The 144,179-nt window shown below is 44.3% G+C and overlaps 3 protein-coding genes across 9 annotated transcripts in view; 1 reads left to right on the plus strand and 2 right to left on the minus strand.

Moving 5' to 3' along the window:
- Positions 1-3,777: 3,777 nt before the first annotated feature.
- On the minus strand, positions 3,778-119,357 carry CHCHD6 (coiled-coil-helix-coiled-coil-helix domain containing 6). 2 transcript variants are annotated; one of them, XM_063348319.1, is made up of 9 exons: positions 119,190-119,357; positions 116,932-117,064; positions 115,647-115,716; positions 113,280-113,424; positions 83,311-83,331; positions 77,779-77,862; positions 57,071-57,141; positions 41,310-41,445; positions 3,778-4,331 (listed from the first exon to the last, which is right to left on the minus strand). In XM_063348319.1, exons 1-9 carry the CDS (start codon positions 119,277-119,279, stop codon positions 4,308-4,310), a joined length of 774 nt encoding a protein of 257 aa, XP_063204389.1. In that variant the 5' UTR covers positions 119,280-119,357; the 3' UTR covers positions 3,778-4,307. The 2 variants fall into 2 exon arrangements, with proteins under 2 accessions (XP_063204389.1, XP_063204390.1); XM_063348320.1 differs by lacking the exon at positions 83,311-83,331.
- Positions 119,358-121,919: 2,562 nt separating this feature from the next.
- TPRA1 (transmembrane protein adipocyte associated 1) lies at positions 121,920-140,070 on the minus strand. Of its 6 annotated transcripts, none has more exons than XM_063347801.1 (12): positions 139,831-140,070; positions 137,847-139,085; positions 135,088-135,275; positions 134,805-134,937; positions 132,193-132,279; positions 130,461-130,533; positions 129,346-129,425; positions 128,026-128,136; positions 127,544-127,604; positions 126,392-126,494; positions 125,806-125,886; positions 121,920-124,730 (listed from the first exon to the last, which is right to left on the minus strand). In XM_063347801.1, exons 3-12 carry the CDS (start codon positions 135,261-135,263, stop codon positions 124,496-124,498), a joined length of 1,140 nt encoding a protein of 379 aa, XP_063203871.1. In that variant the 5' UTR covers positions 135,264-135,275; positions 137,847-139,085; positions 139,831-140,070; the 3' UTR covers positions 121,920-124,495. The 6 variants fall into 6 exon arrangements, with proteins under 6 accessions (XP_063203871.1, XP_063203870.1, XP_063203867.1 ...); XM_063347800.1 differs by lacking the exon at positions 137,847-139,085 and adding an exon at positions 139,175-139,309 and having other exon boundaries at positions 135,088-135,272; XM_063347797.1 differs by lacking the exon at positions 137,847-139,085 and adding an exon at positions 139,175-139,309.
- Positions 140,071-144,013: 3,943 nt separating this feature from the next.
- MCM2 (minichromosome maintenance complex component 2) overlaps positions 144,014-144,179 on the plus strand; it is a 12,494-nt gene continuing 12,328 nt past the window's right edge. Inside the window, exon 1 of the mRNA XM_063348376.1 lies at positions 144,014-144,059. Within this exon, the coding sequence (XP_063204446.1) occupies positions 144,054-144,059 (6 nt within the window). The 5' untranslated portion in view covers positions 144,014-144,053. The remainder of the gene's footprint in view (positions 144,060-144,179) is intronic.

Below are 144,179 nucleotides of genomic sequence, written 5' to 3' on the forward strand. Positions count from 1 at the left end.
TACCAAGAGCAGAGTGATAAGGCTGAGAGAGAAGGAGGGCAGGCGAGTCAGTTCAGGAATATCCCATCCATCTTCTTCCAAGGATTAAAATAAAATAAAATAAAATAAATGGCAGGAGGTGTGGGGCTACAACCCCGCAGGACTCTGAAAGGCCCTTCAGGGTCCTGTAGGTTTCTGAAAAAGGGCTGATAACTCTACAGCGCTGGGTGCAACAGCTCCCAAAAGAGCTGTAGCAGTTGTAGGCTGTATTTTATCCAGGTGCATCTAGTTACAGCAACCCCTGGAGGGCGTGGGAAGGAATGAGTGGAGAATCCCTGTACCTATACTGCTTCTAACCCCAAAAGACCAAGTCACCAGGCAAAGAGAAGGCGGCAGCGGTCCTGAGACGCGTACAAGACTGGCAATGAAGCGTTTTAGGGAATCAGACATAAACAATTTAGCGACAAGCTACGGACAAACACTTTTAACCAGTTTGGAAATAAAAAATAACAACAACTTGAAAGACAAATTGAAAAATTCTGCCTGGAAAAGGAGCACACAGCATGAGATCACAGGATTCAGCAGACTATAAAATAGGAAATGAGACTTACTCTTCTCCCCCTACAGCTACACAAAACCCTCCCACATAGATTACAGACAGGCTTGGCAATTGCCTTCCTCCTCCCGCCTCCCCCGTTATGGACAAGGCAGAGTTGGTAGAAGCCCAAATGCAGAGAGGATATTAGATACAGCGTCTTGCAAAGCCAAGTGTGAAATATTAACAACAGGAGGCAATGGGTTGTGTTTTTATGCAAGATCACAAATTTGGTGCTTAGAGAGCCTGAGATGTTCTTGCACACTGGAATCTCAAAGCGCTTGTTGAATGTTTCATTTAAAAAGCTATTGAAGCCTACTGGAAAATTTCTCTCAGTTCTGTTACTTGCTGTATCTTCTCTAACTTCGTTGGTTTTGTTCTTTTTCCTTCCTGCAACACTAAGAAATCACGCACGAATAAAAAGGTTGTTCCTTCCATTCATCTGGCCGGTTTTAAAACAACCCATACTGGTAACGCGGGCGCTCTGCAAGCCTGTATCTTCACGTGAAATTACCACAATTGTGCACGTTGCACCCGAATCCCCGGATGCATTTGTACACACAATTACCCCGTTTGCGCACGGGACTGCAATAACCGGGCAGGCAGAACGGCCGTGCAGCTGTTCAGCTGAACGGAGCGCCGCGCCTGCATCCGGCACCGGGCAGGTTTGGTTTTAGCAGGTGAAACAGGTCACGGGTATTCCCGCCCACAAAAAGAGCTCCTTTTTATCCAGCACAGCCAGCAGCGTGGCTGGCTGCCCCTACCCTACCTCAAACTTGCCTTTGGAGGAAACTGCCTCCAATTCAGCCTCTACAACAGATCCAGACCTTGTTTATCCCGCTGTCCTTGCTGCCCATTAACGCCAACTGTGACGGTTAGCTGTGTGATAAGGACGTTTATTCAACACTGGACACCAGGCTCCAGGAATAATGATCTCTGCCACTTTGGAGCGTAACTGACACCTGCTGTCACAATCTTGCATGAAAAAAAAAAAAAAAAAATTTCATGCTCCGAATATCCAACAAGCAGTCAAGGAGAAACATAAGGAGAGGGAGCCTAAGGGAAGATGCAAGGCTTCTTCCTCCTTTGCACCAGCCTCAGTAGTATAGGAGGAGCAAAGATGAAGGGAGGGGGAAAAAAAAAAAAGAAAAGAAAAACAGAAAACACTCACTTGACGCTGTGTTACCTGTATGGTTTTCATTTGGATGGCAGCTGAGGCTCTGCGAACTGAACATCATCTTCGGCAATTTCCTATCGACATCTCTGCCCATCTTTTTTTTTTCCCCAGGCTCAGATACCCGAGCTGATGATTAGGGCAACAGCAGCAACAAACTGCTCCTGGGCACTAGGAAACAACCAAAGGAAAGAGACTGCCCGAAAGGCAGATGGGACCACAATCCCCACCGGCACCATCACCAAGAAGTTTATAGACATTCATCGCGGAGTAAGCTAAAAATCAAACCCAACGTGGCAGGACAGAGGAGTTTCCCATTTCAAGGCTACGCAGTGAACTAACGTCTGTCCTCAGAGACTACAGAGAGCCAGAGTTAGGCAAGTCAGTACTGAAGTGCCATGACAGGCAAGAGGTATATTTTCAGCTAATAATCAAGCAGTCCCTCAACTGGAGGTGCTGGATGGCCTTAGAGTGCCACTTTGTCCTTGTTGGGCTGCAAAACAGCCGCAGTGCACCTGGCCAACATTAGCTGGAGATGTTACATTTATGATTTTATGGCTGATTTTTTCTTCCCCCTACCCTCTATCAATTGAGTTCACTGTCTGAACGATCACATCTGTTTATGTTCCACAGACACCTGCATATCTTGAGATGACAGCGACTCCCTGAATGCTGTAATCAGTTATTTCTCAACAGAGGAATTGCCAATTTGGTAAATAAAGCTCATTATAAAAGAACATGGAAATGTATTACAGTTGCCTAACAGAGAAAATTGTCCAGTGCCGCCAAATAATCAGCCCTGGCATCACAGTCCCCCCCAATTTAGGGCAGCTGAAATAATGACATGCAAATTACTCAGGCCCAGGCAATATTGGATGGGGGCAAGAGGAAAATGAGGAAGAGACAAAACAGGTACTTTTCTCTTCAGACCAACAATAATTTAAAATCTGGTCAGGGACAGACCTCGATGCCCCAGATTTCTGCGTGCAGAGTCAGAGGTTTTGCGGCTCTGTAGAACCTGGCTATCCCAAGCGGATCCAAACGCCGGCAATGGCAGCAGGAGCAGCAAACGCCCTCCCAGTACTGCTACAAACAGATCTGAGGGCACCAAGCGTCCTACTTTGCTTTGGAAAACTTGCCCTTGGGGACAGCAAGTTTGACCTGCACAGTGATAAAACGCCAGAATTTTTGCAAGATCTGAGACTGAACAGAGATGAGCCATGGGTAAGCAAATATCGCGTCTAAGGAGGAAGAGGGTTATGGCATCAGCTCTCCACAAGAAGGAAAAGCATTTTGTTGCTTTAATGAAGATGTAAAGCGCTAAGTTGCTGCCTAAAGGAAAAAGAGACGAAGCAGAATATAACACAGAAAACAATTCTCAGCCCCCCTCATCCATTTTCATAAACACTACATTAAACTCTGACATGACCTCCAAAAATCCATGTTCGCATTCTTCAGAAACTGTCAGATACAGTCAGAGAGGACACGAGCAGCAAACGCTGCCAGAGGAGAGGCTTTAGCCAGAGAAGGCGAATCAAGTTACCAAGCTAGACCTGCCGCCCTGGTTTGCTGACAGGTCTTTTGCGAACCTGACGCACCTACCTCTACGAAGGCGAAATGCCGGAGGCACGCAGCTCCCACTGTCCCGCCGCTCCGCAAGGAGAGGGATCAAAACCGAGCGCAAGGCTGAAAGGGATGGTGGTTTATGGCAGACAAAGCAAGATCTGCACACAAAAGCTGGTGCAAGGAAAGATAACTCGGGCTCTGCGTTCAGCAGGCGAAGGTTTTTTCAGTATGATTCACCAACACCGGTTCCCTTCAGCCAGGACTTCGCGCTCTTCCAAGTACTTTCAAACAAGCCAGAGTCAGTCAGCCCAGGACCAAAATGAACAAGTTTTGTGATTTATAAACTGTGACTTGAAATATTTCTATTCCTCACGCTTGTTTGGAGTTTTTGTTGGCATGGGCAGGAGGCAGAAAAACAGCAATTTACAAACTCATGGGACTGAAAGTATCTCACGGCACACAGTGACCATTAAACACTTTATTGTTTAGGAGGGAACCTTGGAAGGGAAGAAACGCGCCTGCTGGTGTAACCGATGGGGGCATGCTAGGAACAGTTAATCCTAACAAGCCAGTTAAGGTTACTTCCAAATACTTCAGAACCCTTTCTCCAGAGCAAATGGACAAAGATAACAGCTCTTGAAACTCAGATGTGGAGTGGTGAAACCAAAGCTAGCAACAGGGTGAACCAGGCTCGTGTTGGGCAAGCCTCCAAGCTACAAGCTGTGCTGGAAGCACCTGGGGTCAACAGGATTCTTTACATTGTAATACAATAAAAAAGGAAACGGTAGCGTCCCCCTCTCCCAGGACCTTCCTCCCAACTCCAGGAACATCCACTGAGACTGATACATGCAGGCAATTAGAAGAGGAATCATTTCGTTGTCTTGGACCGCGAAGGGCAGAAGGCACCAGTTTTGGTCAGTGTCTATCCAGAAGGATGCCAGGGCTTCCAAGGGCGTCTGTGGTCCCTGTCCTCTGCTCTTTGGAGGCTGATGTTTATCCAGAATTAACTAACAGCTCCTGGGGGAAAAAGGAGACAAAGGAAAAGGCAGCAAGTTAGTTATGCAGCTGTTGACATGGGACTGTTTCCTTCCGAAATGAAGCAGTAATGTTGGCAGGGTGAAAATCCCACAGAAAAATCATCAGGTTTCGCCTGCTGTAAAACACAAGACACTCAAGGGGACACAGGACTGTAGAAGCAAGACAGCAGGTCATGGTATCAAAGGCGAGACTGATTCTGGGAACAAGAATAGATGGTGAGTTGCAAATGATTACGGTTTATAAATCCTAGGGCCTGCAGCAGGAGAGAAAGGCCACGGTCTCAGGTAAACCTCAGAGCAGCTGGGTCGCAGGAGTAGGTGTAGCTCCACGCTAAGTCCCAGCCTCAGGAGGACACGGGAGCACTTTGATTAGGTGCCATCAAACACTCACACACCACTCGCTCATCCTGGAACACGATCAACATAAGAGTGAGCATTAGAGAGGGGAGGGGAGGAAAGAGAGGGACTCGGAGACTGCCCTAACTCCTGACACGTTTGACAGCCTTTATCCTATTAAGACCCAAACCCTCCTAAAATCGAAAGTAAAATCACAGCAGCTTTGTCCCCCACAGCAACCTCCTGTTTTCTAAGTGATACACCCTCAGATCATGCAGACATCTGCATATGAGCCATGGACTTCCAAGGGGTAGAAAAAAGAAAACCAGGACGCCTTTGACCTTTTTAGTATGGAGCCTGCTATGGTCTCTTCCTATTTTTATCTTATCACTCCTATAAAGTCAAAGAAATCAAACCAACAAGGCCACCACCTGGCACCAGTTATAACACCTCCCCCTCTGAGGACCTGGGGTATCGATGTTGGACCCTCCTTCAAAACCCAGGCAATCAGCTCTCGCGCATCAGCAACGGCACCTTCATACCAACGAACTGCTGGTGTAGCTACACTAACAGCAGACTCGCATAGGGTGATCCCATCAACACGCTATTTTTTTCTCATGCTCTGCAGTTCCATTTTGCAGAACAGACAGTATGTACCCACGTTTAGAGGACCCTGATAAAGCGAACTACAGAAAGCTAAGTGAACAGTTAGCTGCACGTGGTCTTGCCACCCGTTTTCACTAGGGCTGGATTTGAGCTTGGTTCTACTCATTAGACACAAGCCTTTCTTAGGAGAGAAGCTGTGCTTCCTCGAATGTGAATCAGAAAGGAGAACATCACAAAATAACGACGCTAGCACACTTGGCAATACCTGTCAGAAGATGAGGATGTCATTTGGGCTGCTTCTGCATAGCAGGCTGATATTCGCTGCCTAGCACCTGCACGGTCAGCATATTCCGTCTCCATTGACCATGCATCTCCAAAGACAGCCCCATCTCTAACAACAATGAGCTGGAAAAGCTTCAAAGGACTCAAGAATAAAGAGAAAATTGTTTGCCAAATTATTTAGACAAAGCTTATCCAGAAATCTGACAAATGAACCATCAATATTACTCGACTGACTCTAATTTCCCAGGTAATTTTTCTCATCATTAGTGACTTAAAGTTTTGTACAGAGCAATACATTTTAAAAACTCCAATAGCACTCACACAAATTGTAATGAGCGAAGCAGCAACAACTCGCAATCAATTTTGCAATAAAGTAATTTGCTGTATTCACACTGTAACACTTCAGTGAAGTGTCGAGGAATGCTACATTTTGTGAAAAAGCCACTGATGTGGCCACTCTGTGGTTAACCCTTACGGAAGACAGTAAAACCTTCTTCTTTAAAGTAATTTTAAAGAATACTATAGTTACAGAATTTCATGTTCAAAATCATAACTACATATTTTTATTCATTTCAGGGGAAAATGCAAACAGCCAGCATTTAACCTCAATCAATTCTTTCCAGCCTAAACTGCCCACATAGTGGGAACGCATCGAGCCGGAGGCTCACAAACATTCCTTGTGCAAAAACATCAGGTTCCGTCTCACTCTGGATGACTAAACTTTCTCAAAATCTTTTTGCACGGTGAGCTCTGGGCCCAGAACTGATGGGCTGCCAGGCAGCCCCGACCCCAACCTGCTGCTGCACAGCTGGCAGGACAAAGGGAACAAAGGGAGCAGGTAACGATACCGCCCATCGCTGCTCCCAACAGTGGCCTGATACAATTACGTCTAAGACCAGCCTGTGCTGGATGGAACAACTAACTAATGTCCCTTCCCTCCTCAGGGGCACGGAGTGCTCATAAAGGTTATAGCGTTGGCATTTCTTGGGAACTGAAGCTCCCCCAGTAGACAACAGCCTGCACACACAAGTGACTTTCCCAGCCGTTTCAGACTTTCCTGATCAGATGCCAACCCCGATCTTGCAGCATTTGCCATGCCGATGTAGACCACTAAATCCTGAACCCTCTAGTATTGCTAAGGTTCTCATGGTTCTTTCTTCACAAAGGAAGTGGAACCAGAGCACAGTCTCCGGCTGGCTATGGACCTGTGCTCCCCTGGATCTTCTGCAGAACGTGCTGTGCAGTGCAGGCACAATTAGCAGCTAACGATGCCGGAGGCCAGAGGTCTCCTCTGCCAGCTACTGCAGAGCGTCACACAGCCGCTCCACGCTGCACAGGGGAAGCTCTGCAGGCCTTGTGGTCTGTTAGCACATCATATAAGTCTACGCTTGTTGGAACATGCACATAATTGTTTTCACTGTTCCTAGGCCATCAGTTTACAAACCTGTGGCTAACTACTTAAAAGCACGGTTGCATCGATTTCATGCCTCGCATGCTGTGTAATAGCATGGAAGGACGCCATAGCTCTAAGACTAAACCCACTCTTTGCTAAGCCAACCATTTACACCAGCGCCTTAATTCCACCTACCACTGCAAACATGCCAATACAGGTTTGGCACCCCTTCATTTCCTTCCAACCTGGAATCCTCCCTGCAAGATGCTACCAGGTCCCTACAACACTTACCTTGAGCAGAAAGAGCCAGGAAAGGGAAGGAGAAGCCTTACCTCCCCTGCATGCCCTTAGCGTTGCATATGCAACTTGTCTGGTGCAACAAGTCCAGGCAGCTTGCAATCACAAGCTGTTCCCACGCGACAGGATACTCCCAATTCATCGAGTTGAGGCTCAGCCTGAAGAAGTTCGGTGCCTCGTCACAAAAATAACTGCCCCACAGTTGACATTAGCTGGTCTCTGCTGCAGTCTTAGCAGAACAACTCAGGAAACAAGTAGCCTTGGAAAGTGCACCGCACACTCGCTCTAATGAGAAGGGACGGTGCCCTTCTTGCACAACAAGGGTAGATTGTTTTTAATGCCACTGCAATGTCAGGTAGACGCCAGGTTCCAGTCTCGATGAGCTCCAGCACCTCTGCACATGAATGCTGTGTCCATACAAAGACAACTCCTCCCAGCTGTGGCTGCAGCACAAACAGGAATGCCAATCTGTTCAGTCCCAACGGCAAACCCAGCTGGAGGGCACGCAGCACTCTCTCTTCCCCGCCTCTCCTGGCAAGCAGGACCCTGAGCCACTAACCCATGCTCTTCTACCACCATGAGACCCCACTTGGGCACTAACAGCAGTCAAAATTGGCTGGCTGCTCAGCTGACACAGCCGCCACTTTGCAGCACCTGTGGGGAAGCCAGTAGCTTTCCAGTTCTGGTTCCAGTTGAGTGAGGAGAAAGGGTCAAGCTCTGCAAGTCAATTTGCTCCACACATCTCACCCCTGCTGAGAAGGGAGTCGCCCAACACGGTCCTTCTCCCGTAACAGACAGCTGAGGCCTTGGTACCAGCACCAGGGCAAGCAAGTGCACCGCGCTCTTGTCTTCCTCCTGTTCCTTCTTTGCCTGTCTGCATCCCAGCGTAGGAGCTCAGGGCTGCCTGGCGAGTCTGCAGCATCCTCTCCGCCTCCCGCAGTCACTGGCTAGTTCTGCGCCTCGGCTCTCAGCCTCGTCGGAGGCTCGGAGCCAGCAGAGGAATCTCCCTCCTTGAAAGCCCAGACCCTGAAGAACTTCCTCCCTCAGTGTTTGCCAGAGATGCTGTTTGCCAAGCCTCAGCTGTGCTAAGACATATTTATTTAACCAGCCTTTAGTCTCATGGGGTAAACCCTGCAAGTTTCCTCCAGTGAGTGCCTTACCTTCGTTCTAATATTCCTTTAAGCGGTCGCACCACGGCGCTCGCACATATGGGCCCTGGGTAGCTATGAAGAAATCAGAAAGCAGATCCCCACGATAAATGACTCGGTGCATTTGGAGTGTCAGTGACAAAGTAGAAATTAATCTCCATAGTTCCTAGTTCCTTGCCACGTGCAGGCAGCTCTCTCAAAACCAGAATACCTGTTGGCACACTGCGGACTTCAGTAACGTGACTGCACAACTTTTTAATCTCAGTCTGGAAAGAGGCACTAACGAAATAGGAAAATCCTGACCTGTCCTAAGATGGGTGTTCAAGGCCTTTCCACTGGGTAAGGCATTTGTTGCGGGGCTATTAGCACCCCAAAGTGCTGCAAGGGACATTTGAGTCACGTTGGTTTGATGTATGCTGTAGGTATTTTTTGGTTATGTGCAATTTGTTCTGATACATTCAGGGTATTGGCTATTTTGTGGAGCAGCTGTGCTGACTAATGGATCACAGCACTTGTATGCCATATAGTTATTGCACAGAAAAGCCTCTGTCTCTCTCATCCTTCAGGAGTCCAACAGTTGCTGTCCTTGGGTTTGGAATAAGAAGGGGCAGGAGTATGCCTGGCAGCAACAAAAAAATACTAATTCAAAAAGCTATGAAGAGAGTTTTGTTTTCCCTCTTCTCTGTGCTGGTGTTAATAGCTTTGCAAAGCAGAGAAGTTCACCCAATGACTTCTTGGCTGCTTCCCCAGATGGTGTCTTCAAAGCTGGCTTGACAGCAGAAAAGACGCCTTTCAAAAGACTCACCAGACACATTGTCAGAACACCCCAGAAAGTGCTTTCACGTGGAAGTCCCCTGGTCCACATACCCCACCACCAGAGTGCAGGAACAGAGACAGTTTTTCTGGTTTCCTCTCCCCCCTCCTCACTCTCCTTTGACTCACAAGAGCCCCACGCTGTTTGCTTTGCTCTGCCTTGACACCTCCCATTGCTCTGCATCACCCGAATATGAAGTTATTTACTAGCACAACTAATCTCGAGCTGTTCTAAGACTCACCTGTTTGTTCATGCATTATAACACTCATTTCCTCCAGACAATTGTTCTGATCATTGTTCTAACTCGCAGAGAGCTCCCGTCATTAGCCTTGCTTAACAGGAAATGTTTTGCCACTGACTGAGCAGCTCTGCAGTTACTAGACTGCACAAAAAATCATCCCGGCTGGGGGGCTGCATCTCCCCGCTGAGCTGGTAGCCCCAGCTGTCACAGTGGGGAACGCGCGCTCAGTGCTTTTGATTTTGGACGTGTGCTAGAAAATACCCGGGCCAGGAGGAACAAATACCGCTCTACAAAGGGCCGCTGCTGAAAGGATAGCTGTTAATTAATCGGCATACAAACTGAGGGCGGTTTTTGTTCAATCAATGTTAATTGCATTTAATCTCGTTCTCACCATTAAGAAAAGCCACCAGGCCAGGCTGATGTTGCGGGTGCCTGACATGCAGATTCCACCCACGTTTGGGAGGCAAGGCGGGAGGAGTAAAGTAATGGAAAGAAAGGAAATAACCCTTCCTCACCCCTTCTGCATCACTGCACAATTTCATCGGGTCTCTTCCATTATTTAAACAATTTTTGTTTTCCAATAACATTACAGAGGAGCTCAAAGGATGAAAATCAGACATGGAGCATTTCACTACTAGTTATTCTTGCTCTCCTGGGTACTAGCTTCGAGCTTTGCTAACCTGCACAGCCCTGGCTATTCTGCTTCCCTAAAGGACTGAAATAAGAAAATTGCTTATGTGAAGCGGTGCCTGCTTTTTAATCCCGGGCTGGTCCCAAGAGAGCTGCCAGTGCCCCTCAATATGACCTACAACTGCTGACTGCCACCTTCCACCAGCTCTGCCAAAGTCTTTCTCCTCACCTTGCTACTGACCACAACCCCACCGCGTACCAAAGGATGCTGAAGTCTGTCTTTCTCTAATGTCTTATAACAGAAAGTAGTATTTGCTGTTAAACAACCTCTGACCAAATTTGCCTCGTAAGTCAGTGCACGTTTGAAGCCTGAGCTTCCCAGGTAAACCACTAGTGCATCCGCCAGCGACTTGGCTCTGATCTGGGGACTGTGCCACTATCTGCCCAGCCACCTGCTTGGGAAACGGGAGCGATCCTGTCCCCTCTGCAGGAATCAGCCTGGGGGCAGGGGGGCAGCTCTTGCAGCACAGGAAGCCCAAGGTAGTGGATTTCGTGACTACCGGCTTATTGCTTCTGCAAGTGCCTTGCGTTTTTCCAAATCAGTATCAAGAACAATAATAATGGAGACTGGGCTCTGTCGGTGCCTTTCCCCTGTGGCAGCACACAACGCTTGCTCAAAGCCGATGCTGCCATTTGTCATAGATTTTCTTTATCCCTGGACAAGTGTTAGTCCCATTGCCTCTCACCGCATAAAGTGGACATATCACAAGTGCCGTGAAGGGCTGGCTGAGTTTTAAGTGGTCTGAAATGGCTCCACTAGACTTGGTCAAGATTGCTTTAAAATCATTTCCCATTAGGACTGTGACCCTCTCTCTTTACAGCCAGCATAATGACTCTACCTCAGGGGAAGATAATTACATCCCACTATCTATACACATCAGAAAGTATACACTACAAACACTACCGTGCCTTTCTGGAACAAGCAACAGAAGGCAATGCAGGAGGAAAAGGAGATAACACTGGATGCCCCTCCATCCCGCAACTGGAGTCACCCCGAGCGTTTTGCAAGCTGGTGGATTAGCCCCTGGGAGGGATAAAGGGATCCAGAAGGCACAGAGTGTTTCTAAAGCAGAATGACAACTTGTACAAATCCAGCTCTGGTTTTGTAAGGATTAAAGTGAACTTCACCCAACTGTGAATATCCGTTGCCAGAGCCAAAAGGAATGGAAAACCACTTAATGATGCAACAGCATTTCATTATTTCAAACCCTAAGCCCAATGCTTCCAAAAGTGAAGGAGAGGCAACAGTAATGTTATTGCCGGGGGACGTCGGCTGCAGGCGTTTAACTGCTAAACTGCCAAGCCGTGCCCTGAGCACAAGGTAATGAAACAGTACACACAAAGGCAACTCCTCCGTGCTCTCATTCGTGCTCTTGCTACCAGCCCCCAGAATAATCAGTGGGAAACGAAAAAAAATAATCCCAGAAGCTAAGAGACTTTGGATTAAGTTGTATAAATTACCTGTTACCTCCTAACACAAGGAAGGGAGAAATGCAATAAATACCTGCAAAGCCATTCCAGTATTTTGGATTAAATGGATTACAGAAATGGAAAGTACATGATGCAAGATGTTATAAAACAAGACGCCAGGAAAGTGCAGGAATTTGAATCAGGCTGGCAAATGATCCCTGCAGACTATTGAGGAAAATTAATAGAGAGAAGGGGTAGAGAAAGGATGCAGTAAGAACACTGACTGATGAACAGTGTTGTTAGGACATGTAAATTCAGGATGTCAGATTTCCACTTAAATCTACTTCAGTCCTGGAACAAAAATAGCAAATCCTACTGTTAAAAAGTCAGATACGCCGCGCCTCATTTCAGGATAGGTTTCCCCTGTGCATCCCTCAAGATTGAAGTTTGTGACTTTAATTATTCCTGGAACATTGTGTATATAGGGATTCAATGCAGGGATTACTAGCAGGATCCTTGTTATAAGTGCCACTTCTCAAACAAATTACACTTCACTGGATGTCAGCAACATACACAAGAAAACAAATTAGATAAAAGGCAGCAGGACGGAAAGATACAGATCTGGTGCAAGGAAATTTCACAAGGTCACCCAGCAAAATAAAGACACTTAGAATATAAACTCCTACAACGTTTCTAATTCCACAGCGCATTAAAGCCTCGCATGACCCAGGCACAATCTACCTCCTATACACCGGTGACTCCACACAAGCCCGAGACCAAGCCTATTGAGACATGATTTCTTGTGAAGAAATGCCACCAGGGCGGGGGTGGAGGAAAAGAGACAGAGATAGAAATAACCACCCCAGCTGTCCTCTGAACTCCTAGGGACCACCCCACCCCATCCCTTAATCCTGCCTGTTCACAGCCAAGCACAACTGGATGGGAGAAGCCAGCAGAGAGGACGTCATTTTGTTTGGAGGTAGCGATAGCAGCTCCTTGACCGTAGGGCTTCTTCACAAACTGATCCCAACTTTCCATATTCCATTTTGCGGTTCCGGATCTCATTCTAGAACAGATTATTAACCTGCACTAGTCCTAATGAGCACATCTTTAACTCCTGGAATTTTCATGAAGATGGAAGCACAGGGAAGTCCGGTCTTTGCATAGAGTGCAAAGAGCTGCTGAAAACACTTCTCAACCCCCCGGCTACGGCACTGTGCCTTTGAGATGGGACCTCAACCGTGGTTGTTAAATTCTCATCCTGGGGATTTCACCTGCCACTTGTGAGCGTCTCTAAACCCTGCGGCTTTCCCGTGGGCTACAGGAAGGCAAGCACTGCCCGCAGGCCGTGAGCCGCAGTCCTGGGCCCTCTTCTCGGACTCCTCCCAACTTCGCCCAGCAGCTGTAGATAAATCCCCATCTCAGTTTCCCTTTCTGTACACAAGAGTAATGCTACTTACCAACCACACAGAAGTACGATAATTATTCACCAGCAGAAGATGCTAAAGAAATGCAAAAAAACCCACACAGTTCTCAAGGGATCCATCCCCTTTGCACAATTTGCATTTAGGCTTCAGAGGATATCTAGTGCTTTATCTTGTCCCTTTCTGCCTTGCTTTAGCAGGCTCCTGCAGTGGATAAAGAGATTTCCTCTCCAGGCCAAGGTAGCACGTCCACATTTAAGGCATAGCTCACTCCTGTCTAGTCCAGCTTCACATACCAAACACAGAGGTAGGCAGAGAAACTTCTCCAGATATCCTTTTTCTATGCCTAATTCTATTTCTGTTCAGTGACACAGTGAAATTCCACGCAGAAGTATTATGAGCTTGACTGGCTTTATTTGTTTAACAGTTCACATTTTCATTAAGCTGTTGCTATTCGGCAGCCAGTAATTTTATTTGTGTGATAGGCGTATTCATCTCGCCCGTATGGGTGTAGATGTCGCTCTCCTTCTCTTCTGGCAGAAGAGGCAAAAATCAGCAATGATAGAGCCAAGAGAGGACTGGGAATTCTCATGTCTGTTTGCAGATGGATGCAGATGGAATATAGCTTCTACCTGGGTTTGCAAAGTCTCTCCCAAAGACTAGGGTCACAGTAAAGAGCCTAAAGGTAAATTTAAAAAAAAAACAACTCAGCAACTAAACCTGTCTTGGGAGACTACCTCCACTGCTCAGGTACAAAACCAGAAATTGGAATATTTTTGGAGCAGAATCGGCCCCTTTGACTCAACACTGCAACTCTTCTGCGCCAGAAACTTATTGCTGACTGAGCATTTACGAATTTGAGTATCAGATTTTAAAGAATTAATTGCACGTCTAACTCTTGCCAGGCTTTAAGTATCTTGAGATATCTGGTCCCAGGAGCTGCAAGATCTGATTAGATCACAAGGAAGAGAAGCCCGGTTGGTTGGCCCACACCAAGCCCCAATTAGACAATCCTCTACCAAGTTCAGGCAACCAGACAGAAAAATAACAGGCGTTTTGAAATGTTAATGACCTGAACTGAGACAGTCAAACGACTCAACCACACCTCTTAGATAGAGGTTCCAGAAGTCACCCAAGGAACTCTCTTTTACAACATGAAGGAGCAGAGGGAGTGCTCCCCCAGCGCTGGGGAGGGAACCCGCAAGTCCGGCTGTTCCTGCCGGGCACGGCACACTTTCCGCAGCAGAACGGAAAGGCTGCGGAGGGATCAGGAGGCCACGGAGACGTTCAGTCAGGCGATTACGTGCGGATGCCCAACCACAGGCACACCCAGGCAGTGACCTGCGTGAAGCTGCATGCTCAGCCCTGAACCAGGAGCCACCGTAGTCAGTCTCTCAGCAAGACAGGTTTGTTCCGAGCAACTGCCCACCGGCGCCCAGCAGAACCAATGCAATTAAGAGAACGGCAGATAAGATGCCCGACAACCTGAATCATCTGAGCAAACAAAGGGAGAATGGCGAACACCGGGAGATGCATCTTTATTTCCCAATCAATGTCTCCTCCTGCGTAAATTCCAAATCCTTCTTTCAAGATTAAAAACCTTTACCAAGTGAAAAACAAGTCAGCAGTTCTCTAGCTTCTTCCTGTCCCCTTCCCTCTTCGGTAGAACACCAGATGCTGGAACAAGCCACAAAAGCCTCCTAAATAATTATCTCCCAATCTCCTCCACTGCAAATTTATAGTCCTGCATCTGTGTCGGTACAGAGACCTGCCTCCATCTGTCTAAAACACATCCTTTACAGAGGGGACCTAAAGGTGGAATGTTTAATCAGAGCATTTGAAAACGTACGAAGAGACTGGAAAAGAAAGCAACAGTTTATAAGTGTGCTGTTCACTTGTCTTGTGGATTCTGCTCAAGTGGAGGGGGAGCTTTCTTTTTTTTTTTTTTAAATATGACAAATGATGCTGGTCCCATCTTGTAATTTCCCTCACTGTGCAGCATGTCTGTTCATGATAGATACCGGCACGGCTGCTTAGGTGTCCGTTTATCTGCTAGAAAAGTGTTGTCTGTTTGGAACCAACTCATCCTAAAACAGTAGCCCCAGAGGGGGAAGAGAGAAAAGGGAGGGGGGAAGGAGAGATGAGGGAGCTGTCGACTGGGAATACGTTCACGCTTCTGCTGCAAAGGTTCTGGCAAAAAGCAAGCATCATATTTAGTTTTAGCTACGTCCTCTCTTCCCTCCTCCTAGACCATTCTTTTCTAGCAACAGTCAACACCTCTTTACACCCTCTTCCCACAAAGACCTTACCACTAACATACGTTTCATTTCATACTTGCAACCTGTGGAAACAAAGCAAGCCCACAGCCTTCTTCCACAGGGCTGTGCCAGCGCGCAGGAGCTCTCAGGTCCCAACCTGAACAGTCTGCAGCTGAAGACAGGTAAAAATGAAAAGAAAAACAAACCACAAAGGATGGCAAAAGAGAGAGAAAGGACCAAAAAAAAAAAAAAAAAGCAATCAAAGGGTATTTATATTTTGGGTTTAAAGAGACTTTAAGCAGGAACTTGCCAATTTTCTGTAGCCAGGATTAGAACAGAACGAACTCAAGCGCTTTGTCCTTCTGCAGAGCCCTCTGAGCCGAATTTCACTCTCCACAAAATGGCCAATATAGAAAGAAGCTCATAAATCCCTGTGACGTCAGTAACTTCACATTACTCTTGGGGAAACAGAGGCAGGGACAGATTCATTAATCCAAGTAAATGAATCTGTGAAGCAGCCTGGGTTTCTGAATCCCCGTAATGTCCCCCACAAGAAGCAGCACCCAGGCCCCAGCAGTTTCTATGCCATGCTGCCTGGCACAAGCAAAGCAAAACACTTGAATGGATTGAGAATGTTTTTAGATAGGAAAAATATAGTCATTAACCACACCTGCCCTAGCCAGGTAAGCATGCATTCTTATGAAAACATGTTTTATTACTTTAAAATGCCTCCCACCATTTCACTCACTGCATCGTTAATACCAAAGACCAAGGTCACATCTGTAAGATGCTGCCTCAGAAACCTGCTGAATAGCAGAGAGCTGCAAAACCTGTCTGAACAGGTGGGTACCTATTCCAGCGGCTCGGCGCTGCCGGGGTCAGCCTGCTGGGCATACCCATGCCAGCAAGGTTAGGGCTGGCTTTCATACGGCAACATCACTCTGCAGCTTAGGCGCATCCTGAAAGGATGTTGCTACAGGCTGATACTCTGCCTCCGCTTTACCCAATACAACTGCCACGCGTGTGCAGAAGAAAGCTGGGTGCTTTAAAGCTGTTTAGATAGTTAGACGTTCACTAAGAGCTTTGTAAGACATTTATGTTAAGGAGCTATTAGAACCAGCAATGAATCAAAGACTTCACTTTCAAGATAAGGAACTGCCCCTTAAAAAAATTAGGGGTTTTTTTGGTGGAGTGGGGTTTCTTGTTTGTTTGCTTTGAAAATAATGAAATCCCACATGGAAGATGGTATCAGTCAGTTGAGGTTAAATTGTGTAAGGCAGTTGTCATTACTGTGACTTAAAACTGAGACTCGCATTCGGAAAGTTCAGTATTTATTGCCTCCCAGAATTTGAGTTCACAGAAAGACTGGCTGCTCCTGCAGGCGGAAGGCTCGTCCTACCATCTCTCATCCATGATCAGCCCACAGCCACATTCCCACACATGAATGGTCCCGAGTGGACTTGCTGACAGCCTCCAAAGCACCACCCCTGGATGATGCTCACCAACGCCAAGCGCGAGGCTCTAAATTACACAAACTGAGTCCAGCCCCACTGACGCCAGCCAGCCTTAGCTTTTCAACCAGCCTGGGAAGGAAACACAGGCGTGCAAGCACACATACACCCCCCCCGGCCCACCCAGCGCTGGGGGGACAGGCCAGCCACTCGATTTGCAGAGAGCTTTTCCATTTGTCCCACTCTACTTACTGCAGCGTTCGAGCAGACAGCCCGCTCCCCTTTCACATGCTCTGCGGTGGCCATTTCTCCAGAGCTGCCCATTATTTCCTTATCAAGCAGTAAAAACGTAGGATCACTAGAGACACCGCTCAGCCTTGCTGAGATTTCACTCTCTCAGCGGGTTGTAAATGCCCCTATAATGTTGGCTTTTTTAATCTTGTGTTATTATTACCCGCGGCTGCCATTCAGTCTGCAGAGAATAAAGCGCCAAGGCTTTCAGGACCCACACAATGGCTCTGTGCATTTGCCAGCGGTTGGACAAACAATACCTCTGTGTTTCAGCTTTATTGGAAACCTTTCTGTTGTGGGAGCCTGACTGCATGTGTCCCTCCGCTCGGGTGACGCAGAGGTGCGAGCGTGTGCCTACGAATTCGGCGGTGATTTCAGGAGCACGTGCCTCCGCGGCTGCCTACAGAAGCAAGATGAAAGCGTGCGGGCAGCTGCCTGCAAGCCCTGTGTGCTCCTGCGAGCCTATGGAGGGGCACAGATAACGGGATTGCAGAGCCAGTTGGTCTTCTCTATAGATCAACCAGGGAGCACGAAGCTGAACCGGGCCCCTCTGCGAATAATTACGTTCATCTCTGCGTAAACGGTGTTGCCAGCTCATGTGGAAGTCTGATGGTATATGACATAACTACGAAAATGTCAAAGCTCCACTTCCCCGAACCGTGTTCTTAGGTGAAATCTTGGCTTCCGCTTAAAACTAAAGAGCTTGAGATCCTTGCGTTTGCAAGGAAGGCTCGAAAAGTGGAACAACCGAAAAACTCCACAAATTAGAATGCAAACGAGGTTTGAAAAATCCAGGGCTCTTCTAATTTGGGGAGACTGATTGCTTTGGTCGGTTCGTTATTGCTTGCAGGGGACACTGCAGATGTGTGAACTCTTACAGAGCTGCAATAATTCTCTCACTCAAGAAAACGAGCCGCGCTGCACACTCTTCACATATTCAAAACCCAAGAGAGAAGTCAGAAACTCCCCAAAAACCACAAGGTTGACTTGTAAAGCTGTTTAGAAATGCACTGGGGTTATTTCACTTGGCTTCTGGTTTTAAGCACCTGAGTCACGTTCTCATACCACTGCTGTCTAGGCAGGAAGGCTAGATTATTTTATTGTATCTATTCCTTTCTTTTTTTTTTTTTTTTTATAAAAAAACAGAACTAAGATTCTCATGTACTTGTAAAACTTCAGAACAACTCCACAAAACTAGGGCAATAGAAAACATGCCAAATACTTCAAGGCTTGGCAACAGTGAGTGCCTGCCTGTCTCTCCGTGGCAGGAGGAATGTCTGTCTGTCTCAGCCAATGTTTCCGAGCAAGAATGTCTCATCCCGATAGCCCGTGCACATATAAAACACCTATGCTGTCAGCTCTCCAGGAAGAGACCTTGACATTTTGCAGAAAACCACATCCCCATCTCCCCCGAATATCAGCAGAAGGCAGAAAAACCTGGTAGATCTGAAAATGTAAGAATGAGGTGCTGCCTTCAGCAAGAATTAAAGTTAAAATGGAAAAGGCAGTGGTGAAACAAGCACAGAGCAGTCACTGCGCTCAGAGTACCAGGGAACCAACCTCCAGGTTTCCCAGACCCCTGTCTGCAGCTGGGCTGTCCCATTCACAGACTGGCAGGGGTTGGAAGGGACCTCTGGAGATCATCTCCTCCAACCCCCCACCAGAGCAGGGTCACCCAGAGCAGGCGGCACAGGAACGCGTCCAGGCGGGGTTGGAATGTCTCCAGAGACGGAGACTCCCCCACCTCTCTGGGCAGCCTGTGCCAGGGCTCTGCCACCCTCAGGGTAAAGAAGTTCCTCCTCATGTTTAGGTGGAACTTCCCATGGTCAAGTTTGTGCCCGTTACCCCTTGTCCTGTCCCTGGGCACCACTGAGAAGAGCCTGGCCCCATCCTCCTGGCACCCACCCTTTAAGTATTCATAAGCATTGATGAGATCCCCCCTCAGCCGTCTTTTTTCCAGACTGAAGAGACCCAAATCCCTCAGCCTTTCTTCACAAGAGAGGTGTTCCAGTCCCCTAATCACCTTTGTAGCCCTTCGCTGTCCCCTCTCCAGCAGTTCCCTGTCTCTCTTGAACCGGGGAGCCCAGAACCGGACACAGAACTGGACTCCCTCTCTTGGGAGCCAAGAGAAGAGATATCTCAAAGAGGAGGAAACTGAGACTTTGCTATCTTAAAAAGAATAAATAAAAGGTGAATGGTTTCAGCACATACCGTATTATCATTGCAATATTATGTACCTCATGTACCCGGAGAGATAAACTGCAACTCGCTCTCTGAGCTCTAACTTTATGGTAACCGGGCTGGCACGGGAAGACGAGCTCTGCTCTCTGCGGACAGAGTAACTGGATTGCAATGTTCTCTTCCCGAAAAGAGTAATGAGGTGCCCAGAGAGCCTGCAGAGGTGTCAGAGAAACAGATGCTGTTAGACCCTTCGCAGGCCAAAGACAGATTAAGAATAACACAATACCAGCATAACAGGACCTTATCGACAGCCTTGCAAGCGCTAAGAAGTGGAAGCTGAGCGAAGGCTGTGACACCTGTCTGCATCACAGCCCCGCTATTACCGCCTCCCGACTTCCCGCACAATCCGAGTGTCCAAACGGCTTTGAAGCAAGAAACAGCAAGACAGGCAGGTGAATCTGAACTGCGATCAGCTGTCTGAAGAGGCGGTAGGAATACCTTACATTTCAGTAACACTTTTCGTCCACAACATTTCCGAGACATCCATTCAACCTCAACACTCCAAACCACAGAAGTAATATCTGCCCGGGTAGAGATGGGCAAATAAACACAAGTTAAATGACTGTTCAAGGTCATCCAAGGACTACGAGAGAGAGAGACACACACACACACACGTCTAGCAAGTAGATTACTCTTCCCTTTTGAAAGGCAGACAGACACACACACGCACGCACAGGGGATTGAAACTGCTTAGCCAGGTGTGGAGCCTGCTGTGATCAACGCAGCTTCACCGAGCAGCAACTCTTCTCGCTGCTGTTTCGCTGGTGCTAAAACGTAAAAAGCAAACCTTTGTAAGAAAATTCATTCAAACAGATGCAAATAGGGCTGGGGGATTTTGCATCTGGGCTAAGTTACTGCAATCTACACATCCTATTTGTCTGCTAGTTATTAAATTACCCACAAGCCATCAACAATTCAAGTCTCTCTCCGAGAAGCAGAGATTAACTAGGAATTGCTATGCAGAAATGCTGCTCATCTCTCTCTCTAGCGAGATCAGCCTCATGATGAGTTGCGGACATTTGGGAACAAAGGTGAGCTCTCCTGCAAGAATCGAGAGGCGCAGAACAATGAGGAAAATGCTACTACGGGGAGGAGAGGATTTGCAAGGCAAGAATCCATCAGGAATGGTTTCACACACGCCGCAGACCATGGACCGATCAAACGCGCTCCTGTATCGGGAGCACAGGAAGCCGCACTTCTGTCCAAGCACTAATGCAAATGAGATTTTCAGGGAAAGACAACGAAGCCAGTATGTAAATATTAATTTAACAATCTAGTTGACAAAGCGTCAGCTGATCTATAAATAGCCGGTTTATTAGCAGGTGATGCCGAAGGCAGCTAGCCTGGCTCCTCTTCCCACAATCCCCTCTGCCACCTTGTTTTTATTGACCCCAGAGACACGACGACTCTTCACCGTAACGCAGCTTGCTTCTCCACCGCTACCTGCAGAGGAGCTACAAGCACTTGACAATACAATATATATTTATCAAGGCCCTTACACCACAAGGATCCTGCAGCACGACGCACACCACGGCTCACAGTCCTCAAAGCGAGCAAATGGTTTAGAAAAATAGAAAAATAATCACGCAGTCTTGCTTTTAAGCAGGAGGTGGCTGAGGGGCTGGTCATTCTGGTACCATCAGGCATTTAGGGAATGACTGACACAGGGCCAGAGCCAGGCACCATCCGTCTGCATTTACACTGCGCACTTGGCAAGCTAAGCCTCAAGGACAGCAACACCTTTAATAACTTTAGGCCACCAAAGAAGCACTTTGCCTTCTCAAAAGAAGATGTCAAAATCCTGACTTCTTTCCCCAGTTTTATCTCATCTGGCATTATTACAATGCATAATCAATCTTATGATTCTTCACCATCTCTTTGGGCGGCACACGCAGGAATCCCTTCTCTCACACAGGCACAAGACAGCTGTTTAACAACGGAGAGCAACACCACAGCAGAGTTTAGAGTGAGCGGTCAAGAATCTTGCACCCTGGTAAAACCGCTGTGGCATTTGGACCAACAGAACACAATTGCCCAAACCGCGGCATGGCCAGCATCCATGGAAACAACGTGAATTACGATATTTTAGGCTATTCGCATGGATTTGTATATATTCCTCGGAAGTCTTTTAAAGCCTCGGTCTTCCTCTTTCTGCAAAGAACAGGGACAACGTACTTGACGGGCTGGGCTTGTAAATAGGCAGATTGAATTAGAGGAACAGAACGGACTTTGTTATCCCTCCCTCCCACTTGCCTCGAGTTTCTAAAGGAGCCTTCTGAACACAAGAAGTCACTATGTTACTGCTTATCATATGGCTAGGAGAAACAAAGAAAAAAGATGAAAAACCCACACAATCAACACTTTTTTTTCCCCATAAGGTCTATCATATTCTTGTACAGCTTGTACAGTGGCAGGCCTAGAGCTTACCCCAACTGGGAACCTGCTGCGCCGGGCACGGCATCAACCCCGGCACGGGCAGAGCCTGTGCTCGCGGTGGAGAAGTCTACACTGTCATCCACGCTGCACGGAGGGGTGCCGGGGCCATGCAGGCAAAGAGTGCAGGTACATACCCTGCACACAGCCCACCCAGCTGCCGCAGCCTCGCTTCTCAGCGCTGCCCCATCCGTTAGGTGATAAAACATCTCCAGGATACCAACGTGGGCTCCCACGGCACGGCAGACAGGCTCTAAAAGATCACGGTGATCTCCGCCAAGGGAAGTAAGGATCCCTGTGCAGCAGGCTTTGGACGCAGGACTCTTCCTTCATTTGTCCGAATAACAAATGTTTCAAAATTTTGTATTTAAAAGTTTTAAATACAAGGGTTAAACTGATATTTATATGATTGCAATCCTGTGATGGTCTGACAATCTGGCTTTTTACGACCACCAGGGACTGTGGAAAGGAAACTTTTGCAATAAAGCTCACTTACTAAACTGTCTTTTCCAAATGGATGTAATTCTGTTTTCCATTATTTATGGAAATAAGACAGAGGAATTTGACTTAGCAGAATAGAGTTTTAAAATAAAGCCATGCTCAGAAACCCTGCGAAATTTAGCAAGAGAAGTGCTACACGTTGCCAAATTGACCATAAATAAAGAAATGAGTTGTTCTCATTAATCAACTAGAAAAAAACCTAGTATAGTAATAGATTTGCAATCATCTTTACTATATTATTTACTCTAATAAAACTGCCATAAATCTAATAGCAACAGATGTAAGTAGCACCAAGGAAAACCTGGAACATTTTACATAGTTCAGTAAACGCAGGATGCTGCAGCAAGGCTGCAGAATAGCCTTCCCAGGAGAAATCCACTCAGTCGCCGTCTTCTTTGTCTTTGATGTAAAGCTACGTATAAACCTGCAGTGCTAAATGACTGAAAAGCTTGTTCTCTTCCCCAAACCTCTACATGTGCCATTTCCTGAAGCTCTTGAAAAGTTGCTGCTTTCTTTATCTGCTGTCTCCTTTTCATATCAGCACATCCACTGCCCAAATCCTCGATTTCACAGCCCAGCCAGTCGTAATCCAGGAGTGCTTACAAGCCAGGACCCGAAAAAAAGTTTAACTAAGTTTGGTTCCCTCTCAAGTAAATTTCGAGCAGGTGGAGCACAGATGAAATCCAACTTATCCAGAGTAATTTATTCTTCACACTTGTTTAAACACGGTCACTCACCGAGGAGAGACGGGCAGCGTTCTTTGTGGGCTGTAGACTCCACCGCACCGCTAGGAGCTGTGCTGAGACAAGTCCACATCACACGCCAGTGGAGATGGACTGCAGCCTTCAGCTCTGGGATGGAAAGATCAAACTGCTAGATAGGTTCTCTTCCTTGCTGGGTACGCTGATTTTTATCAACGGGAAAAGCCAATTAAAGTTGATAAAGACACATTCTCTGCTGGTTTTTCCTTACTGCCCACTGCTCAGTGCTAGTATAATGGATAATGTTCTGCCTGTGGGTGTATTTTCTAAGATCTGTCAGTTCTGACAGCATTTTGGCACCTGGATAACTCAAGATTTATACCGAGGGTCCAGGAATGCACCATTTCTCAGCAGCTGATGGGTACATTTTTCAGCAGGGCTTCCCTAATTAAAGGGCTAGAAAGAGATGGGATCAGATTGATAGGTTTTACAGTCACACGTTTTACGCTTAGTTTGATGAATTATAAATCATCTTTTGCAACTTTTGGAACACGTGAGAAGAGCATGCAAGAGAAACTGCAGCAATATGTCCAAAATATCACAGTGTAAGTACTTATTTTCAAATTTCACCCCTACCCCTATGGCAAGACCATTAAAGACATACTCAAGAAAAGAAAAAAAAAAGTATATATATATCTCAAAAAGAAAACTGATGCTATGAAACGAGACACTGCTGCTCTGGAAGTACTCCCAAATGGAAGCGTTTTACCCCAGGTGGGACACAAAAGGTGCAGCCCTCCTCCTTGGAGCACCACCCTAGGCTGGGGACACGGCAGTGGGCTGGAGTGTCTCACACAGCTCAATTAGCAGCCTCCCCTGCCAGACCAGCGGGAAGTTTTGCCTTGTCCTCTGCTGTCACAGCCTTGTCTCGGGGCTAGAGAAACCACTATCATATTTAATGTTTTGACTTTAATACCTGTAAAACTGTGCGAGGACAATGTATTCTGTGCTGGTTTCGTTGTCTCTGTCAGAGCTCCTTCTGTATATATAGTGAAATATAACTCCAGAGAGGCCAATGGCAAGATCTTTCAGAATAATCACAGCTTATGCTGGTCTTAATGGGATCTGCAAGTACTGAGCTCCTCTTGGGGGGGGTGGGTGGTGAGGGAGAACAACAAACCACCCAAAAACCCAGGGTGTGAGAGCCCAGTACCACAAAGTGAAAGTTCACGAGTTCCTCGTTGCCAGAGCGTTGTTCAGACCAATGTAGCCTTAAAGCTATAGAAAAGAAAGTCACAGAATAACCATCTGGAATGGCGAAAAATATTTGTTGGTAATTTAAAACATGAAACTGAAGAAACACAATGCAGAGCAACCAGGATGTGAAAAGCATTTCCAGGCACTGAGAGGTTAAAACAATTATTTGAACAGCTGGGAAAATTAAAATGGTAAAATAATAGCTACCCTTCAAAACTCTACAGATGCAAAGAGACTCTTCAATGAATAACTGATAAAGGGGAAAAAACATTTTAGAAGAGAAACTGTTTCACGCATGAAGGTCATACAAGTAACAGCTCCTCTTAAGAACCTGGATTTTCAGACTTGGCAAGAGATGAAGCGGTGGGGTTAACACAGCAGCCTTTACCTCTAGGGATCCAGGGTCAAATCCTGAATACTCTAAGTTACACATGAAAGCGACTTTGGGCATATCCTTTCTAACGCTTTTTTGGAAACGGTTCCCCACCCCAGCAAAAGCAAGGTCACATAGGATCATGCCGGAATTGTTGCAGCGGTTTGTTTGCTTTCCCAAGGAACACTCCCAGCGCTGGCACAGCCTCAATGGCTGCAGCAACTGGTGCAACCTTAGAGCTGACTGCTCCGGCAATTTTACTACCCTGTTATCCAGAGCTCCCCCGTACACACAACCTGGCTCTGGCAAGAATGTGGTAGTACGTAACTTTTGAGAAAAAACTGACGGTGTAATGACCCACTTGCCTATTCAGAAAAGGTGTAAGAGGAAGAATAACGCCAGTCAGGACTGCAGTGTATGAGCCACGGTGTGCCCAACGCTGCTCATCAGGACAGACATATCCAGGGGACTCAAAGCTCCAGCAGAGCCATCTTCCAGGCAGGGAGGAGCTGAAAGAACACGGCTGGGGAAGATCTATCTGCCACTTGGCTCCAGCTACCCTTCTTGTAGGCAATGAAACCTCTCTTTCTACTAGCTATTTTAAAACAAGAAACCAAAATTTTTCAGAAAGTAGAGAAAAAATTGACAACTGAATATGTAGCACTGCAGAGAAGAAATCAGCTGCACGGTGCCAGCTCTTGTTTCCGTTCCTCACCCACTTCAAATGCACAACCTCTTCCACATAAATACCGAGCAAACTGTTACAAGGACAGCAACTGAACACACCTCATCAGAGTCCAAAAACATGGATCCTTTGGCAAAAAAAGGCAGAATTGGAACAGAAGGCCAAATCCATCCACCCCAGCAGTCAATTCTTCTATCACTCACACATATCATTTCACCAGTCTCCAACTGGGAAGTCTTAACTAACTACAATTTTTTTCTTCAAGTCAAAGAAAAAAGTTAGACAGCACAAACGCTGAGGTCGTCCTACAAGAGGACTTCTTCCTCCAATCAAAAGACTTTGCTATTCCAGCATTATTAGAGCATTTCTGAAGAACTACAATGTAGCCTCCTCAATCTGTATGTTTCTTCTCTCTCCAGAGCAGATCCTACTTTAACCTACTTTGAACTCAGCTGTTGTACTTCTCCAGTTGACAGTCATCTGGTATTGAGTCCTGATGCTGTCGGGTATCTCCTCTGATGTTAGGCTCCTCACTAGTCAATGACACTAAAAGAAAACACGAAGAGGATGAGCCTGAAGCTTCCCCCACGCTTCTTGCTGCAATCACCTTGAACACCCCCAGCTACGTAGACCAGGTTCGACCACTTTAAGGATCATAAACATTCAACATGTTGCAGAAAGGAGTAGTTCTTACCCTGTGGCTATGCCAAACCAAAGCAGCCCATGCCGCAGAAAGTAACATGGCTGACAGAAGGTTTCTAATAGAGGTCTTGACCTTCCCGTGGTCCTGAGGGACCCTGTGACACATTTTTACAAGAGTCAGAATCCTGGTATTCTGCCAAACTACATACCTTTGGTCCAAACTAAAATTATGACTGCAGCTTTAATTCAATATGCTCTCCTTCACTTCCGACCCTAATCTGCTGGCAAGAGCTGTTGGACCGGTAAGCACCTACCGTTGTTTTTTTTTTGCCCTTTGGGTGACTACATCACTGTGCTGCCTGAACAGATGCCAGCGGCTAGAGCTGCACAGCAAAACCATTTTGGAAATACACCAGCTGGGTACCTAACCTGCCTTAGCAGAGCTTCTACTCATACTGGGAAACCTGCACACCCATCTCTGGTACCTTGTCAGGGCACTGGCTGTGATAAGAATGTGGAACAGGGATATCCCACTTGTCCCCTCGCCGTACCAGCGCGATGATCAGCCATTAGTCTTTTACTTGCCCGAGGCAAACCGTATCCTGCAAGGTTGATATACAGTTAGGTAATGTACTTCAGAGTCCTTTAGGGTTAAAAAAAATGCATAAATCTGACAGGATGAGAAAGAAGCTGAAGCAGAAAAAGAAGGTGTGAGGCTTACACAAGCACCCACACCTTTCTAGCCTCCTTCCATGGAGCCTCTGAATCTTCCTCATGTTTCCTGCAGTCAAACTCCCCTGTGCCAAGCAGCTTTCATGTTCAGCGAGGAACGCAGGGAGGATGCAGAGGATTACTCCATGTCTTTATGAGCTTCCAGTACCCAAAGACTTCTTTGCTCCTCTGATCAGCCATGTTCAGATGCATATTTAAAAATAAGACAGACACTGAACTCTGTCTTGCCCCCTGAGGGAACTACAGCCTCCTCTTTCCAAACCGCCAGTTCAGTGCTGCAGGGAATAGGCAGCCTGGTGTCAGCTCCAATACAGATTTTAAAATGAAAGGAATGCAAACGAAGGGGACAGAAGAGAGTGGAGGGAGGGAGAGGGTGCAGAGACAGTAGGAGCAAGCAGGTGAAAAAATGAAGAAGGGGGAAAAGGAAAAATCCAGACTCTAGAAAGAGGTTAGTAAATAAAGAGACAGAAGGAGGAGGAGGTAGCAAAATAGGCAACAGCACGTGTCTAGCTTGCTTGTACACACCACAAGAAAAATCCTACAGGTGTCCAGAACCACTCATGCTAGCGGGGTGAGGAGGGTATCACTCACTCACAGTGATATCGCTGAGCCACACACAGTTTAGAATATACGTGAAATACCCACAGCTTGAGTTTCAATCACAGAATGTCACCGAAGAGCCCCAGAACAATTTGTCCTTGCGTATAGCTCAAACATTTGCTATGCACTGTCCTGAACTAATGGAGACCCACCCCTATGCTAGCGTGGCATTCCTAATGAACTTGAATTCAGCAAACCACACAAAAAATACATCAAACCAAGAATACCGTGTAGAAAATGACTTGGTAGTGCTATACAGCACTTAATTCTGGTATCAGTGGGTCAAAAGGGGGATTCCTCAATGCTGCATGTTTCTAGATCTTGCCCAACAGGTTTGGCAAATTTCTGGTGTTTTAAAGCTTAAGACAAGGATTCCAGGTAGCTAACCTCAGGGAAACAGTTTTGAGAGCCTTAAGACATTATTGGTCTATTAGGGAGGGGGGAAAAAAAAGAGAAAAAAGGAGAGAGAGAGAGAGGTAATCAAATGCATACCTAGAAGTAAACTTGCAAATAAGAAATGACAAGTCAGAAGTCAGGAGGACAGGTTCTTACAGATCCACAACACACAATTTCAGAAGCTCATCAGAACTTCAGTGGCACTTGAGAAGTATGTGCCAAGATCAAGAAACACTTCCAACTGTTGATTCCAACGCAATTATCAGGAAGAACACAAGCTTGCCTGAGCTGAAACACACAGTACGGTGTGAACTTACCATCCTGTTGTCAGGACGGATCAGGTACCATGGTACCGAGTACAAATCAAAACTGATAAAGCCAAGGAAAGCACCAACAGAGAGAGCAAAGCAAGAACAAAGATGGAGCAAGAACCAAGGATCATGAGGAAGAGCAGGCACAGTTACAGCCTAGAGGCTCGCGGAGCAGTTCAGAGCCATGGAAGAAATTCCCTGACATACCCAGCTGGGCGGTTGTCCTGGTCATCAGTCAGATCCCAACCTGCTGGGGAGATTAATTGCAAATGACAGATTAACACACAATCCTTATAACCTTTTATTCACATGACAGTGTACTAGATTGGTGTTTTGTAAGGCTCTTCTCAAGGGAAGATGCCTGCTTCAACCTTCAAGCACCACAACATTCCTAGTGCTTTATGTTGTCCCTTAAGAAAAGCTTTTCATAGCAGCAATGAAAGCTTTTTGCACTGAACAGCTGGAACCAAAGTCAAAGCACAACCTGGCAGTTTTCTTGGCTGAGCAGAGATGCCACTGAATCCGAGGCACAGGCAGAAAGCCCATATTGACAAAGGTTTGAGACAGTGGTTCAAGGTATTAAGAGAGTCAGAACTGCAATTTGCAGGATTTACAAGAAGAATATTTTGAACCTTATCCTTCTGCTATGGCTGGCATCCAGGGATTATCTCCCTTACTTCTTTCCTTTAAATATTTTTTTCCATAACACCTATCAAAGCCACCATCTTCCCAGCAGGAGCAGCCAGGGCTTGCTGTCAGGTCTCCCTAGATGCTCAGATTAGCGAACTCTCTTCTCCATGTGGGAACTCTCAGACCCCACAGCTCAGTGAAGCAAGGATTTGGATCTGAGATTGAAGTTTCCATGAGGGGATTCCTGTTATTATAGCAGATCTGGTTCCAAACACAGCCACTGTGAACTATGTGACAGGATATGAATCCTCTTCTATATATTCTTGCTGTGTGATCTCACTCTTCATTTCTTCACATCCCCCTTTCCTCTATAGTATTGCAACACTTCATTGATTCAACACAATCGCCAAGAGAGCATGAAGGCAAAGGCAGACTCTCAGATTGGAACAGCTGGTTTTCTTGATGGCATCGTGTCCCAAAGAGAGGTAAGGAATCACAAGAAAAGAGACTGCTTATTCTCAACAGCAAACAACTCCACACCAGAGAAGAAAGCACAACCCTGCTGACTGTGAGAAAAAGGTAGCAGGGGGATTTTGAATATATTTCACACTCCTTGACGGATCATGCCTGAAGATTTTGTGGGAAAGCGGAGCACAGAGGAAACCACGCTTCAAAGCCTATCACTGTACTCACAGGGACAGTGAAAACTTTATAAATACGATCCCCTGCTATACTGTCCAAAGCTCACATGCAGACGTGCTGACGTGACCAATTCCTCAATGGTCACACTCCACAACTACTACACCCCACTGCCACTAAGCTTTGGAATAAGCTCCTGCCAGTCACGGGCTTAAGGATAGATGGACAAGGATGACGAGCAGAGAATGAAAAAAGATGGTCAAAAGTCATTGACTCTGCGACCAAGCTCTGACATAACAGCCACCCACGTCTCAGCCAACGACCACACTGAGTCCCCACCCGTGAGTTGACAAATCTTAGGCTACTCCACTCAAACACAGTTGCCTGTCGCACCAGTCCTTGGACTTGCCATAGGAGCACCACGTTGCAAAGTCTCCTCTTCCCTCATTTCAACCGCTGTCCTGACAACATGCAGCAGCAAAAACAAGGTACCGAGGAACTGACAACGGCCTGCTGATCAGGAGGAGAAGGTGCTGAGGCCAGCAAGGCTCAGCCATTGCTCTGGTCCCCAGAGCTTAAATTTCCCAAGTGTGAAACATTTGGCTGAACAACACAAAAAGGGGTGCAGGAAGCAAGACCACAAGCTACCTTAAATCCAGGAGGTCTGTTCTTCTTCCAGGTTGGTCACACCTAATACCATACCTTTTATCTCATCCCAAAATAAGAGAACACGCATTGAAGGATCAAGCTATTAACATCTGAAAGCTGGGCCCTCTCCACAGCCCTCTCTTGCAACAAGGGGTTTGCATCCATTTCTCAAAAGCAAAGGAGGAAATTGATACTTGGACAGAGAAAGCATATTCCAAAGGACAATCCCTAAGAACAAGGCTGCTCTCTTTTCTCAGCTGCTGCAGTGCCGCCCTTGATGAGTCTCTCCAATGAAGCTGATTATAACGGTAAGCACAAATCAGACTCTCATTTAGGCAAGCTGGAGTCCTCGAGTGGAAATAAGCAGTTTCATGAGCAGCAGAACTGAAGTCACTTGGATTCCTTCAGATTTGTGTCTCGAAGTCAAGTTCCTCTGTGACCAAACTGATGTCTAATAAAGGGTGAGTCAATACCATTCCCTCCTGCACAAGCACCACTGGGGTCCCTTCCCTCCACCTAATTGCCTGCTTTCACAAGATATACAGGAACTTATTACTTCAGAGCCTTTGTGCCTTCTGAGGAACATCACCGCAACTCGCCAGCAGGTTCAGAGCAAGCAGAGAGTGGGACAGAAACCAGGCTCACGGACGCACAACATGGTTACGCGAGTCCCATTTCCTTAATCAGGGTAAAACTCCAGACACGGCTCGGCGGGAGCCATACATTCAGGGGAAGTGCTGGCACATTAAACCCAGAACAGCGTTACCCGTGACACCTGAGCAGGCTCTGCCCTGCTCTCCAGGGGCTGCTCTGTATACGGCAAAGCTCCTGACCTTCCAACATCTGTTCAGGTTTTATACAAAAGCAATTCAGGGCCCTGTAAGGCAGTACAACATCTTTGTTGACATTTCAGTCCCTGGGAGAGAAGCTCTCCTTTGGCTTTGTGTCAGACACCTTTGGCTATGTCAGAAAATAGTGCATAGCCTGCTCTCTCAAGCAAAGCCATTCGGCTGTGCAAAGGTTCCCGGCAAACAGACAGGAGGTGGCAGCTGGAAGGAGGAGACCTGGGATCACTGCACACAATCTCACCTTTTATTATTTATCCACATTTACTGAACACAGCCTGGCTCTAATCCATCAGTGCAAGAAACCTGTTAATACACCTACATGATTGGAGAGAGACTTCCCTGCATTTTATGGGGCTCTATTGCAGCAAATGTCAAGGCTCAACAAAACGAGGCGGCACTAGCAACTGTCTCGCACAGCCTGGGACCTCTCTCTCTTGCTTATCTCCCAACCAGCATACATTCGACACTGCGTTAAACAAGGAACTTGAGAGCATTCTGTTGTCTCAAGTTCACGCCATAGCTTTGTCTGTACATAACCCCGCCATCAGCACAAGATAGAACAAAGTATGACTTTCAAATTTAACAGCTTCCAAAATGCTTGTTCTTCTTGAACAAAGTGGCACCCCGTGTGCCTCAGACATTTGGTAAAGGCTGGAAAGAGGGGAATTCATTAGAACATTGCACCCTGTCTGTCCTCAGCAGTGAACCTGCTTCTGCTCCAGAGAGGTTGATCTGGAGTCTGTACGGATGCTTCAAGGTTGGCTTTTGCAGAACAATAAGGTGGTCACTGGTGCAGCACATGATCTCCACAAAAATTTCTCCAGTGCACTCGGGTTCTACCACTGTGCCTTCATCACGTCAGCTGAAGGCACACACAGCCGGGAAGAATCCTACCTGGATCACAGCATCCAATACAATATTCAATGGCTGCCTACTTCTACAAGACTTGAGAAGATTTCCTGAGCCTCAGGATACTCCTGAACACAATTAGGCTTGGTACTAAAAGACAAAATACAACTATGATGTGCCACAGGAAGTTAAATAGTTCTGCTAGCATCCTAGGCCCCAGAAATATTACGGGGCTTGTTAAATGATGATACACCTAAGTAGGCCAACCTTCAACACTACTGGAGACAAAAGCTCTCAACTGTTCCTGCTGATAAGGCCTGAGGGAACCTCTTGTATTCAAAGTCAGCAATTGGTGTACACCTTAATCCACGAGAAGACACAGTAGTCACGTGTCAGAGAGCCCAGAGGGTCCTTAGAAGTACCCATATAATTTACCGACATTCTGCGTTTAGCTGCAGACAGTGCCTCAAAAGTACATGTTTTCTCCCTTCTTCCACCCATTAAAAGGAATCAGGAGAAGTGCTCAAACATGGAATTAAGATGGCATTGAGGTGGGTCAAGAAACAGTAATTCAGTCTCCTTTCCAATTCCTTTGGAGAGATCAACAAGTCTCCATATCCTGCCTACAACCAGAAATTCTTCTATTCTGTCAAAGAACTTCTTTCATAAAGTTATCAAGTACAAAATTGAAACAGAGTATATTACTTGCTCTGCTGCCTCACCCAGAAGACAAAACCCTCAATTCTTTCATATTTAGAAACTTTCTAATTTTTTCTGAATCTTATACCAATATACTCCTCTACATTACACAGTTCTTCCTGAAGTTTACACCAGTAAGATGTGTTTACTTACACTTTTCTTCTGAACCCCTCTCTGATCCCGAGTTCAACCTGCTCAGGAGTTAAAAAATATAAATAAATCTCATGATCTTCTTTCACCAATGTTAAATTCATTCTGAGAAGGGAACTAGGTACAAAGACACAAAAATGCTGCAGATGTAGTGGTGACTGTTCAGAGCTCCCAGTCCCCCAATAAAAGGACAGTGTAATAATGCTTTACTAATCGACTGAACGAGTAACCCTTAGCTTTCTGTTACACAGCCCGGTGAAGGAACCCAACAGCTGATCTGCTCAGAAAAATAAACCGGGACCTTGTGGGCAGCAAACGCGGACTGATAAACTGAGTGGGGGCGAATGCAGAGGCAGATGGGTAGAGGTAATCGGAAATGACAAAGATAAGCAGGCAGCGGGCGAGCAGAGAGCTTGAAGGACAGAGGCAGAAGAGCTGAGGTTTTACTGCATACAGATATTTGAAAAGTTAAATCAACAGCTTTCCGATAGCATTATTTTAAAAATCATTCCCCCTAATATATGCAGGGAACCAGCTGCTTGCAAAATGACCTTTAAACCCTACCTACTATACCTTATTAGACTAATTCAGAGCTGGAGGTTGGCTGATCCTGAAATCCATTTATGCAGGACAAACAGGCATTCAGCAGGGACAAAGAGCGAACACATTGTCAAAATAATTTCGTCTGCGTTTCTGGATGCACACTCAGGCTTAACACAGTAGAGCAGCGCGATGCTCCAACTTCAGAAACAACAGCATACACAAGACATGGCAGCACCATCCTCACTCAAGGCTTCACTACCTGCTTCCATCAACTTACAGAGGTAACAAACTAATTACAACAAGTGTTGGCTTTCTGGACAGCTTTTGTGAATGCAGAAGTCTTTAAGAGTCTTTCATAAATTCCTACAGGCCCCCAAAGGCCTCTAACCAAAGAACGATGTTATAACCAAATGGAAGTTTCTTGCTCACAGATGAAAGATCAGCAGCAGAGTGAACTCTAGCACTATATACAGATCAATGTAACACGCTGTCTTCAACGTGTCTTGTTCCTATATTTGAAACACTGATGTCCATAAAGGTTACTTCAACTGTCTTGAGAAGGTCTAGGTAGGACTGATACCTTTAAATCGCTTCAGAAGCATCCCAAGTATACTAGGAAATATCTCCAGATAAGGAAATATCTCCAGATATTTCCTTGTCTCCAGACAAGGCCTGTCGGGCAGTCAGTGTCACAAGGGGGTGAAAACCACAAACAATTAATGCAGGCACGATGCAGAAAAGCCTCCCCGCAACGTTCAGATTTTGTAACAGATGAATGCTTTACAGTCTCGGACAGAGAGGCTCTGTAGAGAGAACAAACACCAGCAAGCAGCATCAGAGCAACTTCCCCAAGCCTTCTCCTCCAACATGCCACAGCCCTGATGAGAAAAGGATTGGCTTTCTACTAATAGAAGGGCTCGTCCGTCGTTCATTAACTTCCCAAGTTCTCTTTGGCAGTGCATAGAAGGGCTAGTCAGAGCAGTCTTGCTTGCTTGGTAGCAGCTCTTCCACTGGACTGGGACCAATGCCACCAGAATAACCCCCGCACATGCTACCTACACAGACACATTCAGCCGATCGGCGAAGGCTTTATATCCTATTATTCCTCAAGGTATTCAGTGCCAAGACCTGCTAACAAAAACCGCTGATGGATGGTGTGTGGAAACTGCAAACTGCATGTAGCAGGAAGCCATCCTGCGCAGACTACGACCAACAAGGAGCATAACAAATCTTTGGTTTCCCCAGTTTGTCATGAAGACTTTGGCACCACTGATATAATTTCACAAGTTATAGCCAAGTTGTCAGAGAATGGATCTAACATTAGCACGGAAGTTATGGAACTCAGGGCTATTTTGGAACTTCTTGGGAGTGTGAAGGCATTTGACCACTGACCTTGTGCTTCTAACCAGCAATTGCTATCGACAGCAATTTTTGTGGATCTGTTTCAATCTAACTTCAGCAGCAAAACACATAGTTTAAAAATTGGAAATCAACTTCTTTCTGTCCAAGACTGCTTGGTCATCAGTCTCCCAGAATTAATCTGAGTAAGAATTTCCACTTCCAACTTGCCAACATAGTGCTACAAATCTTTTTGTGAAAAAATCTGGCATTAAAACAGCATGATGTATCACAACACTCTCTCACCCCCAAGCAACTATTTCCCGTACTAGATAAGCCCAGATGAATACAGGCTACGGTTCTCAGGAAAACGCTGCCGAACACACCATACAGAGCACAGAATTAGAGAAACCTGTTAGATACTGTAGATCCATGTAGGTCCCATTAGTTTAAGCCAAAAGAGAAATAATTTTTGAAAAGAGAGAGAGAGAACAATACATCAGAGAGATACATTCCTCCCCTGATAACGCTTGGCCCTACTTTGCTTGGAATTTTGATACCCAACTTCAAATGAGCCTTTTCAGATTCACTCGCTCAAAGACCACACCACAGCACCATCAGCTATGACTTCTCATTCCCGACTGGCTAGCTCTTATAGTATTTTTATTGTAGAAAGAATTTTAGACTGCCTTTAAACACATTCAGGCAAACTAAGTTTTAAAATAAAAAGAGCGGTAGTACAGACCACATTTTAGACGTTACAAAATATCAAACAGTTCAACTTCAGGAATTGTAATGGTATTCTGACTTCTTCCCCTCTTATAACAAAATTGCCTTCAAAATTATCTGTGAAAGACGCATATTTAGATTAACTTTACCTGTAAGTGTATCTGAGATCAGAACCATCAAGCGAGAAATTAGACCCAAAAGCAATTCTGCCGCACTGTAACATCAAAAAAACCCAAACAAAAACCAGGAAACCACGGACTGTGCATTAGACTGCTAGACAATAGATTGTTTTTAAGAAGAGGGGTCAGGAGCCCTCCTTCCAGACCAGGCAACAGATACAACCACTCCAGAGGAAAAGATGATGCAGGGTATGGACTAAGTATCTCTGGAAGAGGAGCCTTGAAGCAGAGCCAAGCGAGCAGAAGAGTTTAAAGCTTATTTATCTTCTTGTTTTCTTCAAAATTTACAAACACCATGAGGTGCCGCATTTGGGGTTTACGTGGCCTGCAAACAGCAGAGAGAGGTGCTTGTTCACGGGGGTTGTGGGGAACATCAGGGCTTCGTGAAGTGCCGAGACAGAGCAAATAAAGAACTTATGCCTCCAGTTTCCTAAATACCCGGTATAGGCAGGAGCCATTTCCATTTTAAGTAGGCCAGCATTTTACTCTGGGCCATGCCTCATGTATTAAGGTGGCGGTTTACGTCCTTTCAGGCAGCTCTATACTTTCAGTTTATCCACTGATGAACTCTTGAGGATATGAAGTGTTGTGTATGGACCCAAGACTCGCCAGAACCCAGAACTGCTGCCTTAAAAATCAAAACAATAACTGTTTCCATCCTTTATAATTAGAAGGAAAATACGGATCCTTTTCACCTCAGCAAATAACAGGTCGGGGTATGCTTGGGTACAGCTAATCCACTGCCGCTCTCCTCTGTGTTTACGACTAAACAAACAGCAGCTGCCTGCAGCTTGCGGCCTCTCCACCGACTCCCTTGTGGGGGCCATTTATTGAGTCATAAACTCTCTGATAGTGTTATCACCACAGCATTTGCACAAATAAAGGTTGGAAGAGGGAAAGATTAAAAAAAAGAGAACTGACTTCACAGAGAAGGCAAGACAAACACTCTACAGATATGTTTGCTTTGAGCAAGGACCGACCGCCAAAAGCGCAGGGCGGGCATATACCTGGCTGAGGATGGCTGGGCACATCATCCTCCTGATATGAAACACACAGATTTATCTGAAACTACAAAGCTGCATTTCAGAAAGCTCAAACAACCCTAAAGCCTTCCAAGTTAGATATATTGCATTTCAAGTAGCGTACCGTGTGATATATTTATATCTTCTCGACGAGACTTCAACAGCTAAGATCTACCTCTGCAGAATCCCGGGGGAGGAGAAATCCTGGCGTTTCTCAAGCACAGATATGGACCTCACTGTATCTGGCCAAAACCTTCTTACCTCAGCCACACACACTGACAGCTGCTCTCTACCCCAATAAGGTACAGAAACAATCTATAAAGCATTTTGCAATCCATCAGAATGGAAACAATAATAAGAGCCTAATGATCCAGAATGATACCTGCAGTGCAGCCCGTGGCATCCAACGCATCCCGAAGCTGCTTCTCTTAAGCAGAGAGAGAGTCGGGTTGCAGAAACGCCAGCTCCCGGCAGGCCACGCTTCAGCGGGATCCAAAATGCTTGAGCGAAACTGCTCCATCAGGATGGGACACTGCACAACTACCTGCAGCGTCTTCTCAGCAATCTAGGTCACTGCCCACAGATGAGAGACAACCTTCCAGCAGAGCTGCAGTGCTTTGCTGTGTGTGCCAAACGGGAACCGAGCTTTCACAGGGATCACTTGGAAAAGCAGGAGCAGTAAATTGACCACATTCCTTTTTACTATAGTCAAGGGCAAAGAAGAATGCAGTCGACTCAAGGTTGTGTTAAAAGTCTACCTCTGCTGGAATCCAGACAACCAGTGTTTTGCAAGGGCTTGTTTGCATAGCAGAGTGACTCACAGCAAACAAGTGTGAATTTTCCCCGCATTTCCATTACAAGCCGAGAATGCTCATATACAGAGAAGTTGCTGTACCATAAACTCACTCACCGGTTTATGGCATCGTAATTTCCTTACGTAGACAAGCCCTTAAGCCCTGATAGAAGGCGGTTTACCTTTGTCTGTTATGAAGAGCAGACTTGTGAGAAGCTGGGCGCAGAATACGAAGAAAGAGCGCAGAATTATGAATGGCTCCTAGCTCAATGTATACAGCGCCTATCGACAAGGGAATACATGTGTCTGAGTATGCAGCTCTTTATAGCTTGGTTTGGCCAGGAGCTAGAGCGCAAAAATTTCACCTTGGTCCTTCCGTGAAAGACAGGCACCTAGAGACAGTAAGAAAACACTAGGAAAAGAAAGGGATACACGCTCTTCACTAACCGGCATTTTTTTTGCACGCTGTTGCAGGACGCAGGTTCTGTTTGAAATCTCAAATCACGTTAATACATGGTCACCAGAGGCCGCATTTTTCAAGTGGCGGCTGGTTGGAGATTCCCCGGTATAACCACCGATGACGTAAGAAATTTACCGACTAAAATTCGATGGAAATTCAGATTTGCCTACTGGTGTGAACAGGACGTTAAGGAAAGTAGAATGGGTCACAAATCTTCTGAAAAGCTTGCACGTGAGTGCATATTTGCAGGGGGGAGGGAAGCAATTCAGTAATAGGACTCAGGCTCAAAAAAAAAAAAAAATCATTTGTTTTTCGCTTCCATCTGGACTCAGAGTAAGAAATTACGCAGATTTCCACTGCCCACTCTCCTTTTCCTTCCACACCCTCTTCTCATTGGCACGAGATAAAACCTCGGGGAAACAGCAGCAGCAATTTTCAATTCTCATTATCTAACGGCAGCAGTAGCTCTTGGTGAAACTTGCGGTCAATAAACTACAGGCAATTTTAAAAGACACAATGGGAACTGCCCCTCCCACAGCTGTCCCATTATCCCAGCTTTTATTAGATTTAAAGCCAGTGATTTTTATGCTGTAGCTGAAGTTCTGCAGAGCCACAAAAACAGACCACCAGAAAAGATAAAACACTCTCAAATTAAACAGGAGACATTACAGTAACATACTCTAAAGTCAGAGAGCTTCCACATAAGCAAAGCACCGGACGCAGCAAGCAAGCGAGAGCCCAAGTGGGCCGACGCCGCTGCAGCGAACCAATGGTGATGTGACCAAAGCTGGATGTTCCGGATGGAATAAATGGCAAAAGTTAGTGAGCAGGTTACGCGGGGCAAGCTGAACGCATACTAGCTACAAAAGCGGACGATCAGAGCAGGATCCTGCTCCCATAATGAATATCCCACTACAGGCATTAACTTTGGAGCGCATAGTCTGGATGTGCCTCCCAGGCAGCAGAGAGAAATACTCACCCACCGATGGCAATTCAGCTGGCCTGATTCAGGTGACTGTCTCAGGATCAGCTGCCCCATGCTCTGGCAGTGCCTGTTTCCCTCCCTCGACTACCAAAGAAGCCCTGATAGCCAGAAAACATATAAAACAGGTGATGTCAGTTATACCCCCGTCACGCGCTACAATAAAGTAACCTGTTCCAGTAAGAGGGCCTGTACAGGAAACGAGTAGAAAATAAATTTCAAAACTCATTAAATGATTACCTGATATATTTGTCCACGGGGCAGAAGTAACTGAGGGTGCATCTCAGCTCCTGGCTCAGAGATGTGCACGGCAATAGGCAAAGGGAAATGGGTGCCCAAAGGAAGAGTCTCAAACAAACACGGTAAAGGGAAAGATGCGAAGAATTATTCTCATCCACTGTAAGCTGTAATTTTCAGTCTAGAAATCTAGAGCTTGCTTTCTCTGAGTCTAATGTATACCATGCCCTGGAGACATTTTTACCAGCCATCAAAAGGAACTTGCAGAGAACCAGATGCTTCATTAAAGAATATTCACCAAGCCTTATAAAATCTTTAGTAAAAAGCAGAAGAACAAATCACCGGCATGCAAGTGAGCTGAAGTCACACATCCAGCTTTGATTACAACCTCCTGTACTGGAAAACAAATTGTGTTTTAAAAAAAAAAAAAAAAAAAAAAAAAAGGAAAAAAACCACCCAAGAAATCAAGAGATTCTGGCCTCTCTTTCCCACATTCCTCCAACCTGAATTTCCTGAATGAGGAATGCGTGAGACAAAGCCATTTGGTAGAAGATGCTAATTTAAACTTAAAGAAAAATAACAGCTTAAAAGGGGAAAGGGAGGAGGGAGTTTTAATGCTTCACGAAAAAAATACAACAGCTTGTGATCACTACATATTTCTCAGGAGTCAGAGAACTCAGTAAGAGCAGTGAGGAAAATTGTCAGGGTTTGAGCAGTCCTGGGACAAAAGAAACGACAGAAGATGTACTGCCTTACACAAGTCTTATTTGAATTCGTACTCGCAGAACCCTCTAGCGCCTATATCTAGTGCCAAGGTTTAGTTACCTAATCCTTAGCCTCTCTCACCCCTTCTTAAAACATAGCAAGGAGATTTTTCTGCCACATTGTCATCATCCACAACAAATTAATGTCCTGTGCACTGCTCCCTCCAGGAACTTTCTCTAACAGTGGGGAAAAAGTTTCTGAAGTTCACTGAACACTCTGGGAACCAAGACGATCCCTAGTTTTTTGGTTTATAAAGGAAAACCTACCAAAAATCGCACCACCACACAAATCCAAAAAAGATCCAAGTTAATAGGATCTTTCACTGCCCTCTGCTGTTACCAGTCATTTAGCTTCCAATTTACTCTTTAATAATGTTGGGCTGGAGATCAGGGCTGGCAGCGTCCCAGCCCCTTTCTCAGGCGGGTTGGAGCCGCAGCTTGCAAATATGCTGAAGTTTAATGCAATCTGTCTTCTTTGGTAATCACATTCCGCCCGCACTGCATGCAATAAAGATGTATTGGTAAATGCATTTGCTAAAGATATACTCCACTGAAAAGGCTACAAGGGCTGATTTACAGGAGGCCAGGAGGAAGCATCAGGTAACGGGGGCTGGCAATAGATGCGCCAACGCTCTGCGCACAGCAACAGAGGGCACGGATTGTGCAGAGGCAGCACAGGCACCGCTTTACTTTAAAGCCGAGAAAGAAAAAGAAACCACACGTTTTGGGAGCTGGGGACTTTAAAGATATCAGAGAAAAGCCCTTTCCCTGGCAGCTTTAACCTTGCTGATTTGCAGACATACAAAGACCTTCTTTGTAAACAGGAAGGAAAAAAATTCCACTAGGACTAGCAACAACATTTGGTCTAATATATCCTGACAATTTTCCCATCTCCTTCTGTCGGGCTTCTTCTGGGAGCCGGCTGGCAGCTTGTTTCATGTTATACTTAAATCAGGCATACAGCTTCCCCTCACAATGCTAATGCGACAGAGAAAGACTGCTTCTATGAAATCTCCACCCTGTGCATTAGTAATCCCATGAGAGGCGTCTCAGTTTTCTATTCCCAGAAGGTTCCCCAAATTCACCTTACTATTGTCTCAGCCCCTTTTGGAGAATTTTCAACCCTCCCAAAGAAAAAAAAAAAAAAAAGCCTGCCCTTCAGGGACACCTGACCCACTGAATTTTCACGTGGGGAACAGCATCCTTTACACTGCAGACATCCCAAGTGGCAGCTTATGTCTTACCACTCACTTTTCCCAAGACCATATCCTACTTGTAATGTCCAAATCCTTAATTTTTCCTTTCTCCTTCACTTGTTTCAATAGACAGAAATTCTTCCAAGGTACTGAGCAGCCACTGTCCTAAGGCATCAACAGACTCTACTAGGGCTCTGCATCTCAGAAGGAAGAGCCATAAGGCTTGCTGGCCACCCCCGCACAAGATAAATAGTTTTTAGGAGTGTGCATTTTTCTTAATAGGCAGCAGCTTTGCCCAGTAAAGAAGCCTTCCTCATGCAGCAATGAAAGGAAAAGAGACTGTGAAGTCCCATAATGGGAGGATGTTTAGAGCCCGTTCTAAATGTTGCTGACATTGGCAAAACGGATTTGCCTACCATTTGCAAAATACAGCATCCAAGAAGGCAAAACCTGGGAAAATTATTGTGACTGACTTTGAAACCTAGGAGCGTCGGTGCTACTGTTCTGGTGGCAGCTCAGTATGACAGGACCCACTGACAGGAGTGAAGCTGGGACACACCACAGCGTGACTGGGAAATGTGGAATGAATGTGGGGAAAACGGATCCCAAAGAAAAATCGTCTCCTATGAACATTGCAATTTGACTAACAGATACCACAGCTCTCAGAAACACTTCCCAGAAGAAAACACCATGCAAAACAAGACAGCAAAGCCAGCAAGTACAACAGAGCTTTTGTTACCTTCTGAGCTGCACTAACGCAGCGCTGGTACTTCTTAGCCAGCTCTGAGCATTTGAGCACTTCACGTTTGTTTTCTTGGTAGCACTTCAGAATTTCAGACTGCAGGCTTGCACAGACAGGATCAGTGTTCCTCCTTCTGCAGGGAAAACAAGCACAGAAAGACACGTGAAGAGGAGTTTCACCCACTTACTACCATTTTACCAGTGACACACATACTAATCTTGTGTTGGAGTCACCTAGCCCTAAAAAATAGAGAAACTGGTGGGAGCAGCAATCACCAAATTGGGTGAAATGACCAACTGTGTCCTTCAGCTGAAAAATCCAGAGCACCTAGCAGAAAAAAGGAACACTTTCTTTCTAGGTTGGTGTGGATGGCTGTTTTATCCTTAGATAAAGCATCATCTCCCCTCTGCAGTCAGGAAAAAGGAAAAAAAAAAAAATCAATTCCAAGAGGTTCAATGGTTTCCCCAACTCACATTGGAAATCTGTGTCAGAACTCAGGAATCCTGGCTGGGCCTGCGCTAGATCTGTAACACTCTGACAAGGAACTGAACGGACTTGGTGAATAAGCCGCCTCAATCTATTGAATTCTCATCTATTTAAACACTTGAAAAAATCCAACATGGTTGAAAGCACTGCGATTCTCTAAGTGACTAGAAAAAAACCGGAATAATAGCAAGACCAGATATCTTTTTCTTTGTATTTCTGAAGCAATTAGTACTCATACCCCGTAAGTGGCATTGACAGCCACCCAAGAACAATTAGGGATGATGTTCTTATACTCTAATGTGCATGTGTACATATGGCACATCATCAGCAACAGTACCAATAAAGGGGAAGGTCGTTGTAAAACAATACCGGCAACAATGGCACAAACACAGTAACAACAGTGTCATCAGCTGCACAGACAGGCAAACACAAATTGCAGGAATCTGCAGCACAATTGGCATGGTCTGGTTTACCAGAGAACAAGAGAACATATGCTTAGGTGTAGCAATCGTCAGATGCCGCCTCCTAAACCATAAATCCATTTAATTCCTTGCATTTTCTGCCCCAATATGCTTACAGATCTGTGCCCAAATATCAAATGCACCTCTTCCTTCCAAAGCGCTGGATGCTACAGGCAGGCATTAATGCCGTGCTATGATGTATTCATTCCCACAGTAACGACAAGCGGCACTCATTCGGCAGCAGGGCTTCATAGCAAGGCAGAGAGAAAACACGACCTCTTCCTGGGCACGTCTCATTCTCTCGGCTGGAACAGATTTCTAAGAAACATGAAATCTTAAATCAAGATCTCCTAAAAGCTTTTGGAGAGCTCAGATAGGAGTTTCCAAATCACGCTCGCTTTTTGTAAGGTGTTCAGGAAGGCAAGTGCAAGGACCCAAAGAAGAAAAAAAAAAATCTGCCCTTTCCATATCAGCAGGCTGATTGCTCCCGCAAAATAGTCTGGTTGAGGCACAACTCAAATGACGCTTCTTCAGTCCTCAGTCCTACTGCCAACATACAGACAGACGAAGAATTTATCGGTAACAGTATGACAGCCACAGTCTAAAACACTGATGTTTAGATCAGAAATCACCAAAGATACTACACAGACTTCTTTTTCCACCTCTTCACTAATCTTACGGCTTTTAGAAGAAATCTATTCCACGCACGGTCCCCTAGAGGCTGGTGTGCATTTCTAATTTTTATGTTCTACAGCAAATCACTCTAAAGCCTCTAAAAATCCACGTTCTAAAAAATCTTCAGATTTTGGAATAGAAGAGAACCCAGGGAGAGCTTCAGAAACTCATAATGTTGGCATTTTGCTTTGTCACTAACTTTAATATCACTCTAATCAAATCATTGAGACTGTGGAAATGATACCAAACAATACCAGGTCAGGAAATACCACCAAATCCCTCAATTCATTCAAAAAGTTAAGACCGTTAAAATTACGTTTTTTAAACTCAGCCATGTTAAACTGAAGGGCATTCTGTATTTTTCATGCAGAGAGCTGGAAGAGCAGAACGGTACGGCATGCCACAAAACAGGCTGTATTGACCTGAATTGAACAATATGGTACAAACATTAAGAAGAATGCTTGAGGTATGGAAGAATGCATTGTCGGTATGGAGAGCTACAGGAATCCAGCCTTTTGGGGTTTTTTTGTCTGTTCCTTCACTGTCCCTTCCTGCTGCGTCGGTTGTGCAACAGTAGTGCAAAGTCCATGGTCCTCTTCTTTAGGAGACGCCTCGGTGCTCAGCCCACAGTACAGGGCTCTTTAAAAGCCACACAGTGGTGAGTGAGGAGCCACGGAGTGAGTGTTGCTGCCTAAAGCCTCCCAGAGGCAAGGGATCAATCAGCACAGAAAGGCATGCCCAGCGAGTACCTAAATCAGCGTTCATACATGCCACTTCCCACAACACAGAGCAGATTTATTGGGCACCTGGTACCCAGAATCATAACAAGATTATTCTCCTTTATTTCTTCAAAATAAAGTCTCAAACTCCGGTTATGCATCACTTCCACCAGCTTCTCAAAACAGATTTAAAGAAACTAATCAACGTAACGCAAAGTTGGTTAAGGTAATTATCAATACAAATTACACAAACCAATATATTAGTGCAGTCACAAGCGAACTGGAAATTCAACAGAGCCAGTTAAATCCTACCGAGAAAGACTTTTCACTTTGGAGTGGGAAGCTAGTGCTGCCTGGGAGGTAACTGCCACTGTGCCCCACCACGCAGCGTGGTCTATGAAACGAAGGGACAAGAAGTGAATGTGAGCTCACCATAAGGAAACATACCCTGCAGAGTCCAGGAGTACACAAGTCACCCACATCAGCAGACTAGTTCTGGTACCCATCCGGACTGGAAAAGGGTATCCGAACCGCTTTGGTGAACAATTGCTTGAAGGGCTTTCCTCCCGGTGCGGCAACCACTACTCCTGTCCTATCTGACTCAAAGGGATGTCACTCTCCTGCTCACGCCAAGTCTCTTAACTTCAGGTTGCAATATTTCCATTCAAGTGGTAACTACTGCCTTATACACCAGTCGCACCTTACAGTTGTCTGGCTTTACTCATATATGTCTGAAAGGAAAAGGAATTAAGCATGAAAAACCTGATGGAGACCAGCAGCGTCTAACTACAAACATTTCTGCTGAGAGAAACAGCACGCTGTCTTCCAAAGGAGGTGGCCTTTCATTAACCATCTCCCTTCAACCTCAGCCCAGCTCAAGGCTGTTGACACTAACCAACCTTTAGAAAAACTAATCTTCTGGGCACTCCACTACAATTGGTAAACATCTCATTGTTTGACGGTTTTTATTATCGTTTCTTAAACAACGAGGGGGAAGGAACATGGTGGAGCAGGGATGAGGTCCGAATGCATGAAGAGCAGATTAGTATCCTTTGACCTTTCTTCTAAAATGGGTCACAGTTTTAAGCAAAAATACGCTACCACCAAAAAAAGTAGACAATTAGCCTCTGTCTAAAATAAAATGCGTTGTAATTGCTACCGCTATTATCAAAACAGATGTAAGAGACTCATTTATAGCAGCTAGGGAAAAGGCAAGAGCAAAAGGCTGGGCTGGGAGGGGGCAGGACAGTGCCCGTGGCCAGGCAAGTATGGGAGATGAGCTCTGACAATACCTCGGAAATAAATGCAGGTCATACAGAATATGAAAGATTAAACCAATAACACACACTCTCATCTGTTTAAGGGAAGAGGAAAGGAGAAAAAATGACAGGAGGGAAAAAGGAAAGGATGAATCTAGAAATAAAACTCATTAGTAGTGCCTCCCCCACCACAGTGGGGAAAGAAACCTTTGCCTCGCCACTGTTGGGTGGGAAGGAAGGCTACGTACACATGAAACCCACAATTTCAGATCTTCCTCTCCCCCCTCCCATGGACGGATCTAAATGAGGTCTTTGTCGGGGAAAGAAGGGAGAGGTTTTCTTAAAATGAAACAAAGGGCATCCTTCTCTCTGCTATCCCTTGAGGTAAGGCAGAACGAGCATGATCTTGCTGCATTTTGACACACCGAGAGTTACCAAATCCTCTCTATCACTGCGTATTCCCTTTACTTTATTTAATAAATGAAATCTCATCAACTTATCCTTCTTCTATTATCACTCCTGACATCAATCTGATAATATTGGCTTGGCGTGGAATCGTGCTATTATATGTCCTCTTGATATTTAATTTAAGAGAAACGTCTGCAGTGGGGTGAATATGTGAAGCAAGCTTTTTATTACTGGCAGCAGTAAGGACGCTGGGAGTGAATTAGACATTCATCTTAGTCAGGGCCAATCTAGTGGCTCAGAAGAGGTTTTCTTCTTAACCCTCTCCTAACTGTTCAATAGCAGCAGGTAACGGCTGCTTCAGTCAATAACTGCATTCATTTGTCTTGGCAAATTCATTTCTACATGGATATAAACCCCATGAAGAACTGCGAAGCGTCTGGGAGGTTAAAGCAAGGTTCTTCGAGAATTTCCATCATAAGCTCTGCGATAGTAGGAAGAGTGCTGGTCTAAATGTCCAACAATTAATCAAGAAGCAACACAGTTTCCAAAGACAAACGCACAAACTTACTTCAAGAAGCGATGAAGGCGGCAGCATCATCAGGATACAGACCCCATAGAGAGAAGGGTTCAAACACAGCACAACGGCTACTAGCTAGTTGCTGCTGACAGGCTCCCTTTTTGGAAGAAGAATTATGTCCTCAGTATTGGAAAGCTGGAAAATGTGTACGTATTTGCTAGTCCTTCCACCCAGCTAAAAGACCAGACTAGCCAAGCAGGGATACAACTTCAGTGCTTTAAGACTTGGCAGCTGTTTAGACTAGTGCAAAATCAGTAACTCCACAGCGAGTACTACACCTTCGCTTGGCTTTACCGGGTAGAACGGCAACTCCAGATGGAGTTAAGAGCAAGATCCTCTTTTTATCTTTTACCCTGGGAAACCATTCAGGCTGAGAAAAAACTTGAGATAGAGACCGATGGTATCTAAACCCAGACGTTTAGATACCTCAGCTCAGAAAGTGAAAAACAAAGACATGCACGGTCCCTCTCGTATAAGCCAACTTTGGAGCAGCTAGCTCCAGCACACAGCTGCAAGCTGCGATCTAAATGGGACGGCAACCTGGAATGTCCTGTGGGCTGCAAAACCCAGCAACCGATTAGCTGCTTTCTGCTGCATTATTTGATTAAGACCAATGTCTGAGCTAACTCGAGCAAGCCGCATTAGTCCTCACTGTCACTACAGTGCAGACGGCATCGGAGGTCAGCAGTGAGGTGCATGGGCAGCACTGTGAGCAAAACCCAGGGCACACAGCAGCAGTTTCTGCACATCAGGAAGGAATCAGAGACGTGTCATGTAGTTGGTTAGCACGTCTATATATCCAGGGTACATTATGTGCATTTCGGACTAAACTCGGTGACGCTTTGGTCACATAAATGTGGTGTGCTGTCATGCTGTACTGTACATATATAAAAACCGGTAAGTGGTTAACTGACCTGTAAAACTGCATTCTCCCTTGGGTAGCAGTTGGCTCTGATGGCTTCTCTTTAACATGTCAGAAAAATAACTCCAGACAGATGCAATACACAGCACATAGAAAGGTTCCATCCTCTCTCATTACCACATCCTTGACATTTACAGCGGAAAATTAAACACAATTGAAGCATTTCATTCACATATAACAAACTCATCAGCAGAGAGCAAACAGCCAGGAAAGCTAACTTTCAGGTTGCAGGATGCTGTACTATCACAACGCAAACACTATGGCCTCGCTACAACCTATGGGATTCCCTGATCCTGCATGTCAGCTTGATAACATGGCTCGAATGAAAGAGGGAAGAGTCATGTTGCAGCCGTTTGGCAAGAGAAATAAGAGATGGAAGAAGCTGAATAGATTACCCAAATGTCTACTAAAAATTCAGTAATATTTAAGCTACATAACCCTAGCACAGTGTAAACAAACGGCATGCCTCATGAGGATAAAATCATGTGATCAGGAAGGAAATATTTCTGATCAGCCTCATGTATTCAAAACACTGCTCATCAGGCTTTGCCACCGACCTGGATGGAATACAAGGCTTGTAGAAGTAACGTACTGCGTGGAGCAAGAGGACATGGACTAAAAGAAGAGGTGAAACCTCATGACAACTTTCATGAGACTAGGGCACTACCTCCAAATTTCAGCTGAAGCAGTTGTATTCCTGTCTTTCTAAGCCCTTCCCATATGCCTTTCCACACTGTGTGCAGCACGCTGTTGCCCACCCCCTCTCCTTCTCCCCCTGTATTTCAATAATAGGTCAGCCAATTCTCTTTTTCCCTACCTTGTCTGCTGAAGTGCCTGATGAGTGCGTGTTTATAAAGTACTATGAGTTTCTGGGTGACTCTTCGGTCCTCCAAAATTTGCTACTCAAGTACTTCCCCATCTCCGCTCCTGCTTTGACAGCTTGTTTGAAGCTGCCACACAATTCCCCACTGCAATTCATGCACTCGGTGCATCCTTGTCCTTTCCAGGGCAGATACCGCCCTTCTTTCCGATCACAGATACGCAGAAGCTGTTCTGAAAGCTTCTCCAGCGTAAGTAATTAGATTCTATCACCGAGAACAAAAGTTAACACAAATGTCCAAAACTCAAGTGTCAGCAACTTGTTGTGTCACTGTACTGCATTCAGTGAGAACAGCCTGACCCAACCGCATTTTCTTCATCAAACAAAAAAACCCCAAAAACCCAAACTCTAAAACATACAGATTGAAGTGGAAAATAACTCAAAGTTAGCAGTTTTCTAAACGACAGTTTTCTGTAACAACCTCTAATTTTGGAAATCCAACAACGGTCTGTCCATTTCAGCGATGAAATTGATGCAGAGACTGTGTGACCCATCCAATGCTGGTTCCAGCTCTCTATCTTACTTACTCCAACGTATCACAAACCTTCCTGCCTTCCTACACAGTTTATCCTCACACACAAGCAGTCATTTCCCATTTCACTAATGGGTCAGCCTAAAAGGCTTCCATTTATACTTCACTGTGCGTTGCCAAGTGCACTTTCAACCAAATTTATCTGGCTTCCTTGGCACCCCATAAGCTGCAGGCACTGGGGTTTTGGCAGTGGGCTGTGGGTCTTTCGGGGAGGAGGAAGATGGTAGCAATATGCAAAAAACTGCACAAAACCATACAAAATTAAATGATCCCTATCCTACTGAACCTGCAAACGCAATAACTAATCATCCCTATTAGCATTCTGCATGGCAGATGGCAAGTGGTTTGGAATAATGAGAGACTTTTCCCCACAAGTGGATAATTCCAAGTACATTTGGATGTAAATTCTTTACTGATTATGATGGTAGAATACTGAGTTATGAGAAACTGCCAGTTTGGAAGATGAAAGGAAAACTACTGCCTCTTCCTTCACTTGCCAAGAGATACAGAAGTTAACAGAACTGGATCTCCTGCCCACAAAGCCATGCACCATTTTTTCCAAAGATGCCAACTACTAAAAGTTGACTAGCAAAGATGAAGAGCCTAAAGTTAGCTGCAAAATGGTCTCTGGAAGCCAAGCAGGAATGAGTCAGAATCTTGTTGCTGGAAGGAGTTCTCTGAATCAGAAAGGAAGCTGGCTCAGCTCCCACAAGGCAGAAAAGCAATATAGCAAGCAATAACTGAATCTGAAAACAACACACAGCCCAACAAGTGACCCGAATAGGGATTTTCTTCCTTCAGATAAAAAACATCATCTAAAAACTAGTTAAGATCTCAGGTCAGGAAGGAAATGCATGCAGCTTAGAGAATGTATGCAGCACGTGCCCTAAGAATATACGGGTTGTGGTAGTGCTATAATGTCTGGGAGTTAGCTGGGAAACCGTCTGCTGGGAGGATGCTGGGCCCATATTCTTTGCTGGTCTATTAAACCCCTCCCCAAAAAGTATTCTAAGGAAAGTAACTGAAGATGTGATTATGATGATTTCATATAGCCACAAGACATGAGGGACAGACAGGTTCAGTAAATTTTTCCTATGTGAGATGATCTCGGAATGATGTCAGACTGCTAACAAAATGTTCTTTTTAAAAGAAAACCCTGACCGCTCATTTGAACACCAGTTACTTTTCTGGAATGCTACTAAGCACTGTACGAGGTACACCAGGCTACACAAAGGGGTATCAGCCATGGACAAAAATATGAGCCATTAGCATATTCTGCACTGACGGAGTGGTATGTCCTGCTAAGGATCCAGAAACAAATTGTGAGAGGAGAATGAAGCTGCCGACATTGAAGTTCAGATGGGATCCGAAGCTAAACATTCACCTTATCAAAAAGGATCCCCTTGCTTCTGCCCACATGCTCTAATCTTCAAAAGCAGTGCCCCCTTTCACCATGCTGTGCAATTTGCTGGGTACTGACTCAGCGAGATCCCAGCTGAGGACTCAGCTACGCGTCCCCCAGAGAACGTCAATAACGGTGTTTCGAAGAACACCACAAAGCCTTGAAGTCTGGTTTTGGGGGGAGGTGGGATTATTATTTTTTTTATTTGTTTTAAAATAAATATTATAATTTCAAGACATCCTAAGAGAATTGAAAAAAATCCTTATAGAAAATAATTTAGGTAATGTGGTTTTAGGTTTGGAGAAGAGCACATTAAATGTCTCGGGTGAGTTGAGGAGACCCATGCCCACCTGAGGCTGCTCCAGTGCGTTGTTAGTGGCGCTTGCAGCCAGCACAAAGCTGAGAAATTCTCTCCAAAGAAACAATATTCATCCCTGACCAAGCAAGTGTTCCAAAATGCCACTTTTTTGGGCCAAATTCCTGATGATTGTGGTTGATGTGGCATGTGTATGTCCCAGACAGGCAGGCAAGAGACACTTCGGGACTAAAAAGGAAAATGATAGGAAGGAAGAACCAGCCCCAGCAAGGTCCTCTCACAGTAGGCTGAGGATCACCTGATCTTGAGATTCCAAAGCTGATGGGATCCCATAGCCCAGAAACCTGTTTTATCAGAGTAACTTCATGAACTACCAAAATCACACCAAATAAATAAGAAAACAAATTAAGTCATTGAAGCCTAGTCTGATGGCAGAGATGATTCTTCTCTCCCTTTATAAGGGAAGAAAGGATCTCAGTCTCTCATCAGCCAACAACATCAAACACCACCAACTTCCTCTGTGGAGATGGATCACCATGATGGAAGGCATCCACAGCCGTCCTGCCACAGTCCTTATTTTCTCAGAACACAGAAGTACAGAAGCTATACAGAACAAACTATTTCTCTCCTCGCATTTCCCCCACTGGTACTTGCCTTTGGTCTCTCCTGTCTTCTCTCCATCACTCCAGGAGGAAACTCTGACTCAACAGTAAGTAAAGTCATTTTGCACAGCGCATATAATCCAGAATCAGGAATACAATTACTGTTCAAAATAGCAACATTGCCCTTGAAATCAGTTGCTACTGAATTAATGACCAGATTGTTAGGAGTGCTACCTCAACTCTGCCTTAGGCTGCTAATTAGCAAACAAGTCATTAATTCACTGGTAACAAGTGGTTTCTCAGGCATTATTGCTTCTGACATCTTTAATTCACCATTCTTTTTGGAAAGCTTCCCCAGACAACTCAATCCTCTATAAATCAACCCCATGCCACTACCACCAGCACACTATACAACACACACGGAAGACAGAGGTAGAAAAACACAGCGTGAATAAACTGAGCTGGGTCATTAATTAATATTCACAATAGCCTTCCCAATTCAAGCCAAGGGGGGATCAAGGCACAAGAAGTTCTGGACTTTGGCAGGGACTTGTCATTATATATAAATACGCAATAAAATACCATAAAACCTGGAGAAACCTTGCTTCCACCACGGCACACAGTGGAATATGTAATTCCCAACCTGAGGGCAGAGATCTGCTTCTATTTTCACTGCATTCTCCAAGATAAAGAGCTTTGAACTGAAATATTTCACGTACTCTGATGCACAAAGTATTTCTGAGGTTTGTTTTAACAGCTGCACAAATATCCATGCTTTTGAAAACAATCTGGATTTGGCCTGCCAACAAATCCTGATCTAAGGGTTTTATAATGGCAACATTACTAGAGAATACAAGTGCTTTCCATGTAAAAATCGATAGCAATAGAAACATCCCTAATAGACTACATGGAGTCTTTGGCACCTCTTCCTTTGCTGTTCCAGCCTTTGCTATTCAGGCCTTATTTTATAAATTCCCAAGTTCTACCAATGTACCTTTGAAGAAATGCTCTTGCAATTTTGAAAAGATGTATTAATATTTTACACCAGTTTTTCAGCACTAACAGAACCGCGCTCTCACTTCATTGGACTGATTTATTAGTCATCCCTCAATGTGCATGAGAGGAAAGACGACACTGTGAACACCAGATTAGAACATCATTTTACTAACTGGGCTAAAGGAAAGTCTTATTTGGAACCAGCATCTTTGTCACCCCCAAGACCTGAACTTGAGAAAGAAGACTTCACAGCTTGGATAGAGTATACAGCCTAATAAATTTTCAAGATTTAAAATTCGGTTCAAAAAAGAATAATCTGGCCCAACTGGAACATTTACACAAATCTGTTACGTATATTCAACTTCTATTACCACATACCATATTGCTAAAGTTACAGGGGAACACACCTTGCTTGGAAATCAAGGCACTGGTACAAACAAGTTGTTTAACAACGGGCCTTCTGGAATTTGTAAAGAAAATTTGTAAAGAAAAAAGTTTACATGCTAATGTAAAGGAGGGAAAAGCTGTGTGAAGCAGAACTGAAAGTGATCAGAAAGTTTTTCTTCTAGTAAAATTCACACCATGTAAAATGACACAAAGTCAAAATTGACCCATTTACTCTTTTACCCTCTTTTGAAATAACTTTGGGGAAACTCATGCCTTATAGTCTCTTAATAGCAATATTCCAATTTCCTACTAAGAGCAACTTTACAAACATGAAAAACAGCAAAGTTTTGACTAATAACTCATCTCTTTATTTAAAGATTACGTGAAACAGAGTCAGTGCAGACAGAAGTAGGAACAACTAACACAAACCAAGCACTGAGGGAAGAACAGGACTAGGATGGAGCCAAACCATTTTTTGGAAGGTATCATCATTGCAGGGCACAAAAGCACTCCATTGAGATACGGCTGGGGATGAGCTCCCAGCAGTAATCAGTCTTTTATTCCTGAAAACTCTTAAATCCCTATTGTAGAGGCTCTTAATTTCAACACTGAATTAATCATTTATCTAATCTAATGACAGGAGAAATCCCAGAGCAATTTTGTTTGAAAACTATGATGTCTTTACCCTTCTTCTCCTTGGGCTTCACGACTGTCCACATAATAACCGTTTCAGATCTTGACTCCTGGGCACAGCCCTCTTGAAATACCTGAGGCCTTGGGGTAGATTTCAAGATTAATATCAAGAATCACCTCATAACGATTTTATAAACCTACCAGATCTACACAAACAGGAAAAAAAAGAAGAAAAAAAAGAAAAGGCAGCTCCTCTAGGTTCCGGTTAGTGCTGCCATTTTAACTGAGGGGCCATCAGACTCATAGAATCTTGTGCAATTCATTTCCATGAGTACTGAAAGCAAGCCATAAATTCCCTGTTCCCAGCAGACAGTCCATCTCTGAACTTTCTCCCCCTACCCCCGCCGAGTCAGTGGGGTTCTGTACTCCACCTTCAGCCCAGGAGGATACTTACTACTTGCCAGGTTCTCTAGCATAATCACCTTAAATACTCATGTCCATTAAGTTTAAAGATCTTAGGACCATTAAATGAGACTCTTAGATACTAAGTCCCATATGGAGTAAATCTCTTTGGCAGTTTCTCCACTGGAAAGCTGCCTTGGATTCAAGGCTGATCTTTATCAGGATAAGATACCGACGTTCTTTATGCGCTCCTTGATAACAGCGCAAAGCATATACAGTCCTCTCAGCACCACATGCAAAGCAACACAGCCATCAGTACGCAGCTTCAGAAACGCTTCTGCAAACTATAAGGAGATCTCAGAGGGAAACTCAGCTTCAGAACAATTTTATCTTTTAACAGCTTCCCAATCCCCTCACCCCACTCCTGCAGCTTTACCTTTCAGAGAGAGTCACACCCCCACCCATACCAATTCTTGCATCCAAATTTAACAACTACAAAAATAAAATAAAAACGCGATAAGACAACCTTCACAAAAGAAAATAAATCAAATTTTTTTTAAAAAGAGCATTTTGAGGATAAATCTAGAGTGCCTGCACTAAGCCGTAACCTCTTTACTGATGTTTTTTTCCTTCCCCTTAACAGATTCAGGGACTGTAATAACATTTAATCCTCAGAAGCTAATCTAAATGTAACACTCAAAAGAAGACAAAGACAACGCAACAGAAAAAAAATTTGGCCACTGCCTTTTGGGAGTGCTGCTTTATCCCCGGAGCGAGCGCATTAATAGAGCTTGGAATGAAATGCCATTTTATTCTCTGTAGCGGGGAGGGGATTAGCAAGTTGTCTTCTCTAAACCCAGTCTGAGTCATGGCTCTATGAACACTGAGAAAAGGATGTGGAACGAAGTGAAGGGCGGGGAGCACTGGCTTTTTATTTACATGCTGCTCCCTTTGTGGGTGGTTACTGATGTGCATAGTTTGCTAAACAGGGAAGGAAGGGGGGGAAAAAGTTCTAGGTCCCCAGACTTTAATTCTGTTGGTTAACAAAAGAGAAAAAAATAATAATGCATCAATTATAATAACATCATTGAGACAATATGTCCGTGGCAACTGTCCAATTCACCACGGCATGTAAGCAACAAGGGCAAGTTGCTTAAGGTGCTGAAAGCTGTGCTCAGTGGTTTCTTGTTGCTAGGATCTTCTTCCTGGGAGAAAGAAACGGGTTGGACAAAGCTCAGAACAAAGAAGAAGGAGACACTGTGGTAGGAGGAACGCAGAGACAGGAGCAAGCTGGGTTCGGGTGAAGAAATGAGGATCCAAGTCCGTTGCACAAGTCAGGCCATGCAGGCACCAAGACTATCACCCTACCTTGAAGTAGAAACCAAGAGCTAATGACTGTATCAGTGATTTACTATGAAGCTCAGAATTAAGTACTTCTGTTTCTATACAAAGGGAGATAGGAAGGTTTACTTGCCCACCTCGCAGACGTGCTGTGAAGGGTCACTGGTGGAAAGCTTGCGCAATATTCCTAAGTCCTGCAACACTTGATAATCACTAAAGAGGAGAAATAGTCCATGGAACGCTTGACCACTTGTGCAGAGCTGCAGGTGTTGATAACGGAATTACAAGAATCAATAAATGCCAAGAAAATACTGGGTTCTTTTTGTTTCAGATATTTCTTATCTTTGCTTCAACATGGACCCTGACAAACAGGGTACTCACTGTGGAAACAGCCCCAGCTCTAATCCCCTCTTCCTCCATCAGCTACGCGGATATACAATGGCAGAAGACAACAAACACATGGTAGATTGGTCTCACAAGGCACAAGTGCCAGGGGCTGGTCAAAGAGTTCAGAGTGAAACAGAGACAGTACAAGCTAGGGAAGAGCCACCATGGGAATGAGATGCGCTCTCCTCTGCAGATGGAGAACACGCCACTCCTGGTTTCCTTTCATCACAGGAGCTGTCATAGTCCAGCACTGGAAACAGGCAGAACTGCACTTCATTCATAATTTGGCTACAGGCCAGTTCATGTAATTTTGCTGCAGTGTCAGTTCATTCCTGCTAACCAAGTTACTAGATCTGCATAAATCAGTCTCACCTACCTTAGCACTAACTGTGCTTGTATGTCCAATATGAGAGTGCAAAACAGGACGAGCAAACTGTTCTTTCACTGAAGTCACAGGATCTTGTAATTTACTACCATAAACAGGCTGTAGAAAGACTTGAACGTACAACTCCTACAAAGAGGACCTCACAACATGCAGACTTCACGTCCTACCAATTAAGCACGAATGCCAATGCACGGAAGAAGTTTCCCTGACCTTGTGCCAGACTTATCATGACCAACGAGGCTTGTGCATTCTTTTAAAGAGTGTTTGTACAGCACATTGTATGCCGAGGCAACAATCCCAAGAAGGATCACTGCATACTGCTTTAAGAGACACGTATGGTTCAGGCTGCTGGGGCAAAGCGATGATTCTTCCCACATGTACAATTAGCAAAGGGCATTATCAATCCCAGCTCACGCACTCCAACACGCAGCTCAGTGCAATACTGGCTATTGCTGGGGATTTCTACTGTAAAGAAATAGAAAGTGTGATGTTCACCTTCTCCTCACACTTCCACTAGTGCCACACAGCTTGTCCCTTCACACAAAATTCAAATTAGGGCAGGTGTCTCTTTCGTCAACAAGGAAGACGACAGCCTAAGGCATCTGTCCCTTCATGACAGCTCAAGTTCATATGCCCTGCAAATAGAAGGGCATTGTACAATAAGGCCAGAAGCCAGGGACTGGCAGATGATGAAGCCTCAAAGAAAAGGGGAAGGAACCCCTACGAGACCATAAACACATTTTCTGAGTCTTGAAAGAAAGAAGTCATTAGCATTTGCATTGGTCTCAGCCACCAACCTTTATGAGAAATGGTTGCATTACCAGAGTTCCCGACATTACCAGTCTTCCTCTCCACAAGAAACAGAAGAGAACAAATGAAACTGAAACCTCAGGAAACAAACTTAAGACTGCTATAAAAAAAATAGGTTAGTTACAGTCTGTAATAGCAAGTAAACAACATCACACAAGGTCCCAATCTCTTCCTTTACGAAGTCACAAGGGCAAAACATTGCTATGTGTGTTCCCAACAACTGATCGCACATCTGCAGAAGCAAATCCAAGGAAAGATTCAACTGATCAAAGGCTGTCAGAACTTTTTGTCCTATGAATTTTTAAAATTTTATTTAAAAACAGAATTTAGGTTTCTGCTATGGAAAACTGCATGACGATGCACGCAATGTGTTAGCTGCCTTGCTTTGGCTTCTTTAGCAACTTATTGCTTGACTGTCCAAACAAAAAATGTGAATTTACAACAGGTTATGTGATGCTTTGGCAGCCAAACATAATTTTAAATAAAGACAGCACAATATACTGCACTCCCCACTAACATATTCATCACTACTATATTATCTATTTATACAATTAAGTATCATACAGTCTGGACTGGACCCAACTGGACTACATATGTTGCTACTCCAGTTTACTGCATGTTGGCCAACTGTTTACCCAACTGAGATCTGAGTGCTGCTCTTGACAGTGTAATTGCTTTGGATTCATTAATATTAAAGAATTATAGAAAATATTTTTTCTTGGACAGCTGTTAGTGCATGTGGAACAATAATCTATATAACACTACTGGCAAATAAAAATGGAATTCAGACACTAAACATGCTCATGGTAAAAAGGCAACATTAAAGGTCCACTAATTGTGCCAAGGCCAATAAAAAAGGTCAGAGAAATCACTGTACCCATTCTAAGAAAACATTCATGATAATTACAACTCTATTTTGATTGAAATTTACAGGGCTGTGATTTAGGCTGTTTATCTTTTTCTTACATGTCTTCTCCCCCGCAAGATCTAACAACTTAATACCAAACTCCGTCAAGCTTGGCACAGGAAGAGAGGATGCAAGCTGACAGCTCCTCAGCCCCCTAAATACCTGACAGGAGGTAACCCCACACTCCGTTCAGGGGAATATCCAGAGGCTACACACAAAGCGTTATGAAATGCAACCGGAACTGTCACAAAGAACAAAAATGGCTCCTCACTTTATCCACTCCTCTGCCTTGGTGGCTGCCTCCTGGTACTGCTCGGATGTCAGCTTGTAGATCTCTGCGTTCTGCAACAAAGAATAGAATGCTCAGCTCTAAAAATTAAAGGCGTCTCAGATCTTATCCCATCACAAAGTTATCTTCTATAATTAATAACGATTTCCAACAACAAACAGCATATTCAGTTCAAAGAACACAAAAAAATTGCTTAAAAGTTGATTTTATTTTCAGCAAAATGCATCAAGGCCACAACGTGTCCTCCATTCCACGCTTCACCTTTGTGAAGGGAAAGAAGGGGGAAAAGGTCACTAACAACCAACCGTCAGCTTTGATTATTCCATGTAACCACAAAAACAAGGTGTTTCCAGCGCCGAGTTATTTTGAGTTTGGTTGTGTTCTGTTCTCTTTTTTCATTAATTGCTGTGAAGGATCTTGTAAGTTACTGACGTGCAAGTATCAAAATTGGCTGCTAGCACTGGAAAATCCATTTTACATTTCAGTGCTTCTACTTATGTTACTTATTCTTTAAAAGAAAATTATGCAGCCTGTTTCCCTTTTAACAACATAGGGAGGCGTATCAGGTATCAGTTAAGGCACTGCCAAGCGGAGTCTGGAGTGTCTTGCTGCAGGGCTTAAGAGGTTTGCATTAAATTCTCCTGAGCTTGCACAGAAAGAGTTTTAGTTCACAACCGCTCAGGCGCTGAACATGGAGAACGGATTCCTCCTCTCGGCTGTGCTCACAAACCTCCCAAGCACAAACAGCAGAAGGGAACGGCTGTGCACCCCCAGCGACTGCGCTGCAAGGTCTCGTGCCCCTGAACTGCTGATAAAGCTGCTTTAGGCAAAGCCTCTGGACTTTATACTGAAATAGCTGCAACTGCCTCGCTCAAAGCTCATCTGCAAGGTCCTTAGTCTGAAAAGGCGCACGCAGAAAATATGCAATAATCAATCAAAAGAGTGACAAAACGGTATTGAAAGCGAGGACAGCTATTCATTTAGGGCTGGTTCTAGCTGCTATCTCATCTCTCCCCAAATTTGGTCATTTTATATAGAAAACTATTCTTGCCCTTCTTCATTTACTTTCCCATAAATGCAGCTGTGGTCCTGCGCATGATGAGACGACACGTATTGTTCAGCAGTTAGAAAAAGGAAAGGACAGATATAACTCAAGTTCTATTAGTGGTTCTGCCACTTGTGCAATCTTGGGCAAGTCACCATTTTCCATCTGCAAGCGGGGGATAACAGCTGCCTGTATCACTGAAGTTGTGTGAAGCTGAGCTAATTGGAAGGTTTATACAGGTTTTCAGAGCCCAGGCTTCAAGGTGCTATATTTAAGCGTTTTATCTCTGGTGCCTGAATTTATGTCACGTACCGAAAAAACCCACAGAACAGACTTTGCTTTTCCAAACTTTGACCTAGGAGACAGACTTAAACTGAGAAATCATGGGTAACCACTTCAAAATGCATTTTTGCCAGCAAATTGTCATTAATGTTTTCATTTACTTACTTGTTACATAACGGTCAAACTTCTATGCTATTAAACCCATTTTTCTCCTTCCTATAATGAAAAGTTCAGCTTTTAATGGAGCCTTTTTTTCTGTCCTGTAAACAGACCTCATGACTTTCAGCTCCCTGCTGTTACTTATTCACACATGAAACCACAAGACCTGTGCTTCATTAATTAAATTTGCCATTAAAAATTAAATAATGTGAATAAGTAGATGTAAGCGTTATCTCCATGGGCTTCATAAGTCTCACCGTTTCTCCAATTACCACCCAAGCAATTTTCATATTTCATACCGTCTGATTTCTCAAAGGGACTGGATTTGAGAGATCAAAATGAGAGAAAGTGGGAAAGAGAGAAAGCAAAGTAGTAAAATTAAACATTTTTCAGGCAATAGGAAGTAGCCCCGTCAGATACTATTAGCCTGCAGCACTCTGCAGTGAAACAGCAGCAGGAGAGGAAAACAGGAATAAATATGTTGTACGTGAGACGCAGCATGAGGTTGGCATTTAACCCACCCAAAGAAAGAAAAAATAGCCAACAGATTAATCTGCTGGTTGCTCTGTCGATTAAAGTGGCTGTGGCACAACCTCGCCCAGTTTATTAGAGAGAGGGTTCAACTGCCCAGTGCCATGGTCAGCCCATCTTCAAACATCAACTACAAACGTGTACAAAAATACCTGGGAAAGGAACCAGCATGCAATAGCTCTCGATCCTAAAGCCGATGAAAAGCAGGCAAGTGAGAACCTGAACGGAGAGGCAAGAATCTCAGCGAGGGAAAGGAGGAGAGACCTGGCCTCAAAGAAACCACAAGGCACACGGCATGATGCGAAGATCAAGGAGGGGCACAGAAGACCTTCAGCCTGAAGATGAAAGCTGATGAGTTCTAAAAATGAAAAGGAAGCATCTTTGCATGTGATCCAGCTGGGCCTCTTGCCTTTGGATCAGACCCCTTTGCCACCTTCTTCCCTCCTCCCCCTCAAAAACCCTAAAAACCAATGAAGTACTATTTCCAATGCTATGACTCAGTATCTTTAAATGAATTCCCAAGTAAGAAAAACAGAATTTACCATTTAAACCTCAGTTCGTTCAACAAGCTGACTTGTTAAACAGGTTTTCCCTGTCCTCTAGGCCCTTTCCTACCTTGGGAAAGTCGCGTTCACTTTTGTCCTAAACATGGACTAAATGAGCAACAGACGGGCCTTTCAGCATGGGCACAGTCATAGAATCATAGAATTGTTGAGGTTGGAAGGGACCTTTAAGATCATCGAGTCCAACCTTTAGCCTACCCTGACAAGAGCCACTTCTAAACCATGTCCCTCAGTGCCCCATCTACCCTTTTTTTAAACACCTCCAGAGATGGTGAATCCACCACCTCCCTGGGCAGCCTATTCCAATGTTTAATAACCCTTTCAGTGAAAAAATGTCTCCTAATATCTAATCTAAACCTCCCCTGACGTAACTTGAACCCGTTTCCCCTCGTCCTATCACTTGTCACCAGGGAGAAGAGGTCAGCCCCCATCTCTCTACAACCTCCTTTCAGGTAGTTGTAGAGGGTGATAAGGTCTCCCCTCAGCCTCCTCTTCTCCAGGCTAAACAACCCCAGCTCCCTCAGTCGTTCCTCATAAGGTTTGTCCTCCAGGCCCCTCACCAGCTTTGTAGCCCTTCTCTGGACACGCAGTCACGGCAGGTTCTGTGATTTGAGGCTTCTACTTACAGAGAATAATTTTCCAAGTATCCTCACCTGTACGACTTCAGATCCAAGATCTGCTTCATTGTCAGTATTTTACCCTATCACACTGTGGCAGGGGATAATTTTCCAATGGCCTACAAAAATCTAGGACTTTATAATAAGGTTGGGAATGAGGAACCAAGCCAGGAACCACCTATGCACTTCCCGCGACTTCAGCAGAGCCGCCCACACAAGGGCTATTCATCAGGATCAAGGTGTGGTATTTGCACTTGAAAGAAAGTCTGAGCTGCCCATAGTCTTAGTGAAGTCCTTTAGCTTCATAAAATGATACTCAGTTGCACAGTAAAAGGGAGAACATTCAACACAAAATTACAAGACATCAACGCTGCTTTTAATTTACTCTCACAACATTTGATGCTTGAGATAAAATGGCAGCTCACAAAGAAAAAGTTGAGCATGAGACCTCAACTGTTATTAAATAAAGCTCCTGGCAGTCTTAGTTGCAGAAATAAGTTTAAAAACATGACCAAAGGACACCATAAGGGCTCAAATAACAAGAGACACAGAAAGAATGAATGAACCACCTAAAATGTTTCACTTCTCTCAATAAAGTTGAGCCTTAGGGGAGCCAACTTCAGAACATCAGAGCTTTGTCATATGGGGAGAGAGCTCTCCAGAGAGGACAAACAAACTAAACAAAGAAATGTTAGTTTGAAAGATTTTCCCCTGCTATTAAATGATGGTTCGTAGCAAATAATAAAAACACCAAGAAGTTATAAAAATACATAACTAGAGCCTAAAGACCAACAGAACCACTTTTCCTTTACCCTGCTGCTTTTCTACAACAGATTTGCTGCTGTACCCTTGCTCCCCATTCCTTCCAAAACATCCGCGCACTAAAAATTCCCCTTGCAAAGGAAATCAATTTTAAAACTTAGAGATAAATTCGGAGTCATTTTAATTCAGCATTCCAGCATTGGCTGCAAACATGCAGAGAAACTCCAACACTCACTACTCCACCTCGCTACACTACCCAGGCCCTTTCCACAACATACAGCAAGGAAAGTAAGAAAACAATACAGCAGAAGACGCATTTCTCAGGGTTATTTCAGGAGGGAAAGTAATTGAAGCATAAAGAGAAAACCCTGCCAGTTCATTCTCACGTTGACTTTAAACCACATTTGTCACAACTTCAGTGAAACACGCACTATTTGCAGTAACAAGTAAAAGAGAAAGTCGAGCAGCGCGAGCACGGGGCACTAGAAATTAATCAGATTTTAAGCAAAATTCTTTGTGAACATCAAGCAGCAGCAGCAAAAGCTTGACACTGGGACACAGATTTCTCCACCAGGTTCAGTCTGGGTCAATAGATCAGAAGGTACGTGGATTTAAAAAAAAAAAAAAAAAAACAAAAAAAAAACCACCAAAACCAAACCCAACCACCATCACCACAGCTATCTTGAGATATTCTGACACCTCAGAGTATAGAAGCTTGTCAGTGGTCACAGTGCTTAAAGATACAAAGAGGATTAACAGCTGTTGAAATGCTGCCAGCCTAGATGAATGCTAGTGATACCTCTGATGAAACGGAGCAGGCCAGCGGAGGCCTTGACAAACGCTGCAGACGACAGCCGGGGGATTGGATGGTACGATCTGCCCCGCGCCTGATGGACGCGCTGCTTCCATCCCCTCTCCCGACATCCGTGCCCGCCAGCTTCCAGCAAACCTCCCACCGCAAGCCCCACTCGAGCCGAAAGGAGCCCGAGAGCCGGTGCCGTGTGGCGGGGGGAACACACAGTGTGCCTCACCAGGAGGAAACACCACAAACCGGGGAGAGAATGGGGAGAGGAAAGCGGTTACTTCCCATGTATCAAATGTCAACTGGGAGACGTTCCAATTTCTCCTTCCAGCTGCTTCTGGAGCCAGAAATAAGACCTCACACCATCCCGATAAAGCAGCATGACTGTCACCTGCCTGCACGCACCTGGGGACAGGGAACACGCACATGCCCTGGACACAGCTGTGCCACAAGGAACAGAGGGAAGCCGCGGAAAAACATGGGTCAGTGCAGGCTTCGGGAAGCGCCTTTGCTCACAGCAGTGGCTACGGGAAGCAAAGGAACACTCGGGCACCACACACCTCACCAGGTGGCTGTTCACACGCACGCCATGAATCAGGTTGTTCGTTCTCGTTGCTCGGAAGTCTCATGCAAACGGCTCTAACAGATTTGAAAAATTACCCCATCTACCTGCACCCCTCCCGCAGGTATGGGGGCAGATGAGCTGAACCGGTCTGTTCACTGGACGACCATTTGGATCTGTTAAAATCAACCTACACAATCAATCACTGCTATCAACTTCGGTCCAAAACAGGGAGTTTGGGAATTTCAGGAGACACTGCAAGAAGCAATCTCTTCACCTCCTGAGCTCGCTCCACTTGTGTTCCTGCTCAGCCTGTTTGTTGGTAACAGCTAGCATTTAGCTAAAAGAGATCATTCACATTTTCTCCTTCCTCTCAAGCACAAGTGCACATACACACAGCAGCCAGTTAACAAGGAAGAGAAATATGCATATAAAGCATATCACGAGAGCACATAAGCCAAGGGTTAATCGGCTTTTATGTGAATTCAAATGTTTTTCTCTCAAAAGGTAATAGAGGAAAGATGCAAGCAACTACAAACAGCTTGCTGATACAGAAAAAAAGGGTTTTTTCAGCCAAAGCCAACTTCTAAACACAGTTCTGTTGTTTGCTGTTCATGTGTGGGTTCATCCACTCCTCCCGCTGAGACCAATAATGAAATGAGAGCATTGAATTTGTGTCATTCTATTCTTTCCTTCGGCAATAAACTGTGAGATCATAAATTTTGGATTAAGATTCAGACAAGACAGAAAAAGAGAAATGTCCATAGTAACAACGTAGGGAAGTTAAACTAGTCGCAGGCAGAAGTATATTCCTGTTTGAACAGATCTTCTCATGACTGCAATGTTACCCTGAGTTGAAAGCAAAATATTAATTCTGTAGCACATCTAGACAGCTTCTCAAAGATAAAAATGCCACAAAATACCGATCTCCACAAAACTTGAGGAAGGCAGAGCTGGGGAGAAGGACCACAGCTGGATTTATCCTGCGGATAACAAGCTAGGCACAAGAAGGTTAAAGCACACGGTGCATCAAACAAAGCTACACACGCCAAGACTTCCCAGAACCAGGTCCCACACCAAGATATTTCATCTGGGTGAAAAAGGGTTTCCAGACCCAGGCTGAGATCGCACACCAGAGTCAGACTGTCGTTATGAAGGCGCCCTGGGAAGAGTCCAATTAAAACAGGTACCCCACAGAAAGATGGTATTAGGAACTTCTCCGAAGAGCTGCAAGTCCCTCACTGGAAACACGCAGAAAAGCCCCATGTTATCTTCAAGTCAGAAAGACGGGCAACGACAAAGAAATTATTACTACAGAGATGATTAAAAGGGGAAGAAAACCCAGAAAGAATTAAACACTGCATTTATATGAGGCTGCTTTAAAGCACACCGTTCTGAAAGACTGCAAACAAAGCATTGGTAATTCTTTAAACATAAACTCTGGAAAGTAAAAGCACCTTCAAAGAGAAAGGCCATAAAATGCCAGCAGGGTTTCTGACAAGGACAGCAACAGCAACGTGAAAGGCCCAGATTAACGCGAAAACCGTTGTAGGAGAGTATCACTCTGCTCTCCTCCTAGCTGGAAGTTTAATATAAGAGCAAGAAGTCTTAGGTGAGGAATTCACAGTAAATGCCCGAATCAATTACACCTGACAAGTGCAGGTAAACAGGCTTCCCAGGCATTGATTAAACATCATGGGTCTTCAGCATCTGCTTCAGAGAAGTCCAAGTCCTAACACCCGGCCGACCTGCACAGATAACAGTGTCCATGACGTTAAGGGCACGGCAATGCCTGCTAAATCCCTCGCCCGTGCTGGGCAGCTGCACAACTACTCCCATAGTGACACCTGGGTCCTACCAGCCGACCTGTCACACAACCAGGATGATCTCCCACATCACAGGACGCTGCCTCTCACAACTGGGCATCGTCCAAGAGAGAGTGACAGGCGTGCGCGGGATCCCGAGCTAAGGGAAAGGGAGAAGAGGGAAAGAAGGGAATTGCCAGAATATCAAGAATGTGAAGGTATGTAGCTCAAAGTTTCGCTAGGAGGCTGACCAGCACTTCAGAGGGAAAAAAGAAAAAAAAAAAATTCCAAACAGAAAATTGGCAATCATCAAGTACTTGTCATACATTTGAAAAGATACTAAGTACATTCCCCTGTCAGGCCCATCACAGGAGCTTATTTCGGGAAGGGAGGAACATTATAACTCAGGTTTGATGCCATCATGCCAAAGCTGGTATTTGACAGAGCCTCCAACAGAACTCCCACCACCTCGGACGGGCACACTGCAGCTCAAACTCCCGGCTTTCTCTGCTGAGAATATCCCTAAGGCCCATTTATAAACTGCAGCAGCAGGCCCAGTTAACAGTTCCTGTCCCAATTTTAAAAATCTAAATTGTATTCATGAACCCATCCTTTTCCACAACAGGTAGCTAAGGAATGCAATTCACTGGATTCCCAGAGGAAGTCAGAACAGGAGGGGCCCAAGGCAGAAGGATGTGCAAGAGGACTGGAGATCACTGGGGAAAAAAAAAAAATGCATCACATCCATGCACTTGCATGGGGAAAGGGAACTGCAAGGAAGAGAGTCACTATAAGGAAAAATAAAAAACACAAAACAAAACAAAAACCCAACACCACCAAAACCCAGAAGTATACCAAAGCCTGCAAGTTCCACCCCCTCCCCAGGGTTTTTCCTCTACCCCCAACTGCAAATTATTCTCCATGTGCAGTTTCCAGTAAATCAAGCTTTGCTAAATAACCCCGACATGTGCGGGGCTGAGAACCAGCCAACAAGCAATGATGAGATGTCCCTGGAATGATTAAGGAAAACGCAGACATCTCTCAGGTTACAAGGAAGCCTGTTGTACTCTCCCCTTAGTGCATATGCAATGCTGCAAGCACTGTTCCGAAAACCTCTGATATTCAAAGGCTCATTTGGTTGACAAGGAGCCTGTGGATTCGTGGACAGATTGTCACACAAACTGTCAGGTTTTTAGAGAGACTATCAGACCTCTCTTTGCCTACGTTATGGAGCACATCAAAGACACAGAAGATGAACCAGACGCAGACTGCACAGATCTGACAGAATGGTGGGTGTACATATTCAGAATACTGTACTGCTGGGGGGGGAGGCTTAATGTGAATAATCAGGGGCTGAAAGTTCCAGAAATGTGACAGTTTTTGGCAGCGATTCTCATCTTTGCATTTATTTATCGAAGGCAGAAAAACTGCCATACTAGAGGCAAACTTGTGAGAGGAAGAAAAATTATATCAGCAGCGATTTATTTTGCCACCGTACTTTTTCTTTATTATTAGTACTCCCAGAGCATTTTCTAAAGATATTTGTATTTTCAGTCAGGGTTCTCTCACTACGCTTGCAGCTTCTCTTCCCATTTTATCCTGTAGGAGAGGCTGGTTTAATGATTACAGCCAAAAAGACCGCTAGGACTTTACAGGTCAGCGTACACGGTTAATGACACAGACGAATCCACACTTCCAGAAGTGCCCACTGGCTCGTGGCTCTGTCTGGGGATGCTCAGGAGCTCATTATTCAAAACTTCAAGCTCATGTTATGGATAATCAGCACATCTGAAGTAATACAGCGTACCCGGACAACCAAAAAGTGAAGTAACAAAAGCTATTATGGAAAATACTAACCTTAAGCATTAGGATCTCACTTTTAAAGTGGGGACAATGTTCACTTGTCTTCCAGTGCACTAGAAACCCAGTTAACAACTGGAAAAAGTTCCCAGCTCCACAGCTCCAAATTAGTCTTACAAGGATAACTTGATGTCATTCCCTTTTATTAGTAATACTTGGACAAACATTCTAAAGCAACAGTATATTTATTTTACAGCTGGCAAAAAAGGCATTTGAGTATTTATACCAAGAGGTATTGATTACTACCTAAAAAGGAAAGTAAAATATAAAACAAAACACCGATAACAAGAATAAGAAAATGGATTAACACAGATCCTTTTGGCCTGCCTTTACAATACCACTGTCACATAACCTCCAGTTCTCCGCAAGGCATCAGTTATTCCAGAGAAAAGAACACTAGTATCTTTTTATATTTAGTTTGCTATTCAAAACGGATTGAAATTCTCCACACAGTAAACAGAAAATAAATACGATGTTTATCTTAAGATAAAAAAGCCAAGGAGGACAAAGGAGAAGCGATGGTAAAAGGGAAGAGAAAGAAATCAGAAAATATTTGTAAGCAATTTCCTTCCCATCATTTGACAGTCTCATTCTCTCTGCTTTTAGTGATCTTCTCTTTCACACGGTTTTTAGCGCAGTGGTTTTGCCTCCTCAGAAGAGGACGAGGCATTGCAGAGACATCTCTGTAGCTGGCAAAGAGCTTGTGAAGTCTCCAAAGACAAGCCCAGAAGGACCACAGACCGCCAATCAGGTGGAGAGAGGCATTTCTCCGCAAGGCTATTGAGACGTAAATATTAACATGAAAATCAAACACCCACACAAACGCTTCACTCCCATACTCGGGCAGCCACCGCTCCTTCACAGTCGAGGACTGTCACAGCCCTTGTGCATGTTGTCATCCGCGGCCTTCAATAGCCTTTTGGTCACCACCAGCTTAGTATCGCAATTTTCATTACGGGATACAGAGGGAGGAAAGGGAACAAGGCATTTCTTACATTTAGCCCACTACAGAATAATAGGAATAATTACTTCTCATTAAACCAGAAAAGTCTCATGATGCCTTGCAGCCGAGGCACCCCAGGAACATAAAAGGAAGAATGGCACATCTACCATACACCCATAGACAGAAGCTAAACCTACTCTCAGAATTTAATTCTAAAAACTGTCTCTAACAGCAAGGAGTACTACATACAAATAAGAACAGACATTGACTTTGGGACTTAACGAGAAAGAAATAAAAGTAGGCTTAAAGCTCCAAAAGAAATATTTTGGTGTAAGCATCACAATTATCTGGGGTTTGTTGCTGTAGCCGATAAACTTTCTAACAAGAAGAGTCTTGGGAAACTGTGTTATAAGTGAATTTCTTCAGACTAATAAAAAAAAGTATCACTTTTTCACCTATATCTACTGGACAAGACCAAACAAAAAATCCCAGCCCTTCAACTGGGGAACAGCTTGGACTCAGAAATCAGACAACAGGAACACAAAGAAGGAACAGAACTACACTTCTGCTGGGAAACAACAGGAGGGGGAAAAAATCCAAACACTCCAAACAGCAGACCCGGAGCCAAATACTCTGCATAGAAGCGAACACACAACAAACTTCCAACCCAGCCCTGTCCTATTTTCAGCTTGCAAGTACAATCTCCGTGTTCCTTACCAGGATGCCCTTTGCCCATCACAGAAATCGACAGCTAGGACACAGTTAGGCTTTGGGGTTGGTTTTTGTTCTTCTCGCAACAAACCCTTACCTCTAACCGGAGGAAGAGTTATTATCTCGGTGCCACACGAATGAGTGATTAGCCATCAGCAAGTAATGGCTTTTTGCTGCTGCCAACAGAACCCGTATCTGAACAAATTACCTAAAGGTGAAAGGTCTTGTATACTACACTTAATCCTCTAAACAGCCAAAAGAAATTTTGTGGTATACTTAACCATTATGAAAAGTGAAGTTAAAAAATTCATATACATGCCCAGGCGGGCACACAATACAGCATTTTTACACGCCCGTGTGAGTCGTCTTCCCTGTTTCAAGAACCACAGCCCAGCCAGTTCAAGACTTGCTGCATGTCAGGGCAAATTAGAAGATTTCTATATACCATCCAATATATCACAAGACATCTCTGGGGAGGGGAAAAAAATAAAATTCAGGCACTCCTTGATTCACCCAGGCATGCAAGATCACAGCAACCTTGCAGCTTGAAATTATATAAGCAAAAATTTGGCTTCTGTTCAGAAGAATGGGGAGGGAGAAGGAAGAAGGAATTAAGCCTTTTTTCTTATGAAAAGACCTGAAATGCAATAATTGGGAAGGAAAAGGAAAGCTAGCTCTTCCCTTAAAATAACCTAGTTATTACAAGTCCTCTCAAATCAGAGGCTTAGTTTTATCTCAACTCCCGCATTTCCTTTTCCCATCTCTCGCTCTTCTGGGGCCCTTGGAGACTGACACGGATTAAGTGGCCTCTCAGCGTTTTCTGGCTCTGCGGCTGTCCCTTGCCATCACTGCCCTCCCTGCAGGGCACCGCCTCTTATCTGATGGCCACTCCGCTGGTGAGTACCAGCCAGGGCAACACTCCCCTCTCCACATTTGTCAGGGTTGGACTCTACAGCAGGCAGATAGTTCTAGTGTGCGTGAGATGGATGTTTATTATTTTTTTTAAAAGCAGAACACAAATACAGCCATTATTTTGCATTGACTTACAAAGGGGCCGGACTGTGAATGGGTAAATCAGGTAATCCTCATTTGAGTCAAGGTGTTTAATGGTAAACTACGACTGGGATCATTCTTGGTGCAGCAGAATATATAGCCAAACCACCAGCTAACCCCAAAAACAAGCAAACAAAAAACCCATCGGGCATCATCCTGCGACCAGGACGTTCTGTGACATACGAAGCAAATACCATTTTCAGTGGCTCAAGACCTCACGGTGAGCCTCCTGGTGCAGATATATTTAAGAACATTAAAACACGTTATTTACAAGCTCCTTCTGAGTCACTCTGGTCTCTTGGGAACGTGCATTATATGTTCAAGAAATTGGAATAGCTCTTTTATTTATGTTTCTTTAAAATGACTGGCAGATGGGGAAAAACCTTCAGAGAAGTGGCCCTAGGCTGTCATGAAACATGTATTTAACACACCCACAGTAAACTACTAAACACGCTCCCTTCAGAAGGTACAGCCACTGTAAATACGGAATAGTCCCTTTTTAAAGTCTGATCTCTGGACTACTTAATTCAGCACAAATTTGAGATGTTCTGTGGAGTCTGCCCAATTTACAGGGTAATTACTAGCCATATTTTGCATTAACATGACGACAGCATATTCTCTAAGAGCAGAGCCAGAATTTTAAGGGCCTTTTCAAAACAAGCCCAGACCTTGGCTTTATTTTTAAGTCACAATAGTGATGCCTTTTTTCCTGCCACATGTGGAAGGACCGCTGCGGGCTGAAATAGAAATCTCAGATTCCCCAAAGTCAGGCTCTTATGCAAGTGGATTCCACACACAGAGGGAAGTTTTGTCTACCTGAAACAATTTCCAAGACTAAATCTAAATCTGGAATATCCCAAGAGAAGTGCAAGCTTCAATCATCCAAATCCCAGCAGACACACAGACTCCAGCCTAAGGTCTGGAACATATTTAATCAATTCACTGTGCTAACTCTCTACAGTTTCATAAAATAGCCAATACTGCAATAACAGGGCCAAAAATTAATTGTACACTGGTTGGCGAATTACACGGAAATAACAGGCAGCACTGGTATTTATTGCAGCAGGATAATGTAGTTGGTGCTAAGGTACAAGTACACCACAGTAAAAATAGGTGAGAGACAGACAGTGTGTGCGTGTGCACGCATATATATGTACATATGTGCATGCAAGCACTGCTTTCCATTAGAAAAGTAGCACTGGTTTTACTGGTAACAGTGCTACCTGTATATACACGCATTTATAAATACCGTTCTGCTTATAAACAGCACAAAGAGGGAGAAAACAGAAATTTAAACTATTAGGCAGTAAAAAAATGAATGAAATGAAGGGAAAATTGGGTTGAATAAAAACGCCAGGGGAGGGTATCAGAAATATCAGATAATGGGGAAAGCTCTCAGAAGTAAGACAAAAGCCCCCCTTGTTTTGCTCTTTTTGGACTAGACTTGACAAATACTCTGGTGTTGAGTTCTAACAAAGAGACAAGATCACATTCTGGGTCTTTTTGTTCTGCCTTTAACAAGTCTTCATAGTGATACACTGATGAGACCAGATACCAGATTGTTATCTAAATTCAGCTGCTAAATGCAGTGTTAAGACACTAAGTTCAAACCACACATTGCCACATTTATTTCACAAGTCGAGCCTGAGGATGGATTCCTCCAAGACGAAGCAGCCCATAAGCATCACTCTCTCCCTCTGCAAAGGTACTCTAAATGCCAGGGAAAGAAAATCACTGCAAGGCTCTGACAGTTCATCCTTCAGCACACAGACTGCAAAAGCATCTCTACACTAATCGGGCACACCGAAGAGGAAGCAAACACTTAGTTGCTGTTTGCATAGAGGCTGCCTGTAATTTGATGTAATGTACTGTACATCAGACAACACATATTGAAGAGAGAACATACACACGGCAGAGAAGGCAGAGAGGCAGTGCTGACATCTAACACATTTTATTTACCCTATTATAGATGTTCTTTGAGTTCATCAAATTACCAATCAATTTATCTGATCTCTAAAAGCTTGTGTACTGAGGTATATTAACTACGAAACTTTACAAGCTTTCAGCAAAACAGCCATTAAACGGCTGAATTGAGCACAGGGCACTAGAAGTCAGCTTGCCAGTTGGCCAACAGTAACAACGAAGCAACCGCTCCCCGCAGACAGGGAGGCGACGGAGGAGCATTAGGAAGGCAGGCTCCCCGAGATGCTGTTCAGCCCTAACGGACACCAGCAGAAAAACAGAATTATGGATGCTGTGCTGCCTCCTCCTCCCCCAGCCTGACACTTAATGTCTGTGAATAACTGAAAAGAGGAAGAGGATGGGAGGTCAGAGCAGTTCAGATGATAATTTCAGGTTCAGATGACAATTTCAGGTTCTTTCTTTTTTTTTTTTTTTTTTTCATTTTGTTCCCATTCAGAAATTAAGCACGCACACAGGACAAAATCTGCAGTTCTCGAAATATCAAAGGCTGAGAGGCTGCTAGCACCACCGCCACCTGAAAGACAACATCCACCCAGCCTCGGACAGACAGCCCAAGCCACTGGGACGTGATCTGGATGATTAGGATGGATCTTATCAGCCTCTTTCAGAAAACTATACGGGGGATTATTCTTCTTGTGTTCAGAAGATTAAATCAACAGTTCGATGAACTGGGTGCTGCGTTATATTGCTCCACTGGCCTGAAAGGCAAACTGCTTTTTTGTAGGTTCACAGAAAGCCCTGCTGGTTTTCTGGGAGGAAGGGTTTGCAGGGGATGAGAAGAGAATGAACAAATTAGGTAAGAAAAAAAATGGAAATTCTAAGGAATATTGTAAGGCTTGATGACGAAGGCAGGGACGAGTGATACTTTTGAAAGGGAAACACATTTTCTGAGACCAGAACTTGGTTTCACACCAGCTGTTCTTCCTCAGAGTACGCCACAGCAGTGGCTAGAGCAGTAAGCTAGTGCCTGGCCACGCAGTGACTGGAGGCAAAGCAGCCCTTATACACGCAGCCCTAAGACGTTACAGGCCGTTTTACTGAGAAAGTAAATGGTGTCGGTGACACCTGTCAAGACAGATGAACTCACTGAGAAAAGGGCGCTGAATCTTTAACTCCCACTGAGAGGGCAGAAGGCTTGGTTGAAGGTAACATCTCAACACAACTTGCTTTTCAAAGGTAGGGGAGTGCTCCCTAGGGCTCGTGGACACAGACACGGCCTGGGATCCCAACTCAGGGAACTGATTCCCCATCCCCTTCGACAGAAATCCCTTGTCACCTTTGCCAGGTGACATCAGTTTGTTCAGCCCCACAGAATCTGCTTAAAATTGATCATGAAGACCCAACGTGAACATATTCTTGTGGAAGGCTATTTTTCCAAGGCTGCTGTCACTTTCTCCACAGAGATTTTTAGCGAGACAAGTTACTGGTCAAAAAGCATAGAAATGACAGTGGACTCACATGTAGGGGTGACCTTGGTGCACCAGAATTGGGAGACTGCTCCAAGAAGAAGGATCAAGACCAACAAGATTAACAAACAAAAATAAGTTTGCCTCCCACTCTTTACACATCCTAAATGCTTTACAAATATGAATTAAATGGTAAGTGCAAGGGCAAAAGGAGATTAATTTAAAAGAGCCAGACAAGGTGAATGCCACACACAAAATTAGAAGATTTGTGAAGCTAAACAGAGAAAAGGGTGCAGTCTACCTTATTAATAAGAATTTTAAAAAAAAGTTATTTGTTCAATGCATTGCTTTCCCACTTGCTTATGAATACTCCACAGCTTATGAATACCTCTTGTGCTATTTACTGTTCTGAAAAACTACAAGCAGAAAAACGTTGCATATTAATGTACCCACTGCTGACAGTAGACCACAGCCACCTAATAAAAGATAACGTGGGAGACGGAGCTTAGGAAAATCCAAACAAAGACAAGACATCCATCTATAGAGTAAGGAGTTTCACTTCATTGCCGGATTACCTTCAGCCTTTCTCTGCCGTTCCGCGCTACTCCGAAGAGCTGCCCGTGTTCTCCTGCCCTGTAGCACTGCCCTTCACCTTTGTCAGGTTAAAGCCAGCAAGAGGCCAAATAGCAAAAGGAGTCAAACAAATACTTACTTGGGAGAAAATTTACAGCTAATACACTAAGTGAGATCTCCTGGCATCTAAAGGGTTCCAGGAGAGACTGCATTTCTTTATCATACTTTCTAAAGGATGATTCTACCATTTGGGGAAAGCAGGACAAAGCATACATGGAATCCTTAATAAAAATCCCAACTCTGAGCAGTATATGTTAAGTATTTATACCAAGCTCCTGCCATCTCCCTCCCTCCCTGCTTCTCAGTAACATATAAATGCATGAACGAACATCAGCTTAAGCTTCTCAAATGGAGTGTTTCTAAGGTTTTCCTTACAGATTATTAGGCCCAACTCTCAATCTTTCTACAAAGAGAAACACTACAGTACAAGACCTCCTTCAAAACAGTTGAGACAAGACCCACTTTTTGTAAAACAATTCCAAATTACATGGATGAGATGTAAAATTACTCCAACAAGTCAGAGTTAGAAGTTTAAACGCTTATAACAAATTAGCCAGGTCTCATTACTGGATTACTTATTGGAGATTAGACAGTCACACACTGGAAACACAGGTGTGGAGTGGAACGGCATGTCTGTACCACCAGCTCCAAAATCCTGCAATTACACACAGTCATATAAGAAACAGTCAGTTCAAAGGATCTATTCCCTGTAATTTTCCTGATTACCAAAATACTTCTAGCACTCCAAAACAAAAACACACAGGCAACCCAAGAGACTGAAACACACAGCTACTACAACTACTAGAGCTAAAGCGAGGAAGACCAGGAGCATCACCAGTGTCCTAATCCTCTGCAAGGAATTTGTTCAGTAAAATTTGATTAAAAAAAAAAAAAGTCTAAAAACCATGCACCACACCACAGACAGACCAAAACCCACCACCCCTCCGCACACGCGCACAAGCCCTGACAAACTGATAAGGAAGGGCGCAGGGGGAAGAACACCTCCCAGCAACAAATCACAGCATTGCTGTAATCCCAGTACCGCTGCTTCATGCACTCAAATCTGCACACAAAATAGCTGAATGCTGCTAGTAGCAGTAGCGTGTGGCACTTGCTGAACACAAGTCACAAGTGCAAATCAAGCACTAGGCACCACAAAGAAACAGAGAACCAAACAGTAGTTCTCGTACAGCTGCCATATATATTCACGGTCTACCTGTATCTTGAGCACTGTCTGCACGGTTCTGATTCACATCTCTCAGAGAGGATTAAATAGACGCGGGAAAGTTTCAAAGACGAGCAGCCAGGATGAACAAAGCATTTGGGGCAAGTATTCCATATATTTGCCCTGATCCTACGTTCATCCCTGGTCATCCACCTTCGGTCACAGTCAGGACCAGCACAGTGACACAGCGCTGCTGCACTCACCACCTTACTTCTTCCAGTGCTTTAGTGGACGATGTAGCGAAAACCCCAAGAGCCGAAATACTGAAATTGTTTTTTCATACATGCCCTTTCCTGTGAAAATTTTAATGAGATTGTCTAGAGAACCTGAGTTTCTCAAGATCTATTTGAAATAAGGTACACCCATAGTTCATCTCATGCAAAACTAAAGGCAAAGCCTTTTTAGCATTTCTATAGCTTTACTGTTTCACAACACTTTGCCCTCCCATTATAAGCTATTCCATCATATAGATGGAATAAGTGAGATAGATGGACTAAGTAATTGTTTCAAACTCCCCAAAGAGAAACAGCTATTAGAAAATGAGCAGTTTTTTGCTTCCAATTCTGTGCTCTGTCCAGTAGATTACAGTACTCTTTCAGAGATTACAAAATAAAAAGATAATGTTATTCACACAATCTGCTGCATTCAAGGGAACTACCAAGTTCAATTCTAGTCATTGCATCTCAAAGACAGAGCCGCAAGGGGGAAAGGGCCCAAAGACAAACAAGTAGAATGAGAAACCTGGAAAAAAATTATTCACACAGGCAGAGACTGAAAAGGTGAGGACTGCTCAGCTTAATGGGAAGGTAAAGGAGGGAACAGATGTCTACAGATAGTGAATAATGAAGAGAATTCCTTTTATCTCTTTCACATAAAAGATATGAAATGAAAAAAAGTATTTGAAACTGGTAAGAGAGAATTTATAGTGTATGTAAGTTAACCTGTGGCACACACCGCCACATGATATTGGAGGCAGAGCGCTAAACAAGGCTTCAAGGAAAAGCGCCCGAGACACGTAGAAGAACGATGGCAGGAATCCAAGTTCCATTACAGTGAATAAAAATACTGAATGAAAATAAACTCTTTTGCAGCAGGGTACACGTCAGCCTCTGACTGACAACACTTAGGAAGACTCTTCTCAAAGTTGTTCTCCAAAAGTTGGGGCTCTTTTTGTTTTGGTGAGGTTTTTTTGGCATATTCCTTTGAAGTCTTTGAAAACTGGCCACTGTCAGAAGAAACAGGACAGTCTCCAAGTTTCATTCAGTGCAGCAGCTACTACATTGTAAGGAGTATATAACAAAATTATTCTTAGCATGCTACCAGGAAGGTACTTAGTTCTCAACATCAACAATTCAAAACATCCTTCAAAAACAAATCTCTAAGTCTCCTACTGCTGAATTCTGTTATCATGCAGAAGTGGGGACAAAGCCAAACTGAGGTAATAGATAGGCACAGCAGGGGAGGAGAGGGGGGAATTCCTGACAGCCTGATTCTTAGGAGAAATGTCAGCTTTCTAACTCTACGCTGAGCCATCGCACTCATTCACTCCCAGCCCAACACCTCTGACCCAGCAGCGACCACAGTCCAAGTGACCATCCCCTCTGGCAACAGCAGGGAAAGCAAACTTCTATTTCAGAGCTCCTCCCCACCTCAGCCCCTTACCACTAGCTGTTTTTCTGATATAAACACACACGTACATACATAGATGTATAAAAATATATATCTAAGGCTGAGTTGGAAGGTTTTAGCAGAGTAGAAGGAAAAATAAATAAATAAACGTCAAGGTCTGCGTGTATTCAACAAATAAAAGCAGAATTATATAAAAGCAACAGCTAATAAAAAAGATTGTTCTGTGCTGTGTTTTCCATCTTTCCAACCATTATAGGAATAAAATTATCCACAGAGAAGATAGAAAACCTTTTTCAAAACTAATACAATTAAGCTTTATTACACTGTTTCAAGTACATTTCTCTCCTCTCCCTTCTAGCCCCCACCACCTCCCACTCCAATCTAGACTAACGGTTGGAGGCATTCTTCTGTTTTATTACCAGCAAAATGCTAGTGTTTAAGGGTCAGAAACTATCTAGTGTTTCAAGAGAGGAAAAGAAAACCTGTCCTTTTTAGCTACTTGCTTTTGTACGTGTAAGAACTAGAAGGCAGTTTCTATGCAGCTCTGCAGTTTGAATAGGACTATGGGCAAGCCACCTTACTCCCCTGAGAAGATCCTGCGCTAAAATATCCATCACCTTGTTTAAAAAGTTACCCTGCACCAAGGGACACAGACCTGAAAAGGGAAACACAAAATAGAACAAAAGACTTCAAAAAGAGGACAACGCAGCCTGGACACAAACTTCTCCCCACTCCTCTGTCCACAAAGGACAGACACACATACAAATTTTCCCTGCAGTTTCTGCTTCATGAAACCAGATCCGGAGAGAAGAATATAATAGAAGCACACAGCATGAGACCAAGAAATTGCAAAAATTCCCTTTGCGTATGAACATATGGACAACTGTGATAATTAGAACGATAGCTGCTAGATTGTTTGCAATTTCACTGAACAATCCCCATTATCTAGAAATAGAATTTAAAAATCTGAATGCAACACTGAGTGGTAGTTTTAATAGTTTATTTTTTAATGAACTGTATGGATTAAAGTGTTGCAAAATCGTATTATGTGAAATTGCTCATGGGCACGTTTTACCATCAATGGCTTAAAAAAAAAAAAAAAGCTGTATGGACAATCATGCAGTAGCAGGGAATGGATGTGCCAACAGTTTTGGACCATTTCTATAATCTGTAATTTTCCCATGTTCCATATTCACTATCATGCTACATGTTGGTAGTAAAGCTGATTGATTTCTCTGTCTCTTTACAACCCACCTTTTCCATTGTTTGCATTTCTTTTTAGTCACATAACACAACTACAAGTCAGATGTATGCAACTCCCTGTCAGGAGGTCTAATTGCTTCAAATTGGAGAAGATTATTCTCTACATTTATTAAAAAATAAAGACTACTTATAACATTATTTCATTTTGCCAGGAAGTGAAAAACGCATTAGTTCATAAGGAACAGCATGGCTGCTCCTATTTTTATGGCATCAATTTTTAAAAACTCATCATGGTAAACAATTAAACAGAGAAGCAAATCCCACGTTTAGGGGAGAGATTCAAATCCCTAAATGGATTTTCAAAGGTCATTTCAGGCTTAAAAGATGCTTGACGGTGTCTCTTTAAATCATGTTCATTTCAAAGGCTTATCCAGCAAGAAGCAGGCAGTGCACTGCAGCACCCCCCGTTGAACTGCTGGGCTCCCCAGAGAAAAATTAATAATACAACTTTAATTCATATTTATAGCAAGATTTGTGTTTGGCTTTTTCTTTTAATTTAGGAAAGGATTTTTAACAAAAGGAATAAAAAAAAAAAGGGGCATTTGTTTTTTTGAACTTAGCTTTCACCTCAACCCCATGGTGAAAAAGAAAATAAAGTTTGAACTACTTCATTAAAAAAATCACCCAGTTAAACCCCCCCTTAACCTTTCCAATGCAAGTTGTTCAAAAGATTTGGTTTGTACAGCTTTTTCATCGCTTAGCTATGTAAGGGGTGGGGGGCAGACAGATACCGAGAGCTGACAGTTCCAGGTTTCCGCACAATGCTCCTTGTTTCTCTGCTCTTTGGATCCACACCGACCTGCATCCAATCCCATCAGTATTCAGAGGCCACAAATAAAAGCCAATTTAGTCTTACCTTCCTCTCAATGCGGGCCAACTGCTCTTTATAGAAGGCCTCTTGCCGCTTCAGCTCGGCCTCCCTGCCTTGCAGCTCAATGGCCTGGGAAGAAGAACAAAAGACCATCAATAGAAGAAGAAATTAAAAATAAAAAGTGTGAGTGCAAGGAAAGCACATGGGATGCAGACCGGAAGGAACCAAAAACATCATTGCTCGGGACTGGTGTACGGGATCCCTCTCGGGGGAACTACAAACGGTCGTATTGCAGTTCATTTTGGATTATCCCCACAAGTTTGAAATGCTCTTATTAGTATCACACTCAAACTCACAGCCTTGATTTTATTTCTCCTTATTAAATGAAAACATATAGGCATAGAAAGGTGACACCTTCCTATTGCCTTTTTCAGAACTCGACCTTACCCGACTTTGTCTTCCACAAATTCTGATGTTTATTACTCCACTTCAGTGTCCCTCGCCTTACCTTAAAAATAAACTCCAAAACCTCCACTTAATAAACGCTTGCCCCTTGGAGTGTCAGAAAACTTCTGTAAGATTTAAGAGACGCCCACAATCACGAGGAAGATCCAAAATAGAACTCTACGTTGTAACGTTTTTATAGCAACACGCATTCTCACTGCCCATGCGTTTGCTTTTTACACACGTAACTAGAACTACCCTGATAATTACTCTCTCCACACTCTCTGTGCGTACACCACCAGCACCCCCAAAGTTCCTCTGGCTGGGTGCTGCAAATTTGGAGGGGCGATGGGTGTCAGAGAATTTCTTTTCCACCTTCCAAAGTATAAGCGTGACACTTCCAAAAGAGCAAACTTGGTATACAAGCGCACGCTTAAGCGTAACCTGGTCATCAACTAAACAATGACCAATTGTGTGATTACAGCAGCGCCTTTTGCCTTTTAGCTCTTTACAACCAGCAGCACTTCATTGCATTCCCAACCCTAAACTGAACTAGCATTAAGAAAACACGGCATTGATGCACCCGAACCAAACTTTTTAAGCTTAAAAATAACAAGCAACAATAGCAAGAAAAATGGCACTTGTTTTTCTTCCCCCATCCCACCCCAAAATCTCTGGGGCCACATAAGTTATCACCAGGCAGGAAGACCTTTCAAAACTAGAATTATTAGTCCGTTTAACATGAACACAAACCCTGCCAATCTATAGCATCCCAGCAGCATTGCTCTAAACTTTTAATGATGATGGTACAAGCACAGAAAACGCTGGTCCAATATGATTAAGCAGCTGGGACAAACATCCTCGTGGGCTCAGACCTGTCATTTTACGGCCAGCAGCCATTGTGAATGAGAAAAATTACATCTGAAAGCCAGTTGCTGTGTATTTCCTTCTTTCTACTCCCCCGCTGATGGAAATACAGTGGTATAATAGGGCTTAGAAGAGATTTTAAGCTAGGCAGTGAGGGACAGTTGATAAGCAAGCAAGAAAAGAAGTAGGAGCACATGAAACAGGGGGGTTGCGGGAGTGAGGTGGTGTCTGTTTGTTTGTTTGTTTTTAAAGGAAAAAGAAATATTTTGGTTCCCATGTTTGTCATACAGCCAACAGGGCCAGAGTAAGGCACAAGCACAATAGACTCACATCTAAATCCCCTTGCTCTCAAAGGCACTCCATTAAAGGCAAAATCTCTGGCTTTGGTTTCACCAGAGCTGCTATGTACCTTCCAGCCCACAAACCAGCTGAAAAAGGATGGGAAGGGGGATGAGAATCAGCTGCCCCATACATGTAGCCTGACCAAAGAGATACCACAGCAACAACAGGGGTACTGATGGGCACTCTGTAAGCGCCAAAATTATTACTATTCTGTGATAAGAGAACCAACACTATCCTTCTGAACCAATATCCACCTTCTATACAGAAAAGGACTAAGCAATTTCAACTGAAATGAAACAGATGTAAGAAGGCAGGGTGGTCTGGTGGATGACCAAAGGAACCTGATTCTCCTGCTGATTTTCTGCATAACGCCCACAAAATCAGATTACTAAACAAGTGATTTGTATTTCCTTAAGGAGAAAATAAACAAGGAAAAGAAAGAAGAGTAACATGGTACTGACCCCTCTACACAATTCAGATGGAAGGTGATTGTGATGCCAAGTGTATTTCAAGAAAAAGAAAGAAAAAAAAGAGTCAAAAGATCAACTCTTAAAAATGCAAGAAAGTTTCTGCTTAATCTAAATAAATTAATTATGTGGCATTGCCACTCTCCTAAAGTAGCAGACTATTCTGCAAGCACAAAACCAATACGTGTAACAATACTGGTGAGCAAGAGCCTGTGTTCTGTTTCTGGCAAGACATGGATTGACATCTCTAGAAGGGAACACAATCCAAATACCTAATGTCTCCCGTGGGGTGCTGAGATGCAGACACATTAGAGGTGTGCTGATCTGCCTGATGACAACCCAGGGACTCCCAAGCAGACCAGACTGGAGCTGGGGTGCCCACTGAATAATACCTCCACACCAACGCCCCCTGCAGCAGACAGACATTCTGTTAGTGCCTTCCCTAGGGTCTTGCAAAATTGATGTCAAAGAATCAAAACGGGATCTCCTAACTGCAGACTACGACCTCAGTATACTCCCCATTATTCCCCCTAAGTAATTTCTCCCATAATCTCCCGTTACATCCCACTTAGGGCTCATAAATTATGTGATGAACCAGCGGGTGCAGAGAAAACTTTTACTCGCAACTCAAACATATTTTCAATGCCTTGCTTGCTTTCAAGAGCTGCTGATGTTTCAGTGCATTGAAGTATAAGGGGAAACATTCTATTTGTGACAGATCTGCTTGAAAGTTGCCGTTTCCCTCTATCCCCAGCTGTTATTACTAGAAACTTTAGTACACTTTATGATGATGTTTGAAGTATGAATGGTACAGTCAGAGCATGTGTCATTTGAAATATTCACTGTTTCAAACTGGGTTAGGCAGCAAGGGACATTTTATATGAATACAGCATATTTATTAAGAGTTCCTCTAGTCCTGCTGCTTATTCTCTACCCAAAGGCAGAAGCCTGTGATGTCCCAGACAGAACTGGCTGCTATGGATATGACTACAATTTCACTGGGGACTGAGACTGCAGGTGCCAAACAAAGCATCAGATACACTTTTCACATAAAGGCCGGTAGAACTAAAGAAGGAAGGAGAAGGGAAGATATACATGATAACACACTGGTTTGAAAATAACATATTAGAAAGTTGCATTTCACATCCACGCTGCAGAACCTACATCTGAGCTTGAACATATCATGCAAGAGATGACCAAAGCCCAGAGATGACATCTAAGAAGCTGTAGCGTAGAACACAGCCGAGTGTGGTGTACAAGAAGTATGAAGGCAGAATAAAAACAGAGGGAGGGGAGGAACAGCGTAGTTAGTTGTAGAACACACAAATCCACCTAAAACTTAGAAAAGTACCATGGGACAGTACATATTTGCAAGAGAGAACGTATGCAATAGGCAATTGTCCTCTGTACAAAAACTAAGTATAAGATATGTTGAGGAAATACTCAAGAATTCCCTGTGACGATGTCAGAAGTTACAAGCACTGCATTCTTACAAAAGGACAGTGAAGGTTCACTACTAGCATGCTACTACAGCTTCCACGGGCACGGATCCATAGACTGGTTGGGGGCTCTTTCAAGTCCTTCCTAGGTTTTAACTTTACACTTTTTCCACAACCCAAAGGTTTTTTTGGGTTCTCTCAGTGCTGCTTTGAACAGCAGAAAAGAGCTAGGGTAGACTCACCTGCGATTCCCTGCCTCCTCCTCTCCCTTTACCAAGTAACCCATTTGGAAACAACCTGTGGAAGCAAATCTCTAGAGCTATGCATTACACACTGGCTCAACTGAAGAATTCAAGTACTAGCCTGACAGCTGACAGGCAGGCCAAAAGAAATATTTCACAAGCCGCTTAATTGAAGTAATGAAATATTATTGGTTCATTCTCTATGAACAAAGCCAGACGCTCTTAGCCCTGTCCTGAATTGACATCAACAACCAACACATCAGACTGTGCAACTGATCTTCTGGAGCTGGGCTTCACTCTAGCTACAGCCATTCACAGATTAGCTTTGGCTTTGCCCCCCAGGAAACATCACCAGATTTTTATTATTTTTAATCACAGTCCCTTCTCATCACCTTGTTAAACATGAAAACCAGGAAGGAAATCTGCTTGAGAAAAAAAAAAAAAGGGTTTCTTGGCAGGGTCAGATTACAGTAGGGAATGTGGCACCCAGGAATAAAGTGCAGCAATGGCACAGCCCACAGCTGACGGCTACCATCAGGCTGTCTCTCTCTGCAGTCCTGTTGGGATTCTGGGATTTGGGGAGACGGCATGGAGAAGACTCTACTGGAAGGGAAAAAAAACCCACCCCAACCCCCTCTCTGCAAAGGGCAAGTCAAGCTAGAAGGAAAGGTCCATACCTCAATCTATAAAGAACTTCCTCAAAGGCAAGTCACAGCACTTGGCAAGATTATTGCAAAAATATTTATCTTCTTGGCAAAACACGTTCACCAGTCACAGCCAAACTAGTGAGATGACGCCCAGAGAATCAGTCAGAGGCAATCCAGGGAAAGAAGCTACATGGATAACGGAAAGTCTCTATCAAATGCCTTGTTTCTACATCATCCTGTCTTTGCTGAAAGGAGTTATCAGCTTCCCCCAAAGGTATCCAGTAACTTCTCTGCAGCAGCATAGCAGAGATGTTTTGGCTGAGTACCTCAGCTTGCCACACTCCACAACTGCAAATTCTTATACCTCATGCTTTCCCATGTCTCTTCCAGTCCTGGTAGCAGTCCAGGTGGCAGGGGAGAAAAACAAATGCTATTAAAGGCTCCAAGACTAGAAGAAGGAATTAACAGCAATGCACTGAAGAACAGAACTAGCTCCAAAATTAGCTAACTGGCATGTTCCTCACCAACCCTAAAGGGAAAGGCAGAGCTGAAAGGGCAGCATCGAAACAGCAAGAGGCAGCTTACGCACATCATGTCTGAGACTGAACAGCAGAACTTTACAGAGAGGCTTGTACCGGACAAGTAACCGTGGGGGAGTCCTGACTCAGCCTCCACTTGCATCAGCAGAAATATCACCACTCCTCTGGAGTCACCTACAGTCACTATCGCAGACACGCGAGACTTACAAAATTGCCTGCTTTTTGTCCTTTCTCTCATTCTGTTGAAGGCAGGAGACTGGGTTTGTTTTTGTTTTAGAACCCAGATGCAGACTCATGGCCTTAAAAAGCAGCACTGGTGTAACCTTCATTTCCTCCTGTTTCTGCTACTCTCTTAGCCAAAACACACATCACCAGATCAAGTTTGGTTTCAGCAGCTGTAAGCTACACAAAAGGAACTAGTGAAAATCTTTATGGAGGAAATAATATGCAATTTTCTAGCTGAACACCTTTTAAAATGTAATGACAGAAAATAAAATCCTGCATCTGTGCTCAGCAATAACAATCTGTATGCGCGCAGTAACAACATGACACTTGGAATAAGCAAGATCCAGACAAAAAAGAGAGCTTACCCAGGCGTCCAAATCCACAGGCTTGGAATAAAGAGAGTGCAAGAGAGAAAGGAAGGGAAAGAGAAGAAAAAAAGAGAAATCAGTGATTTATGGAGGCCGCCTGCTGCTGCACAATATAGCTTTTAGGATGACAAGTTTAGAAGAGTCCCTTAAAAATGACAAGCATCTTAAACAGCGCAGTGCTGTCCCCTATTGGGAACCGTGCTATTAAAGCAAAACAAAAGCACATGCACCCCCAAAAATAAAAAGAAAGCAAAGGCCCTGAAGACTGCTGCAGGATTGCCCTTTAGGGTGGAAACTAAGGGAAGGCAGCTTCAAAGCAGCCGGTTTCAGGGAGTCATGCAAAGAGCTGCACAATGTTAGAGATGCTGACATCCGAATCATGCACCAATGAACATGGCAACGCGGGACGTACTCAAAAGGAGGTGGCCAACAACTGTGCTGTTTCCAAATCACCTGCAAAGAACAAGTATCCTTTTGCAAGGGCATTTTTGAATGCACAAGCTGACCTACATAGCAAGACATCATCTTTGCTGGACAATTTCAAAGAGTGCTTCCTAACAGAAAGCCCGTTGACTGATCAGATTTCTAACCAGATCCCCCTTCATGGGCAATCAAACACACCTCCAGTGCGCGATCCAAACCTCTGCCAAATCCAAGCTGCCTTCACCTGCTCCTTCTTTTGTCAGCAAGCCTATTTAAGTATGAAGACAAGCAGGCTGCAGCATCACTTCTTGTTTACCTAATACTACTTTTTACTTAACACAGTAACCCAGCAGCAGCAAAGCAAGTACAAGACGATAAACATTTCATGCCCATAACCACCTCCTTCTGAAGCCAAGGCATTTATGAGGCAGCCACAGTTCTCATTTGTTGTCAAGGGCTGCAGGCCTTCCCTGCCTCTCAGGGCTACACTCAATCAGCAGCACGTTTGCTAAGCAGGAACTTCAGAAAGGCTGGCCTTTTTTATTATGATTATTTATTTCAGGGGAGTTGACAGGGCAGGAGGAACTTTCCTCTTGGTCATAGTTCAGTGCCAGAGGGAGCAGACGGTGGAGTGCAATATGTTTATGGGATCTGCCATCATTTTAATGGCACAGGGCAGCTACTTCAGGTAGCTGAGGGATGATGTGTCATCAGCTGTGTGCATCGTCCATCCTCATCCTTTGCAACAGCTGAGAGGGCTGGAACTGAGCATCTACTGTTCAACTGGGGGAAGCCAATTCCCCCCCTTCTGCAGACAGGTTTTATATAGCAGCACTGAGTCCTTGGCCAAAGAAACCAATACACAACAGGTGTTCACCGGTAATCACTGACTGATCTTGACAAAAGCCTGATTTGAATAACATTTTTCTTCCTGCTGATTTTTTTTTATTTTTTTTTTTTTTTTTTTTTTTTTTACAATCACGACAGATGTGCTTAGTTTTGTTTTTTTCAGTTTAGCAATTGCAAGGCTGTCCATCCTCAGCAGACGGACAGGAGGAACACAGGGCTCTTTATGATGCATGTTATTATTTCAGCAGGTAGGTCATCCACACCAATAGCTCTTTACTGGATTTACACCTGTCATCCCTGGGGTGCCTAAGGCATTAACTGCCACATTCCTGATGGACAAACGCTTGCATGACAAAATGAACAGGAGGTACTAACTCAGTGGCACTGGACAGCTGCTGAGAAGAGAGCAAGGAGAAGGAACCAGCCCTATCACTGAGAGGTGGTCCTCCTTATACCCCATAAGATATAATGCACAATAGCAGAATTACAGTTTTAAGAAAGGTAACGCTGTCAGTAAGCACAGAGCATCTCTTCTGCAGGTACTGCCAAAGGCTTTTGTTTTGTCACCTTTCAGGAGGGGGGAAAATTATTACTCCAAGAATAGACAGATACACTCCACTGAATGGAAACAGGAAAATTAAAACAGGTGTAGATGCAGTAGGACATATTGCTGCATTGGGAAAAAATAACTACATTTGGAGTGAAGCACAGAGTAAATAAAATATAATAATAAAATAATACAAAAATGAAAACTCAGGAGGGCTACTGGTTTAAGTTTTGTTACCTTTGCCAAGATTTCTTAGCAGAGCTGCATTTACCAACACTGACTGATAATAAAAGACACAGCACATCCACTAATATTTTCAAAGCTTAAGTAAACTGTTTAAGAAATGAGCAATGTCTGGGTTCCTTGCTTCCTAACTGAGTGAGTTTCACTTCCAGCTCCCACCTGGGGGCTTGCAAGCTTAATGATGCCTGCTGTCTTTTAGCACCCTTGGTCAATACTGCAATACTCTTCTGCTAAAACAAGGGTTAAATTTCTTTTCCAGGTAGCCCACTAGATAGCAATCACAGGAAGCTGAATAAATACTGGACTTAATCGTTTGGGGTCAAAACCAAACCAACATATTCCTTCTTGACAGTGGGATCAAGTGCACCCTAAGCAAGTTTGCGGATGACTCCCAGCTGAGTGATGCAGCTGACAGGCCTGAGGGACGGGATGCCATCCAGAGGGACATGGACAGGCTCAAGAAGCAGGCCCATGCAAACCTCATGAGGTTCAACAAGGCCAAGTGCAGGGTCCTGCACCTGCGTCAGGGCAACCCCCAGTATCAATACAAGCTGGGGGATGAAGGGATTGAGAGCAGCCCTGCTGAGAAGAACTTGGGGGTACTGGTGGATGAAAAGTTCAACATGAGGCAACAATGTGCGCTCACAGCCCAGAACGCCAACCATATCCTGGGCTGCATCAAAAGGAGCGTGGCCAGCAGGCCGAGGGAGGTGATTCTACCCCTCTGCTCTGGTGAGACCCCCCCTGAAGTACTGCTTCCAGCTCTGGACAGGAATGACATGGACCTGTTGGAACCACTACAACCGCTAGTTGAAGCCACTAAAATGATCTGAGGGCTGGAGCACTTCTGCTGTGAGGACAGGCTGAGAGAGTTGGGGTTGTTCAGCCTGGAGAAGAGAAGGCTCCGGGGAGATCTTACTGCAGCCTTTCAGTACTTAGAGAGGGCCTACAAGAAAGATGTGGACAAACTTTTTAGCAGGGCTTGTTGCAATAGGACAAGAGGTAATGGCTTCAAACTGGAAGAGGGTAGATTTAGATTAGATAGAAGAAATAAGTTTTTTTTACAATGAGGGTGGTGAAACACTGGCCCAGGTTGAGCACAGAGGTGGGAGATGCCCCATCCCTGGAAACATTCAAGGTCAGGTTGGACGGGGCTCTGAGCAACCTGATCTAGTTGAAGATGTGCCCGCTCATTGCAGGGGGGGTTAGACCTTTAAAGGTCCCTTTCAACCCAAACTATTCTATGATTCTTGACTGTACCAGAGAGAAGAAGTTATTGAAACAGGATCTCAGGCCAAACCAGCAACCCCTGTCCTAGGTATTTATATGGGGAAAAAGATACAGTCCACTTGGAGAAGACTCTGGTTAGATGTGGGAATTACATCAGTAATGCGTCTGTGCTTCCAAGAACTTCACGTTTGAGCACTGATCCTTCAGGTAGTGCTTGCATTCCCACACATATATCAACAGTCCAACTTCCAATGACATCATGAATACAGCACCGAATTAGTATTTCACACATACAGACTATTTCCAGCACCTTTTCCCAATCCCATACACCACATCACCCATACATGACTGTCATAACGGGCACATCATTCATGTCTGTCATGGTCTAGGCAAACATAAAAATGGCAGTAAGCAATCAAAACAGTTCTGCAGTTGTGGGGGCAGTGGGGAAAGGGATCAGCACGATAAAGCAGCAGCCTTAGGAAGGGCAATGCCTTCGTAACCTGACTGGAACCAGCTTCACCCTAGATGTCCATTACCTTGCCATGGTCAGTAACTCCGTCATATAACCAATTTCACTACAGCATGACCAATGATTCAGGAATTCAGACTACCAGCTTGATAGAGATCTCCTACTTAAGAACTCAAAACAGAGTATTTTTAGGGGCACTGCCAACTTTGGGAGTGGAAGATAGAGTGGGAGATGCGAGAAATGAGAGGCAGCAGGTGCCCAAAACCCAAGACAGCTGCTGGCAACAACTTTTGCACTCATGTCAGTATCTGAAGAGCTCTGCAGCACATATTCTAACATCTTGATGACCAGACGTCATCACTGAATGAGCAAAGAGTCATTTCTTCTTAAGGCACTAATCCAGCTCTAAACTTTTCCACAATGATAGGAATTAAAGCATTTAAAGAATATATCTAGACACTCAGTATCCACTCCAGACCCTTAAACGCTTCCAGTTTAGTAGAAAATTGAAGCAGTATCAATATTAAATGTAATGAGAGTCAGAGATGTAACCAACTGACAAGGGAGAGGAAGCAAGAAGAGACACTGAACAGCAATCAATTTTGAGGAAAGGCTGTGAGTGATGAAATTGCTCGACTCTAATGTATACAGAGCATACAAAACTCTATAAACATGAAGATGGGAAGCAGCAGCAAAGCCCTCTGCCCTTTTATGATTCAGGGACAACTGCACTTCTAATACTTATGGCATTCCTGCAAATAGGTTTGCAATGCTGACAGTTGATGGTTTTCATTTAAAACAAAATAAAGAGAAACCTATGTTATAAAATCAAAAGTAAATTATCTGCTTTCATTGCCTGCTTTAATACTTCAGCCCATCCCCACATTCTCATTCTCCCATCGCTACTTCTATACATGCAGACATACATACAGAGTTTTCATTTTGTAGACTGCCAACAGAGAAGGCATTCAATGTCTATAGAAATCTTGCAGAGTGTAGGCTCTCTAGAGATGTATGCTCGAGATGCTTATTTCTGATAGCAGGCGAGTCAACAGCTCCCTCCAAATTTTTACCTCCTTGCTTAAATTCCTACTCTGCCTGTTAGACATAAGAATCTCCAAGTCCCTGATCAATTTAGCCAAAAAAAAAAAAAAAAAAAGAAAAAAAAAGGAATCTCAAGAGAGGGCATCATGAAATTCTGTATTAATTATGACTTTCTATCCCAGAACATATTTCAGGCCCTACTGAGTAAATGAGGTATTTTCTCATAAAGCTAGAATTGAAGGCCACTCAACTCCTCTTGGATTATTTCTAGCTCATAACCATTAATACAGACTCCCATTATGCTAGCCTAAGGGTGGCATATGGCTTTCTAGGGATAGGACAGACGGGGGAAAATAACAGTTACGCATGCCTATATCCCAATCTCATTTCTGTGCATGCATATGGGGACATAGCTTTCTCTTGCCAGATTCTTAAATACCAAATATATTAGCTTCCGAGTCAAACATAGTACTTCAAACACAACCACTGTTTTGCAAAAAATCAAGATGACATGCATAATCAACCCGTGCGCCTCCAAGCAGTAAAAATGATGAACCATGTGAGTTCTGAAGGAATTCCCTTCCCACATTTGCTCCCCGACACTATATGCAATTTTTACCTGCCTCTGAACAAAACAGACCTTTACAGGCACCAGCCAATGGATACAGGTTTAGTATAGTACAGTGAATACAGAGTTCCTGCCACAAGATTAGAAATCTAATTTCTTTTTATTTAAAAAAAGATTATCTCAAATACTATACAGTTTAAGAGAAATACAGTTGACTTTGCGGTTGCTTTTTAATACAGGCAAAGACCGTCTTAATTACACGGCTGAGTAAGAAAATTCTTGAAAGCCTTCAGTCATGGTCATGCATCCCCTGCCAGTCTCTGAATCCTTCTGCAGGTGGAAAGTCAGGAGCACTTTCAAACATCACAGTTTACGTCTTTACCCACTCTGACAGTCTCCTAAATTTTCCTCTTCTCCCTGCTCTTTCATCCCAGACACACACAGAGCTCGCTTTACACAGCGTTGCAGGGTCGTTATCTTTCTGGGGGCAGAATCCAACCTACCAGTTTGCCAAGATGCATGTGGGAAAGACATACAGTAATCAGCATTTAGTATCAACCAAGTGGATTCCAAAGCCTTACGGAAAGGAGCACAAAAAGCACAGGGGAATCCAGTGAAAATAAATGGGCTAGTACACATACACAATCATGCTTCCAGTAAGGTATTATTTACGGAGTAAAGTGCAGTCAAAATATGTAGAAAGATAGTAGAGGCTGCCGAGGAAAGAAAAAAAAAAATACAGAAGTGAGGAACTTAACCACAATCTCCCTCATTTCTATGATCGCTACAGAGAGACAGGCAGTCAGCACTAAATTTCCCTACAACCAGTTCTGAAAAGGTACCTCGGTCTTGGCCTGCAGCATTCCCTACGTCCTAGGCCACAGTCAGCGTTATGAAAAGGCTGCCAATTAAGTTGTGGTTTTGAGCTATAGACAAAATGTCCACTAGAGACTCTGATTCTTGCTTCCACAGCACTTGCAACCCACTGTGTGTTTTAGGAAGAGAATATACTGGCTCTCAAATACATGCACTCTCGGCGCCTCACAAGGCTGCGATCAGAGAAAATGCTGCAAGGTTGCGTCTTTTAATGACGTCCGAGTATATCAAAATGAAATCATCTGCAAAAAAGAAGAGTGTAGATTCAACAACAACAAGGATTTCGGGCTATTGTAAAACTGTATTCTTTATTTTTGCACTGCAATCTCCAGGGCATGATTGTATCAAGAGCAACTTGCAAATCTATGTCACTACAAAATTTTGATTTCCATTTGATAGGACAATTTGCAGACAGCAGTTTTCCACATTGTGTGAGTGCGTGCTTAACATTTGTAAGAACTACAAGAACTCCATGCCAATTCGATGACACCATTTAATGGGCAATGCAACACACTCTTGCCAAGGCAGATAGCTTGGAAAAAAATCAGGGGTGGTGTGAGCATTCTCTCTTTCTATGAGGGAGCGGTACCTGGCAGTCTCTCAGCAAGGATCACAAACCTGGTGCTGCTGCTGTCGAGAAGCAGAGGGCATAGACTGGTGCAGCAGTAATAAGCAGTTTGCGGAATCTTCCTTAGGAAAAGGAAAGAACATTTCACTCTTGGTGGAGCTCCTGAAGCTCAAAAATGACGTCACGTGCTAAGGAACCAGAGAAATATCTACTCCTGAACCTTTTAATCAAAAGCAAGAAGCTTGAAATTTAGCTTTAAAATAGCGTATGCTCTAAATATAGCAGTCAGATGACCTGATAGAGCTAAGATTCATACTTCATGAGTTTGCAAATTGAAAGAGTCAATCCAGCTCAGAGTATCACAGAACCCGAAAGACAGATTGCTGTATTTATTGTACTAGATACTATTTACAAACATATCTCCACACTGTTTGCTCTCCAATTATAGTTGGGGCACATACAGTCATTTACTTTCTGTGAGCTCTTTTTGTATGCTACACCTCTAAAGTCAATGAAAGTAATTTTAAGAACCTGTTGATTGATTTATTGATCAAATAAGTTGACCAGTGTAATAGACTAGAAATAACCATACAGGAAAGTGATTTGATAACTGGAAACTAGTCACTATAGGCACTGGAAGTCAGGGAAAAACCCTCAAAGGCAGGTTCAGGCTTTTTTTAGAATCTATATTAATAGCGGGCCCTAAAACTTCATTCCTTATGCAGGCCTGCTTGGTTAAGTGCATTCCCCAACCAAATCTCTGAGATAATTCTGCGCAATCCAGTATTAGCTATCAAATTCAGCAGAAGCACCTGGCAGAAGTTTAGCTCCTATTACCAGAAACAACATGAGAAGAAAGGGGAAGGGGGGGGGGGGGGGGTGTGTGAGTGTCTTATGCAAGAGTTTGAGGCAGGAAAGGGGTACTTCTATCTGACCAAGGCCATAGGACAGAAGGAACACAGGTGGAGAACATCATCCACAGGCAGCTTCTAGTGACTCGGGCAGTTTTCCCGTGATTCTATGGTGGGACTTCACCACAACTTTCACCGAGCTCCAACAGCAAGGAGCAGATTATGCCCCTGGCCAGCACCAAAACCCACAAGCCTCATCTCTTAAGTATTCATTGAGATGGCCAATATTTTTTTCCTGTGGATTTAATTCTGATTTAGTGAGGTTTTCAATGAAACATGTTGGCATCTTATCATAAAACTAAGCTGAAGATAATTTGTACTCCTTTACGCGGTCCACTCAGTTGCACGAACTGTCGTCCAACTCAAGCAAGAGGCAAATTAGGATTTGACTCTGTTGCACAGGAGTGGTTTCCTAAGAAGCAGAGGACACGTAGGCTAACACAAAGCAGGAGGCAAAGGAAAAAGCTTGAGTTACCACTATTATTTGTACGGTACTTTAGACAATCTTTTGGCACTGTGGTTTTGGGGAGTTTATATGTATCCCCAACACAATAAAGGAATTAAAAGTCCAGGAATCTCAATAGGTTTTTTTCCCAGAAGCATAAAATTAAAGTAAGAAAAAAAAACATTCAGGTGCAGAAAAAATAAATTAGCAAGATCAAATTCACAATCTCTCATAACCTCTCAGCATTTTTGAAGGTAAATGCCACACTTATCAAAACAACCTTTAAAATAAAAACCTTTAAAAGCCTATTTATCTCATAATATTCTCCTTCCTGCCTGTCATATAATATATGTATTACATACATATAAAATCAAAAGAAAAATCCACTCAAAGAAACCAACACTCCAGTGCTCCATTTTCCATTTAGTGTTGGTTATACACCCAACAGAGACCTTAAAACATTTTAAAGGATCAAGCTTTCCTTCTCATTAGTACCACCGTCACGTTGCTCTGAACTATGGTCATATAACCTTTTGCACCTTTTCACTCTATTGAATCAATCTCCCCTGGCAACTTCTGGTGTGGCACTCCGCTCCCCCTGCCTCCGGCTCTTCTTCCCTCACTAATTCTGTGTTCAGAACTGTGAAGCACAAAATTAGACGTTTCAAATTAAGCAAGGAGAGAGAATGAGAGAACCTTATTAAATCAACATTAGCATCAGAGTGTCTTTAAAAGAGAAACTCAATTGCAAAATATTACTCGTCTCTGTAAAGCTCTTTACATTGACAGAAATGAGACAGGCAGCAGCTGAAGTCGTCTTCCTCTGCCCCCACCTTCCTCTTCGTGCTGGTCACAGCGCTTGAGCAATAAGAGCAGGATCCTTTTCAGACCACAGCCCCAGAGGAAGCAGAGCTTACCTTGAAATCACAAGCACTCGAATTGCCAAGTAAAAAGGACAAGATCTATTAACATGATGTTGGGAGAAAAATACACATGCGCAAAAAAAAAAAAAGCATATTAACACACAAAAGCAGACTCCCTTCTCCTCCCAAGCTTTCCACAACACTGGTCGTTCGCTCAAGTCACAATAACAAGTTACAGTCAATTCTTCACTTCTTACAACAAGGCAAAGAGCCATTTCAAGTTTTAGTTTCCATTCTCCGTCCCCAACAATCAAAGTTACTGACATGATGGTGATGATCAGCACATTCTGTTCCAAAACATAACTTTCTGAATGTGAACCTCCAGTTCCTGGCCAGATATGCTTAAACTCCTTTTCAAGATAAATCACTGAAGTAGCACACCATTCCCCCTTGCTGGATAATTAGACACGTTGTTAAAGCCAGAGATCACCTCTGAGCCTGCACAGTCTTTAAATGCAACTTTCCTTGGCACTTCTTGAATAAGGGTTGATATTTGCACCCCCTGTCAATAGAATGAGTGTTCACGCCTTACATCACTGTGCAGCTGGCTCCGTACTTGTCCGTTGGGCTGCCACCTACAACAGGGGGTGTCTCGTCAGTATCTTGTAGGAAGAGCCTGTAATGTGTGCTGTTAAGGAGTCCTATGGAAACAAACCCTACTACAACAAGTGCACAGAAAAAAAAATTTTCAAAACTATTTCAATTAATAAAAAAAATAAAAATCAGTGTTTAGAGTACCCATTTAGCTAGGCAATATTACCCTAAGGGCAAGCAAGACACGAAACTGAAGTTGAATTCCTGATGACAAAACAAAGCTTTCAAAGCATTTTTGGGCAAAACAGACATTACTCCAACAGAAGTGGAGGCTGAAGCTTTTGACTGCTCCAGTCCTACCACGCAATGGAAACTTCTGTATCAGCCTGACACTACTGAATACTCTGTATTTTGCAGACAGGCTTCCAAGTGCAGATTCTCCATACCAATAAAACAGCACTTTGAGGAGCCAGGGGTGCTGGCAGTTCTGATGCTGACCTCTTCAGAGACATAATAGAAGTGCCCAGTTCCTCGCCTGACATTAACTGAGCGCAGGACAAAGCAGTTCCTACGTGAGAGTTAAGACAAAGTGCACCAGGGAACCAGGAAGAAGGGGCAAGATTAAACTAACACCCACAAGAACTAGTAAGAAAAAGCTAACCTGGTTGTTAAAGGGCTGTCTATTCAACATCCTTGTTTTGTAAAGTGAAATGCTTCATTTTCACCTCAAAGGGCAACAGTAGCAATACAAGACTGCTTGGAGCCTTCCAAAATGAAAGGGTCCAATGAAAACGAGCAATTTACCGTTCAATTATAAAAGCTGAAAAATGGCGAAAACAGAAAAGTCAGAATGAAGCACTGAACCTGCAGTCTTCGGGCTGCCCTTGATGCCTTTTCAGGCCAGTTCAGTAAGAACTCGTTACCAAAATATACTTAACTGTCTGCTACATTCCCCCTTTTCCGGGAAAGGACAACACTAAGCGAAAATTGAAAATATGTTTTTTCTATTCTCTGCTGCAGCTAATTTTCCTCTAGCCTTTCCCTATCAGTCTGACACAGAACGAGAAGTGGCCTCCCATCACCTTCAAGTCTCATCCCTTTGCCTTCAATTCAGTGGGACAATAACTATACTGATGGATGTCTAAACAGAATGATAAAGCAAGGGGCTTAAGTTAAGCGCTAAACATAGTGATCAAAGTTGATAAACTGATATCCCTCAATATGAACACATTAGTTCATGGGATGAGACATAGTTCTCCTGCAAGGCCCTCTTCTCTTGTACGCAAAACACCAAGAACGTCAAAATGGAGGAGTATCTCTTCAGCCTAAAAAAAAGCACTCTAATTTCAGAGTGTTCACTAGGTAATAGAGTCTGTTTTTCCACACGTACCAAGTAATTAGCTCGCACTCACATGCCCAACACTTTCAGCTCTTTAGTGCCCCCATTCTGAAAATTTTTCAGGAAACAGTCAACATTTACCAGCCACACAAAATGTACAACTAAAAAAAGAAACAGTGGAGACAATTTTTGTGCAACTAATTCTAATTCTGTTCCTTTCAAATCACAAGCCAATTTGATAACTCAGCATATACCAACGCCACAACCAAACAATGAAATACATAGGTACTTAACATCGCTTATTACTGAAAGCTCGGAAAAGCTCTAAAAGAAACACAAAGCTTAAAAATCCAAAAAGCATCAAGAACTAAACAACCAGAGGGTTCTGAGGGGTTTTATTCACCATACTATTCGCCTTCAAAGATCTCGGTGAATATCAACGCATCATGACAACACTTCTTGAGATAACTACTATTCCAAGAAAACCAAAGGACAAGCAGGATGCAATAATTTGTCCCAATTCATGCAGAAAATACTAGACAGGATCATGACTGATAACAGAGACCCAAACCACCGAAGAAACCAAGATTTTCATCATCCGTGTATTTGCGCAGATTACTGAAAGGAAAACAGTCACAGTGTACTGATGCTTGCCTGGTAATATCCTTCCAAGATGGCACAATCAGAAAATTATCTCAAAAGATCTAAGTATAATGGAATGAAAGGTTACATACATTTGAGATGAAGGGAAAGAGCTGGAGCAGCAAAAAAGCAATCCCTATTTCATTTTTAAGTCTCTAAGGGACCCGGGAAGCAGCAGTGAATGGTGGAAAGCCATCCACCAAATCCAGGAAACTAATATTGCTTGCAGTGATTAACTCACTCTAGGTGTCAGCCTGCCACCTACTACTGTCAGTGTGGAAAATTCGCTGTAAGCACCAAGAGGATTCTGAAGAAAGGAACAGAAACACTGAAAAAGAGGCAAGACAGACACAAAACAATGCGAAGAGTCACAGCAGCCTTTCCCTTCAGTACTAACTATTGGCTGCAGCACTTAGCCCACTTCTGAGACATCAGTAAAATAGACCCATCTCATCATCGTTCAGTTTTTCAAGCAGCAGATCGGGAATTAATATTCACGGGTTCTATGACTGACATAATTGCAATTTAAAAAGGGCAATTAATCATCAGCCACACTGGCGGCTGACTTACCAGGCTGGGATCCTTTCTCTCCACACCTGCCAACAAACTCACGGGGGGCAAAAGCATCACACATGCACACAGAGCCAGGAAGCGCCATTCTCCCTCTTAGCCCCAACTCCAGGCTTCACACAATATGCTGTGGGGACTTTTTTTATTGTTTTTTTCTCCTACATGTGCTCCAGCGGAATAATTCATCCACCCTTTCACCCAGCGGCTTCCCCACGATGGCCAACCAATCTCCCTTGCCACATGGATAAGGAATGCTCTCTTCACGTTGTATCTCACTCGTGTCAGCCAAGAGAACTGAGACAACGAGCTCCGTCACCTACATCATGGATTTCTCATCTCCCCATTTTCCTTTGTATCTTTGCATGAACTAATATTTTTAAGAGTAACACCTCATCCCATTCCTACTTGGAAAGTATATTACAAAAGGTGAGAGAGTACAGCTCCAGAGAAGCAAATAACATAGGCTCATGGAAACTTCAAACCTGGCAAATGGTTTTCATAAAATGAGTCCAAAAAGCCACTAAGGCAGTATTTACTTCCATGCTCTTATGGGAAGGTTTTTAAGCATGCTTTAAACAAAAGCGAAACCCAAGCAATTGTTCTGGGTATTAGTTTCGCCACTTGAAAATCTTTCTATATGAGCATCTATTGCCAGATGTGAAAGGTATTTCAACCAAGAATATATGTAGAAAAGAGACATTTGGAAATTTGTTGATGGCGTTCAGGTTCCCAGAAAGTCCTGAGACTAAATTATTGCAGGATGAGTACATAACCTCGCATACGAAGTACAATTCTTAATATAACACCCTTTCCTGAGTAGAAGCAAGCCATCAAACTGACCACCTTATTATGCCACTTTATTTATCTGCAAAGCACTTAAAACACTATGGTGACAAATACCATAGAAAATAAGCATGAGATCGAGGGAAAGATTTAGAGCTCAGCAAGCGGTGAGGTCTTCAAGTGACACACTTAAGATGATGTTCTTGGGCCAAATATACAACGTACTTCTAGGCCAAAGAAGTCTTGCTCAAAAAGGTGCCACTGCTGCCAGCCAAGTGCAGCAGACAGGTAAGGACTGAGGACGCAGGACGTAGCACAAGCTGTATGGTCCTCCCCTCCTCATTCCTGTCAGTCAGCAACCAGAAATTGCCTTCATCATTAACAATACAGGAAAAGAAATCATAACAATACAGGAAAAGAATTCTGTGCTTTCGTATGTGAAAGAGAGTAATTTGAATCCTAAGAATTAAGTCAGGATGGAAGCTGGAACACAATTACATATTGCACGTCTTGGTCAGAGTTCCAAACAAAGGTAGTTGGCAGAACGTCTCTGCCAGCAGATGACACCAATAAATGGCCTCATTTCCATCTATTATAAGATAATAAACAGGCCTTGCTTTCTCATACTGTCCTTATTTCTATCAGGTGCCTCTCAAGATTAGCTGTATTTTTGACACACGCTCCAGGTGTTCTTCATCCACAAAGCTCAATGCATCATTGCGAGTTCAATGAGGTGTCTACAACCCACTTCTCTCAGCTTTGTGAAACTAGGCAAGCAAAATTAGGAGACCCCTCCAGCTTTTTCCTCATTCAAATTTTGCAGGGCTTTAGTAATCTCTTAAAGAACATTCTGATGCCAAACAGATCTTTACCTTCAAAGGACTCAAGTATTATGTTGCCCACTTGCCTTCTGTTTGGAAAGGACCGATCTTGTCCTCCACTAACAAAATCACTCCTTAACAGATGAGTGTGGTGTTAAGAAATAGCAGGTATATAACGTATGTATCCTCTCTCAATTTATGAGTAAATACCCTGCAACTCAGTTGCTTTTCCTCGCAATGACCAGCTGCATCAAAGTCTTTTACCGGCTCTTGGAGAGAGCATTTGCTGCAGAGTTGGGAACAAACAGGGGGGAGGAAGAAATTAAAAAAGAGAAAGTGCGGGGGGGGGAGGGGGATGGTGGTGGTGTGGAAAGAGAAATACAAAGAATCTTTCTCAACCACAATTGGCACTCCTGGGCTGCTGCCCAGGATCATGGATGCTTCATTTCTTAAATTTCTTCAGATGAAAAACAAATAATTGTGCTTCCAAGTTTTCCTAACACCTGTAATCTTAATGCCTGCAATCAGCACTTGCTCACATCTTTATCTTCAAGCCCATATTATGAAGTTTTGATAAGCTTTTCCTTCCCAGTGTCTCTCACTCCACATGGATAAGAGCCACTAATAGAAGACGGAGACCAAAATCCTTGCCTCTTCTATTGCCTACATTTAGCAATCAGCAACTGCCTGAGTATTGTGTGAGACCCAAAGCACCGCCGTGTATTACACACTTATCTCTGCAAAACCACGCTGCACAAGTGACAACTTCCAGGCAGGGGGGAGGGGGAATTGTGCAGCTTTGCGATAATTAAAGCGTAGACGAGTGTCACTGCTGTAGATAATTATGCATTAGCAGTGAAATTACTTAATGGAATGAAATAAACTAAGCCAAATGTTTTGTTTTAAAGGGAATTTAGGGTCTGCAAAAGGTGCCCAACTGACAGCCCAGGAGAGTGAGAATGACAGCCCTCCGTCATTCACAAAAACGGTATGACACCGCAAGAGCCTGGCAGGCTTCCACCTCCCACCCAGGCACAGGGTGGGCAGGGGAGAAGCTAAAGAAAACTTCAGCCTCCCCGGCCATTCAGGCTCTGATCTGTCTGATGAGTGCCCACATAGGGACCAGTCACCAAGTAGAGAGGAACAACTGACTGCGATCACTTCCTAAATAAAGATACCAGCTCTGACGAAAAGGATTATTTCAACCCACAGATCTTCCACAGCCCACCCTCACAAGCATCCATCAGAGAAAAGAAACATGTTTAATCACTGTCAGTACAGACAAGACTCCAACCAACGACAGAAGCAACAGGGTAAGTAGGTACGCGGCCCACAATGAAACCACCTCCTCCTACCAAGCCCACAAGGTCTTCCCCCATCCTCTCCTCTTGCCTCAACAATTGCGCACCTACACACACTCCCACCGCTGCTCTCGTCTAGATGGCTCTCAACATCATCCTCCCGCTTGTTAAAACAAGGACTCTCAAGGTCAGTCAGAATTTATAAGGCAGCCATTTCATCTTCTGTGCTTCCCTGGCTACATTCCTTCCTAAAAGCTGCTGAACATTGGAGATTCTGCTGGGCCTGAAAGCCCTGCCAACACCAGGGCCAATTAGGAGTTTCAGGATGATGCATATTAAAGTTATTATGGGAGGCAGTTATGCAGCCAGAATAAATCTTAACTGAACCTTTAAGTGGTTTTTATAACTCTTGTTTCTCCTTCTTGAAAACAGATGAAAAGATACAAATCTCCTCCCTAAAAATCTGCAGGGATTTCAGCCAACCACCAACTTGTCCCTGATGAGAAGATTCTGCCCTCAAAGCAGTAATTCATTTTGTCCAAGGCCAGCAGATCATCTTTATGTTTTAAACGCCAAATCACTCAAATCAGTCAGAAACTTAGAATATCAGTGAAGACTGACCGGAGATACTGCATTTACAAAAGGCACTGCATACACATCTCAAACTTCTGCTGAAAGAAACTCCAGTGGCTTTTCAGTACAGGCCTTCGTAGACAGTCTGCGTAGCCTGACTGCAGATAGTCAAACTGACACAGGTATTATATAGTCAGTTTTTATAGACCAAGTTTTGTAGGTAGTATCTAATTAGAAGGCTAGGATGTAGGTCAAAACAGTGAATCTTAAAGAGGATCTGAGGAACGGAGGCAGCGACGTCAGTTTTGATAGCGAGCATGAGATGTCATTAGGTGAGCATCTGCCGCTCTCCTCCCACCACTTCCAAAACCAAACTCGCTCTCAGCAGCAGTTACCTACCCCTCCAAGAAGTACTACTAGAAAACAACTAGACAGCTGAAGACCAAAGAGAAATCTGAGGTGGCTGAGAACATACCACATCATTTGTGGGGAAACCTGCAGAGTCTTCATGACAACCGTGTCCTCCCCTGAATACACAGGGGCTTCACAAGCTGCTAGATCCATGTATTTAAGCATGCAAGCGAGCCCCAGGAAACATGGTGAGAAAATGAAAGAGAGAAGCAGGCTGATTCAACACACATCTCCAGTTTGTAAATTATGCCAGTGCACAGTGGCCTCATCACTTCAAATGATGCATTTCTACAGAAATCAATGAACTTCAAAAACTTAGGGTAAACGCATCCTGAAAAATATTATGGTAACTCGGGGAGATGCTAGAGTCAGAACGAAAACAAATAAGCAAAAAAAAAAACCTCTGAGACATTTCAATGGTATGCAAGTAATTTGAGGGCTCAGCAGTTCCCGGTCCGCCCCTGGAAAGGAATCTTCATGGGTGTCCCTTCACTGCCACCTTCAGGAAATACTCACTGCTGCTTTGAAAATGTTCTCGACACAGCAGGAGAAAAAAAAGTACGAACTCAGCGAAGGCATCATCACTGGCATGCAACTGAGATGCACATTAAAAATCTTTAGTTCCAAAATAAGAGTACTACAGCTAGAATCACGTCCCAAAAAACTGAGGAGAAGAGCACAGAGTCTGCAAGATCAATACACAGAGCAGTCACCGGGCTGAGCAGCGGTTTTGACCCCAAATAAGATACATAATTCATCTCCCAAATGCTGCACATGAGGCAGGTAATAGATTTTCCCAGATCCTAAATTCAAAGGGGTACTAATGAGGATATGCCGTTTATGGATTGTTTATTAGACTCCATTTGCACCATTCCATTTTAAAGTCTCGCTTGAAAACCCAACAAACTCCCTCCCTCAAAAATAATTTTAAAAATAAGCAAATCAAAACTGCTTTGCTAATGAAAATGGAAAGTTGCATAAGAATTCAGAGTCAGTAATGAAGTGGGAAAAAAATAATGCACAGGTTAAAAAAAGACATTCTAATGTTATTTATTTATTTATACACATGTGTGCACAAGATGCACCTTAAGTCTCCGGACAGTATATTGACTTCCCAGTAGATGACATGAATTATCAAGCAGGAAACTTGGTTCCAAATCAGCCTCCACCATAGCTCTTAAAATAGGCAAATGACTTGCTGAACAGTGAAGCCTAACCAAGCTCAACAGCAACATCTGCTGGCCAACGAGCAACACTATGAAATTCATCTAATAGGTAAGTTTATTATTCATTCTTACAAAGATGTGAATTTTTACTGCAGTTTAGGAATGCCCAGTAAGAGACATTTCTTGTGCGGAAAGCTGATGTAATTTCTAAACACGTATGCAAAAAGCATGGCAAAATTTTGCTTGCACTTGCATGCGCGTGTAGTCAGAAAAATCTGTCATCTACCATTATCTGCCCACAGACGCACTTGACAGCAAAACAGTGAAATTAAGAGGGGTTAAAATTCACGTTAGTGAGACTAACTTGCTGGAGGCGATCTCTTCTATCTAGCCACTTCCATCTGAAGAACACCCAGGCCACCCCTTGAACTACTTTCTTTCCTAAGGGAGTAGCTCGCATGTGCAAGGCCTGAGGCAGCGAAGTATTTATCAGCCACGCTAGTCCCATCTACACAGAGGAGAATGGCAGGTAAGACCATTAGAGCTCCTTTCCCTCCAGGTGCCTTAACACATTCCTTATTAACCTTAGAAAATAAGCCTGCTATGGCAGAATGACATTATTGGAGCAGGAGCACAGCTAATGGTCCCCACTTAATTTGGGCACAAACTGATACTCTATCTACAGTAATTACAACGAAAACTCTTACCCCAGATGCATAAAATTTGATGAACTACTTCTAAAGTGTTCTGAAGAAAAGAAAATGCAGGTGGCTGGCAACAGCTTCCAGATTACATTCAGACCTTCATCATGATCTGGAACAAGGGCAGAGTGACCTGAGAGCGCTGGCTTCTGAACACAGCCTTCTGAACAGCCATCAGACGGGAAAAGGTGTTGATGCATCCCACTTCTCTTACCAGTAAAGGAACAGTGTCAAATTCTTACTTGACCACAGAGAACCACCTCTTTTAGCAGGTCACTGGTACAGCAAGAAATCACATGCAATTAGGGTTTTAACAGAACTCTATGATAACCTTCAGTAGCACAAAGCTTAGAAAAATTACACTGCAAAATGCTGAGCCTTGAAGAGGAAAAGGCATGCTGGCTGGCTGGCTGCGGGGGGGACAACTTTTTAAATGATAGAAAAGTATAGGCTGGACTGACATTCATTATCTTTACAGTCATAGTTTGCTTTGCAGTTTAAAGCTCTCGTGCTTTTCCAAGTTTTGTACTTGAAACAAAATTCTTTTACCCTGAAAAATTAGGGAAGAGGATTTAAGAAACATGCTGGTTTATTTACAGCTGACGTAAGTTTTTGTTGGTGGTCTTTTTTTGTTTTGGTTTTTTAGGATGCTGTTTTGTTTTGTGGTGGTTTGTTCTTTGGTTGCTCTGTTTGTGGGTCTTGGGTTTTTTTGGTTTGTTTGTTTTTTGGTTGGTTTTTGTGGGTTTTGGGTGGGTTTTGTTTTGTTTTGTTTTGTTTTTTTTTTTAAACATACCCATATTCCCAATCCCCCTTTTTCCACATTTAGCTGTTAAACTAGGAGAGCATAACACATGAAAATACAAAAATGACTGATTGCTCAGGTCCTCAGCTGGGAAGAGAACAGCTTTTGTAAGGAACCATTTGTGTATTGGAAGTTTGGAAGCTGCAGAGGGGACTCTCAGTTTCAGCTCAACAGTGCCAATTACAGCTATAGCAAGATGAATACTGAGGAACGAATCCATTCTGCTCAGAGGCTGGAGAGAAGGGAAAAGGAGAGAGAAGAGATAGGAGCATGTGTTTAGGAAAAGAAAAGGGGCTTGAAGTCATTTGCTAGACAGTGAACCACTTTTTCCATGGCAAAAGCATTAGGCTGAAGATCCAGTGAATGTGCGTGGCAAGCTCTCAGTCCTAATTGGAAGAGCACTGGTTATTTAACAAATGTGTCCTTACTCTAATGTACTATTCAAGTAGGTATTAAACTATGGAGTTTTTTTCTTTTGGACAGTAATTATACATAGCCCTGCTCTATCTGTCTGTTTGATCAATTTTTACTCTCGACTCCTACGGCATCATCCTTCAAGTTTGCCCATTATCACAAAGTCTTCAAGGCTAAAAAGGCTCTAAACCCCCAATGTAACACGCAGACAGGAAAAAGAAAGCCAGCTAAGTCTCTAATTCCTTCGCCCCCTCATAAGCTTGCAGGTGTTCTATTTTCGTTGTCTAAAAATCAAAGAGAAAGTCATCAGCTCATTTCCTCTCCCTTAGTACAATCCTTTTTAAGAAGCTACTTTCCATCATGTTTTACTCAGTACTCATAAATAATATAGATAATTGCAGATGGTCATAACAAACAAGCAGAGAAAGTATACATATATAGTACAAAGGAAACAATAAAAATTCTGATGTGCTCCAAAAGCAGAAGGAATTCCTGGCAAATAGCAACAGTTGCATCCAGGTTATTTTTTTAGTTGATGTAAGGCAATCATAGAGCCAAAAATAATATAGGGACAGACTTTACACAAAGCTAAACAAGGGTGTTGGCAGCCCACTTCCTTCTGCAGCACATATTTCCTACCTCCTCCCCACGTACACTACACATAGCTATTTCTTCCCTAAAAATTTGCATTAGGAAGGAGGAATATTGCTCATGGAAAGATAGGTTTAAAACTGCTGAAACTCCAAAATACATAAGCAGCACGCAATTAGGAAGATATTATGCTGGCTGTAATAAGAAACTCTAAGAGAGTCCACCCAGCTGCCCAAGAGTTAACATTATGCGTTTCTCATCAAAACCTCTTCCAAGAGGTTAAGCACACAATAGTCTATCTAAAGCACAGCTAGAAAGGCTGCTTGAAATTCCACACATGTGCCTCAGCAATGTATTTCTATTAATGTCCAGTGTGTGTCAGCGTGAAGATAAGGTACCAACATCATGTCCAACCAGCCAGCTAGAGAATGGGACGCCGTGTAAAACATTGTCTGATGCTTAGAATCCGGAGAACAGTGGCGTTTGCAATCTCACCCGCTGCACACGTGCCTGATAACGCCACCAACGAGGAAAGGCAGCAGGAGCAAACCACCCCGCAGTTTTGGGAAACTAAAGAGACGGAGGGAGAGAGTAGCAAACAAGAATGAAAATAAACTTCATCAGCAAATAGAAGCAGACTAAAGGGTGCCCAACTGTAGTAGAGGTTATAAAAAAAAAAAAGGAAAAAGCTTTTGTGAAATTTACTCTTCATATCAGCTTGCTTTAACTTTTCTTTAAGGTGAGAAATAAATAACATCGGAGCTTATTTTGATTTCTCCCGTCGTACCGTGTAGACTCAGCTTCCTCTTCTAGTACGATCCAACAAAGCTATGTGCATTGGGAGACTTGTGGAAGACGCTGTATTTGAGGAAATGTGATCTTGAACAGGAGACATCTGCTCTGTTGGGCCTGGTACTTGAGGTTTGAGAAGCCCGTATGTTACCATCAGCAGCTGCTGCATGGGAAACTGCTGGAATAGCCCATGCGGGTCTGTGCTGTGCGCTGACGGGTGCTATCATGCAGGTAACATTCCAGCCCATCAGGAAACTTCCTATTAGCTGAACAGCTTGCTAATACAACCTGTAACTTACCTATCTTTGAGAAAGGTAAACCAAATGCAGACGAAGGAGCGGAATGCAGTGATGCTGACTGGGAGACCACTGCACATCGAGGAGGTGGTGATCCACAGAAGAGTGAACCTGAGCAGGCGCAGGGCTGTGCTGTGCTGCACGCAGAGGTACAGCACAGCCTTCAGGTCTGTCTTGTGCTGCACAGACTCCTCAGCATCCTAACGGAGGAGCCTGCAGGCAGCTGCCCCTTGGTAGCGGCCCCTGCAGCACCGTGCCTTTATCTACAAGAGCAGCAAGACATTCTCATGTGAACATCCTTTATGAATGGAGTTGTTTTCTTGTAAGAATATAATTGCTCAAATGACCAAAAAACGGAGGAACCTCTCCATCTGCACAGCCATGGGAAAATCCATCCAGAGTTTGTCCAATTCTGCATGAAAGCAGGGCTCCTGGCATCTAAAGGGACTTAAGATTTACTTGCTATCTATGGTCCTCTTTTTATTCTATCTTACTAAACCAGCTATTTTATTAAGCCACTTGTCAGCCTTTCTTGCCAAGACCCAGGAAGAATCCTGCATCGTTTCTCTCTCACACCACCCCCAGTGCGGAACACTCTGCCCATCTCAGGTATCTTCTTTCCCGCCCCTCTGTTGCCAACGAGGATCACGTCAAGATCTACATGTTAAGGTTCCAAGAAAAGGTGGCAGAAGCATCAAAGCTAGTTTTCATGGCATTTAGGGAATATGACAGAAGTGACATCCCGTGGCAGGTCACATACCTCGCATCCCCATCGTCTGAGAGTGCAAAAGCAACCCAAGTGTTACATTCAGTGCAAACTTATTTCCTAGCTATTATATCAGCACTTTAAAACTATAATCTTGCTTTCTTTTTAAGTAACACTTTCCAGTCAGAAACATCAAGAAAATTTTCAGTGATCAAGGATCACTGATTCGAGATTCAAACATTGTCATTTTTTAGATAGAATACAATGAATACTGGAAAGCTATCACCAAACACTACATTAGATATATATAATATCCGGAATACTCAAAACAGACAAGCAAAATCATAATGAAAAAATAAAGTTTAACCAAGTTAGTAGGAACTACATTCTTATAACACTCTCAGCCGTCACACTTACGACAATCTCATACTACAAACCATACCACATTTGACTAATACTGGCTTGGAGGAAAGGAAAGTCTTCTAAAACACCCTGATGCATTACCGAATCTCTGTTGCTTATGCCCACAAAATTAGCTGCAAAATTATAACAAAATTCTACAACTCCACAGTAGCCTGGCAGTAAAAAAAAAAAAAAAAAAAAAAAAAAATGCAGTATTAGCTTTGCCGGACCATTCATGGAAAAATATCAACATATTATTCTCTTATTTCTTTATGAATATTTTGTAGTTATAGATAGGGGAAAAGGAAGGCTAATCTTATCTTTTGCTTCTTAAAAGATGGAATGGCTTTACAGTAACCCTAAGTCAGAACAAATGAATCTGGAAGAAGTTTCTGTGGAGTATATGAACTTGGTAGACAAAAAAAAAAAGTGTGAAATATGGGCACAGGAGAATTGAAGGCAAGACAGGGGAAGGAGGCAGCACCACAGACAACTTCAATTTGTTGCAGCTGTAGGATTTAAAAGAGGCCAAACTTGTGATAAGGTGTCTTAGTCCAACAGACTACAAAAATGAGAAGCTCAAACAACCATCAGCTGCTGAAATCTGCAAAAACTCTCCAAACACAAATTAACCTTCAGTCAGGAGATAAAAGACTAGCTGCAGAAATTGGAAGTTGTTAAAAAAAATGCAACAAATCAGAGCAGCAGTAGAAGGGAAAATGAGGAGTACATAGGCAGCACCTTACCCATAGCCAGATAACAGCATTGCCTTCCCTCAAGAGAAGATGGAGAAAAAGGAGGTTTTCTTTTGGTTTGGCTTTGGTTTTACTTTCTGGGTTCACTGTAGCACACATTCTCCAAAATTGCTTTAGTTAAATCTAGACCTCGCTAATGCTCCAGGGAGAGGAAGTTAACAGCTTGCTGGAAGTAGAAGACTTGTAGAACCTCACCATGCCAAGCTTAAGTTTAATGCGAACCTTTCCAAAGTCCACCATTTAATACTGCAAGATTACTTTCTATAGGGATCCCTTAAATGTTTAATGATTTCAGAAAAAGAAGTAATTCCTTCACTGCAGAAATGCACCCACTTCTACAGTAGAAGGTAGCAGCCAAAGAGAACTCCAGCTGTGGGGCGAAAGGAGGGATGTTCTGGCCAAAGAGTATAGAATAACAGAGCACTAACTTTAAAGACTCCACACATGAATATATGTTCTTTAAAAGGAAAGTCTAGAAAAGTACCCCTTAGCTCAGAGACCAAGAATGAGAGGGACAGAAGGAACAAGGTCTGAAGCTACTCAGCCCAGCTATTTAAATCCCCCTATCAATAACTTGCAACGTTTTGTAATAAATCATTAAGGCTTAAGCCAAAAAACACATCTTACCATTTGTATCAACACATTTAAAAGGCAGTTTTATTCAATTAGTGAAAGGAATCAAAAACAACTGCGTTGCAAATTCTAGCTAAAGATACCACCACTCCTGCTAACCTACTCGGGGTCCCCGGCTGGTTTTGCATGCACTAGGGGTAGGTATGGGAGTGTTTGACACGCAGTAGGTGAATGCTCTGCAAATAGCCAAACTGCAGGGAACAAGGCTCATCAGGAGGTACCGCTCCCACAGCTGGCAGTACCCACACTGTATGGGGGAATTAGTGTTCTGCTAACGAAATGCACCAGTCATTTTGCAAAGAAAACCTAAAAATTAATCTGAAAAAAAAGGTGCCATTCCTTTAGTAAATACATGTAGATACTTGTTGCTAATCACTGTACCATCAATGAAAATCAACTTGGGAGGAAAAAAAAAAAAAAAGAAAAACATAAATGGGCTTTTTCCTCCTTTTGCACTATTATTTAAAACAAGCCTCCATTCTTTCCAACTTAAATCAATGTTTTCTGTTAAATCCACAAAAAAAAATTCAATCAAGAAACATTTACAGAAATTAAAGAACCACTAAACTCTGAACCCCAAGATTTGCATTAGCAATGTCTCCTCCCAGAACCAATCTATTTCATAGAATTTTTACATATAGGAATTTCCTATATGTAACTTTAGAAAGAGAAGGGGTTTAGCTCGATGTGCTACATTTTAGATGCAAAGCAAACAAGACCAACAAAACTAGCCCTGATGTGAGCAGTATCCAAACCATAATGCAAAGCTCATGGAGACAATACCTTTCATTACATCAACCCAAATAAATAGGGAGTCAAAAAATGACAAGTTTTGACGACAGAGGCCTCACCTCAAAAACGGCACTCTCACTTCAGTGATGGCCCCACGCTGTCATAGTTTCAACAGTTTATGTGTCCAGTTTACCAGATCTCACCTGGTCACTCCAGCTTGTCACAATGATATGAGATTATGCACCACAAAACCCCTGTCTAATCTAGAGGTGCTTACCTATGGTTAATCAGCCAGGATAAAGCTGATCCCCAGCTTAACACAAAGTAAATGAAAGCTTTAACAAAACTAAATCATGTTCAGCATCGTTTCTAAAACCATCTTCAGTACCAGCTCAGCTGCATCTACAGCTGATACTGCTCATCAACAGTGGACAATTCACAGCAAAAAATGTAAGCGAGATTGGCTTAAAGCTTCATCAGTGACCAGAAACATAAAGAACTTTCCATGAATAGGCCAATCGGGTCATTCCTCCACCTCTACAAGGCCAAAAAGAAACACTGCTCCACCCAATCGCTCCCCCTGCTACCACCAAAATTCTCCTCCGTTGCATCAATCTATGAATAGGATTTTGAGTTTGTGTGTGTCTGTCTGTGCTGCTTTCAGCAATTTTAAGCAATTTTACACCCACATTCTTTGAAATGGGGAAGAAGACATACCAGTGAAAATGTCAGCAGACCAATATACACTAAACCAAGGGTGCAAGTGTCCAAAACATGCCACTGGCAAACTCCAAGAGTTCATAATCCCACATTCACAAGATGACACACACATCAAAATCCACTGCCCTGATCAAAGGCATTCCCCACTCAGCATTCTTCCTTCAGCCCTTCTCTCCTGAATCAACAAGAGAAGAGAGCCTCTGAAGAGCAAAGACATTACTTCTGGGCAAGACATCATCTGAAAGAATCCAACAGCCTATGGCCAATTATAATCAGCTACTGAAGCAACTAGAGAAAAACCCTAAATCCTTATGAGTATTTCTTTCCATGCTCATATTCCAGGCCACACTAATCACAACAGTGCAATGCTGGAGCCACCAGAAAGCAAAGGCTGCCATCCAGCAAGCCAGCGAGCAGGGCATGACCAGGAACATTGGAAATAGCAAGCCATTCATCATTGACGGATGGCGAAACTCTTCCCCAGCAATTTAGGAATTCTGTGTCCACTGTTTTTGTCACGCAGCAACCAATGCCCATCAGTCTTGCCTGAAAAAGCTAATCGTGGTGCAAAGTTTGTCCTACCATCACCCCATTTCTGAATTCATTCTTTCAAAGTGAGAAGGAAGACGATGACTTTTGGTCAATAACTCCGACAAAGCCATTATCCTAGGGGTATTAAATGGGGAGATAAGAACTTCAGGGCTTTGCACAAATCATATTAGTTCAATTCTCAAATCCGGGTAATGCTTCTTTTCAAAGTATTAATTTCATTTATTCTATTTGCTCTCCCTCTGTCCTGATAACACAGGCGCACATGGCCCCTAAATGAGATCCTCCTATTTTATAAGTTATAATCCTCCCTTTCTAGGGTAGTAATGAGATGTCTTCGCTTAATCGCGTTTATTCCCCCCCCCCCCAGCTTCTGCTTTTCTCCATCCCCATTCCACATTGATTTGTCTCAAAGGTTTCGGCAAAAACCATCAGGCAGGGAGTCACTTGCTCCAAGAGGCTCATGATGCATATGCTGCACAGCTTTAGGAGATTACAAAAGCAGAAAGGAGAAAAAAGAGCAGCTTTGCTTGCGATGTTTCTTTTGTTGGTAAGAAGGAGAAAAAAAGAAAGCCAGAAGAACTGAGAAGTTGAGAGAAGAGGTTTTGATTCATTGGAAATGAAAAAGGAAAGACTCCTGGTACAGGGGAAAGGTGAGGCTATTCACAACACAGTGAAGCAATTAAATAACTTGACTATGACAATTTTGGAAGTTCCTCATGCTAGAAATAAAAAAAAGATTTAAAGATCGCTGTATTAATTCTTGGATATTTCACATGAGACTTAAGGCGTGCTACAAGCATTAGTTAAACACCCTAGGCCCTGCTGTGAAGTACTGTACATATAATCCCTGTTGTCTTTTAAGTGCTCACAGCATTAAATTATTCAGAGTCCAGTCAGCACCATGACCCTGCAGTGCTGTACAAACAAACAAAATATTTTATCTCTAATACAAATTGGTGAGGGTTCTTCTGCAGCATCTTAGCAGACTACTTCCATTCAAGCCAGTCCCACATGGTTAATCAAAAGCCATATTCAAAGACAGAAGTGAATGCTGCAGTGTTTCTACCTGCAGAGCTATTTTGCTTCTTAAACTAAAACTTTAGGGAGTTTTACTCAAAACCTAAGGTACCTAGAAGCTAAGTAGCTTGTTCAAAGTCATAAAAAAAAAAGATCAAGACAAAAATGTAGAACAAGACCCAGGTACTTAATTCTAAATCCCTCTTGTAACCAGTGTACCACTTCAAGAAAAAATGGAAAAAAAAATAACAAAACAAAATGACCAAAAAACCTCCACAAAAACCCAACAATAAATTAATCTGCACCCTACCCCATAAATGATGAAGTAACTGGCCCCAGAAGCTGACAGCAATTTCTTTATCAAAGGTTATCTGTAGTCCATGCTCTCTTCAGGAATGTGCACTATATAATAAGACTGAAGAAATGCTTCAGAACAATACTGCCAATAATAAAAGTCAGTTAATGAAAATCATAAAGAACAGATTAAATGACAAGAGACGTTCAGCACAGTCAAAATTAAATGAAATCATTTCAAAATACAGCTATCATATTTGGATTTATGGTCTACAAGTGGTAAGGTTAAAGGAGAATATTGTAGCACTACTGAAGACAACTCTATAAGAGAAGGCTACTAATCAACAACATATTGATATGTTAAAGGCACGGGGCACCTCAAGATCTTACTGCAAATATTAAAAAAAATAATAAATAAAGCAAACCTTTCTAATTATATGTGGCATGATTTTCAATTTTTACTAGATTCAAGTACTGCTAGAAGCAAATTATTTGTCTGCTATTTCTTTCATGGGAGTTGTGCCACTTTTCTCTGGCTTCCCTAAGAGGTCACAACAATAACAAAAACCCTGGAATTTGTTTGCTTATAAATTTAAGCAGATAATTTCCTGTGCCATCTGCACCTGGACTACCACTAGGTACCTAGAGTTCCACTACCATCTTCTACCTGAAAGAGAAGACTGACACAGAATGAGATGAAAGAGCAACTCACACCCGTTATTTGCCTCATATGCTAGGACTAAAAAGCAGAAAAGTGAGCAAGAAACATCCAAGCCCGCTTCCAAATAAAGGAAGAAAACAATACTGGAAGACAAAGGACAGATATTATTTGAGTAGGATTAAGACAATACAATAAGGTAACCATGACTAAAAGGAAACTGTAGCTGAGATAAAGTCTGATAGGGATCCCAATAATTTAGAAGGCTGGCAGAAACAGTTTCTGCTTAGGAAGACATCTAGAAGCCGAAAGACAATAGCTTTGACCTCATCTTTGCAAGGACAGGCTAGACTATTCCATTTGTAAGGATCTTAAATTTATGACTGATCAAGAGATTGTTAAAGACCAATGAAATTTAACAGTTTCTCATTCTTGCATCACGTTCTGGGCTAACGCTCTGTGGTCACTATTTATCTTTTATGGGTTACACAAGGAAAGCTTGATCAGATTTTTGCAGAGCATCGAGTATGCAATATCTGGGTGTGCAATACTGCACAATAAAAGCTAATTTGGATAACAGCTTTTGTATGTTAGAGGTCAGGTCTCAACTCATTGTAGAGGTGCCCTCCTTACACTTCACACTACCTGGCTCTACTAGTCACATTTCTCCAGGATTACTCCGCACCTCACTGTGGGAGGGCCAGGCTCTACTTATGAGCCAGGCCACATCGTTAGATTGGACAATAAATCCACTAGCTTCTTCCCTCCCCTAGCTCCTTTACAGAAGTCCATTAATTGCATTCATAAAGAGAATATTCTTTTTCTAGTGGAAAGAGAGTTAATACTGTGTCTGCTGACCCAGCTGTTCTATGCAGAGTAACAGCAGTCACCTGCCTCAGACATCATTATCCTACAGCTCAGCAATCAGGCAGCTTCCCGTGGTTAGGGTGCAATTTGCCAAGAGGAAATTTCCTAGGACACAGCAGCCGTTCACAAGCTATATCCAGGAGAGCAATCTCAGAGACCTACCAACCCAACCGCATGCAAATGTTATCATGGAGTCAAAAAGCACAAATGGGTCAAAAAACACAAACAGACAAATTAACGTAAGACAATTTAATTAAGGACTGTTAACCACCAAGGTGAAAATTCCTCTTGTTGAAGAAGCTATAAGCCCTAGAATGGCAGAAGTTGAGGGTACGCAGGTGGGAAATAATGCTATACACCTGCCCTGTTCTCATGCTCTCCGTACACAGCTGCTACGGATCACTGTCAGAGATGGGCTATAGCTAGAAGGACTTTCTGTCTGAACCACTATGGCCATTCTTATTTACATTTTATTTATTCAGCCCCCTAAAATACCTTCATATTATAACCTCAGAATGGTTCACAGCCAAGTCACGTGCCTGGGTAAGCCATGCCTATTAGCATTCAACATACAGAAAAAACATGCTCATAGAAAGGTTCTTCAGCTAAATCAAGTGCATGCAACAGATCACTAGGATGAAAGAAACACAATAAAGACCATTACTCAAGTCTGTCCTCTTCCTAAACCGTCCTTTCCATGTGTACTGGGGCAAGGAGGATTACTCTTAGTCTAGTTCTCTCAATAAACAGTTTCAACATCACAGTCTCAATGAACAAACAATTTGAGCTCACCGTGGCAAGCATAGTCCCACCTCGCTGTCACACCCTGACACTTGACACCACCCGAGGTCAGGAAAAAGTGGCAGTTCAAGTAAGACTCTGCATTGTTTACAGGTAGTACACCATTGCCATAGCAATGCTAGTATTTAAAATAAAACTATATAAAATAGTATCATGTGAATATTAAGCACCAATGACAACCCCAATCTGCTGTAGGGATAAAAGCCTTTTGCTCTACTCAGTCTCATCTCACTGTATTTCCACCCTCATCACTGCTCTTCCCAGCACCGGTATGACAATAACCCAATGGGTTATCTCAGCAGCAACAAGGTGCCTGACTAATAGTAAAGGCTGCAGCAAGAAGTCCCCAAAAATAAGTCTGCTTACTGGGCAAGAACAGATTGGTTTGGGAGTCAGTGATGCGTACAAAATGGGTTTATGCTTCCTGGTCCCTAGAAATCAATCTTAAGCCTTCTTCAAAACGTTACAATACTTGACAGTTTTATAACAGTTCTTCTGTTACCAGCATCATAAAAGACTCAAACAACAGAACTCATCGTTGCTTTTTATTAATTTGGGTGTTTGCACAATTACACTCTAGAAAAACGGAGCTAAGTTTCAGGATAGATCAGCTCAGCAGAATCTCATCCTGGATATATCAAAACATTCATTTCATACACCTGATAGTTTAAAAGAGGGCTCTCTAGCTCAGACAACGACCCCATATACACACACCACACTGACCTGCCACAGGTAAAGGTGTCCCCAGCACAGTCATTGCTTACTCCTTTCCCTGCAAGCTTGGCCTTAGTGTCACCGCATGACATGCTGCAGGCGTAGCTTGCCAGCTGCAGTGTTAAGCCCAATGTAAGTGATGAGCTGGGAGCTTATGAGTGCTTCAGCCTAAATCAAAGTTTCTAAGCTCACCACGCAGGTGACATTTAATGAATCCCCTCAAGCAGAGAGATGTTACCCTCTCCTGTATGGAAACATACTGGAGTCTTTTGTTACTCACCAGCTGGGCCGCTCTCTGCCTCTCTTCATTAGTGTTGTTCCTTTCCCGCTGAAGGGCAGTATTCAAGGCCTCACTGGCTGCTTCCCTTTCCCTTTTGGCCAGCCGAAGCAGCTCCTCTTGGACAAGTGCCTGTTCTCGCTCATACCTGTAAGAGCACCAAAGGCAAACAGAAAGAAGGTGATCAGCAGACTTCTCGCAACAGAGCCATGGCGTAGCATGGACTAGTCCTGCCTAGAGCCAAAACACTAATCCGTAATCTATTTGACAGAAAGTCTGCTCACAGCCCCTCCATTATCAGCAGGAATTCAAAAGTCCAACAAACTTTAAACATGACCTGCAGTTTCAGTGAGGTACAGCTCTGGCAACAACAGTAAACTTAGCACCATATAAACTTTATAGTTCAGCTATATTTAGCTCTGTTAAGTACTTAATAATTATCACCTCAAAACAGTGAGAACAGAAAGTAGTTAGATAGATAAATAGGTACTACTTTGGAAAAGATCAAGGGATGTACAATAATAAAAGGAGTTAGCCTATCTGACAATGCTGCTCTTCTGCTCTACGAGGGAAAAAAAAATATCACATAAAATGCATGCAGCAACAGAGCTGAAAGAAGCAGCCTCAACAAATCCATAGCTTAGACACTTGAATCTCAGATTGCCACAAAGGAAATTTTGTCCAATTCAAGCTTTGGAATTGCGACGTGCAAGCAGAGAGAGATTAACATGAAGTGAATTACAGAATAAATTGGGTTAGATGGGACCTTTGAAGGTTATTTATTCCAGCCTTCTGCTCAAAGCAGAACTAACTTCAGGGTTAGATCAGGTCGCTCAGAGCCTGCTCCAGTCAACCTTAGATGATCTCCAAGGGTGGAGATTCTATATCCTTTTGGTGCAACCTGTTCCAGTGCTCCACTGCTCTCAGTGACTGACTGGGGTTTCCCTCCCTACTCCTTATACCCAGTCAGAATTTCCTCGCTGCAATTTGTGTCCCTTGCCTCTTGTCCTTTCAGTGTGCACCTCTGAGAACAGTCTAGCACTGTGTCTTCCAAAAAACTACCTGGAAGTTGAAAACAACAGTTAGATCCCACCTCTGCCAAAGCAGTTCCCGAGCCTCTCTTCTCCCACGTCTCTAGATTGCCAAGATCCCTCTGAGTGGTAAAGTTGCCATCCACAGAGCAGTGACCACTCCCTAAGTTTGGCGTATTTCACAAACTTTCTCAGGGTGCATTTCAGCACAATCAGGTCTGGTTCTTGTTCCACAGTTCAGTCGCAGGCATACAAGCTGCTCCTCCCTTTCTTGTCTTCCCTGCTTACTTTTCCGCTGCATTTCTGACCCTACCCCTCCTTTCCCAGATCAGGTATTTGGGGTGCAGTTCATAGCTCAGCACTGAAAACTGCCAGCAATTTCGATTCCAGAGTTCCCCAGAAAGTGAACCAGTTTTCCACAGACTTCCTCGGTTTCATCTCTGACTTTCCTAATGACAGTGAGATTGATGCAACAGGTGTTTGTTGCAACAGGGTTGGACAGTCAGTTGTAATACTAAAAACAACCACCGCAAACAGAGACTGCTTTTCGTTGTTAACAGGAAAAGACTAATCTTTACAGCATTTTTAAGAACACACAGACATCATCAGGCCAGCAGTTTTATAACAGAAAACTACCAAGTTACACAGAACTGAAGTTCTCATTGCCCTGCAATGCCTAGAACTAGGAGACTGCTGTGGTTCTGTCAGAGAGGTGAACAGCTTTCTTGTGCAATTTTTTTTCCCCCTCACCTTACCCCCATCTTCACTGGTACTTCTATCTTAATATATTAAAATACCTCGGGATGGAAAATTCATAGCACTCTAGCACTGGCTGATAGGCACTACATCCCATCTAGGAAAAGTTGGAGGAATGGAATCAGATACATAAGATGGATCTGATTATTTTAGGCATAAATTCAATTAAACCCATTACCATGTTTGAGATTACAAAATCCCTAGGGGAAGCATCAAATACTTAGACTCCCTCATTTTTCCCAGAAAAGGCAAACGTAGCCAAGTTTATGCTCTATTGGTCTTGCAATGCACATCACACAAGTTTTCTGTAGTTACCAACTCATTACATTGGTCCTCCCTGTTTCTGCACTGTTTCACCACTCCAACTGCCCACAGCTCCCCTGACTGCTCCTTCTGGCTAAGGGACAGGCTTCCCTAAAAAAAAAAAATTGTGTTCCATGGCCCTTAACTGAAAAAGGCTTCAGAGGGGATTCTCAGGCATTAAAACATACAGTTATTGTGCTTGGACTGAAGTAAAACATACATGTGTATATACATTCCAAAAGGAGCTAAACTCTTGTCTTTTTTAAGACCTTCACCTCACCTCCTGTACAGTTCCTGTTCTGCAGCAGTAGACTTCTCACCAGAGTCGCCCGTCCTTGGTGGCTGGATTCCTAGAAAGAAGAATAGAAACCTATGACAACTATAGTACAAAACGTAGTCCTTCACTACATCACAAATTATTTGAGGAGCATGTCATATATGAGTGTTATCCCACCAAGAGAAAAACAACAATACACTTTGAAAAGTCTCAAGAAAATTTGAGTTTGATGGATGGAGTTTGAACTCATGAAACAGAGACACTGACACCATTGTCTTCAACAAGGCACACTGAACAAGGCATGCTACAGAAACTTCCAGGTAAGGATGTTAACTTCTCAAACCCTGGTTTATACTGAAGCATAAGCACGGTTTTAGACCTGTTTTCCATTTCCTTCCTCTAGTTCCATTAAGTCTTCCCCTTGACCTCCTGCTTTCCTTGTAATTACAAGGGCTCCCCCAAATGTAGATGAAATTATTTGATGGAGTTCAGGCCATCCATAAGGCTGAATCCACTTTCAGGAAAGATGTAGACTAACAGCAAACAAATCTCTAAAAGCAAAGGCCTGGCTCCCTAATTTCATGTTAGTCTGGATACCTTACACAAATCCACACTGATAACATATATCAACAAAGTGTATTTGAGAACCAAGAGAAATCAAATAGTTTTCTAACCTGTAAAGAAAGACAAGTTCAGAAACCAAGTTCTCATCATCTGCTTGGCAATCTGTGCTTAGTCAGTCTATCCTTCGTTATGAGCTTATTTCAAAAGAACAAAAAGCAGTATTTCCCCCATGCATCCACTCCCTGTGCATGGAAAGGCGACAACAACGCAGCTTGCCAGGAATGAAAGATAAAATAAAATTTTAAAAAATCTGCCTTGCTTATTGCATGTTCATCTAAAAATCCTAGAAATGTTCACAAAGTGATCCAAGTTCATTAAAGTATTTGGTATTCCAAAGATGGAGAAGGAGAGGGCCTAGAAAAACAAAGCTGTCTTACTTAAGAGCACATAGCAACAGAACTAGAACCATAGCATTCCAACTGCCAGATAGTAGCTACCACAGCTACCTTGCAGGAACATAAAGAGAACATCACAGGACCATTACATCCAAGGCTTTCAATGATGCCAATATCTACATACATGAAAAGTGTTACAGGCTGATCAAAGAGCTCCTCTCACAACAAGACAATCTTGAAAAATACAGGCATACCATATAATATCCAGTGGCAGCACTACAGAGAAGTGTGTCAAAACAGTCAGTAGACCTGAGAGGGACTGACAGTACCTGTAGGAGATTTGGGTTTCCCTTCTGCAGCTGGTGAAGATGGAGCTGTGCCACTAGATGAACGGGTTGATCTCTGGTTGTCCCTTTTACTTTGAGAAGATTCTTTCATTCGGTTCACTACATCTTCAGTGAGCTGAAACATACGTACATGGGAAAGAAATTAACCAAGTTAATTCTTAATGTGTGTATATTTCACTACATATTTGTTAGTTTCCATGCTACTGCAAAAGTATTGCCAATTATCTCATTTCAATGCCACAGTCCTTTGAATCCAAGTGGCCAACATCTGTATATTGACTTTACATTTTAAAGAAAACACACCCTATCTGTAAGTGATAAAACCTCCAATCTACTGACCCTAAAGGCTTCACTGGACGATGACAATTAATCTTCCACAAATACTAACAAAGGTAGAGAGCATGCTAAAGAAGCCAACTCCTTGAGTAGGGACATATTTAACACAAGTACAAGGAAAGTAACTAAGCAGGTTGTAAGTCCGTCCTTCGTCTTCCCCCATGCTTGCTAACCCAGCTCTGCATGGCAGAAGAACTGCATATCATACAGCAGAGAACAGCTGCACAGCCCTCCCCTTCACATAAGGCTGCAAAAGTTTTTGCAATCTCAACTTCATTCTCACTCCCTTCCTTGGGTCCAAACCCATGGAAAAGAAAGAAAAGTTAACTTGAAGTTTTCTGGCCATTCAGTCCAAGGGGGCTTCTCACAACACTGTTAAGATTGACGCCTTCCTCCTCCCAAGGTCAGAGGTTCTGTACCGACTGTTCTGGCTCCAGAACAAAACGAACTGAGGTTGTTTCCCCACCTAGGCTGGTAACAGACAGATTTTCAGCTGCACCACTGCAGCCCAACTTAACAGCATTTTTAACATATTCGTTGTATGTTGTTGTCATGTCAAATTCCTGGTTATGGGAACTGATTTTTAAAAACAAAAGTCTGTAAAAAGCCAGACTTCACTAAGGGCAGGCTCAGTGGAACTACTTTTATATACATAGCTAAAGAAAAAAAACAAAACCAAAAACAAAATAAAAAAACCCCAACAAATAATGTCCTTGGTACTAAGAATGAGAAATGATTATTTTGTTTCACAAAACAAGCAAACCAAAAAAAAAAAAAAAAGGAAGAGAAAAACTTTTACTTCAGGAAGTCAAATAGAAAGGTCTACAAAGATGACGGCTCATGCCCTATGAGATCCATAGGGCATCTTCATCTTGAGCTCCTGGAGGTCATACACAGACCAGTTACAATAAACCCACGCTTTCTCTACTCCCATCGGCATCTAGCTGATGGAACAGCTAACTAAATTGAAGCACCAGAACAAATTACTTCTATGGTAGATGTGGATGAGTCCGCAAGGGGTCCCTGTCTATATCCTGTAAAAAGAAATCAGGCAAAAATGACTTCACCTCCATCGCTTTAAAAAGAAGATTACCGCAATCTTAGTTAACTTTTGTCAAATGATTAGTCAAAATGGGACATAAACAAATAACCACAGCAAAACACACTCTGCAAGTTCATTTCAGACAAATATTAGGGGAAAACCAGATAAAAATATGAAGAAGCAACAGCAATGAAATGAAGGTAGTCATAAAAGAAACCCAACTTAAATTACCAATGGAAAAACAGGGAAATACTGATGGGGAGAAAGAATGTTCCTTAATGATACCACCACTCTCCAGGGCTTGTTTTCACAAAGTTCAAGAAGCAGCTTCCCACTGCCCCTGCTAGAAACATCCCTAATCCTCACTAATCCCCACAACCCCTTATCTCCCTGCACGTTCAGACAGCGGTGCTCCGCCAAGGCTCCTACTACCATTAATAAGGGCAGAGGTGTCTCCTCTTGGATGCCCTCAGAGCCAGGCAGCGCCCTGAGCATCAAACTGCTTGCAAAGCACAAGAGAGCGGCAAGATGGGGTCATTAAGCAGCGAGGAGGGAAAGAGGGTTGAGAGCAGAGTTCGGAAGGGGAGATGAAGGGCTGGTGTGTCACCGCTCCAGAAAAGCCATGCTCAGGCACTCAGCCCCCTTCCCCACCACATTCCAGCCATCCCATCGCCTCTCCAACCCTCTACCCCTTCAGCCTTACAGCTTTATCTCCCTTCTTCCTTGCTGGTTTGCCCCACTCACCCCCCTCCAGCCCTGCCCCGCATCCCCTGCTCCCCTCGCCCTGCCCTACCACTCCAGCAGGGCCTTCCTCAGCCCGGCTCCCTGCCCCCGGCGCCTCCATCTCCCGGCCCCGCCTCACCCTGATGCCCTGCAGCACCCGCACTTGCTCCCGCTCATCCAGCCCGAAGGAGACCTTCCTGCCGCCGTGGCTGCTCTCGCTGCCCCCCATGCCGGCGGCGCTGGGGACGCCTCTTCCCGCCGCGCCCCCCACACAACCTCACACCGGGCTGCCGCCTCTCCGCTTCCCCCGCCCGCCAACATACCCGCACCCCATTGGCGGCCGGCTGCGGGACGGCCAATAGCGCGGCGCGGTGCTAGCGGCCGGCCGCGGTGCAGGCTGGGGGCTGTAGTCCGCCGGCGGCGGCTGGGCGGCCGGCCTGACCCGGCCCTGGGGGCGGCTGCGCTCCGAGGCAGGGTACAGTCACCGCTTTATCCTGCGACAGACCCACGGCGGCACCGAAGTGTCTCCCCCCTGTAGCCCTTGGCCTCGCCGAGCTTCCTCCTCTCCTCCTGCCCGTCCTCCACACCTTCGGTTTTGAGCGCAGGATCAAACCACCCCAAAAACTTCCACACCCCACCCGCGGGGTTTCTTCACTGGGTCACAGTTATGGAAGGACGAAAGCCAACCCACGTGGAACCACGCAGAAAACAAGCCAGGAAGGCACAAAGCTTGGCTCCAAGACCGAGCAACCACCCAGACGACGTCTGTCACAGAGGTTCATGGGCAGAGGAGCCCTCAAGGGCATCCAGGCAGTTTTCCCTCATCCAGTGAGGCAAAGCAGCTCCCAACGCAGCCGAGCCAGGGCATCCCTCACCCCACCAGAAAGCCCTTGTCCACCTTCACACATGCCATTTCTCCATAGTCCTCGAGGGAGGTCACCACCCCACACACCATCTCACATTTCTCTGGCGATTAAGAACAAAGCTACAGCCTACAATTTCCAGTCAGTTTTACAGCAGCTGCTCTGTGGGCAGAATTCACCTCCCAGCTCCCGTCAGCCACCCTGTTCCAGCGAGACCTACTGACCGTGCCATTACCTGCCGTGACAGGCACACACGGGTCCCACCTAGGTCAGGCCATCACAGATATGGTCCCTGTCACCAGGCACGGCCGATCCACAGCCTAAACCAAAGGACTGAGGAAAAACAACATACCACGCAAGGAGCCGGACCAAGAAATGGCAGCTTTGAAGGGTCTTTCCCAAGTAAACTTTCTGCATTCCCAGGAACACAGGCCACGTGATGACCTAGACAATTTTGTGCATTTGTAACTACAAAGTTAACGAAGCCTTGGTATCAACATGCTCCTTATCTACTTCTTAGCAGCGCATTGGAGCGGTTTTAACTGTGGAATGCTTATTCTTCACTGCAGCTAATGTGGAGACTACAGCCTTGACACAGCAGCGGGGACCCTGACCAGCTTTAAGGGACATCTAGGAGACTTTGCCCACCCCACCCCACCCCCCCCCCACCCCCCCCGCAAGATATCCAGGCCTCTTCTCTAGCACACCCCTGGAAACAAGCAATAATTTTGTTATTTGTGTAATACCTTGTACGCTGGGGACTTGTCCCATTGCTTGAGTTCTCAAGGCAATGGCACTGCATGGTGGTGCTGTCAGCTGTTTGCACTGCAGTACAGCAACACTGTGAAAGAGCAAAGGTCTGGCTAAAGTCAAACCACCAACGCTCCCAGAACACTCTCACCAGCCTCTTGTTTGTTTCTAACCTGCCACCTGGTCACTTCATTTGATGGCACACAGTTTTCATACTAAAAAAAGATTGTGAACAGTCATTCCTTATTGGCCGCCTCTGTCCTCTCAGGGTTTCACAGACCTGCATTGTTGCTCTTCCAGACTGGTGAGTTCTCAACCATTTAATTGCTCCTCCAGAAGTCATCCCATAACTCTGATTATTCTTCTCATCCTTCCTTAGGCCTTTTTCAGGTGTAACTCCAGCCAGGTGCCAGGCATCATCTGCAAAGATCCAGGAGGGAGAGTGGGCAAAGACAAACAAAACTGCACCTCCCACCTACGGCTGTGCCTTCCTGTGATCTCCAAGAGCCTGAGGGACCCAACAGGGCCCACAACCCACGGGACACTGATGTGGAAGCAGCCATGATAATGGTGGAGGAGCTGTACAACAATTTAAATGCTTCTCCACCTACGCAGGAGCAGAGGATGTCGTCATAGTTAGCTCCAGCAGTAACATCTCCTAGGGCAGTTTTCTGTGTGGAACCTGGAAGGAGCTCTGTAAGGTTTTACCACCCAGTGACCCAATCCCAAGGTCACCCCACTCCCCAGACTGTACCCCCGCCAAAGAGATCCTGATGGGTGCCGATTACTGCCAGCACACTTAGCTGTTACTCGGCAGCTATCATGTCCTCCCTGCAGCCAGAAAATTAGTCCTGATACACAGTGCTCATTTCAAAGCCCAGAACAAGAAATGAGCAAGAGTCAATTCCAACTTCCACATCCACCTTTTTCCAAGCAACAGAGAAAGATATCTGTAACAAAGACCCCTGATACGAGACATGCCTAGGAACGGCAAGATCTAGTTACCAAGAGAAGAGTCAAAGGCTTCACTGACAATTATTTAGACCTGGAGACCACTCTCTACAGTCATCTGTTGCCCTAGTAATAGCCTTCCGAGAAGGAAAGATCCATCTCTGACAAAAAGACATCATGTTATTCCATTACCATCTGCCATGTTTGTTCAGGGCTTTAAAAAAAAAAAAGTCAAACCGAAAAGGTTATTTTTTTCTCCATAATACGGATCATTTGAGAAAGAAAGTATGAACAATTATGCCAAACTTAATTTTATTTCTTTATTTTACAAACAAAAATATACATTTATTCTATATTTTCTCTCTTTGCATCCCCCTCACACACATAACACACTTCTGCTCAAGGACCACTGGGAATGTGGCCCAAAGTATTATATACACATAAAAATACAACAGGAGGAAGGTCAGTCCATGACCTAGCACAGAAGCTCCTCAGCAGCAGAAGACGGGACGCTCCAGAAATACTGGAGTCCTGCCAGCGAAGGACAGGATGCACATGGCGACCACCTGCACAGGTGATCCTTCAGCAAATACTCCTTGGGACGGAAAAGCAGTTGCCCCTTTCTTTCTCAACTGCTTTAAGACCTTCATATCTCTTGGCTCTGTCCAAGACCCACCAACTCCAGGGACGCTTCGCAGGTTTCCCCACACTAACAGCAGCTCAGGATCGGTGTTGCAAGCAGCAATAGGAGCAGCAGCAGGGCAATTCAGGCACCACATCATCCATCCCTATTAGAGTAAGCAAGCAAGCGTGGCTCAGGCCGATTCACAGCAAGTGACGGGAGGAGCATGGAACACTTCTCTAACACGGCAAGGGCTGACATGCCCGGTTGCCCTTACACGGTCATTGCATGGAGGGGAAATGTGAAAGGCTGTTGACCCACGAGACAATTCAGCTCTCGCACATGGACAAACGGAGGCCTTTTTTCCTCAAAAGTAAATTAAAAAAAAAAAGCGAGGGTGGTGTTTATTTTCAAGGTGCCAGTGCTACTTAGAGGCCTGCAGGGCAAAGTCCACAGGCAGAAGAGAGAGGCTGCATTGTTCATTAACAAAAAAAGATAAGAAAAGGGCCTGCATAGTTTTGGCAACCAATATGAACTTCATGTTCTTACCCAAACTTTCCCTGTGGTGGGAACAACTGGTAGCAAATGCTTTCCCCTACCTGCTCATGACCCAATCTAACACCTCCACGCTGCACCCTGCATGACGATTTCCCAGAAACTCTTACCTCAATATTCTTCAGGAAGAGCAGTGAGTTGGGGCAAGGGTTTCACACAGTCCCCAGACATTTCAAATTCCCTCTTTCTACCATCTCTAATGGAAAGTTGCTATTGCTTATAGCAGATCTCCACCTACCTGGAGGACTCAGGTAGAAAAACACCCCCAAAGCTAGAGGAATACACCTCTTCATCCTTGGAGAGCACAGTAAGTCCCAGAAACCAGCCTGATGCAGCTTTCAGCTGAACAGTGCCTGGACTGGAACACGATGTCTTGAAACTGCATGCCAGACAGCTCAGACAACAGTAGTCCCTTTTCCAGCATGGAAGAGGTTAATAAGAAGTTCCAGATAGTTTTTAAATGAACCACGCTCCACGTGTGCATAAGTATTTTCAACATATTGAGCCATAAAACCTATTCAGACCAGCAGAAGTCTGGGGATCTGACTGCAACATAAGAGGACACTGGCAGAGAAACACACCCGTCTCCCAACTTGCCTCCCCACTTAGAACACCAGCCAGCTTGATTCTAGCATGCCTATGGTGTTTGAGAGTTTCCAGTCACTAAACACTGACAGCCTGGACTCATCACGGGCTTCTGCTCTGCCTCAAGCACCTGAACATCTCTGGAGCCTTCATCTGCAGAGTCAGCTTCCTCCTTCACAGCACCCTCCAAGACCTTGCCAGAGCCACGAAGCAGAGTGCAGATGGAAAATGCACCTACCTCACAGGTTCTGTTCTTGAAACTCAGCCCTGATTCAGTGTTGTTACCTAGATTTTCTTGTGAGCTCAGATGCACAGTAGTACAGCCTCCACAGACTGTTTCACAGCTCCTTCAGCTCAGCTGGACAGCAGCACTGTCTGTCCTTCCATCTCCCTATTGTTCAGTCCATTCACATCCATGCTGCTGGCTACTAGCCCCCCAAAACGCTCCCAGGGCACAAAGAACAGTTCATTCCTCTTCATACCTCTCTTCTCCTTCCCACACGCTCTGAACACTCCTTTTAACCCCTAGCAACTGCAATTCATTATTTTCATCAGTATTAGCTGAAACTAGAGATGAGCTCAGCCGACCGGCTTCCCTCTTCAGACACTGCTATCACCACCTATGCTGTTGCATTATGACAAGACCCACGCAGCCATGCTGCTTGAAAAAGCCCAGGAAGACCATCTTTGGTTTCAACCACCAAACCATTCTATATATATGTACAATACAGCAGTCAAGTCAACACCCTCATCCCTAAACGCCATTCCCCTAATTGGCAGGCAAGTGCTTTCAGTCATTGAAAAGGAAGAGGTGCCAGTCAGGCCTGTCTTCTGGGTTATATTCACATCTGGAACACGGAGGATCAGGAAGGTTCAGTATTTATAGGTTTACGAACAAGACTTTTCTACATTGTTCTCAGTTAGCAACACAAAACGTTCTTTCCAACAGGATTAGGGCTGCCAACTTAATTCCACAATAGGTTTTGGAAATCCGAAGGAAGAGAGGAAAGCCATGGCAGATAGCCAAGGACAGATTTCCAATGGACATCCTAACAGCTGTAGTATCAGGGAGTCTGGAAGGAAAGGAATGAGGCATTGTGTGAAGCGGGTAGCCCTGCCTTAGGCATTGATGGCTTTCCAGCGGTCACTGTCTGTGCTGTTGATGCTGCCCACATGATACGGCATAGAGGCCACGTCATCCAGGTAGGCTGTGGTGTCAATTTGAGTGCTTGAGTAGAACCCGGAATCCATTCCTTCCTTCTTGGCAACAGCATAAGGGTGGGGTAGGTGCACATCCACATCCTCAGGTTCATCCACCTGACATTTGTAGGAGAAAAGGATCTTCGGTTCAGACCTGGCGTGATTAAAAATACGTGTTTAAGCAATGTAGTATAATAGACACTTATCCTTAACTGAAACTCAGCAACACTAAGAAATTGTTTATTTAGACCCTAAAAACTCTTCACGCTAACTTTTAGTCCTGAAATATACCTAGTAGAGTAATTGCCATATAGTAATACTAAACGCAGCTTTGGGCTAAGGCACCGAAGAAATAAGAATGACAGAATCCCAACTCCAGTGCGGGAAAGGTGTTATGATCTTTGGGAGTTCTGAATTACTGAGGGCAACAGCATCCAAACACCATTGGACTCCACAGCAGCCTGGTTACTGGCACCAACAGAACAGGAGCCCACCCCAAGTTCCATCTGTGTGCATCAGGAAAACCAAAATACAAACACCTGGGGATCAGCAGTTTCCATCTCTAACTCCAGACACTGTTCCCTTTTGATTTCAGAAGGCAGCGGAGGCACATTTTGATACTTTAGGAATAATTTATGTTCTTAGTTATTTTAAAGCCCGCTGTTTCTTGCCTATGGACAATAAAAGCTAAGGCCTACAGTAAACCACCCGGTTTTTCCGACGAAGATGCATTTCCTCTGAATGGCCACATGGCGGCAAACCCGACCCAGGAATCACACTCCCGAGTGCTTTAAACTTGGTGACTCTTGGGCCCAGTACGCAGAGTACTCAGCCAAAGGGCTACCTAAACCCTAGATTCTCTCTACAAACATATCCCAAAACTCACCCAGGATACCATTTACTCTTCCGGGACTCAATCTCTCACTAACCATTTAGTTACCAACTTCAGCAGTAACACTGTACTAAGCAGGATGCAGACACCGAAGACGTGATGCTCCTAAATGTTTGAGAGGAACGTTACTATCAGCTCTACTTTGAGTATAAAGAAGTCTCGGACAGAAGCAAGCGGCCCAGCATCACACAAGAAAAACTGCAAGGCCAGAAACTGAAAACCGGTTCCCTAACTGGCATTCCAGTCCCTGCCCTTATTCTGCACATGGGGAGAATTTGGGTGCAGAACAATTAAATGACTGTATATACCCTCTAAACTTCTGTTCCTGGCTACTCACCCAAAGAAGCCTTTCAGGAACGCCACATAGATGAGAGGTGCAAAGAAGCTGAAGTAAAGGAACGTGGTAGCATCAACGCAGCTGTCAACGGCAAAAGGGAACACGAAGGAATTTAGCACTCAAGCACAATACAGCTGGATAACACCCACCACATCCCCCCAGAATGATCCCATTTCCCTCCAGAGTGCCCAAGCACAGCACAAGACAAGTCTTGTGCTAAACAAATTCAAACTGATGCAAAGTATTGCCATCAACATGCGTCACTGCTCCTAGACACTCATGAGGGAACCATCCCAAAACCCAAGGTCTGATCGAGAGCACAGTCTTAGTGCTCCCAGTTTTTGACTCACAGAAGCGACACTCATCCCTGCAGAACAAGACCACTGCAGAGCACGCAGCTCCACACACCTCTCCAGTGTGAGTTTCCTGACCACTCAGAGGTCTTTTGGCACAAAACAGATTCAACAACTTTATTCCTTCTTAGGAACACAGCACAAGTTTGTTTTCTTGGGAGAGGCAGCGTTGAGAGACACTCAAATGCAACATGAGGAACTGGGCTGCAGACCTGCTCCCCCAGCATACATACCACAGTCCTTCTATGATATCCACACAGAGGAGGGCACTGCCCAGGCCCTGCACCAGGTTCAGCAGTGCCAGGATTCCAGCATAAACATAAAAACTCTTCCTGGCTGTAGGAAAGACATGGACACAGGTGAAGCTCAACCTCATAAGCACTAGCCCAGTGCAAATCCATTTGATGGAGATGGCAAACCCAACAGAAGCCTCTCACCATCTTGTCTGTTTAAGAACTCCTGAAGAACTAAGGCTGCATTTTTCTGGCAGGACTGATGCAGGTATAGCGGACTAAACCACACCCTCCTGCATGTGTATACACACACAAGATGGGTTTTGAAAGCACATAGTCATGGCAACACATGCACAGACTTTCTTGGCAAGCATCTGGAACAAGTGTCAGTCACATACTTGAACATAAGAAAAACAAACAAAAAACCCACAGCTGAACCAGCATCTGTGCCCTTCTGATGTACAGCACTAACAAAACTGCTCAGGAGACCCAGACAGGAGCAGCAGGGTACGCTGGACACTAGGCAGATGAGGCCCAGGATGACCTGCTTGTGGCATCTGCCACACACATCAGCTCCCTCAGGGTACCCACACATAGGTGCCGACACTACTTAAGAGAGAGAACAGCCCAATGCAAACAGCTCAGTAAAAGCTTCCCTCCCTAAGGAAGAACTGCAGATGCTCTGCAACAAGAAGAAAAACCAGAGAAGCATCTTAATAAAGTGAATGCCCAGATAAAAATTACTAAGCGATTCCCAATTAGCCTTTCTTTCCCAGGGGATGACCACCACGTACACTTTAACATCATACATGAATTTCAAAGGAAGCTATTATTAGAAGCCATTTCTTATGGCTCTCTGAAGATTATGTATTTACATTACATCTGTATCATTAACTGAGCAGTAAATCTTGTTTTCTTAATGTAATCATTTAGCTACTGAAGTAACAATGTAATTGCTCTTACTCTGTCCTCCAAACGATACAACATACTATTTTTCATGGGATAACTTATCAGTCCTTTGCCATGTATCTGTACACAGAGACAGTGGGATGTACCTGCAGCACAACCAGATACAGGAACCTCTTACTCCCACCTATGTTTCATTCTGGCGCTGTCTCCACCTATACTATGGAACACACTATAGTCACTTACAGGGCAAAGAAATCCGGTCTTTCAGAGGAGTTTTTGGAAGAATCACCACCAAGGAATAGACCTGTTGAGACAAAGAACTAACTGTTCCACAGCTGCTTGATAACTGAACTCAAAATTCTTTGCAGGAATGGCATGTGGTGTAACACGCTCCCTGGATGTCTCAGGGCAGAGGTGCCCTGATATTAAACTCTGTGCAGATGTGAAGGCCCCACACCTCACTCCCATCAGCACACAAAGACCGGTCACTGAGAAACAATGGAGTGAAGAACATCTCCATTCAGATGGAATTCAGCTGCCACAGCTTACACCACTCCCACCAAACCTTTATTGCTTCAGCTCTCCTGCTGCACGAGAAGCATCCGTGCTGCACTGTATCAGGCAGGAGGGGGACTAGCGCTTTATCATACACAAATCATCCTCATTGCCCCATTTAGAAAATACAAAGAAGCTATCAGAGTGCATGACACATGCCCAGTACTTACCAGAAAGAAGAAACAGGAGCTGGCAAGCCAAAAGTGTCTCCCTCCATGGCCATAGATGTTGAAGTCTTCTGCTGAGAGGTGAGCATCAGGATACAGGATTTCCAGGGTGCCCTAGGAGAGAAGTGGCACCAACATGATTCTGTTATAGGCAGCATCCTCACTAGAGTGGGTGTCTGGACAAAGGAGACTGTGTTTAAAGAAGTCCAGACAACAGCTGTCCCTGCCACCTAAGACCCAACCATTGCTCTGCTTAGACCAAATTAACCTCACACAGGAGAAAAGGAAGAAACTGAAGACAAGAAGTGAGAGGAAAAAAGTGTCAGGAATGTGCATCTGAAGGAAACCAGCATCGATGACATTCCAGGAGAGAGACTGACGGAAAGGATAGGGGATGGAAGCAGTTGCAGATGCAGCAGTTAGACATCTGTTTGAAATAGACAGAGTTCCATTTACATTTCCATCTTTAAAGTAGACCTTTGATGAAATATACAGAATACAAAAGCCAACGCTTGTGCAAGAGTTGGGAAAGGACACTGTCTCATTCACTTGAATTCCTGAAAAATCGTATGAACAGAAGCTACCACGCAGACAGTGGAGAGAGAAAAGTGTTTGTAAGCACCACTGAACCCAGACATAGTTCAAACACTTGATATTTAATGAGGCTCCTTCAGCATGATCATGTGGCAATGATCAGCCCGCTGCCTCTGCAAGCAAGAGCCTGGTCAAAAAACAAAGATCTATGTGTTATTCTGGTGCTGCGTCAAGTATAGAGGCACAAGGCTGACCACTTATGTACCAAGGAGAATAAACCCGGACACACACTGCATTGTTCAGAGAGACGGAGACACAGCTAATAAACTGAGCTAGCAAGCCAGATGCTAGTTTGAAGGGAAGCAGGAGCTCTCAGCTCTCCAAGACTCAGGAAATGAGGCCCAGTGCACTGCTCTTATCTGACAAGAACACCTCACATCTGTCTATCTAGTTTTAATGGCACTTGAGGCTAGATTCAAAACTTGTGGCTCAGGTGTGGAAAACTTTCTCTCCTGTTCCAAGATTCACTAAACAAGACAATCCATCTAAACCTCATCTCATGTCTTGACCTTGGCGGAGCCGTTCCTGCCATGAAGAGGACGGGGAGATACAGTCTGGTGTATGCTCTGGGCATCCTGATACATTGCCACAAACATACAATCTCCCCCCAAAATCTCATTCAAAGAGCAAAGCTGCCACTTTCCAGATAGGAGTCCCACACCTAACTGCTGCACTCCAAGCGGAGTCCCCTCTTTTGCAAAGACTAATTCTCTGCTCCAATATACTCACCTGGGTGACAGAATATGCCAGAGACAGCACTGTAGTGATTGCCAGAACACGTTTCACACTTGACTTGCTCTCCAGGTGACCTGGAATTAAGGAATACAGAAGTGACTCAGGATGTGATCCCAGCCCTGGTAAAAATCAGTTCTCTTCAAAACCAACAAAGGACCACATTTATATTTCCAGAGGCTTTCAAGGGAAGGTTAGAGCTCACTCAACCGCTAGAAACTGCTTCCCTGTTCAGAGAGTTGAGCCTTTCACAGACAAAATAATACAAAACAACAAGTTTTAACTTGCTTTCCTTCTGCCCACACTAATATACAGAAATCAACTAAGTCCTTCCCCTGGGGTTACAAAAAAAAAAAATAGTCAGGAATTACTCCAGTATCGTGTACACTGATATGCTGTAACATTTCTTCTCAGGAAAACGCTGATGGGGGACTGGGTTAGAGCAGGGAAAAAGGGCTTACACAATTTAGAGAAAGCTGCACTGGAATATGCTGGAGCAGACAATCTCCAGAAGCTCCCTCCAACCTAAGTTATTCTATGAGCCCTCAAAAGATAAAAGAACTAGTGCTCAGATGTCCCACTGGCAGATGCAACAGTGACACCTACCAACTTCCCTCTCTCCTACCGCCGACCCACACGAAGAGCTGCTCCAAACAGCATTTTCACTCGTACAACAACTCTGAAAAAAGTAAAGTTATAGATTGCAGCTACAGTTATAGCAGCTGAATGAAGCCAGGATGGAATAAAACCAACCAAGGGGGGGACAGAAGGACCCTCAAAGGAATCATCTTAAAGAAAATGGGGTTGAAGCAAAGATCAGAGAGTTGATCTTTGCATAAGCCTTCTTCAACTAAGCTGTACACTCCTTCACCACATGCATGCAGGACAAACAAGGCACAAATAAATCCTGAAATTGCACAAGCCATTGATCTGTAAATATAATCAGGCTTTCAGCCATTTCTAACTAAAACTGCACAATTTGTCCTTTGTTTTTACTCTAGAGCTCCTTCACGTTATAGAATCAGCATCTCCACAAACTTACAGATGCAGCCTCTGTGGAATCAAAGGGAATAGAAGACATTCAAAGCACTCAAAAACCTCCTGACACGTACCAAAGGCAAGGCCTAGAATCACCACACTCAGCTCAATCGCCAGAAGGAAGAACCTTGTGATCTCCCACAGGATCTGAGGGATAACAGAAACCAGACAAACATGATTAGACAGAGCCAGGAACCAGTCGGAAGTTAATAGAGCGAAACTCCACTCTCTGCTCCAGAGGATGACAGCCTCTGAACAGAGCAGGTAATTTCCACAAACCTTCCTCATGTTTTGTAGGGATGTTAATTATATGCTTGTTCCAAGCCCTGTCCATGCCTGTGAAACAGAACAGTTGTGTGGGAGCAAGCAAACAGCATGCCTATGGAGAGAGGAAGTGGCCATGGTATGCCACACTTGAGGATCCGTCACTTGTCTTGGATGTGCTCTTTCTGCTGTACTCCCAAGGAGCACTAACCCAAGACGACCTTAAAAATCTAATATTAAACAGGGCCAGTTCTTAAAGCAGTAGATTCTGCAGTACAGTTATGACTGAATAAATTCAGTATTCTGCACTCCTCCAAAGCTACTGGTCCTGAAATCTAAAGTGCATTAAACTCTAAAGCCCTCCCCCTTCCAGTTTATCATTTTCATTACCAGGCTTTATTTGGTGAAACAAGACCAAAAAACCAGCAGGCGAGGCAACTTCTCAGGTAGTCATGAAATAACTCAGTGTCAAACCTAGAAAAAGAACCCAGGTTCTGGCTTATTAACCCCTTTCCTCTGAACACTGAATGGCACTCCCCTCTTGAAGATACACAATATTTTAAGAGGCATTTGGTGAGGCACTTCTAACCTCAGAAAATACAGTGTATATATGTGCGTGTGTATATATATATATATATATATGAGAGAGAGAAAACAAAAGAAATATAATAGACATGATAGAACGCGTGTTTTTTACAGGAAAAATTGACCGAGTACGTGTCTTAGTGCATGACTTCCCACGAAGGTGCACTTACAACACCAACAGAGCTGAAGAAAAGCACCTTCTCACCTCTTCTCCATTATTCAAGTCCTGGACCTACATCTATTCAACAGAGGCGAATTAAAATGCTACAAACATCCAGCCACTCACAACAAGCTGCACATTGCAATGCTTTGACACGTAACATTAAAGGGAAAGCAAAAGAACCGCACTGATCCCAGAGAATAAAGCCAGAAGACTTGTACTTTATGGGTGGCTCTCCTTCCTCTAACAGCTCAAGAACTACAGAGTTTTTTGGTTTAGCTAATATTCTGCTACAAGTCAAATAACTGCAAAGGAACAGCACGTACAAAGCTATTTCCTGTTTGCTAAGGGTTCACCCTGTGCTCAGAGTGGCTGCAACGACGTTCAGGTATCAGTCTCAAAAGGGCATTCGGTTTTATTTGCTTTCAATACGAAAGAATTAAGTATTTTTCAAAGAGCCACTCAAATATTGCAAGAGTAACAAAGGCCAGGTCTTGCCTATCCACAAAAGGTCTCTGAATGTTTAGCTCTTGCAAAGCAGAGTCATTCCATCTCTGCAACAGGAAAGTTTTGCTACCGCCATCTGTGCGACTATTTTTGGAAGTCCATTGTTTTACAGCCCTGGATGTTGTGATCATTTAGATACAGCTATCAGAACAGGATTCCATAGTAGCTATAGCTATGACTACTGGAAGAAAACACATTCTTCTTCTATGTGCATAAAAGGGAAGCCTTAGCAGATTGCTGTGACCAGAACTGCACAAAGCAGAGATTCTCAAAATCAGTACTGTACCTACCTTATCAGCGACCATGGCAGCATCAGAGGCACTCACAGTCATGGAGACAACAGCACGGGCAATACCAACTAAAGCCACCACAAATACCTACACAAGAAGATAACCAAAAGTGAACTCATGTCAAAAGGCACATATGCAGCAGTGACCAGGAACCCTTTTGGAATACCATTTCCAGGTCAGCTTTCAAGCCTGACAACATGTACTAAGGATTTCCTGTAGCAGATTGGAGTTAATTTCCCAAAGAAGATTCCTCAGGCCTGTTAGATGAAAGAGTACTGGCTTAGAATTTAGCAAGGAAAAAATTTCCTCAATGGTCAGATTAAACAGCTCCAAAGAGGTCTCATCCACTCCTTACAACAGTACCTTTATAGGCAGTCTTCCCACCCTTCAGTCCACTGGGGCAGGGGAGGAGAAAAACCAGACAAAAACCATATCCCTCCAAATTTCAAGATCAAGTGCTTGGTATGACTGAATAAATGTATCGCATCAGATAACAGAAGCCACTCAATACCAACTACACTTCAGATCTGTGACAAAACTAAAATCTGCAGTTCTCTCACTCAACACTGACAATGATCAGGAACACGGAGGAAAAAACTTAGCTGCAGCCAACAGCTTTAAAGTATCTTACCTTGCTGCACAGCACAACACAAGGATACACAAGTCATCTCATGCACCATTTAAGCATGACAGCATGGAGCTCAGCAAGGCTAATTTACCAATCCTGTGCTGTCACAGCCATACTACGCAATTAAGAGCTCAGCTGGATCTATCTACCCTCCACTGTGCACTTACCCTCTAAGAAAGCAGATTTTTCCAGATAAAATTCTCCAAGTCACAGGCTAATTCTAATGATGCAGGTATGAGACACCCAAATCTACTGGAGAACAGAGTCCAAGCTGATTCCAAGGTGTCTGGAGAATAGAAATGACCAATAAGCCACCTACAGCTGAATATTTCCTCCTTAGAGGAAGAAGGGATGCAAATGCCATGAGAGAATAATACAACAGTCCTCCTGGGGTGGAAAACTCTGGGACAAAACACTGACAAGAAGAAGGGTCCCTGAATATACAGTGTTCTGAAGCAGCAACAACTTATTGGAGAGGAACACACACCCTTTTTGCTTCCTCTCTAAGTAGGTAGAGACTCTTTCAAATCTATTAACTTCGTTTTAATCACTGACTCCACAAGAAAGCATTCCTTCAAAACATGACAAACAGCTGTTTGAAAGGAAATCCTCACAGAACACACTTACATCCTCATTTCCCAATATCATAGTCCAGAAGATCAAACTGAACTAAAGTGTTTTCCTCTAAGGCTGTTTCACCACTCTTCCTGTTTCTCACTCTGTTTTGAAGAAGTCGACAGCATACGGTCAGTTCACTTTTTTCTTCCCTTTGGTTTCTTGGGAGTTTTGCTTTTCAAAGCCTTTGGCATGAACTTTCTATTGAGCCACGTCCATTAATGTAAGCATAAAGGAAGATTTAAATCCAGACTGGAAATGCCTGGTAATATTTTTAGAAGTTTGGAGCATTTTTGTGCATGCCTGGTTACCCACAGCTGTGCACAAGCCCAGTGCCCACACTCCAGGCCTGAAAGAGCTAACAAGACTTTCCACCAAAGATTCAGTTGTTGCAACTAGCTCAAATTTGGTTTTGATGCGTCTTGGGTTTTGCTGTGACATCACCTGTAGACAACCCAAAGAAGGATGCCTCCCATCTAACTCAATTCAAACACACGTTTACTTCTACAACCTGTACTAATCTCACTGAGGAAGAGCAAACATATGCTACATACTAAGGCAAGCCAAGATCTCAAAAAGCACCTATGATAAAGCTTCTGAATGACATTTTTAAACAAATCCAGGTAGGTCCTTAGCATGCACTTACCATGCCCTGTGAGCGGTATCACAGTTAATAAGTATAAAGTTTGGAGATTACTACAGAGACTACTTTAACATGATCAAAAGTTGCCCAGGCCTTTTTACACTGAGGAGAGGAGAACAGACAAGGTCTTACACATTAAGAGTTGTAACTGTACTGCCTATCTATTCTGTTTCCACCTGAAGAATTTACAAGAACATCCTCAAGTCAGCAGTCGCTTTGATATGATGGGGAAGAAACTAGCAGGGTTGGGTGTCCACATTCCCAGACTAAGCAGAACCTTGTCACATCACCAGTTTCTACAGCAAATGACCAAGCTTTCTAACAGCTTCATGGATTCTCCAGTGTTTCACTCTCACTAGCCCAGCAAGAAGCTGGTTTTATGTCACATGTGACTGCAAGGAACAAGAGAGTGTAAGATGCTAAATTCTGTGACAGAAAAGCAACAAAAGTTGGGGGAAGAAAAAAAAAAAAATCACCACAGGAGAACAAAATCCACCAAATCCAGCAGATACGGTCCCAGAATCTGTGAAAAGCAGAATTCAGACAGTGAAAAATTTTTCAAAAAAATAAGTCTGTGTCTACTTCTTGTAGTATACCTTCAACTAAAAACAGACTTTATCCCTGTGAGATGTGGTCTACACTCTCTCTCTACTCGTTCAGTGATATTGTTCATGAGTGGTAATAAAAAACTCACTCATCAGTTCAAAAGAACAGAGCGGTACTCACTAGTATGTAGAATGTGGTGAAGATTGGGCTGGAAGTGACCCGGATTTTGGCCCTGGCAGAGGGCAGCTTCCAGAGAAGAAACATAAAGAAAAGCACATTGGGAACCAGGAGCAGAAGATCCCAGTAGCGGACTCTGCAAGAAGTAAATAAAACAGGTTTTTTTCCTGTTCTTCAGCATCCAGAAGGCAAGGCACCAGCCCTGGTCCCTTCTCAACCAAATTGAGAAAGAAAGCTCTTTCCCCTGGCCGAGGGCCAGACCACGGTCCCATTTCCTCCATCTCACCTGGACTTGCCAATGTCCTCATAAAGCAACAACAGGCACTTGTGCGGCACAGTGATGTTGGTGTCATTGATTGCCTGCGTTGTTGTCGGGGACAAAGTCGTCACATTATCCAGTGCTGTCACCAGGGCAGTCGAATGCGTGATGTTGTCAGACACGGATAATCTCATCACAGACATCCTGCCTTCCTTCTGGTCCAGGTCAAACGCAGTGCAAGACAACCACAGCAGAGACAAAAAGCAACATTAAATCAGTTGTGAGTCAGGGCTAAAAAAACACATCCCTGCCATTAGGCTCCTGCATAACTGCTTCCTGCTCGTTACAGCAAATTATCATTATCAGAAAGACTCTATTACACAATGAAATGCCACCTGCCCTTACTCTGCACACAGCCATTAGGGTGGACAGTACAAACCCACTACCTTATATCAGAGTAACAAGCACCTTCAAAATACTGTAATCCTATGCTGGATTAAATTTTGTGAATTTTTGAGCTTTAGCAGATTCATAGAAGAAATCAAGACTCAGCAGCAATACGTGGCATCATTGGATGGAGACAGAAATTCTGCTGTACCAGAACATTAATTATCATTCTAACTCCCAAGATCAAGAAGCTATAGTCAATGATTTGATTTAAACTATTGCAAACTAAAAATGAAATCCCCTACCTAAAACACGCTGCTGTTACCAACCCTACAGTCTGAGAGCAGGGAGAGCCTCACATATACTTTTACCTAAAGGGACTGTACAGACTCTTTATCTTCTAAAACCGACACTGGCAAAAGCCAAAATTCAGCATTTTTCTTCCAGCCTCTGCAAGACATCAGAACTGTTCTGATTTTAAGAAGAACAGTAAGGCTGTGAAAAGACAGTGCCTTTCTAAAACCCTGTTAGCATAAAGTTCTCCCAACTTCTTTACATCCACCGGTCTCAACTGCATTGCACTCACGTCTCAGACACAGATCGGCATCACCACTGGTACCTTACAAACCCAGAACCAGACGCAGCCCTACCTAACAGGTTTCCTAAGGTCAAACTCTGGGGCAGCAGAGAGTTATGGTCAGAATCAGAAAGGTCATGGCACTCGGTTCTTTTGCCTGACCTACCTTATACCTCTCCTGTCCCTTGGAAAGATGACAACACAGAACTTTCCGCTCCCCTGACGAAACTTTTTTGAGCTGCCTTTCCTGAGAGATCATTCACATCTTTTCTGCCTGTCCATCACATCACACCTGTCCATCCCCCAGGCCCTACGCTGCTGCGGCATTAACTGTCCCTCCAGAAATTAAAGGGAAACTCTGCTCTGCTGTCCATAAAACTCCACACACTTCGAACCTGTGCCACTGGCTTCGGCAGAAACAACAGCAGCAGTTTATCCCTCTGTTTGTTCTATGATCACCTTGGAAGCTTAAGTGGACTATGGCACACAGTACTTCAGAGCTGCATTTAGTATATACTAGGAGTTTTGACCTGATTTACCTTACTAAGCCTACTCCTAATTTAATATATCATTTCGTGCAAATCCTCTCCTCTTCCCACCCTACAACAGCAACCCTCACCTTAAGGCACTTGACTAGCTACGAGCTGAATGCAAACACAAGGTCCTACCATCTCTCCTGGCACTGCCCGAAGAAGCGGTCACAGACAACACACAGATTAAAAAAAATAATAAATCTCTATCAACCAGCATCTTAAAGATGCATATTGCCAGAAACAGCACAAGTCTGTGTGCTAAGGTCAGTCCGGGATGCATCTCAAAAAAAAAAATCTCCCTGTTTGACTTCAGCCCTGACTGGCATGGCAAAAACTGACAGCCTGCACGACAGGACTCAGAAGGTATTTTTCCTGTGAGGTTCTGGGTGACTCACAAGTTGGAAAGAATCAGCACAGCCTTGTGTCATCTGTTGAGCTCTTAAGAGTTCAGTAGCACCTTCTCAACAAACTGCTTGAGACTGTCAGCCAGAGACTCTTCTTTCTCTTCAGAGGCTGAAATTCCTCCCAGGTCTTCTGAGGGGCAAGGTGATCATGCCACCCTCAGCTAACAAACCCTCCCTTTGATTCATCCATGCTGACAGATACTTGCTGAGCTGGGATTTTTCTTTTGCGACTGCCGTATGCTGCGCGACACAAGAAACGTCACATTAAATAAACACATGCAGACCTGGAAAGATCAACTTTGTGCTGAGACGGCAGGCAAAATCTGTGCCAAAAAATCGTAGTTCTAGTAGAGACTCCAGCGAACAGCTTCCATATTCCAGACTTCTCTCTCTTCCCTACAGCTTCTCACTTCTCTGAGCTGACACCATTGAGAATGATTTTCTGTTAATCATTTTGCTCCATTCTCTTCCTCTGAAACACCACTGTATTTCAGCAGCAGCGAGGACAAGTGTGTTCACATTTGCCAACATAGAAAAAAATTCTACCTCATTTTTAAAAAAGCTGGGAAAGCTAGAGAAAAACCTCACAGAAGATGGGCAGAAGAGTGTCACCAACTCCAAACCATCACAACCTCCTAATACCTCTTCTGGGACAAGGAATTTGATCTGCCTCTCACACTGAAAAGAGCTCAAACATAAAGCTGCAAGAGAACTACATGGGAAAAACAGCTTCCTTATAAAAAGAACAAACACGCTCCATTCTTTTTCCCTAGATGCCACCACTATCACACACCAGCAGCAAGCCGCTGATAAGAAGAGGAGTTGGCCCCATGTAACAGAGCTCCAGTCACGAGGTTTCAAAGGGCAAAGCAGAATCAAGCTTACCTCTCAGGCAGACTGCTCGCTACAGCCTTGTATTAGTATCCTATTCTTCCTCCCAAGATGAAGTATACACAAAGGCAGAGCAACAGAACATCCAACATGATAAGAAACGGCGGCCAAAGCCATCAGCCAGACAGCACGATCCCCATGCTTTTCTAATAGCTAAGGCCTACAGCAAGCATGTGGAGAACTGTCCCATTCCTGTCAAAATCACCAGCAAAAATTCCACGATGACAGGATCAGGAACTCATGGTAAGGATCCGGCTAGACTTCATCATCCCCAGCAACACTGCTCCTTACAGCACACTGTCCCAACCCCTGCCCTGTCTAGTCCAAAATAAATCCAGTCAGCTGAGCATATCCAAGAGATCATGCACCACACCCTGCCTCCACGGGGATGTTCACTTCAGCCAACCCAACCTACGCAATAGGGGTAAAATCACCCCGTAGCCACATAAAAGAAAACCAGTGCCACAGTCCTTGTCTCCCTTTTTCTTCTAGCAGGCAGCTCTATTCACCATACACCTGAAAACAAAATAAAACGGTTTTCTACACTACAGCTGAAGTCAGCCCGACTTGGCTGAGAACTATCCCCCTGTCCAGGCGCTGGACTCCCAAGTTGCATTCAGATCAAGAACATCTGCCCAACTGGTAGGATGCTGGGACTGTGTTGGGGAAGGTTCAGCTGCACCTTCAGCGACACCGATTGCCTCTCACCGAGGGGAGGCTGTTTCTCAATTCATGGTACCGTAACCATATCAAAGCTCAGTGAAATTCAGGGCTCAAATCACTGGCAGTGCTCGTGAAGTCCACGCACATAAAGATGAATTACACGCCACTAGAATAAAATAAATAGTAATAAAAAATGAAAGTTTTTTTCCTTTCTTTCTGAAAACTGTATCAGAAAGTCTTGCAAGTACAGATCATACTAGGGTTAAGATTTCTCCTTAAAACACTGTTTTTTTGCAAGAGAAAACTGCACTGACCAGATTCCTGCTTAAATGTATTGTTACTTCAATAACTTAAATGCTTAAAAAAAAAAAGAGCTTTTTGTTTCCTCTTCCTTTTTAAGATGGTTCTTCCAATATCACTCTTGGTCACAACAATTATATTTTGCAATTTAGAACAAACTCACACAACAAGGACTTTCCACCAGTGACCAAGAAACGTTTTCTCTCTTTTCTCCAAGTTTCATTCTCACATCTCATTCTGAACTAAGCTGAACAGAAAGGAACTGCAACACTAAAAAACAAAACAACCAAAGAAAAAAAAAAAAACAAAAGGAGAAATATCAACAATAGCCCAAAAGCACCAGACATGTTCAGGGATACCTTTCAGAAATAAGTATCTTAAGTTTTTCGTTGTTTGGTTTGGGTTGTTTTTTTTCTTCTAGAAGGCGGGTGCACCGGCAACAAGCAAGAAGGCGGCACGTTAAGTGAAGTAACAGCACACGGTCACTTCGTTCTCTGCTGGGAAGGAAACGCGGACTATTTTAAAGGCTGCTGAAGGAACCAGGGACACGGAGAAAACCTTAAATGACTTTCCATCCCTTAGGCTGGGCAGAGGCGCCTCCAGAGGCTCCCAGGCTTCAAAAGGAGGCACAAAGCTGCCTTCCAGGGACGCGCTGAAGCGTTTGCGAAGGGCCGGGCAGAAACCCGGAAAGCAGCGAGGTCCGCCCCGGCCACCGGTGGCCCCCGGGCCGGTCCCGGCTGTGCCGAACGCCCCCAGCGCCCCGGGCGAGACACGAAGCTGTTTTTCCTGCCTGTACGCCAGACCCGGGCAACTGGGGAACCTCCGGAGGCTGCCAGGTCCGTCCCGGCTCCCCGCTCACGCGGGGTCGACCGCCCCTCCGCTCACCTCAGCGGGCCGCGGCCGGGTCGTGCCGCCGGGGCAGGCCCCACCGCCCCGGGGTGAAGTGCCCCGCCGCCCCTCCCTATAAACCCCTCTCCCCATAAGCCCCCGCTGCCGGTGCCGGCTCCGCTCCTACCCGCCGCGGGCCCGGCCCGCCCGGCCCTGCCTCCCCGGCGCTCAGTCGCGGGGGCCCAGCCCCGCCATCCCAGGCCCCGGCCCCGCCGCTCCCCTCAGCCAGGGAGCGTGGCCAAACAGCGGCTCAAGCAGAGCGCCGCGCCGCCAGAGCTAGCGCAGACGGGCCGGCTCCTTTTCGGCAGGGCCCAGAAGCGCTATTGAGAGAGAGCCCCCGAGAGAGGTGCCACTCCGGCCAATCAGAGACCAAGCTGAGAGAGGTGCTGTCAAAGAGGCTGACAGAAATAGCGGCGCGAGCCAATGGGAAGGGGCGGGAGGCGGGACTCCAGGGCCGGACCCGCCGCGCGTTAAAGGTGCTGCGTCCCCGGCCGCACCTTTGCGGGACGGGGAGCGGAGGACGGACGCGGCCTAGGCTGTAGCCGTCACTCTCGGGACGCCGCGTCCCCTGCCCGGCCCTGCGACGGGTGGGAGGAACAAAACCGCCCCATGAGCCCCAGTGCAGAGCCCCACTGCCCGGAGGCCGGGTCTGCCCTGGATGCTCTCTTCTTCCAGGCCCTGCCACCATCTTGGCGTGGAGCATGGGCCGTGGGGAGCACGAAGGCCAGGGCCCAGCAGAAGCCTGTCCTCGCCAGGGGCAGGCGGTGGGGGATGCGGCCTGTAAGGTGCTGGCTCTGCGTGCGTTCCCGCAGGGTGGTGTCCTCCATCAGGCTGCCCAGCCCAGCCTCACACCCAGCGCTCCCCTGACCCAGCACCCATCTCGTCACACGCCTCCAAGGCGAGGAGAAGCGAGCTGCTTCTGTAAAGGAATGACTGATTGCGAGGCAGGGGAGTTAATAATTTTCTTCCATGGACTGGATGCTGTAATCAAGGCCCTGCAGGAGAGAATGATTAACAAGCTGGAGAGTTTGGCTTTTAAGGGAAGTTTAAAGCTGAACGAACTAGCCTAGCATAGCTTGGACAGTAGCAGCTAAAGGGAAATACGATAAATAACTAGCAGGATTTGGAGGTACAGAGAAAAGAAAAGTTTAGTGTAGTAAACGAGGCAATAACTGGGACAAATAAGCCAAGATCTAAAAAGGAAATTAAAGGGAATGGCTAAATATCAGCAGGTCACCCTCGTCAGGGCTGTCTGCCTGAACAGAGTTCCAAGGGGGGTGCTTGTTACCTGAGTCATTTCAAGGGCTGGAGGATAAACTCTGGCGTGGTTTTCTACCTGGGGCTCACCTGGGGCTCTAGGGATTGCTTCTATAGGAACGCAAGGCTTTTGCTGAGATCGAATTTGCTGTACAAGGTCTGCATCTCTTTAGAATATCCGTATATTGATGAAGTTTCGTGCCCTGCTCTAGCAAACAGGACACAGGGCAGGTTTCAGGCCCACCCCACACATACATCTTTCTCAGCTTAAATCTGCTTGATCCTCTTCTCCGGTTTAATTTTCCAGCTTCGCTGCAGCAAGCCCCATGGAGGGGACGAACCCTAAGACGCTGTTGCCTGCCTCAGCCCTATTCCTCTGATTTTCTACTGGGGTGAACCAGGTTTTTATGCTGATGCCATGCATTTGGAATGACATCTGGAGAAGCCAGTCCTTAGCTTGCCTCTTCTCACACTGTCATTCAGGTTAATGATATGTTGCAATATTTTGGCGTGTTCTATTTATGGATCCCAGCTCAAAGGCTCAGCAGGCGCCAGCATCTCTTGACTTATACAAGGGACACTTGTGTTTAAAGAGAGGTGGAATGCTTCTGCCTAAAAAGTGCCTTGTTAACAGAGCCAGGAGTAAAATCCATGTCTTTTCACTTGTAGCCTCAGGCGCTAACTAATTGAACATGTTACCTCCCACATAACTGTGTCAGAAGAAGAGACTTTGCTTTCCAATCCACCTGTTCTCTCCATCTGATTCACTCTGAAGCTAGAGCCCAGCGCTGGGGACACCAGATCCAACAGCTGTCTCTCAGGCAGAAGACTGCAGGGTGCCACCACAAGGACGGTGACACTTAAGATCCTGCCTTCCTCGCTGCTTACATGAAACAGAGGAGGTGGGGAATCCACACTTATGTCTCCCTTGTATTTACGAGCCATTGCCTTTCAGCCTAAACGTGGTGTGCGCAAACATAACTAACCGTGCTCGTCCCACCTCCAAGGACTGCCCCGTCTCCTGAACTGCACACATCCTCCCACTTCAGCTGAGAGCCGCTGCTCTGTGTCACCTCCCCGTCTAGTGCATGAAGGTGGCGGGGCTCACTCTGTTTGTCCTCGCCGTGTCACTTGGCATTGCCAGGATGAAGCAAGACAAGAGGTGGTATTTAGCAGCCCTCGGTATAACCTTGAGGGCGCCAAGGAAAGCTGGCACTTGGTGCTGTACCTTCTGTCCTTTGGCAATCTCACCTGACTTGCAGGCATCGGAGGCAGAAGGTGCAGTCATGGTTTCCATAACAGCATTACACCCTCATATTGTCACCAAATTCCACTGTTCTAGGACATTTTATCTCTCTAAAATACTCTTTCAGCTTTTATTACATCAGTCTACCAGACAGGATATTAATTCTTATCCAAAAGTGCTTTGCTGCTCAGGTGCTGAGCAACTGCAGAGACAGATGTGCCTGTCTTGTTTCAGAGCTGCTCTACCAACCTCCTGATTTCTAGTATTGGGCACAAATTTGCACCACCTGGGCTGTAGTGCAGTGTCCCTGCCCTTCTGAAAGGGGAGAATCCAGTCCCCAGGAGTCCTCCTGTGCTGTAAGCCACCAGGCTGCGAAATCCTAGTGGAGTTTGGTGCTCAGCTGCGTTCACCCCAGCGAGCTGCCCGGGCCCTGTCTGCATCCCAGCCCTCTTGCCTGCCCCGGTGCATCCTTCCCAGCACAGCTCCACAGGAGGAGCCCTGTCCTGTGCATGGCGGCCACCTGATTTTAGGGAATGTTTTAGCTGCCAGCTCAAACACAGGACCACTTGTAGCTGGCACCCAAAGAGAGCAGTGAAAACATGGGCATGGTCCGCGGACTTGTGGGAAGGACAGACAGAAAAGCCGTCCATCCATCTGGCCGTCCAGTGCCTGGAGAGACAGTGGCACCCTGTGGTGAGACCAGTTCGTCACAGCGCGTCACCTGGGCCTTGTCAGACAGCACCGCTTTACCCAGGTCCTGGGCTGGCTTCCTTTAAGCCATGATGGTCTCTAGTAGCCTACTGGCGGTGGCATTTCTGAGGGTCCCTGTGCTTGTTCCACTCTGAGCACCAGCCAGCTCCTCGTCATCTGTCACAGAGATGAGGATGAGCCACTCTCCTATTTATATCGTGATGTTCTTGCTTTGCTATATTCGTACCAGGCTGAATCATGGCTCTGGAAGAGCCATTTCAGGTCTATGATTGTCAGCTGCCTCTTTAGTCACTTTTGCTTCTGGTGTCTCCTGTTTCAGGGTTACTGTCCCACGTCTGACTGCAGCCCAGAGCAGGAATAGCCTCATACCAAATAGTGGTCAGAAACCCTTCAGAGAAGACAGATCTTCAAAATCCAAGCCACCAACCATTACGCAAGAGCCTGCAGCCTGGAATGGTGTTTCACCTCCTTGCCAAACATCGGACCATTACTTTTTTTGTCTCTTTAAATTCGTCTTGCAGTTTCTACGGGACAGGTGCTTTTCTTCTGTTCCTCTCCTAAACAGCATCGCTTGCTACGCCAAGCAACTGCGGAGGCAGATGTGCCTGTTCTCCAGAACTGCTCCGATTACCTCCTCGTTACTGTTATTACGTAGAGACTCAGGCCAAAAAAAAAAACCCAAATGCGAGAACCACTTTCCCACACTTTGTAGTTTTAGTGTGAACCAGAATAAAGGTGACTCAAGTGTCTCTGCAATGGGTCAGTATCAAACCTGGTCAAGCCAGGCTTGATTTTAGCTGCAGAAGAGGCGGACACGAGGACATGGACACAGGAATCCGCAGTGGGATCTCTCCCATGACTCGGGTTCCCGGCAGGAGGGGTCTCCTCCCGCCCAGCGGGAAATGCCCAAATGTTTGCCAAAATTTGCCGAAGTTTGCCACTGCTGCCCACCAGGAGCCCCCGCTGGCCGTGCCCGTGGGTGGCCGTGCCCCCCGCCCGCCTCCTCATCCATATTCATGAGGAGGGGCGGGGCCCGCCCCGGCGCTATTCATTATTCATGCGGGTTCGCGCGCTTTTCGTGACCACGTGGGTCTGTTTTCGCGCGGAATCCGGCTGGGCAGGAAGAAGCAGCGGCGATGGCGGTGAGCGGCCAGGCCAGGCCGGGCTAGCGGAGCGGTGCGGGTCGGGGTGCGGACGCCGGGTCCCCCCCCGCCCCCGCAACCCGCGCCGCCGGCGGCTCGGCACCGCGGCCACGGTCGCGT

This window comes from Chroicocephalus ridibundus, chromosome 10, assembly GCF_963924245.1.
Source record: "Chroicocephalus ridibundus chromosome 10, bChrRid1.1, whole genome shotgun sequence".
In the NCBI taxonomy this organism is placed as follows: Eukaryota; Metazoa; Chordata; class Aves; order Charadriiformes; family Laridae; genus Chroicocephalus; species Chroicocephalus ridibundus.

What these genes read in the sequence shown, in the direction of transcription:
- CHCHD6 (XM_063348319.1), bottom strand. Translation starts at nt 119,279, where the DNA reads ATGGGGGGCAGCGAGAGCAGCCACGGCGGCAGGAAGGTCTCCTTCGGG. An exon ending in GGGTGCTGCAGGGCATCAGG is followed by an intron (nt 117,065 to 119,189) that starts GTGAGGCGGGGC and finishes CGTATGTTTCAG; the next exon opens with CTCACTGAAGATGTAGTGAA. An exon ending in GCGTTAGTGCAGCTCAGAAG is followed by an intron (nt 4,332 to 41,309) that starts GTAACAAAAGCT and finishes TTTTTCCCCCAG; the next exon opens with GAGCTGTTAGTTAATTCTGG.
- TPRA1 (XM_063347802.1), bottom strand. Translation starts at nt 135,263, where the DNA reads ATGTCTGTGATGAGATTATCCGTGTCTGACAACATCACGCATTCGACT. An exon ending in CTGCCATGGTCGCTGATAAG is followed by an intron (nt 130,534 to 132,192) that starts GTAGGTACAGTA and finishes GTTATCCCTCAG; the next exon opens with ATCCTGTGGGAGATCACAAG. An exon ending in GATATCATAGAAGGACTGTG is followed by an intron (nt 125,887 to 126,391) that starts GTATGTATGCTG and finishes TGCCGTTGACAG; the next exon opens with CTGCGTTGATGCTACCACGT.